The sequence below is a fragment of the Alexandromys fortis genome, unplaced genomic scaffold (assembly GCF_014885135.2).
Source record: "Alexandromys fortis isolate MF-2015 unplaced genomic scaffold, M_Fortis_MF-2015_v1.1 scaffold_75, whole genome shotgun sequence".
Taxonomy (NCBI): Eukaryota; Metazoa; Chordata; class Mammalia; order Rodentia; family Cricetidae; genus Alexandromys; species Alexandromys fortis.
Genome location: NW_026067956.1, coordinates 3,192,228 through 3,333,941, shown reverse-complemented (window position 1 = coordinate 3,333,941; position 141,714 = coordinate 3,192,228). Strand labels below are relative to the sequence as shown.

At 48.1% G+C, this 141,714-nt stretch overlaps 4 protein-coding genes and 1 long non-coding RNA gene across 13 annotated transcripts in view; 2 read left to right on the top strand and 3 right to left on the bottom strand.

The window, feature by feature from the left end:
- The window catches only part of Ctsb (cathepsin B), a 21,981-nt gene extending 5,494 nt beyond the window's left edge, over window positions 1-16,487 (top strand). Inside the window, exons 1-10 of one of the 3 annotated variants that reach the window (XM_050152107.1) lie at window positions 2,328-2,350; window positions 6,235-6,384; window positions 6,852-6,937; window positions 8,298-8,412; window positions 9,293-9,411; window positions 11,729-11,814; window positions 12,074-12,220; window positions 12,645-12,761; window positions 14,974-15,102; window positions 15,545-16,487. In XM_050152107.1, coding sequence (XP_050008064.1) covers window positions 6,259-6,384; window positions 6,852-6,937; window positions 8,298-8,412; window positions 9,293-9,411; window positions 11,729-11,814; window positions 12,074-12,220; window positions 12,645-12,761; window positions 14,974-15,102; window positions 15,545-15,642 — 1,023 coding nt within the window. In that variant the 5' untranslated portion in view covers window positions 2,328-2,350; window positions 6,235-6,258 and the 3' untranslated portion in view covers window positions 15,643-16,487. Of the gene's footprint in view, window positions 1-2,327; window positions 2,351-6,234; window positions 6,385-6,851; window positions 6,938-8,297; window positions 8,413-9,292; window positions 9,412-11,728; window positions 11,815-12,073; window positions 12,221-12,644; window positions 12,762-14,973; window positions 15,103-15,544 lie in introns of those variants that run through there. The other 2 variants (XM_050152106.1, XM_050152108.1) reach the window with 2 other exon arrangements.
- Window positions 16,225-46,140, bottom strand: Fdft1 (farnesyl-diphosphate farnesyltransferase 1). The gene is made up of 8 exons (XM_050152105.1): window positions 45,967-46,140; window positions 36,881-36,978; window positions 35,609-35,792; window positions 31,860-31,988; window positions 30,411-30,602; window positions 25,629-25,805; window positions 24,285-24,437; window positions 16,225-20,862 (listed from the first exon to the last, which is right to left on the bottom strand). The coding sequence occupies exons 1-8, from the start codon at window positions 46,063-46,065 to the stop codon at window positions 20,641-20,643; spliced, it is 1,254 nt and encodes a 417-aa protein (XP_050008062.1). The 5' UTR covers window positions 46,066-46,140; the 3' UTR covers window positions 16,225-20,640.
- A 3,667-nt stretch (window positions 46,141-49,807) lies between these two features.
- Window positions 49,808-62,965, bottom strand: Neil2 (nei like DNA glycosylase 2). 2 transcript variants are annotated; one of them, XM_050152368.1, is made up of 5 exons: window positions 61,446-62,965; window positions 59,188-59,327; window positions 55,804-56,147; window positions 52,976-53,172; window positions 49,808-50,805 (listed from the first exon to the last, which is right to left on the bottom strand). In XM_050152368.1, the coding sequence occupies exons 2-5, from the start codon at window positions 59,323-59,325 to the stop codon at window positions 50,510-50,512; spliced, it is 975 nt and encodes a 324-aa protein (XP_050008325.1). In that variant the 5' UTR covers window positions 59,326-59,327; window positions 61,446-62,965; the 3' UTR covers window positions 49,808-50,509. The 2 variants fall into 2 exon arrangements, with proteins under 2 accessions (XP_050008325.1, XP_050008326.1); XM_050152369.1 differs by lacking the exon at window positions 61,446-62,965 and adding an exon at window positions 60,279-60,523.
- Window positions 62,966-66,713: 3,748 nt separating this feature from the next.
- On the bottom strand, window positions 66,714-136,177 carry Gata4 (GATA binding protein 4). Of its 6 annotated transcripts, XM_050152128.1 has the most exons (8): window positions 110,453-110,768; window positions 110,008-110,141; window positions 105,618-106,712; window positions 72,781-72,950; window positions 71,828-71,953; window positions 71,312-71,399; window positions 69,328-69,482; window positions 66,714-68,366 (listed from the first exon to the last, which is right to left on the bottom strand). In XM_050152128.1, exons 3-8 carry the CDS (start codon window positions 106,228-106,230, stop codon window positions 68,184-68,186), a joined length of 1,335 nt encoding a protein of 444 aa, XP_050008085.1. In that variant the 5' UTR covers window positions 106,231-106,712; window positions 110,008-110,141; window positions 110,453-110,768; the 3' UTR covers window positions 66,714-68,183. The 6 variants fall into 6 exon arrangements, with proteins under 6 accessions (XP_050008085.1, XP_050008084.1, XP_050008083.1 ...); XM_050152127.1 differs by lacking the exons at window positions 110,008-110,141; window positions 110,453-110,768 and adding an exon at window positions 135,950-136,177; XM_050152126.1 differs by lacking the exon at window positions 110,008-110,141.
- LOC126507584 (uncharacterized) lies at window positions 112,299-115,524 on the top strand. Its single transcript, XR_007593589.1, has 2 exons — window positions 112,299-113,413; window positions 113,737-115,524. It is a non-coding gene; the product is annotated as an uncharacterized lncRNA (long non-coding RNA).
- Window positions 136,178-141,714: the final 5,537 nt, after the last annotated feature.

The following is a 141,714-nucleotide window of genomic DNA, read 5'->3' as shown; positions in this document are numbered from 1 at the left end:
GAGATCAAGAGAACATGATTCTCATTTATATCTCAAGATCTTTAAAAAGCCTTGTACTGTGTATGTTTTAGGCGCAGACTTGGGGAATACACTACCCCATGCACCTGGGGAGCGTTTCCGCAGGTCTTGAACAGAGCTGGAGAGCAAAAGCTTCTGGGAATGTTTACTCTCCAGTCAAACTGTCATATTTTCTACCAGCAATGAAATGTTTTTCCTCCCAGAGCCTGTCCTAGTCAGGGTTGCTATTGCCGTGATGAGACACCGTGACCAAAAGCAAGCTGGGGAGGAAAGAGTTTGCTGGACTTCCACTTCCACATCATAGTCTCCATTAAAGGAGATCAGGACAGGAACTCAGACAGAAGCTGATGCAGAGGCCATGGAGGAGAGCTGCTTACTGGCTTGCTCCTCGTGGCTTGCTCAGCCTGCTTTCTCCTAGAACCTAGGACTACCAGCCTATATAGGTACCCTATAGGTCTGCCCACAGTCTGATCTTATTATGGGGGCATATTCTCAATTGAACTGGTAAGCGTTCTGCCTCTGAATTAGGTCGGTAGCGTCCCCTTCCAGATGTGCCTTGGGTAGAAGGTTGCTGTGCTGTGGATAGCCCCAGGCTGGTTTTTGTTCTCAAGGGTCAGCCATGAATCAATCACACTTCCCTACTAGGAGCAAAGATGTGAAATCTGCAAGTCCACATCGAGGCTGTGATTCAGACTTCTCAAAAGGGGGAGTCTCTGGCCTCCTTCAGGTCTGCCCTGCACACCTTTGAGATTAGGATGTCGGCTTCGACTGTACCTGTCCCAGCATGGGGAGTGACTGAGCAAACCAGTCAAAAGGAAACAGAAGCTTGCATGTTCTTGTTCTGTGGGTGGACTGAAGTGGTCAAAACTTGAGGAGCAGGTGCCCAAGCTGAGACAAGTTTGCTTTTATGGAAGAGAAACTCGTAAAATGCAGTGTTGAGGTCCCAGCAGGTCTCCCCATCCAGTTTTCCCACCTTCCTAGCGTGGAGCCCCTCTGCACATGTGTGACGGATGGTCGCAGTGTGTGGCTATTGGCGAAGGAAGACATTTCTTGCTTCTGGTCGTTTAGAGCTGGCGTGGAGAGGTCAGCCTGTACCACTGTCGGGGAGAGCAGAAGATCCCGTGCCAGGACACGGCAGGTGGCCTGTGGGTCTTTGAGACCTACATATTCTGTCTCCTTATAGCCTTTAGAACGTGATGTAGACTCTAGTCTGCCTGAGACTCTGTGCCTATCAAAGAAAGCTTTCTTTGTCACGCTTGTGCCCCCTCCCCCCAGTTTTTAGGGTACCATTACATGATGCATCCTTCACCATGACATCCGTTTCTCTGTGGATGTTTATTCCTTATTTATTTATTTATTTATTTATTTATTTATTTATTTATTTATAAGTCCCAGGGGCTTTATTTGTCTGAGCAAGGGCATTCAGCTAGTTTGGGAAATGGTTTTGCTGTTGATGGCATCACCAGTTCCCCGGCCGTTCTGTGCACGTGACAGTGTTGTGTAGACAGCAATAATAGGACATTGAGACATCGATTGCTGTATGATTTAGAAAGGAAAGAAGGTGGAACTCAGGAGCAGCTGACCTGAGCTAGAAATAAATTCTGCCCATAACTGCCCTCCATCTGTACACCTAGAAGAGGAGTCTGGTTAAGCAGTAAATGTACTTGTCTGTTCCAACCCCTTTCTTTTGTGAAATAAAGACTTTCTGTTAACTAAAAAAAAAAAAAAAAATCACAGAATTGGGAAATAAAGGGAAGTGCTTGTTAAAGTAGGGGAAGTGAAAACCAGGGGCTATTTCAGGCAAAGACACGGAACCCGTGACAGGTTTACAGACAACTTAGCTTATCATTGTCGCTACTGGCTGTGTCGCCGAAGTTCCTATCCTCTGTGTGTGATGTCTAGGAAGACTGGCATTCTTGGGGAATCAGTGCACTAGATGGGAACAAAAGGCTTCATATACTTCAGGCGACAGTCTTGGGACCCTTGGTGTGGAACTCCTTTTGACAAGGCTTGTGGGTTTTCCTAAGGATGGAAGCTTGTTTTAAATCGGACTCCTGCCAAGTGGAGGAGTGGGTTTGGAACAAACTGGAATCAGCCAGCACAAGCTGGAAGGGAGAGTTGTGGGGAGAGGGTGGGGCATGTGCACTGATGCAGGGTCTCCCTCCCCTCCTCTGCTCCTCATGGAAACGTGGTGCTTATTCCCCACCTTGGAGGTGTAGAATCTGAGCCTCAGTGAAAGGCAGCGTTCACGGGTGACAGCGGCAGAACCAAGATCTAGACCCTGGTGTCCCGTCTCCAGCAGAACCTGGACTCCTCAGTAGCTGGAGGCCAAGTAAGGAGCGGAGAATCTTGGTTTGGGAGGTGAAGTCTTTTTCCTGGGGTTCATTCTGGTGTGAGTTGGTCTGGACATTGAGTGGGGACAGCTGAGTCACTGAAGCCCCAGTACGTAGGTTTGCAGTCAGGCAGAGCCCTTGACGGTAGAGAAAATAAAGTCCAGTAGCCAGAGGTGGGCTGCAGAACCAATGGAAAATGAGTTTCCAGAAAGTGTCCTGGGAACCCTTGGGGGCATGAGAGTGCCTGCCACCACAGAAACCAAAGACATCTTTTGTAACATTCAGGTTACCATGGAAATGCGCCTCTCTACTCGGCTTATATTTAACAGCTCAACAGATGCCACGTCCCCAGAGGGTATCTTGGGACACTGTGACACTCACACACAGTATAGTGAGAACCCATGGGTGTCAGTTCAACAAAGGGGAGCTTAACATACTTACCAGCTCCTTCGTTAGTCCAGACTCCCACCCTAGGGAGTGGGTACGCCAGTGTTTCTGTATCAGGCCTCCCGTCGTGAAAGAAAAGTTCAGATGCTGGGCTTTGGAGATGACTTAGCTGGGAAAGGGTTTGCACAAGGGTCTGAGTTTGATTCCCCAGGAGTGAGTAATGCCCCCAACCCGTGTGAACACCAGGAAGGCAGAAATCAGCTCACTGGGCAGCCAGCCCCACTTCTTTGGTAAGGTCCAGGTATTGAGAGACCCTGTTTGGAAATAAGCTGGGTGGCCCCTGAGCAACAACACCGTGGTTGTCCTGGTCTCCAGAGACATGCACATATGTTAGACTTGCATACACTTGAACATGCATGCACACAGAAACACAAAAAGAGTAAGATGCCAAGTACAAGTCAGAGGGTGGTTTGGAGGTCATGTGATGGCTGACACACGGCCATGTGAGACAGGCTTCCCATGAGTCACTGGAGGTGGGGGCAGTAAGTGTTGGGTAAGTTGTACATATATACGTGTGGTAATCCATTTCTCACTATTATAGGGATACTCAGAGCTGGGCATGTAAAGAAAGGGGGGTTATTAGAGATCACTTTCTGGGGGTGGGGCTGAAAGTTCAAGCTCACAGGTTTGGCATCTGTCCAGGGCCCCTTACTTTGGAGCACACCATAGTGCCAGTGCCATGGCAGGAATGCCTGTGTCAGGGAGCCCCTACATAGCTAGAAGGGAAAACAGAAATGAGGTGGGGGCTCACACCAAGACCTCCCACCAAGCCCGACCTTTTGAGCCCACCTGCTTTAACTGAGAACCAAGTGCTATGCGCACTAACTTTCGCACTCGTGCGTCATAGCCGTTCAAGACGGAAAAGGAGCCCTCGGTGCAGCCACTGCCTGTGTGTGCTTTCCTTAGGACAACACTATGTCTCTGCCCCTGACCTGCTCACTAGCAGACACGGCCCCTGTGTCCCCCAGTCATCTGCTGCTTCTTTCTCACCTAACTGTGGCGCTGGGGTGGTTTTACTTCATTTCTGCAGTGTGGTTTCCCTTAGCTAGTTCATTCTGGGTGGCTGTTTGAACCATTTTTAGCTGCTTGCAGTGATTTCCCAGTTACTATGCCATTGGACTTTTGTCTCACGGGCTTGTGTTCAAGTGTTCGGTGCTTGTGTCGGTGTGTTTTGGGGTCACTGTGTAGCAGGTAAATGTCTAATGTCCATATGCAGACATCATGTGTACATGTGTATAGGTTCCAGGTGACGGGTCTAGGTTGGCTTCTCTTTTGCTCTCCCCCAGGAGAAGAAGCAACCTGCTTTGGCCTCTGAGACTGACAGCTTCTCGATTTTACCTATGCCTCCCTGAGACTGAACACATTCATATCTGCCTTGGCCATTTGCACTTTTTCTGTGCTTGCTACATCCATTTTCCTATCCCGTGTTTCTGACGTGAGAGTGTGTGGTGCTGCGGTTAGAATCCGGAGTCTTGTCTACGCTAAGCCCATGTTCTGCTCGGCTACATTTCAGCTCCAAGTCCTCTGACGTTCAAGTCTTGTTTTATGGAGGACCCAAAGCCTTTAATGGGAGCACTGCTTTTCCCATATATCTTGGTTGCTGTTTTTATTATGAAGACTTGTTGATTTGTTGTGCGTGTGCACATGGGGGTCAGAGGACAGCTTGCAAGAGTCAGATCTCTTCTTCATCAAGCAGGAAATTAAACTCAAGTCCCTGAGCTTGGCTGCAAGTCCCTTTACCTGCAGAGCCATCCCACCAGCATAAGACTTTTAATTTTAATGTGCCGCCTAACAGGTTTTGTTTTATGCTAGTTTTAGGTTTTCCAGGGAGTTAGTTTTGTTTGGGCTTTTTGCTTGTTTTGTTTTCTGTATCTTAGTGTAGCCCAGGCTAGCCTTGAACCCTTGCTCCTCCTGTCTCAGCCTCCAGAGCCCTATGGTTACAAGCATGCCTCACAAACCTGCTCAGGCTTACATGTTTTGGTGTCGCCAGGTGTGCATAGTTGGCCCTCCTTGTTTTCCCGGGATGGGCAGCCAGCTGTGCAAGCACATCTGCAGGAGTGTGTTGTCACTTCCTCTTTCCCTGGCCCACACACGCTTTTTCCCCATACCCAAGATGAGTTTTGAGTAATTTGACTTTTTTTTTTTTTAATGGAACTTTTCTGAGCTAGTATCACCAGGCATTTTATAATATATCATGATGTCTAGAAGGCCTTCATGGGATCTTTTTCAGAATAGTCTTTCTGTCCATACACATTGTTCTTATGGCTGAGTTGTTGCTCAACACCTCCCCCCCCCAGACTTACCATCATTGTAACACATTGAGGATCCAACTCTGTTGCTTGAACTTAAATGAGAGTTTTTAGTTTTCCTTCAGTATGCTTTTATGCCTATGATCCAGCACTCAGAAAGCAGAGGCAGGCCAACCTGGGCTAAGTGAGATCCTGTCTTAACTTCCCACTGCACCAAAAGTTCTCTAAGTGTGTAAGTCTGTGTTCCAGTGTCCTTACAACACGTGACCCTGATGTAGCGCACTTGCTTCTGTGAATCCTACAGTCGAGATAGGGTCCCAGCCCCACCCACACCTACTGTTGCTCCCTCTAGGCCCAGCCCTAGCTGTCAATACCCAGGAAAGACCTGGCCTTTAAAAGCTACTTGCTCAAGAGGGTGACTCATGGTTTGAGCAGGAAATGGCTGGTCTCCTGACTCTGAAACCAGTTCACAAGGTCCAGAGGCCAAGGTATTGATGTAATAAGTTTTCCTTCTCAGGAGCTGGAAGCAAAGCCCTTGGTTGACAGGAAAAACCAGAGGGGCTCCTGAGAGCCTGGTGCCCCTGGCATATTCAGTATGGTTCCATAGTTCTCAGCAACGAACACCAGTCCGGCTTCTGTTGGCTTGAAATATGCCAGGAGTGGAGCTTGCAGAACTGGGGAGATGACTCAGGCCTGAAGTAGAAGAGAGAACTGGTTCCCAGAACCTCGTGTCCTTAGGCCTGCACATGGTCACACATACATGCAGCAAAACCATTTCGAATGTTTTTAAGTGAGGCTGTGAACACGACTCCTCTTAGTTTTCTCACCCATTGGCTCCCCTTAGGACACACCCACACAGACTGACTGGTTTTTGTTTGTTTTGAGGCAGGTTGTAGCTACATGGCCCAGGCTGAAGTCCCACACCCCTGACTTCCTTAGTGCAGGGTTTACATCACATCCAGCTTCAGGATAGCTGCCCTTCTAGAGCACTGAAAGAATCTCTTAAGCTTAGTTGTTGATCAGGTGCAGACAGTTTTAAAATAGCCAGGAGGGGACATGCATACTGCCATGTGTTGTGTTGCAGGATCCCATCAAACCAGGCTTCGTATTGGGGCCATAAAGGCATCCAGGAGGCCTGAGCAGTGTCCTTGTATAGAAATTGTTTTGATGCTATGTCTTTTTTTTAGGTGGGTGCAGATCCGGCTTCCAGAATGTGGTGGTCCCTGATCTCTCTCTCTTGCCTGCTGGCACTGGCGAGTGCCAACGACAGTCCTTCCTTCCACCCACTGTCGGATGACCTGATTAACTATATCAACAAACGAAATACGACATGGCAGGTGGGCAGTGTTGCCATTTCCCGTCTGTTTCTGTGGGTCCCTGCTTTGAGTCACCTTGTGCACATTGCCTCTGAGGTGACTAACTGGCCGTAGGACAGTATTTTCTGGAAGTTGAAGCTTCCTCTGAGCTCCATGTTGTGTGCATGGGAGTACGCACATGTGTGAACACTTGTACATGGGGGTATGTGGAGGGATAGTGAGCTCCCAAATCAGGTTGACCCTAGGAAAACTCCCCTGGAAGGTGAGGCGGTTCCTTGGTGGGACTTCATGCCGTCACTTCCTCCAGTCTGGGCAGGTTCTCCTGGTAACAAACTACAGCAGAATAGAGAAGACACGGCGGTCTGAGAGCAGTGTTGACCCTGAATCGCTCTGCCTGTTCCCGTAGCTCCCAGAATTGGGCAAGACCCTTGACCTACCATCCCGGGAAATCCCCCATGGGTGACTGTCCTGGTGTGACTCTCTTTCAGGCTGGAAGAAACTTCTACAATGTTGACATAAGCTACCTGAAGAAGCTGTGTGGTACCATCCTGGGTGGACCCAAGCTACCTGAAAGGTGAGTGCCCCCCCCCCCAGAGTAGACACTGCCCCTGCATATTGGCTTGGGAGCAGTAGTACTAGTGTTAGGGTGTAGGCAGAGGTAGAGAAAGCCCTCTCTGGATTCCCTAGGTGTGCTCTTCTGGGCTGCAGAGACTGCCTCAAAATCTGGATTTACTACCTTGTGGGCATACTCATGTAGAATTCTTAGCAAGGATTAGGATGTCTGTCAAGGATGAGGTAATCAAGTGTTGGTACATGACAGTGATGATGTTATCTAACTCAGGTCAGGCTGTAGGCAAGGCACAGCTTAATATTTTAAAATTCCACATTAGGTGGGAAGAGATTAGAAGCATTTAGAATCAGGGCAATATTTGTACAGGATCACAGGCCCATACTGCAGGACTTTGCTTGGCTCTCTCTTCTGATTACAGCCAAACAGCTACACTGTCCCCTGAGGGGTCTTGCTATGGCCTTGAACTCATGATCTTCCTGCCAGACATTGCCCCTCTACATCCAGCCCCAACCTCAGTCCTGGGCATCAAATTGAGGACTTACACATGCATGACTTGACAGGCGGTCAGCTGTTGAGCTGCATCTGCAGACGTAGTGAGAGAATTGGAATGGTTTCTGTAGACAGCTGTACCATCTAGGGTAGGCACATAACACCCTCGTGCATTGCTAAATGCCTGCTCAAGGAAAATAAAATGAATCCCAGGGCTGGAGAGATGGCTCAATGCTTAAGAATACTTGTTGCTCTTGCAGAGGACTTGGGTTCAGTTCCTAGCACCTATATGGTGGCTCAGACACATCTGTAGCTGCAGTTATAGGGGATCTGGTATCTTTTGACACACGAAGTGCACAGACATCCATGCAGGCAAACCACTCGTACACTAAATAAATAAATCTAAAAGAAAAGACTAAGGCACAGGTGAACCTGCACCCCCTCCACTACACCAGCTTTAATAAACCTGAAGGATTAGTGTTGCTGAAGTGGTTTGAATGAGGCATGATGGGGTATGCTTGTAACTCCAATATTCACTAAGGAGTTCAGGCTAGCCTGGGCTACATAGTCAGACCCTGTCTGAGAGAGGGGGGGGGAGGGAGGGAGGGAGGGAGGGAGGGAGGGAGGGAGGGAGAGCAAGCAATCTATATCCCACAGGTAGAATGTTTGAAAAACACCCATTAAATAAGCATAGGAGAGGGTGTGTACACATTGTGGAGTCTGGCTAGACAGCATAAAGTGGCAAAGCGCACCTGCCTGTGTCTCACCACCTCTCTAGGATGGACAGTCCATCCAGGGACAGCCGCTCTTTACCTGTCCTCTCAGGGATAGGGGAGCAAACTGTGCTTTGTAACAGAGTCCTTCTTTGCCCCAGAGTTGGGTTCGCTGAGGACATGGATCTACCTGAAAACTTCGATGCACGGGAACAGTGGCCCAACTGCCCAACTATCAAACAGATTAGAGACCAGGGCTCCTGCGGCTCTTGCTGGGTAAGACCCTGCTGGTGGGGCCGGCTTCCTGAAGTCTGGTTGGGATGTGATGGGGTATCTAGGGAGGTACCAGATGGGACGAGCCATATTGGAGTCAGTTTCTTTCCGTCGCTACGGTTTCTGATCCTTGTGGTTGGGAATTGCTGCAGGGATGAAGTGGATGATGGACATACAGTGAGTGGGGTCCTGAGATCGAGGTCCAGGAACAGGCTGTGGAGCCGTGTTCCTCAGTAAACACATCTGCTCTGATGCAATACAGACAGCTTCATGGGTGTTCCGTCTGTGAGCTAGTCTGTGGTTTTTGAACTGTGGCAAAATATGAATGACAGAAAATGCAACCCTCTTAACTAAGTATATAGTCCAGTGGCATTAAATATGCTCCCAGGGTTGGGTGGCCATCTCAGCTGCCCATCCACACGGTCTTTTCATCTGCCCCAAATGGACCACTTTGGTCCTGCTGACTCCCTGTCGCCCTCCTGTGTCTATGGGGGCTTCCATCTGCTCTCTGTTGGAATCTGCTCCTTGTGAGTCAAGTCCTCAGCTAGGCTTGGATTGGTCTCTTTAATGCTAAGTGTGAACCTCACCTGACGTTGAAAGGGTCTCACCATTCAGAAGGCTCCATATACTTCAGGCGACAATCTTGGGACCCTCAGTGTGGAGTTCCTGTTGACCAGGCTTATGGGTGGATGTTCCTGAGGGTGCAGGCTTGTTTTAATTCAGACTCCTGCCAAGTGGAAGCTGAGAGTAGGTTTGGAACAAACTGGAATCAGCCAGCACAAGCTGGAAGGGAGAGTTAGGGGAGAAGGTAGAGCATGTCCAGGACTCTCCTTGCTTTAGTTAAGATGGGCTCCTCACCAGGTGGGACTTCCTATTCCTACAGGCATTCGGGGCAGTGGAAGCCATGTCTGACCGAATCTGCATCCACACCAATGGCCATGTCAATGTGGAGGTGTCTGCTCAGGACCTGCTCACCTGCTGTGGTTTCCAGTGTGGGGACGGGTAATTATTGGGCACCTCTTCCTGGAGACCCTTAGCCCCTTCCTCCTTTGTACTGAGTAACTCAGGGCTCCCTGGGGGAGGGGAAAGCTGTTTTCGAGGCAGGGACAGAGGGAGACATGGGAGTCTGCAGGCAGACTTGTTAACAGCTGCTGTTGTTGAGCTTCTCGGGACATAGAGTCCTGGCAGAATATGATCTCCAAAGGTTTTGCTTACTTTCTGTTCCCTGTCTGGCTCTTGTCCCACTTGTCCCCCATCACTTCCCTTACCCCCCAACTCAGAGAAGTATACCAGTCTACTCTATAAGGATGACAGATCCCAGCTGGGGGAGTAGGCTCGCACTAAACTCAGTCTGTAACCCAAGCGCTCACCAGGGTCCCCTGGCCCTTAGCCTGTAGCAGTGGTGCAGGTTAGACATTCCTGAAAGTTCCAAAAGGAATGTGTGTGGGCAGCAGCAAGGTAGTCCCACCTCTCCCCAGACAGAGCCCCGTTCTTCCATATTCTGCCTAGTGCATTGGAGCTGCAAAGGACACCAGACCTCATTTTGCAAATGGTCCAGCTGCCCCTGCCCCACCCCAAGTAGACGTCTTAAACCAGGGACGTAATCCTGTATCTGCCTGCGGCCTGTTTCCATCTCAGCTGAAAATATGTTCATTGTGGCCATAATTCCTTTTTTTTTTTTTTTTTTTTTTTTTTTTTTTTTTTTTTTCTTTTCGAGACAGGGTTTCTCTGTGGCTTTGGAGCCTGTCCTGGAACTAGCTCTTGTAGACCAGGCTGGTCTCAAACTCACAGAGATCCGCCTGCCTCTGCCTCCCGAGTGCTGGGATTAAAGGTGTGTGCCACCACCGCCTGGCGGCCATAACTCTTTAGAGCTTTAGAGTCCAACGGGTGGCAGTAAAGCCAACATGAATCCCTGTTTCTTCATGATGTAAGGCATAGGAGAGTCATTCTTACCATAGATCTTAGCAACCTCAGTTTATGATGTACTTTTTCTTACTAAGTGCAGAACTTGTGCCTTTTCACATGAGGAAGGCATTTCTTCTTCCGTTTGGTATGCCTGAGCTGCCAGTATCGCCGCTCTTAGAATTGACCGTCAAGGATTACTTAAAGCCACACCACAGCCTCACAGCTGTTGTTGGCTTTTTACTCGTCACTCTTTGGGGGCCACCACCTAGCTCCCAAATAAATATATGGAGACTTATTCTTATTTCCGGATGCCTGGCCTTAGCTTGGCTTGTTTCTAGTCAGCTTTGCTAACTTAAATTATCCCATTTACCTTTTGCCTCTAGGCATTTACCTTTTTCTATCCTAATTCATTCTTTCCTTCTTACTCCGTAGCTGGCTGTGTTGATGGGTGGCTGGCCCCTGGCATCCTCTTCTTCTCCTTTTCTCGCTCCTCCTAATAATTTTCTCTGCCTGGCAGCCCCACCTATCATTTCTCTCCTGCCTAGCTGTTGAAGGTTCAGCTCTTTGTTAGACCAGTCAGGTATTTTAGACAAAGTAACAAAGCTTTCCAGCGTTAAACAAATGTAACAAAAGAATGCAACACATCTTTGAATCATCAAATATTCCACGCATAAATGAATGCAATATATCTTTAACTAATATTCCACAACACACAGCTGTGGATTTGATAACCATATAATTGCTTTTAGTTGACTAGAGATAATAGCTTATACAGCATGGATACTCCGGACAAGGATGATTGATGCTCTATGCTGAATGGACCAGGGAGTGTGAGATTTTATCATGCTACTCAGAACAGTGTGCAAGTTAAAATTGAGAAATTAATTCTGGAATTTTCCACTTAATATGTTTGGACCTTAGTTGAAGGTATAACTAAAACCTCAGAAATCAAACTATCCAGATGTAGTGGTACATGCCTTTAGTTTCAGCACTTGGGAGTCAGTGCCAGGATAGCCAGGACTTCATAGAGAGACCCTGTCTCAGAGAGAGAGAGAGAGAGAGAGAGAGAGAGAGAGACATTAAACTACAGATAAGGGAGGGGACTGCTGTGCTCAGGGACTTATAACATCTTGTGCAGTTTTGAGAACCACTGTTCCAGAAAAGGGAGCTTTGAAGGTCAGTTTGATATAGACATGGAAAAAAGGGAGTCCTTGTGTCCTGAGGGTCCTTGTGGACAGAAATGGAGCTGAATCGAGTCCCTGGTGGAAGGACAGTGGCGAGAGAATGACTCGGGATACCAGGCTGTGAGAGGAGTCTTGTGAGGACCGTGTATTCCCAGGGACGACCTTGATATTTGCCGTGATGTGTGGGAAAAGCTGGAATTAGCTCAACGTTGATAGATGCTCTTTTCCAGCTGTAATGGTGGCTATCCCTCTGGAGCATGGAACTTCTGGACCAAAAAAGGCCTGGTTTCTGGTGGACTCTACAATTCCCATGTAGGTGAGTATGTGCCTACAACCCCTGTCTCTCAGGTGGGTTTCATGGGCAGGTGTTGGTGGCTTCCTTTTCTGTTGTAAAGGGAGGGTCAGCGGTAGAGGGGCCAGCTGATTGATAATTAGCCAGACCACCTTCAGTACAGGAGCAGCCCCTATGGGAAGTAGACGTGGTCTGGCTGCATCCCAGCTCTACCTGGCCTGGGGAAGGAAGCTTTGCATTGTGGGTTGCAGGCTGATGTCATCTTGTCCCCTCCATCTCTCAGGCTGCTTACCATATACCATACCTCCCTGTGAGCACCATGTCAATGGCTCCCGGCCCCAGTGCACTGGAGAAGGAGGAGACACTCCCAAGTGTACCAAGAGCTGTGAGGCTGGCTATTCCCCATCCTACAAAGAAGATAAGCACTACGGTAAGCCAGAGCCTTCTGAGGGGGGAGGAGGCCAATGCTATTGAGTGTTAAGAATCCAGCACCAGGGGTGGAGGGGGTGTGGGCTTTTAATCCCAGCACTTGGGAGACAGGCAGGCAGATATCTGAGTCCATGGCCAGCCTGGTCTACAGAAAGAGAGTTCCAGGACAACAGGGCTACACAGAGAAAGAGCAGCAGGAAGAAGGGAAGTCGAGTAATTCACACCTGGCTCCCGGGCAGAGCTGCACACTCCACACTCTGGTCCATACTCTGCCCTGCCTCAGCCCACTTGAGCTCTAGGGGACTAGGCAGACCATTGTTTCGCAAAGGTTAGAACCTGGTTTTAAACCGTAGGGTCTTCTTGGCCTCTTCTGGAGGGCTAGAGAGGTTGGAGGCACCTTCTCACTTGCTTTGTTCCTTCTGCAGGGTACTCTTCCTACAGCGTGTCTAACAGTGAGAAGGAGATCATGGCGGAAATCTACAAAAATGGCCCAGTGGAGGGTGCCTTCACTGTGTATTCAGACTTCTTGACTTACAAATCAGGTATCTATTGATTTCAGGGTCCACTTGAGCCAGCAGGTCTCACTGGGAGGTAGGCAGAGGCTTTGGGAGAGCAGAGCCCTGGGACTCAACCACCCTCCCCACTCTTCCGGGCAGATAGATAGTCAGCTGATGGTGCCCGTCTGATGACGGTCACGGCTTCCCACTGCTGTGCTCACTGACTCCCTCTGAGCGTAGTCTCCACAGGGCCTTTCCATCCCTGCAACCCAGCTCAGCCCCCTGCTCTGCGGATGATTGTTCTGCCATAGCAGCCATAGCAGCCATAGCAGCCACTCCTGTCCTGTGTCTCATCCACATTTGACATTGTCATTCTTTATCTTTGCAAAGGCCTAGGTCACCTCAGCCTTCCATGTAGCGGGGATCACAAATGTGACTTGTGATTAGCCACTCATAGCGTCTGTATAGTCAGGGTCGTCTAGAGCAGTGGTTCTCAACCTGTGGGTTGTGATCCCTTTGGGTCAGTTTGTTAGCACCGCACTACGCTCTAACCAACTGAGCTAACTGGCCAACTCCTTTGAGTCAGTTTGTAACAGTGAAAATACATCCTGCTTATCAGATTCTTACATTATGATTCGTAACAGTAGCAAAATTACAGTTTATAAGTAGAAACAAAAATAATTGTATGGTTGGAGGGTCACCACAACACAAGGAATTGTATTAAAGGGCCGCAACATTGGGAAGGTTGAGAACACTGCTCCAGAGGAACAGAACTTACAGAATGAATGGATCTATCATCTATCTATCTATCTATCTATCTATCTATCTATCTATCTATCTATCTACCTACCTACCTACCTACCTATCTTTCTCTGTCTGTCTGTCTGTCTGTCTGTCTATCTAATCTATCTATCTATCTATCTATCTATCTATCTATCTATCTATCTATCTATCATCTCTCTCTCTCCCTCCCCCCCCTCCATCTAGCTATCTAAAGGGGATTTATTAGAATGACTTACAGGCTGTGGTCCAGATAGTCCAACAATGGCTGTCTATAAATGGAAGGTCTAAGAATCCATTAGTTGTTCAGTCCACGAGGCTGGATGTCTAAGCTGGTCTTAAGTATACACCGGAATCCCAAAGAAGTCTAATACATGAAGGAATGGACTTGCTAGTGAGAACAAGCAGGCAGAAAGAGAGAGAGAGCTTCCTTCTTCCATGTCCTTCCTATAGGCTGCCAGTAGATCAGACCCAGATTAAAGGTAGATCTTTATTTTAAAGCCAACCAAGTGATATTTTTGTAGGATCCCATTTTAATATTAATTTGCATACTTAAGTGTGTTGGGCTTCCCAAAATATTTCTACAGTGCCGGTCATGGTGGATATAATTCCAGCACTCAAAAGGCAGAGGCAGGCAGACCGCTGAGTTTGAGATTAGCTTGGTCCACACAGTGAGTTTCAAGTCAGCTAAGCTATTTAATAAGACCCTTTCTCAAAATACACACACACACTTAGTCAGGTATACTGGCAGCCATGTGTAATCCCAGCATTCAGGAAGCAGAGGCAGGATTATGAGTTTGAGACCAACTTGGGCCTCTTAGACCCTTTCTCAAACACACACACACACACACACACACACACACACACACACACACCCCTTCTATACATATATACATATATACACATACATATGTTTATACATATGTTTATACTATGGATACCCTTGTCATAGTCACTGTTCCGCTGCTGTGAAGAGACACTCCTTTGCTTACTCACTGTTCTATTGCTATGACGAGACACCATGGCCAAGGCAACTCTTATGAAAGAAAGCATCTAATGGGGGCTGGATTACAGCTTTAGAGGCTAGTCCATTATCATCATGGCAGGGAGCATGTTGGCACACATGCTGGAACTGTGAGAGCTGCATCTTAGTCCACAGGCAGACGGGGTGGGAGGAGAGTATGGGGCAGGATAGAGACAACTAGGCCTGACTTTTGAAACCTCAACACCCACCCCCACTGACACACAAGACCACAACCACATCCCTTATCCTTCTGATTCTTTCAGATAGTGCCATCCCCTGGGATTCCATGGCCTTGCTCATCCTGGGCCCTTCTCCAGTCTTCTAGAGATTTCTGTGTAGGGGAGTGATTGGTTCCTGTCAGCCTGTTGCTTCTGACTGGGTAGCCAGTTGTCTCTGGGGACTCCAGGCAGGCAGTAGCCTGCGTGTAGTCAGGATTGCCTTTTTCTTCCTTAGGAGTATACAAACATGTGGCCGGTGACGTGTTGGGCGGTCACGCCATCCGCATCTTGGGCTGGGGAGTAGAGAATGGAGTCCCCTACTGGCTGGTAGCCAACTCTTGGAACGTTGACTGGGGTGATAATGGTGAGTAGCAGTCCTCTTGCTCAGACTACATAATGAGCCATGAGCCCCTTTGCTCCATTGCCTGAGGTGTGGCCCTGACTGCCTAAGTGTGTAGATACTTTGGACCATTCTGAGCCCCAGCTCCTCATGGTTCTGTATACAGGTTCCATTGCTCAGGCAGCGTGTGGAGGGAACCAAGGGATGTCTCTTAGATGATGCTGGGGTCCGCGTGACTCACCCCTAGGTCTGGATGAATCTGAGTATACCAACAGGTGTCAAGACCCAAGGCTGCTGGACATGGTGGCCGCAACCCTGCACTCCTGTAGCTGAAACACTAAGGATGCTGAGGCTGAAGGGTGGAGTTTGTGACCAGCTTGGGTTACAGAGTGGGACACCATCTAAAAGCAAGGGTTAGACCAAACCCAGAGCATACTTTGAAAGCACTTTTTTTCCCCCTCCCCAGGCCTCTTTAAAATCTTCAGAGGAGAAGACCACTGTGGAATTGAATCAGAAATTGTGGCTGGGATCCCTCGCACTGACCAGTACTGGGGAAGATTCTAATGTGCTGTGACCCGGTTGGCCAGTCCTTAGGGAATTTCCCCTAAATTTAGCTGCCCAGGCTGGGAGTGAGGCAGATAGGACAGTCTTTGATTCGTTGAATTCACCTACGATTCACGAAGCTTCCATCGAGGCTTGAGCAACTGGTCCAGAGCGACCTGCCATCAGAGCTGTCCTCTTCATTCTGTCCTTAGCTGGCTCCCTCCCAGCCTGTTCCACGGCAGTGACACAGCCTGCATCCTAGCCTCCCCCTAGACCAGTGCTGTTTGTAGTGCCTGCTGCTGTGGCTCTGCCTGCCACCCCTGCCACCCCCACCCCAGTTCCCCAGTTTCTCTAGAGCAGGATAGGCTTTGGTTGCAAGTTTTCCAAAAAAATGGAACACCAACTTCATGATGAGGACAAATGCCACCTGTCAGCTGCACCTTGAAGCCCGTCACTTCCTTAGTCGGTGGCAAGCATTGATGTTGCCCGGTGCAGTTCTCTGGAGAAAGCTACCTTTTCCTGGGACACCGTGTCCATCGCCACATTGGTGATGTGGCGAGCCCTCCCTGGTCTTGTCCTCAGCCAATGCTTTTTCAATAGGAGTTTTTATTTTTTTTGTGCACCTCAACTGAGTATGTGAAACAAACAGGTCTAATTAGTTGAAGAGCTGTACTAGTTCTACAGATTCTCTCCTAATTGTATGGCTTAAAACAAGTGGTCCTGGTTTGCCGGGTGACCTACTGACCTCAGACACACCACAGTGACGCTGGTCTGGCAAGAACCCTCTTTTATGTTGTAGAGTCGCCACTTCACCCTGTCAGTTTAACAAGTTTATTGACTGTGCCAATAAACCAGTTCTCCCTCTGCCTGACGTCTGCTTCGTGGCCTCCTGGGCCGCGTTTTCAAGCTATTTGTACCTCTCTCCTTAGTTTCCTATCACCCTCCGAAACCCTTCTCTAAGCCATCCCCAGGGCTGCGCTCAGCCTTGGAGTCTTCCTGCTCGGAGACAGGCGAGCTGCACATTGACTACGCCCGGCATGCTGTGTATATTTCACGTGAGAGCGGACTGTTACCTTCCTAGAGGGCCCCATCTCCTTGGGGTGGAGCCAAAGCTTGTGCACCATGTTTTAAGTTTTCTTGGTCACTGAATTACATGGCTGGTCAAGGAATTCATTTATAAAATCATAGTTTAGTTCAGAGAGAACAGGAGGCTTCCCCCTAATCAGCATTCACTTTATTATCCTGACCTGTTACTTTCCTGCTAAGTGGGAGGGGCTGGTTCTTTCTAGAAGCTGAGGAAGTTTGTCTTCCCCTAAGTTAGGGATCAGAACTATATTGAGGTCTTAAAGCCTGCTGAGTGCTGGAGACGTGAGTCAGAGGTTAACCTGGCTTGGATGCTGGGGCTTCAGTACTGCAAGACAGTTCTTGTCCCTAACCTGCATCAACTAGTTCCTCCTCCGTTGCCTGTCTTAGCTCATCACATGCCCTCCTGCAATTCCATTCCTACCCTAGAGCCTGTGGAGACGGGCCAAGAGAAGCAGCCCAGGAGAGAAACCTGCCTTGTACACTTGGGGACGGCTCTGGATGGCTTCCATAAACAGATTACCTGTGGGTTGTCGCCTGTGCCCAAGTCAATAGCAATGTTCCTTGGGTAAAAAATGACAAATGGGCACTCAGGAAGCAGAGGAAGAGAATCTCTGGGAGTTTGAGGCCTACCTGGGCTGGTCTACAATGAGACCCTGTTTCAAAAAAGTAGATAGAAGAGCATTTCCTTTTCAGCCTGCCCACAGGGCCTTTGATGGTTCAGATTTTACACATCCTTCCCTTTCTACATGTTAAACTGGCGCACTGTGCTGTAAGAGTGCTGGTGTTGCATGTGATCCTCAAACTGAGCCAGGGTCAGTTAGTGCCAGGCCTTCAAGTAGTCATTTGCTGCCTGACTAGGTCATTCTCAGGTACATTAACTTTTGGGCAGTGGTCTTCAAACAGGTCCTATGACCGAAAGCATTCATGCCTCCCAGGAATTCATCAGGCACCATGCTAGACTTACTTGGTCAGAAGTCTGGTTCCAGAGCAATCACGTACACACTGAACCTTAGTGAAAGTTACAGAGATCCTGAAAAATGACGCAGCGGGGGAAACCTCCAAGGGGCTGCTCCAGGTATGATTTGCAGATAATCAGAGGCTCCAGAAAGGTAGACCAGGCCCTTCCAGTGGCCATAATGGCTGGACACAGGTGGGCTTCTGAGGAAGACAGCACACTCCAATGTTTACGGAATCAAGTGGCTACACTGGAAATGCTATAAATTCCATTGAGTCTGAAGCAGACTGGGGCTGTCTCATTGGTAGAAAGAGGGCTTCTCCAACATATGTTCCAAGCAAGACCCTTGGTTCAGTGCCTAGCAACAAAATAACAAATGGGGGGGGGGGGGTAAGGTAGGTGTGTCAGATGTAAACTATTATATGTTTCAGATAAATGGCTTTATAGAAATGTTCCATGCTAAATTAATCTAGATATAAACAAAACTATTTGGAATTCAAGGGGAGCGTGGCATCCTGTGCTTTATTGCCATGGGAAAAGTATTTGGGTTTTGTTAGAGATGGGGTCTTATGTAGCTGACCTCCACAACTGAGAATGACCTTGAACTCCCGATCCTTCTGCCTCTGCCTCCCAGGTACTGGGATTATTGTAAGAAAGGACGAGCTTTTCTGTTTGTGTTTCTTTTGAAGAGAAGTTAAAGAATCATGTAATGCATTACTTTGACTAGTTTCAACAGGGTGATGCTGGTCCGAGGTTGAACCGCAAACAACCAATTAAATGAAGTCTCTATGCCCCGTGGTACCCCAGTCACAGTAAGGAAATCTGTTTGCATAAAATGCTGCATGAACCGCCATGCTGGCTGAGGTACCTCAGTGGTGAAGTCTGCGTACCCAGTAGGCTGAACAGGGGTGCAGAGTGTGCTATACATACATGGGGTCCCCCAAAAGATCAAATGCTGGAAGCTTGGTCCACAGCATGGCAGTGAGACGGCTGAGGCACAGTGCAAGGTTTTGGAGGTACTGTCCTCAAAGGGGGTCAACGCTTGTCTTCCAGAGTTAGTTCTGAGACCAAGAATGGGATGGCTCATTTCTGGAACCCTTGCATTCAGAAAGCTGAGGCAGGGGATCATCATTAAGCTCAAGGATACAGAGATTTCCAGGCCAACCTGAGCTAGTTTAAGACTGTCAACATGCCTGGGCTTTGACTGTCTCTTGCTTCCTGTGCCCTCTCCTGCATGTCTTCCACCAATGTGGTGTTATTACCCATAAGGCCCTCCAGAGACTAAAGATGGGGCCACCTCATCTTGGATCTTCATCCTCCTAGGCTATAAAGGAAATAAACCTCTTTCCTTGGAAAAGCAGCTAGTCTCAGGTGTTGTGTTATAATGGGAAACAAGCCAGCATGTTGCCTAGATTCTCTCTGCTGTCATGCCTGTATCGCTGGCTTCAGATACACAGGTAGCCAGGGGCCATCATGACAATGGAGCAGACCAGGTTAGAATTCAAAACAAAACTACCTTATATAGGAGAACTGATCTTCATGTCTGCCGTCCTTTATCTTGAATTTCAGTATAAAAACATGGGAGGGGAAACTGAAACAAAGGTCTTCAGAGGCTGGTAGGGCAGATGCCAGTGGCAGGCTGGAGCAGCAAGGTGATCTACTGCTCCTCCACAAGTAACACCAGGTAGCCATCAAGCCCTCTGTTGCGGCGACAGATGACGGGGGCCTTAAAATCACTATCATCTGTCTGGTCTTCCAGGTAACCTGCATTTTACAAACTCAGTCATTACAAGGGGTTTTTAATTTGTTACTTTGTGGTGCTGGGGATCAAATGTAGGGCCTTGTGGTAGTTTGAATGTAATTGGCCCCTTAACCCCAAAGGGAGTGGCACTATTAGGAGTGGCCTTGCTGGAGGAAGTGTGTCATTGTGGGGGCAGGCTTTAAGGTTTCATATGCTCAGGATACCGCTCAATGGGTCAACTTCCTGTTGCCTTCTGATCAAGATGTAGCCAGTACGATGTCTACCTCCATGCTGCCATGCTCCTCACTATGATAATGAACTGAATCCCTGAACTATAAACTGCCACCTCAAATGCTTTCTAAGAGTTGCTGTGGTCATGGTCTTTCTTCATAGCAACAGAAGCCCTAACTAAAACAAGCCTTGTGTATATTAGGCAACTATTATACAATAGTCATATTCCAAGTTATATTCCAGCCCTGACATGCTATTATAAAAATCTCAAGATCAGGGGCTGGAGAGATGGCTCAGAGGTTAAGAGCATTGCCCGCTCTTCCAAAGGTTCTGAGTTCAATTCCCAGCAACCACATGGTGGCTCACAACCATCTGTAATGAGGGCTGGTGCCCTCTTCTGGCCTGCAGGCATACACACAGACAGAATATTGTATATATAATAAATAAATAAATATTAAAAAAAAAATCTCAAGATCAAAAGCTTTTACTGGAGGCCACGCTCTGACAAGCGACCAATGGCACTGATGGACGCTTAAGAGCCCTTTGAGTGAGAAAGAGACACCTGCACTCTTGGGAAGCTTGGCAGCCTCACCTAGAACGATGATGAGTAACGCCTTTCACTGTCAAGCTGGTGAGAAAAACAGGAACAAGACGGAAGGAAAAGTCACTTCATTTTCTATTGTGATAGGTATTCAAAGGCTGTCTCAAATTAAATAAATTCAATTATTACTCTAGCCAGGTTCACTAGGGTCTTGTGACCATCACGTGTGGCCACCCCATCTAAAGTGCAGCAGTGAGCATGCTGCCAATGGCTACAAGAGGCAGACCACAACCCAACAAGCACCAGGCTGCTGGGGGCAGGCGTCCTTTCCTCCGCAGTTTCTAAAGGTCCCACACATAGTTCTCCGAGGGATTAAAGTAGGGAAAGCGAAAGGGAAGTCAAAATCCACCAGGAGGAAGGTTAAACCATTTCATGTGAACTTCGGCTTCCAGCCAAATAAAAATATCAGTGTTCTCCTGTCTGCATATAGTCTTCTGTGACCTGGGACAGGGTGCTCAGGTACTGCCAGCTCAGGGCAGCCAAGAGCATGACAAACGACAGGTAAATGGGGGAGTAGTGGCTTCGGGAGATGAGCTGACAGTTGGGAAGGCTCTGTGTCCTGATGGTGGAGATGACCTGCTTGGTTTTGCTGGAAGATGGGTCTGAGTTGGGGATCCGGTGATAAATCTGTTAAGGAAAGAAGAACGAGTAGAGTACTTAGCACTGTCGAGTACGCCACTTATATCTTCCACGGTTTGGTCACCAAGAAGAAAACTCAAGTTCTGAAAGCAAGAGTGACTTGCTACTCAGAAAGCTGAATTAGCTCCTAGGCACGTCCTGCTGACGAGGATGCACAGTGCAGCACATATCCCACCAGGGAGCCACTGAGTACCTGGAGAGCTGCCACCGCACACTACTTTAGATCCCGGTACCTCATGGGGGCAGGCACGGAGCAGGTGCTCGGTGCATGTTGGCATGATGCAGTTAGGCTGACCAAAGGCATGTGCTGGATGGGGAAGACTGCAATAGCGGGAACAGCAGAGGGCACTGTGCAGTCCTGCCAAGACCTCCTCAGCGCTGCTCCTTACAGGAACCTCCCCCACCTCTGCAGAGTCCCACTCTCCTTCTACATCCATGCCAACACACTGCCTGAGCCATGCCCTTAGTGACTCACATCTGAGTCCCAAATCCACTCGCCTGTTCACATGGTCAACAGAGATGGACAACCTGTTCTCAGGAACCCCTGTGCCCTCCCCATTACCTGCAGACTATCTGAGTTCCTTACTGTGAACATGAGGTGCCTTGGGCCATACCCTCTCCAAATGCACAGGCCACTGGGTACCTCTCTTCATACTTCTCTCTCCCACTACACCTTCCACACTGCATGCCTATATGCCTTCACCAGTCTCCTGCCTACCCCTCAAATCTCCAATAAATCAAACTGACAGGTTACTGGCAGGAAGTGATGACAACCTGAGCCAGAACTGGAGCATGAGTGGAGAGGATAGAGCAAGCATTTTACAGACTTTTAGCCAAGCCCATGGTGTACCTACAGTTTATCATTTAAGCACTCAAGAGGATGGTGAGTTGAGCACAGCCTGAGCTATACAGTGAGATCATTTAAAAATAAATAGGACCCAGGGCTGGAGAGATGGCTCAGAAGAGATGTGTTCACATCATCCATATGGAAGCTCACAGTCATCTGAAACTCTAGTTCCAGAGTTCCTGGTAATGCAGGACTTCATTCTACAGAAGCCAGATCACATGAAGGGTGAATGCAGGTTGTAGTGTTTTGTATTGACACCGCATTGGTAGACATGTCTGTATACCATGTCTGTGCAGTGCCCATGGAGACCAGAAGAGGGTGGTGGATCTCTGGCCACGCAAGGGCTCTAGGATGTTCCAGGGATTCCATGATTAAGGCAATGTCATTAACAACTAGAGTTCATGCCCAAGGCTGTAGCTGGGTAACAGCCATGAAACATCTACATGAGAGGAAAAGAAATGAAATCAAGAGAGAATGCAAAGCAACCCAACATCTAAAGACTACGCAGAAGAGGCAGAAAGGTGGGAGCAGGAAGAGGAGAGGATAAGCAGGAGACAAGCGTCACTGCAGACAGGAAAGCAGCGAAGGTCTCCAAGGAGGAGGAGTCCCTGCGTCAGATGACCTGGGGGGGGGGTGATTTAAAACAAACTGGTTTGGGGGTTTAATCATCAAATGCCATCACATTTCTTCCTCTTCTGGCTTATACACACCCAAGTGGTAATCTGTACAGTTAAGAAGGCCCAAGAGCCTGGCAAAGCCCAGTCACAAGGAGGCACAGGAACATGAAAACAATGGCCCTTGCCAAGGCTTTCAGTTGGCAGAGCAGAGGATGGACGTTTCCAGGTATTTGCCCACATATTACTTCTATCCCAAAATAGCAGAAAGACTTCCCTGGCTGTCAGGTTCACAGGCTGCTCTGAGCTAGGCTTCTCCAGCTACTGCGGAGCCATCTGCCCACCTCTCAGGAGGACACAGGCCTTCACTGCATCTCTCTGTAGGCATTAGTGGCCTCTGGGAAGCCTTTCCCTGCTATATTCTCCGTACAACTGAGGAGACAGACTTCACAAGGGATACATCCGCCTTTCCTGCAACAGCAGAAGTGATCCATGAGGAGGAACAGGATCAGCTCCAGGTGGCATCTAGACACCAGCAGGTGAGCCTACCTGGAGACCTCATAGAAGTCTTAACTCATTGTGAGACAGCCTCTGTAGCACAGGCTGGCCTCAAACCTTCTGTGCTGGTGAGGATGACCCTGAACTCCTGATCCTCCTGCCTCCACCTCCCCAGTATCGGGATTTCAGCCATGTTCCACCATGGCTGGTTTATATGATGGGGGCTGGGGATCAAACCCAGGACTTTGTGCATGGTAGGCGAACACCACCTGCTGAGTTATACTTCCAGGCTGCAAGCCTTCATTATAAAAACAACACTGAGAAGTCTTCCATAAGGCTGACATTGAACTCAGATTTTATTGCCTGAACTTTGTAATTCCATTTTTCTGCATCAAATATTAATATATCCTTTACTCTGAATTTTGCTGCGGCAACTTAAAGAAAACTAGAAACGCTGGGTCAGAGGTCGGCATGCGTTCTCTTTAAGGACCCAAAGCTATTTTTAGCTCTCTGGCCTCCTCTGTTGTAACTACTCAACTCTGCCCTGAAGTTGCACAAGCAGTCAGACAAGGAGGGGACACAGTGGCTGGGTTACAGCAGTGGCATTCACAAAAGCCACATGCCACCTTTGGCCTCAGACTCAACCCCCCAGCAGTACCTCATTCTAGCAGTCAAGAAGCACACAAATAAAAAATGAACTTTAGTGCCCATGAAGGTTTTCAAAAATTAGTGATCAGTAAATTAGGTAATCCCCAAATCATGCCTGTAGTCCCAGCGCTTGGGGAGCCAAAGATGGAGGATTCCAGTGAATTCAAGACCAGCCTAAGCAGACACCTGTTATGCATGCTCACCCAGCAGGGGGAGGTGTGCTTGGCTTTATAAGGTGGTTTTGGCATTTGAAATGAGAGTTGCAGAAACAAACAGACCAGGACTTAAGAACTGACTGCAACTGAACAGCCGTACATTGTCTATGTTCCCTCCTGGAGTTTTCAACTGAGGTCTGTGATATGCTAGAACACACACACTGAGTGTCAGGACACGAGATTCATTCAGCCATGCTTTAGCTTCCAGAGCCTCCACTTCATTTCCTTCACCCATCAAAGAAGCTAGGTCTCTAACATCATCTCTTTAGGAGACGTGATTCTTCCTGGGGGCTCTGTCTATGGCCTTGCTTCTTTTATGTCACCATGAGTCCTACAACAGGGCTCTCTCTGTGTGTATTTTCTTCTTCTTTTTTTACTGAGCTCTACATTTTTCTCTGTTCCCCTCCCTGCCTCCCCCTTCCCTTCAGTGTATGTATTTTCTAATAAGAGATACCAATCACTCTCTTTAGGCTATAACACTAAGTAGTGAGGACTAACTACTATCCAAACGTGGTCTGGTTAAACAGTGACATGACTTCATGCATAAAAACAGCTACAAATTACCCAGGATATTAACCGAAAACCCACCTCTTCTATATACTGTTGTATGATAGCTTTGACGGCTGGCATGTTGGTAGCATCCATCATAAGGGTAACTGCTTGCCCCTTCCGAATCTTCACTACCCCTTTGAAAACCTGCTGATTGTTGTAACAGGCAGCCAGTGTAGCGATGGCCATTACCTAAGGTAACAGGAGGAATCTCAGTTCATGAAGATGTAACACGCAGCGCTGCACGCACTCCTGAGAGCCAAGTCCTTTTGTGGAATACCAAGTGTAATTAAAGAGCCAATGTGTACCAGCCAAGCAGTACCACCCGGGATAGGCCAGTCAGGGTCTACCTTTCCATCTCCACTCCTTTCTCAACAACAGGGCTAAATTATTCTGCCATTTAGTAAAAAAAAATTCCAATTTATTTACAAACACAAGTAAATCCAACTTTTCCACATGAAAGTGGTAGGTTATTATAACAGAAATATATTTCAAAATAGTATCTAGGAAACATTTTCTAGTTTATCCTATTATGAACATATTCATTACACATTAAAAATTGTGTGAGATGAAAACAAGGGAAGGGGTACCTGTGCTTAAAACTGAATGATTATTACCCGGATGGAAACCTCAGCTAGGTATCCAGGTTTAGCTGAGCACCACTCAGGGCTGTCAGTACAACTAAAACCAAGCTTCTGAGGGAGGTAGTTACAGAAGTAACTCGTAAAGGAAATTAGTAAGTGTGAGAATATAGAGGCAGGGCTAGAGAGATGGCTCAGCAGTTAAAAGCACTAGGTGCTCTTCCAGGCCCCGGGTTCAATTCCCAGCACCCACATGGCATCTCACAACTGTCTGTAACTGCAGGGGATCTGGCACCTTCACACATACATATGTGCAAGCAAAACATCAACACATTTAATTTAAAGCAAGGCTAGGTCTACATTACTATCGAGTACAGAAAAGGATAAAAATCTTTAGGTATTTAGTGAAGAAGTTATTATATTTATTCATTTCATGTATATTTGCAATGTGAGATGCCTAGTGCAGAAGCCATGACCTACCAAGATGCCTCATGGTACCAGCCTTATTGGTTTTAACCAGCATGCTGGTGGCCATCTAGGCTGAGGCCACACTTTATTAGCATAATGATCTAGCTAGTTTAGAATGGATAATGGGAAAAGGGTAAATCCAGAAGGAAGGTTCTGGAGAAAAAAAAAAGTTGATTTTGCTCCTGAAAGTAATACAAGGACCATGCTGTAGCTCACTAGCTATTTCTGAGCAAAGGAAAACACACCAGAGCCACTTTCCTAATAAACCATGGCCCTGAACACGGCAGAGCGAGGCAGAAACTGTTCCACCCAGCCCAAGCACGACATTCCATACCTGTGGAATAGCACAGAAGTTAAACACACTTTGGTTCCGGAGCCTTGACAGGTAGGTGATGACGTCGGGGATATGGTGCAGGGTGTTGGTTATGAGTTCATTTAAGCACTGCACGGCCACATCTATGTTTTCTGGCTTAGCAAAGTCTCCCAGCTTCTTAACGTATCTGCCCCACACCTAGCAGCCAAGAAAGTACAGAACCAGTCAAGAGGTGCACAGGTGGAAAACTTACATGTATTATACGGTTTCTTCGGGGGTTGGAGGGGCTCAGTGTAGACCATGTAGCATGCGATGAGTGGGGCCTGGGTTCCACGCTCAGCACCATATGACAGCTGTGCTACTTACAGTGACATCACTTCACTGCTCACCAAGATCCATCTATCTTAGGCTTCAGGGAACAGCCACTTATGGCAACTAGTCAGGTCCAATGACAAGAGGCAGAGTGGCATATGGGAAGGTGCCCTTGTAAATAATTAATGTAGCATGCACCAACCAATGTCATAATGGCCTCAGCCTACAGAGGCTTCCTGCTAGCCGGAAGGATGTGAGTCCATTGCTGAACACCCCCAGTGCACACAAATCAACTCCATCATCACAAGCAAACTGTTCAAACCCCAAGACGGCCAATTCTGCTAAGAATGTTGTCGAGCCAGAACGTGGAGGGAAGTAGGCAGGTGTGCATCACAGTGCCACTGCCTCCCAGACTGTAGTAACTTGAACTTAGAGTAGTACTCTCTGACCCCTCACTTCCAAAGTGTGAGTTTAGTGGTTTTATTTTTTTGTTATCGTTTCTTTGGAAGCACAATCTCAGTAAGTAACCTCAAAATCCCTTTCTCTAGTCCCCAATCTCTGGAATGCCAAGATGTTAAGTTTGTAGTTACCCTACCTGGCCTAGTTTCAAGAATTTTTTAAATTTAAAATCACTAAGCATGACTATTAAAAATCTCACTCTACACTCACACATAAAATATAAGTATTATATATAATATATGTAATATATGTGTCTATGTGTGTATATGCCACATGTGTGTAGGTCCTAGGAACCAGACTCAGGTCCTGTGAGAGAGCAGCAGGTACTCCTAACTGTTGAGCCTCTGCTTCAGCGCCATCTTAACATGCACCCACATCTACCTAGACAGAAGGTACTAGGTTGTTTTGCAGAACCTGGGGGTGGGGGAAACTTGCAGTATAAATGCATGTATCCACCTGCTTCAACAATTATAGACACATAACAAACCTGTTCAATCTACACCCTACTCATAGATTATTTTAAAGTAGGGCTGGATTTATTTTTTTATCCATACAGTCTGATTTCCAAACGGAAGTTGAACTTAGGGCCTCATGCTGTGGGATAATGCTCTTGTACACTGTAAAGATTTGTCACTCATATTAGTTTAATAAAACACTGATAGGCTAGTAGCCAGGCAGAAAGTATAAGAGGGGTGACCAGACTAGAATAATTCTGGGAAGAGCAATGGCAGTCACAGTCACCAGCCAGATACAGAGGAAGATGAGAATGCCTTACTGAGAAAAGGTACCAAGCCACATGGGTAAGCATAGACAAGAATTATGGGTTAATTTAAGTTATAAGAGCTAGTTAATAATAAGCCTGAACTAATAGGCCAGTTTATAATTAAATAAGCCTCTGTGTTTTTCTTTGGAACTGATGAGCTGCAGTACCAGGCAGGACAAAAACTTCCGTCTATAGCCTCATGCATGAAGGCAAGTGTTCTACCACTGCGCTACATTCCCTGCCTGGACCCTTTCTTGTATAAATGAAGTATCAGGTCACATCTAAACACAAACGATTAATACTTAATATAAAAGTCTTCCAATTTACCTTCCCCCTCACACAATTTGCTCAAATCTAACCAGGCTCCACATCCAGTACATGCTGGCTATCACTGAGGAGGTCTCCCTAGCCATTGATTTGAAGAAAAGAGTGTGGCGTGTCCTGGAAGATACCCTGACTTTTCTTTTTCTCTGCCCAATCTCATAGTGTTTACTCATCCTGCTTTTCTTGTAAATGATGGGTCTGGCAAAAATACTCCACTGGTGATCTGTGTCATCTGCCTTTGTCTTTTGTTGTGCTTCCTGAGAAAACCATAGTTCGTATGGACTTCTGGAAACCCTGTTGTTGGAGACACCATCAGATCCAACAGGTTGAGGAGCTCAGGCTTCTAAGTATGCTCCCAGCTCCAATGTCTACTCCAAGAAGCAAGCTGGCACCTGTTCAGTGCTCATCATAAAGGATGCAGACGACAGGTGAAAGATGCAGAATGAGCTGTGGGAGAAGGGTGCAGAGCCTCCCTGCCCTCTCTCGTGTGCCACCCTTCAGACACTTCTACTTAGTCAGCTATGAAGGCTGAATCCCTGGCCTTTCGGGGTTTTGACAGAGGCTTCAACATAAAGACGGTATAATCAAAGGCCAGTGGAAGTCAATGCTATCTCTACTCAGACTGTAAGGAGCCCACAGCCACCAGACACCTGTTTGCAAAACACCCCTGGGCATCAGAAGATCTCAGCCTTGGCACTAGGAGGTTGAGGCAGGATGAGCATGAAGTTTAGATCAGCCTGGGTGACATGGCGAGCCCTTGCTCAAAAAAGATGTAACATAAAAGATCCCAGGGGTTTTAGGAGGTCCGTGCCTGAAAACTAGCACGAAGTGCATATTCTTATTCTAAGTCAAAGATGAGATCAATGGCAGGAGCACAGGCAACTAGCAATTTTATGATACCAGGTTTATGTAAGAATTTCAGGGGTTTTTATTTGTTTTGTAGTGCTAGGTATCAAACCAGCTTTCCATGTACCAGACAAGCACTCCACCTCTGATATAGCCCCAGTCCTTTGCCCAATTTCAGTATTTGAAACCAATTCATTTTTTGAGTGTTTACTCAGGCTAGCCGCGAATTCAAAATTTTCTAGCCTCAACCTTGAGGGGGGTTTGGGATCACAAGAAGGTTCACCATACCCAGTTCTGCTACTAAAATGATTTCACAATGGGATTACTTCTTTCCTTCCTTTTCTTATCCCCCCTCCACACCCCGCCACACACAGTTGGTGCCAGGGGTCAAAAACAACAGCCTCACACCTGTGTGAGAGCACTGGATCACTGAGCTATTCCCCAGCCCCCCACCATGGGTACCGGAAACACTGCAGGAACCCCGCCATTTAAACAGTAGCAGATGTCCTACACTGGGGGCTCTCACTGGGCCATGACCTAGAGATGACTCCACAGTAGTGTGGCTCTTCTTCTCCTTCCTCTGCTGTGAGCAGGTGCATTGAGAACTTTCACCTTTACTGTCAACAGCCTCACCAGCAGCACAGAGCCCTATGGTCTCACCTAATGAAAAACGGCTGTTTGAGCTGACTAACGCTGGCTAACTGTGAACTGAATGTCTGTCTCATTTATATACAACTCTTTTTTTTTATTTTATTTATTATGTATACAATATTGTCTGTGTATATGCCTGCAGGCCAGAAGAGGGCGCCAGACCTCTTTACAGATGGCTGTGAGCCACCATGTGGTTGCTGGGAATTGAACTCAGGACCTTTGGAAGAGCAGGCAATGCTCTTAACCTCTGAGCCATCTCTCCAGCCCCAACTCTTTTTTTTTTTTTTAATTAATTTAAAAAAAAATTTTTCAAGACAGGACTTTTCTGTGTAGCTTTGGCTGTCCTGAATTTACTCTGCAGACCAGGATGGCCTTGAACTTAAGAGATCCACCTGCTTCCCAAGTGCCCGAATTAAAGGATGTCTCTTCTACTTACTCTGCAGACTGTGTAGGCTGAGGAAATGTGCTCATGATTCATGCTGTGTCTGGGAGACTGTGAGCCAGCACAGCCAGACTCCTCTTCCTGGGTGGCCATGGATGCCTGGGCATCATCAGACAAGGCCATTACCACTCTCCACCACGGAGGCATCACCAAAGCAGAGAGCCAGGCAGAAGCCTTTCTCACATCTGTCTCCCCAGACACCCGGAAGTGTAAACACCCTATGTACTCATTTTTTTGGAAGATGGCTGTCTCTTTGTTGTAATCTTAGCACTTTCAAGGCTGGGCTGAAAAATCCTGAGTTCAAAGCTAGCCTGAGCAAATACTTAAACTTTAAAATTTGAGATTTTTAACAAAACAGTTCCTTTTATATTAAATATGAATTTTACATCTGTTTTATGCATTGCAAATGCATTTTCCTCACTTTGTGACTTTTACCTTTATCCTTTTACCTTTTTATCTTTATTCCAAAAGCACTTGGCTTTAGGTGAACACATGAAAATCCAGACGGCATCTCAATAGTCACTCAGTTTTCAAGCTTCTGTTCAGTGTTGGTAGTTAATTAAATCAGGTCTTGTACTTTCTTCTACCCACATCCTTGTACATCCTTAGCACGCACGATGTCATGAGCCACATGTGCGGCACCTTCGCCCCTCACTGTCAGAGACTGCCCTGATCCAGTCCGTCCCCCTGTGCTGGCACTCCTAATGAAGGTCTGCAGTCAGAGGACTCGGGCTGTGGCTACAGGAATACATTCAGGGAAAAGCCCCAGCTCTCAGAGCTTAAGTTGGTTTGCCTGGAATTTATCTGTGCCTTGGAGGAAGTCTGCCCAGCCGTGCAGAGCCTGAATCCCAGACACAGCGGGTCTAGCCAAGGCAAATGACTAATGCATCTGTACCTTCTGGTGGTGTCTAGGGTACTTTGATTTAGTCACTTGCGACCACTGGGTTAAATTACTCATTTTTCAGAGTCTAAAATTGTTTTCCCCCAAGTACCCCATGTCAGTTACCTCTCGAGGCCAAAACTCTCTTCCTTCTTGTTGGTCTTCCAGGTAATCACGAATGATATTTGTTTTCTGCAGGAACAGACCCATTGAGTTGGCACATTCTGTGTCTTCACCAACTAAGGGGTCTTCAAACTCTGAGGCCGAGAACAGACGAGAAAGGCCAATTCCTACCAGCCCAGCAACGTAGTGACAATACTGCAAAAGATTATTGTGTAAAGTGTTTTAATAATGACATAGGAAAGTCTTGCCAGGCATCTTAGCTACAAAATAGGGAGGCTAGAGCAGAATGTCTGAGCTGTCCTTCTGATTAAAACACAAGCACATGAAAAGAATACAATCAAAATGTAACTACATCATGTTCCTGACACCAAGTGAGCACTCTGCAAGCATTCAATCCACGACCATCCACAAGACCTCAATGAGCATGTCAGTCTATTTTGTGATCTGAACCCAAGCTCTGCAGGAAATAGAAATCACATAAACTCTTTAGGTATTTGAGAGGTCAACAAATAAGTGAGCAGGCCACACACACTGTCAAGTCTCCCTTTGTCCAGATGAGCAATCATCGTAGCCTACAACTCCTAGCCTGACCTGTACTCCACACTACTGGTGAGGAGGAAGCTCTGGCCAGACAAGCTATTACTGTGTCTGCTTCATCCCCACTCTCCTGACTCTCCTCAGAAGATGCACCATGCCCACAGGGATAGCCCAGCTCTCCACTCGTCAGCAGTTGCTATGGATTCAGTTTCTCTAAAAGCACAAGCTGGGAAGTCTCCTGAGCAACGGTGCTGAGGTGGAGATGCCTTGTGGGAGATGGAGGCCATGAAAGCTCCAGCCTAAGTGGATTAGTGCAAGTTACAAATGAGCTTCAGGCCGGGGCTCCCATCTCTTGCTCTCGTGCGCTCTCCATCACTCTGGACACGTTACAGTGAGAACCACAAGAAGGTCCTCTCTAGATATGGCTTAACTCCACAGACATTTAAGAAGGAATGAAAAACTTGGAGACCCCTAATTATTCTTTATCACTGAACTTCTCTAAAAGTAGAAAGAGAAATATTTTGCCCATCTGATGACTCACACACTAACGCGTGCACACACACAGCATTCTGTAACAGAAAAGAAAATACCAGTAACAACAAGCATTGTTCTTAAAATCTGAAAAGCACCATCACTTCTGTAATACAGGAAATGATTTGGCCATGTACCTGATATTTCACTGCAGCTCAGGATACTCTTACAACTCACTTTGGCAGTAGTGAGCCCTCTAGGGCACGGACTACCACTGACAACGTTAAGCTAGGTGGGTGTAAGGACACAGTCAATTTCAACAGACGTTGGTTAAACCAGAAAATCCAGATCTGGAGGCTATGCTGTCCTTGCTCTGAGTTTCACCACGGTGACTGCTGGCTGTCTAACTTAGCAGATGTAGATCCGGTTCACAGAGACACTGACCTTGTCCCAGTCCTGTTTGGAGGTCACATGCTTGTCTACAAATTCTGCCATCCCACATCCCATTTTTTGGCAGATGTCAGCAATCACTGTTTGGTATTTCTCCGCCAAATTTCTAAACTCCAGGGAGATCTGAAATGAAGAGCAAACAAAACAAAACACAAGATGACACATTTCATGGTACAAGCAGAAGTGCACAGCCCCGCAGAGCTCACAGGCCAGATCAGACAAGCCACTTCCCTTCATCAGTCAGGGTCCCCAAGTACTTCCTTCTTGAAGCTAGTGTCCTTAAGTCAAGCAAATGAAAATAAAAATTCCAGTAAAACAAGGAATTATGTCTTCCTGGAACCCGGAGGGAAGATCTGTATTCTTCAGGCTCTGCTACTTAACACAAGCCCTTGGGGGACCAAGCCACAACCACGGCACACTCCCAGGTCCTTATAACACTTGCTGCACTTGCTGGCCATTCCAAGGACATGAAGGCACATTATGGTGATAAGTCTCCTGAGACAATAAAGGCCAAATCCCAAACAGGGCAAGAGGCTCAAGGCACTTTCATTAACTTTCAAAGGCAAACTCTTCCCCTTGGACAGATTATGATTAAAATACTGCCTGATTTGTTGTTCTAAGCCCCCCACCCTCCTTCTGAGGCAGGTTCTTATTATGATATTCAGAACTGATTTAAACTCCTGGTCCTCCTACCTTCGCTTCTCTGCACTCACTGATGTGTGCTGACGTATCTGGATGTTTTAACCTCTTCTTGTCCTTTGAGCTTTTTTGTTGTTTTTCAGACAAGTTTACATAAATCCTGGCCTCAAACTCCCTATCTAGCTGAGGCTAGCCTTGAGCTCCAAATCCCTCCTGCCTCCACTGCCGCACCTCACCCAGCTATAAAAAGGCAAAAAAGATGCACAGATCAGCACCATGTTGCTGGGGCCAGGCACCCTGGGTTCCAACCCTGATTCCCCGTTTAGGCAAGGGACTTGAATTTCTCTGCACCTCAGCTCCCTCGTATGCAAAAATGTAGAAAGTACAGACACACTGCAGATGGTGTAAGTAAAAGCCAGGGATGGGAGGACATTACAAAGGCTGCGGCAAACCCAATCGCACGCTTTAGGTCATAGCACTGGGAAGACAGAGGCAGGCGGATCTCTCTGAGTCTTAGGTCAGCCTGGTCTACAGAGTGAATTCCAGGACAGCCAGAGCACCACAGAGAAACCTGGTCTCGAAAAAAAACAAAACCAAAAAACCCTCAAGGCTGAAGCAGACAAACACAAGACAGCATGCTCACACACTGTGCCTCCAGGAAAGAGAGTCCACTTGGCTTATTTGCAGAACAAGAGCGTGTGAGGTCCACACATCATATGTGGCAAAACCATTTAAATTTACAAATGGAACTAATAAACTGCCCTTGAAAGTACATTCTATCTACCTGGCCTTGATAAGCATACTTGTTGCACTTGGGAGGCAGAGGCAGGAGGATCTCTGTGAGTTTAAGGCCAAAACCTGATCTACAAGAGCTAGTTCCAGGACAGGCTCCAAAGCTGCAGAGAAACCCTGTCTTCACCTCTATCAGGATATAAATGGCTAACAATAACAAGTGGCTTCTTTTCTGGCCTATATTTTAGCTCCCTTTTTCTCTAGCTGGGACAGTTCGCTGTTTCCTAACCTCCTTGTGCAAACAGGAAAAGATCAATTTACTGCTCACCTTTGAAGCCCTCCAAAGCCAAACATTCTCTTCCATTGGACTGCCACATGCATCAAGGAAGACACTGGGCTTTACCAACATACTTGACAAAGATCTGAAAATTACCTATCTCCCCCAAATTACTTTAACATTCTCACAGTTTTATATTCTTTCTGTTGGGCAGATGAGGCTAACTTAACTGTTTTGGTTCCTTGAGACATGATTTTTCTGTGTAACAGCCCTAGCTGTCCTGGAACTCACTCTGTAGACCAGGATGGCTTTGAACTCACAGAGATCCACCTACCTCTGTCTCTGAGTACTAGGATTAAAGGGCTGAGCCACCACTGCATGGAGGTTACCTTAAACTTTTATGATCCATGTAAGAAAATTATCCCACAACCAGAAAGTATTTAATGGTTGTAATGTCCCTGTATGAAAAGTAGTTTGGGCCAGATGTGATAGCACACACCTAAAATCCCAGCACCTGGGAAACAGAGGCAGGTAGAGCTCTGTGAGTTCCAAATCATCCAGCTCCAGGCCAGCCAAGGAAACATACTGAAATCCTGCTTCAAAAACAAAGCAAAATGGATTTTTGGAGGCAAGTCTGGTATTCCTTAGGAGGTTGGGGTAGGAAGGTTAGCTTAAAACACAAAGTGGGTTCATGGTCAGCCTTTGAGAAAAAGGCAGGCTGAGGATACAGAACAGTAATAATAAATAAGAGTACTTAGAGACCATAGGGCCCTGGGTTCCATATCTAGTACTGAAGAGAAAAGCAAAATCCATGTCTGTTTCTAAAAAGACACACCAGGGGGCTCACAGCATGTCATCGACACTGGCAGGGCTCAGAATGAGCTCAGCGCTGAGTTTCAGAGGAAACATGCATGGACCATCAGGTACCTCGAAGACACCAATGCACCAGTTTCTTCCCTAGCTCAGAGCTCTAACAGATCAGGCATTTCTCCAGTCTTTCTTGGAGTCATAACACAGTACACTAGATTTTGGGCTTTGGCCCTGAAAACATGATCTCAGCAAGTGGAAACAGCCCTTGCCCAAAAGGAGTCTTTCTCAAACCTGGGTGGACTCCCCCTCCGTTCACCTGACTCCCTCCCACTCAGATGTACAGACTAGATAGATTCCTTCATTGTAAACGGCAGATGAGGACTGTTCTCTGTTCTCCAAAACTCTAGCAACTATGCAGTAAACAGATGCCCTCTTTAGGGTATCAGGGACCACTGACTTGGCTAACCATGCAAATTCTAGAAAAGGACGAAGTGAGGTCCATGTACAAGAGGTTTCGAGTGCCTAAAGCTTGGGGCTTTAACTATAACCCACCTCAAGAGCTAATACCTACACAACACTTAGTATGCACCAGGCACTGACCTAAGAACTTTGTACCTAAGAAACACCCAACTTCTGCAGCTCCACCCATGTAGATTGGGATACTGAGTCACAGCTCAGGGGAAGTGCCAAGGATTTCACCTGGCTGCTATAGCAGCCCACACCCTGCCCACAGATGTGACCCATGCTGAACAGCAATCCCAGCCAGCCAGCCTCCCTGAAGGCTACACTACAGTCAATAGGTCCGAGAGAGCCAGTCTGGACATTCACTTAAAATTTTTTTGGGGGGGGAGGGTATCTTTTAGAAGCCTGAACTGTGTGACGGTACAGAAGTCTTTCTGTATGAACAGACCGGGACATCTTAACAACGCCCTGTAGAAAGAGAATTAACAACACTAGAATCTTTTTTTTTTTTTTTTTTTTTTTTTTTTTTTAGTTTTTCAAGACAGGGTTTCTCTGTAGCTTTGGAGCCTGTCCTGGCACTAGCTCTTGTAGACCTAGAATCAGGGAGCTGTTATCGTCTCTACACACAGACAGAAACCGATGTAGGGAGGGGTCTCTACCTCATTACCAATTAGTAAGCTGGGATCTTAAGCAGAGACATCTGGTGCTGGACTCAGCTGCCAGAGTTCTCGGCCATCACGTCTCCGGCTGCCCTCAGCCCCGGGGCTGAGTGACAACAGCACTGCCAATTAGCAACATATGTACCCAGAAGAGAGTCCACTACCGTGGGGAAGTCCTCCAGCACTTGGCGGTCCTTCTCCTTGCTCTCCATGAAGCGCCACTCTGGTTCATAGAGGAAAGTGTGAAAGTTGCGCAGCATCGGGATCTTCTTCTCCACACTGATGGTCATGTCATCTTCCACCGTGTCCAGAGCGCGGAGAACCAGATAAAACACACACACTGCGTGGCTGTGAAAAAGGGAAGGCTATTAACAGGGCAAGGAGCATGCGTTTATTTATTCATTTCGTGTATGGATTGATGTGTGTGTGTGTGTGTGTTGGAGCATGAATGTACCCCAGCACATGTGCAAGGTCAGAGGACAACTTCTGGGAATCAGTCCTCCCTTTGTCCCACGTGGGTTCTGGGGACCCAACTCAAGTTGTCGGAGTTGGCAGCAGTGCCCTACCTGCTAAACTATTTCATTAGTCTCTTTTTGAAAATATTTATTTTTAAGTCACATTTAAAGCAGAATAGTGCTTCATGCCTGTAATCTTAGCTTTGGGAGGTTGAGGCAGAAGGATCTGGAGTTCAGGACAACTTGGGCTACAGAGTGAGACCCTCCTTCAATAACAGTCATTTAAACTGTGCCGGGCCATTTTCTAAGTGGTCTTCCCAGTAACTCTACAGAGCTAAGAAGTGATGTTACAGACTATCAATCTTGTATTTGTTACCCTGTCTTAATGGGAGTGATAAACTCTCTAGTTTTGTAAAAAGTGATAACCTAAGCAGGTGGGTGCCATACCATAACTCCTAGAATGCTTTACAATTAACCAATGCATGTCAGGGACCAACAGTTTAGACCCATGTTCAGAGGGAACTAGGATTTTGCAGGCGCAAAACTTTTCAGCATGAATGCTGTCGTGGTAACCACTGCAAACTTGTGTGCAATGTGAACATTATGAAGACTCAGTTATGCTTAAAATGTAAGGTGACAAACGAGCTAAGAAAAAACACCAGGCCTGTTCACTGACAGGTGCGGGTGCCAGGCCTAAAAGAAGGTAATAAACATGGCTGCCCCACCCCCTTCTCTGAAAGGACTGGCCTGAGGGCAGACATTGGTAGATAGCCAGGTGTCTAGAAGGGCATTTGCAAGTAAACACATGGGCGCAGTGTGTGTGTGTGGAGGGGGAGGGTTAGTCCTGCCTAAGCCACAACAAGGAGCCCATATTCTTTTCTTTTAAGGAGCTCATAATTCTAAGCGGTGAGCCAACGTGGCTGCAGTGACTCAAAGTCCCCTGGAAAAGCGGTCCTCCCGGAGTTAGGGCTCTCCACTAACCGCATTTCCCCATCCAGCGCCTGGATAACAGCGGCGAAGCTGCGACTGGTCTGATTCAGATACTTGTAGCACGTCTTCAAGCTGCTGCTGAGCGAGTCCTGTGGGCAGAGAAGACATACCGCAGTGGCAGACGTGGAGCAGGAGTGGGGCTGGGGCAGGCAGCTGGCAGTTGGGCTCCGAGCCCAGGACCAATCCTTGCAAGGCCAGGCGGTGGGGGGCCAGGAGCAGCACCGTGGGGGAGAGCCAGGAGTCCTGGGCGCAGCAACCGGGCTGAGCACCAAAGTGCGCTTGACCAAGGCCATGGCCTTGGTGCTGCCAGCGGCTGCCATGGGGAGTGCAGCGTGGAGCCCTTCCTCCATAGGCGCCCACCTCAGGGCGGAGATCGGACAGGGCTAGCACTGGCCAGAGCAGAGGGAGCAAGCCTCACTCACCGACACGTGCAGGTCCGGACCACGCCCCTTGTCGCTTCTGGCCACGCCCCCACCAGCACGAACCCCTTGCCCACCCTTCTGCTGCGCTTTCTCCAGCCACCGCAAATGGTCTGAGTGAGGGGGACACGGACTGGCGCAGCTCGGAAAGGCTGGCTCTCTCTCCCTGTGTTTTTCCAAAACAAAACTATTTATGCAGGCTCCTCTGAATCCTTTGTCAACTAGGCTGGCCTTTGGTAAACTGAAGTGCTCTGTGTTTGTGGTCAGTCTTACTACGGAGCTCTGGCTGGCTCGGAAATCGGAATGTAGACCAACCAGGGTGGCCTCGGACTTGATCGTGTACCCTCTTCTACCTCTACCTCCCCCGAGTGGAGTGCTGAGATTAGCGTATGGACCACCACACCCAACAACGGGTCTGTCTTTGCACTCCCAATTTTAGTTGAAATTGTCCAACCTAAACACATGACCACACTGTCTCATCTAAACAATAACCCCTTACCCTCTCAATTTTCCCTTAATAATTGGGACAGAGTCCATTTCTACTCTGAGGCTTCTTTACGCCCACTGCGATTATTTTCTTCTGAAGAGAATCTGGCTTCAACAACTGCTGCACTGCGTGGCTGACCCAGCCCTGCTTAAGACCGCCAGAAACCTTCAAATCACTGCTCTTAGCAGCGGTATCAGGGATGTGCAGTGAGCTGGTCTTCGCGTGGGAAACAAGGAAGGGCTAAATACACTTTGCAAGGAACTGGAGGTTTGGATGGCGTCTTAGTACAAATGCCAAACCAAACCTGCGGTTTTGTGCTGTGTGTGTTTTATATGAACGTTTTATGAGCAAGAAAACTGAGCCGAAGGTATAGCATTTCCACGTGCCCCTTGCACACAATCTCTCCCCTCATTCCAGGAAACGGGAAACACAATTATCGACTGGGGGAGTCGCTTTTGAGATACGGCATATCTACTAGTAGGCAATCCACAGTTGCAGTGGAATGGCAGGGAACCTTGGACCCTGGTGGGTCCTGTGAGCTATGTCCTTTTTTATTTGTATTTCCTACACTTCCTAATATGAATACACATCATTTTGTCCAAAGAGTAAGGCTTTCTTTAAAAAAAAAAAAGATATATAATCCTAAGTTTCATTTTGCTGTCATTTTCAGTAAGATATACTAGTTAAAACCAATATTTACTGATCAGCATATTTAAGTAAAATTCACAATCAAGCACATGAAAACAACCCACAGTGTTCCAGTGAATAAAGCAATACATTCATGGAGGATTTTAAAATACACTCTTTCAGAAGGTAGAAAGGTAAGGGTTCACAAGAAAAAACTGAGTAACTTCTCTTTTGGGATACCATGTTACTCTTGTAGCCCAGGCAGGCATGGAATTCATGGCAATCCCCCTGCCTCAATCTCTTCACTGCTCAAATCACAGCTGTGATCTACACCCAGGGTGAGCAACTCTGACAGCTCTCTGACTCATGCCCCATGAGTATCATCTACAGTGACAATGGTCTAGGGACTGTTCTCACAGGGAAGCAATAAATGCTGGGGACAGTGGCACTGCCTTTGGAGGGAGAGCAGTCTTTTTTTTTTTTTTTTTTTTTTTTTTTTTTTTTTTTTTTTTTTTTTTTTTTTTTTTTTTTTTTTTTTGATTTTCAAGACAGGGTTTCTCCGTAGCTTTTGGTTCCTGTCCTGGAACTAGCTCTTCTAGACCAGGCTGGCCTCGAACTCAGAGATCCTGCCTCCGCCTCCCGAGTGCTGGGATTAAAGGCCGCGCGCCACCACCGGCTGGAGAGCAGTCTTAGGGAGCGGTCCCCACCCCATCATCCCGAGGAGACACAGGACTCACTTCCTCTGTGCCCTCCACATCACTTGTTTCTGGTTGCAGCATGTCACCCTGAAGAACAGCCCCCAAAACGACTAAGAATAATCCTACCAAGAACTACACTGCTCTCTGAATGTTGGCAAGATTTCATATGTGAACTTCCTGTATGTATGTTACAGCTACTGTCCTTAGGGGTCGCCCACGTTTTTCACTGATGCTTGAGGCTAAGAACATACCCAGAACTCTCCAATGCAGGGAAGACAGGACTCAAGGGCATTTAGGACAAGGGTACGGATGGCTACAGAGGGCTGAACTCCCAAGACTCAGGCTCCAGCTGACAGCTACCAGCACCACTCCTACTTGCCCCTCTGCCATAGCCCCCACTTTTGTCTTTTTCAGGCGGGGTTCTCTGTGTAGTCCTGACTGTCCTTGAACTCAGATCCACCTGCCTCTGCCTCCCAAGTGCTAGGATTAAAGGAGTGCGCCACCACTGCCTGGCTGTCTTCTCTAATTTTTAATAAGACAGGTTTGCTTAGGACAAGAAAATCTAAATCTTAAAAACCCATGAACCTCAGAACTGGATTTAACAGCAAGATTAACAATTGCCACTTATTAGGCACCCACTGCATGTCAAACACAACACAAACATTACCCTGAACCCCTCCTAAATGTTCAAGGAAGGTGTAACAGGCTACAATCCATGCCACACAGGTAGCAGAGGTCATACTTTTTAGTGTTTTGGACAACAAACCATAATATGGTCAATAATGTTGAGTCTTAAGAAAAAACCTTTCAGTTACCCAGGTATGGTGAGCACAGCTGTGACTTATTACGTGGGAGGCTGAGGTGAAGGATGAAGAAGAAGGGCTATACCCCAAGACCTCTTGGCATAAGAAAATAACAAAAAAAGAAACAGAACCCCTTTCATTCCCAGCCTGGAACAAGCAGGCTGTTGCTAAGGTACTGTACCTCAGTGCACTGCTATCTTACTGATGATAAAGAAACATGGAGATTAAGTTACTAACGAGAACATGAATGTCTAAATAGTAAAAGTTACGCTTGACAGAAGTCAAATCTCCTTAGAAAAGGTTGGCTTCTTCTATTTTGTGGCCTCTGAGTAATGTCACAAAACTTGCACATGGGGGAATGCATTTAGATGTGCTGATACGCACAGTTAATGACAAATTATTTGAACTTGATTTTTTTTTTTTAGGGTACTGTGTCAGTGTGTAGCCCTGACTGCCCATTCAAAGATTAAAAGCACGCACCACTATGCCTGGCCTGAATCACATTTGTTCTTTGTTACAGAAATAATCAGTCCTCAATATTGTTCAAGGTACATTTCCCTCAGTGTTTTCTTATTGTTGTTACTTAAGAAAGAAATGCTAAATGAAGAGAAATTTGGTTTCCTGTTTGTTTCCCCTAGTTAAAGGTATATTCAACTATTGCTATTTATTTATTTATTTATTTATTGGCCCGAGCTATTACCATGGCATTTAGGGTGGTCTGAAACTTCTGGGCTCACGTGAGCCTCTTGCCTCCACTTTCAGAAGAGCACGCACCACAGCATGAGCCTCAGTGGTAGCACCTGGTTAGCATGCACGAGGTCTTGGGGTCAACTTGGAGGGGGGGGGGGGGGGGGGGGGTGTCTCACAGCGGCTTACTAAGAGCTCAGTAAACACACTGGCCATCAAAACCCTCCAGGAAAAAGGGACAGCCCGAACCAAGTCTCACTCTCCGCCCCTTGCCATGGCCACCCAGTCTCCAAGAGTCTCATTTTATAAAGGAAGAGAAAAACAGTCCCCTGCCGTAGATCACAACCCTAAGATCTGCCATCCCTTGACCTCGCCACTCTGACCTCCTCCAACTATGCTTTTGGTAATTAGTTCTGCCTGAAACTCTGGGGACTTGTCTTACCTCTATCACCCAATAGGACCTGTTTGACAAAAGCCAGGTCTTTGTAGAGTGTGTGTTTTTTTGTTTTTAATTTAATTACACAGACCAGTTCTCAGAAAGAAGCAGAGGTGCTGTGCGGCCAGGCCTGGCTGGCCCTCCCCGAGGCACACTTACAGGCCTGTGAGGGAAAACTGCATCTGGAATCTACACCTGTAATCTGCAAAGTGGCAGCAACAACAGGACGTGTCCCTTTCAGATTACTAAGAGTGACGAAGTGCACTAAACTGTTAACATGACTCTTCTCATCACGAAGGAGTCTTTCTTTCCTCCCTCGCTCCTGGCTCCCCAGGTGACATTTGGGTCCAAGTGCACAGTAACAGATGTGACACATGCAGAATTCTGAAGTGTGTGTATTGGGGTCTGCTCCCTTCCAGTGTTCATGGAGTCCCATGAGATGTGTGTCTCCCCTAAACTGGCTGTAACCTGTTAACCACCCTTTCATCCAGCCACAAGCTTGCCTGTCAGCTGAGCATGCCATGGAGAAATGGACCCAGCTGTCCCAGACAACTGGGAACTAAGTAGCAGTTGTTACTTTAAACCATCACGTTTGATTCCCTAAACTTAGGACAAACACACGCACAGCATGATTTGACATCGCCTCCTCTTACTAGTTCCCTGGCATCAGGAAGCAGCACACGTTTCCCCAACCCCAGCCCTAAGGTTTGGGATGATTTGTCCTCAGTAAACGCTAAATGAGAAGCTGGTAAGATGCCTCAGAGGATTAGGATGCTTGCTGAACAGGACTGGTGACCTGAGTTCAACTCCTGCTACCCGTGTAAAGGCAGAGAGTGGCGAGAATAAACGCCACAAAGTTGTCCCATGGCTGCCACATGTGTGCAGTGGCGTATGTGTACGAGTAAACACACACACGGAAATGCGGTCTTAAAAAATCTAATTTAGGGGCTGGAGAGATGGCTCAGTGGTGAAGAGCACGTCCTGCTCGTCCAAAGAACCTGGGTTCAGTTCCCAGCACCCACAGGGCGGCTTGAAACTACCTGTAACTCTAGTTACACATTTACACAGACACACATACAGGCCAAACCCCAGTGTACACTAAATCTTAGAAAAAGATTAAAAATTAATTTAAAAAATCTAAGTAATATACTTAGATAATAGATAGCTATAAGACAACATCATCTGCCCTGGGACTCACAAACTAACCCTAGGGTGGCCTAGAACACACAGAAATCTCCTGCCTCTGTCTCCCAAGCACTGGGATTAAAAGCATGTGCCACCATGCCCATCAAAAAAAAAAAGAGAGAGAAAAGAAAAACATTATTACTATTTGTTCATTTATTTTTGTGGAGGATACTGAAAGCCACAGCGCTTATGTGGAGATAAGAGAACAACTTGTATTGGGAGAGAGCGCTCTGGAGGGGTTGGAGAGACGACTCAGTGGTTAAGAGCAAGAACTGCTCTTGCAGAGGACTGGAGTTCAGTTCCCAGAACTGATATGAGACAGCTCACAACCACCCCTAACTCTAGCTCCAGGGCAGGATCTGATGCCCTCTGCTGACTTCAGAGGTACTGTACTCACCTCCACAAACCCACATAGACACTGACACACACACACACACAATTACAACATTAACTAAATCTTTTTTAAAAGAGTAAACAATCTCTACTCAGACTGAGTCAAAACCCAGCTTCCACTCCATAACTACAGGACCTTAGATAACTTACTAACTTCCCTGAGTCCCTTCTAGAAAACACAAAACCAGTAGATCCTCAAAGGGTGACAGACGGGAGGTTATGTAAAAGTGTTTGGCACAGACCAAGAGCTAATAAACATTAGCTAACTGTCATGGCACTAACTGAAAGGTACACACTTCTGTTTCAAAAGCCTTTCAGCAAGGTGCAACGTTGGAGAGAAAGCCCCAGGCAGGTGTCCTTACAGATCTGGGATGTCCACAGCGCTAAGCCTGAGGAGATTGCCTGAAAAAGCAGGTGGACACTGGCAAGGGGCAAACAGGTCAAGGTATGGCGCAGAAGAGCCTTGTCTCCAAGTACTGGCCACTGCATGCCAGCAACAAGTGTGTTTGGCTCTGAGCTAGATCTGGACAGTTGGCTGCTTTGGTTGTTAATGAATACTTAATCGCTTAGTAAAGATATATGAGGAGAACAAAATTAAGTGTGACCAAAAGAATATATACTTAACCTCAGGCACAGTGGTTTGTTATAGTACTTTTGGTATTTTCCTTCATGAAATATCTTGTAATGAAAATGCATTTTTAATTGTGCCTGGAAGCTCACACCTGCAATCCCAGCACTCAGGAGGTTCAGAGTTCAAAGCCAGCCTGAGCTTACCCTGTCTCAAAAAATAAAACGCCCAGTGCGTTATAGGTTCTGAAGTAGCCAAATGAGAACTGCCCAATTACCACATAACCATGAAAACTGAACTTTAAAGGAAAAGGAGGAGCAGGGACATGGCCCGGAAAGTGTCATACTACAAATAACTAAAGGACACAGCTTTGTGGCAATAATACTTTCTTGGTCTGTTGTTCGAAACAAGGTCTCAGTAAGTGTTCACAACTAGCCTCGGAACTCAGTCTGTAGAGCAGCCTGACCATAAACTCCTAGAAATCCACCTTCATCTCCTTCTCTTATGGTAGGCTTCAAAGGCGTGTGTGCCGCCACGCCCAGCTGTGAATCTGTATTCTTAAGAGAATATGAGAGTTTTAATACCTCAGAGTCTGTATTCCAAAACTGGCTCTAAAAGCAGCAAAACAAAGGGTTGAAGTTGAGTCCAAGAGTTTCTAAAACCTGAAATTCCCAGAAGGAGGGAAGGCAGTGAACACGCCTCCCTGGTGGGGAAACTACCATCACCAGTGCCGCCAGGGGACCTGAACTGTAAGCTTAGGCTCCCCATCCCTTCAAGAAGCTGACAAACAGAGGCGGCTTCCCCCTCTAAGAGCTCAAATGAGCAACAACATCCAGCCTGGAAGCATTGGGATTTCTGAAGATTTGTAAACGTGCAATGCGAATATGTAATCTTGGTACAATGCCCACGTCCAAACAGGCAATCCTTTCACGCTTCACCTGGGCCTCTCACGCACACAGCTGACAGGTAACTTTTTACAACAATCTAAGGTATCTGCACTTAAGATGATTTGTCGCCTGCATGTGTGAAGTCAGGTGTGGCAGCGCGTACTGATGGTATCACATCAGTGCTCAGAGAACTCTTCCTAATACTGAGCCAAATGAATATTGGCTCACAAAAGCCACAGAGCATTTGAAAGCTCTTACTTCCTTTCAGTAACCCTGAAAAGATTAAACTCACATCCTAACAAGAACTGATTTTCCCCGTCCTGTCAATTTCCCTATGACCCTCACTATCCGGCCACACTCGGGAAAGGGCACCAGGTTTAAAAGTCTAGAAGCTTCTCCAAGGCAGCTTTGTTCCCTACTTCTTCTTCACACATGTTGACAAGCTACATTATAGAAAGCCATAAAGACACACTTATGAAGAAAATAACCCTATTTTCTAGTATCTTAAAATCCAGAATTGTCAGGTGTGGGGTGGTGGTGCACCTTTAATTCCAGCACTCAGGAGGCAGAGACGAGCATGACCAGAGACAAGTGGATCTCAAAAGTAAGCTCTGAGGCAGCCAGGGCCGCACAGTGAGACCCTGTAGAACCAAACAGAGACTTTTAAATCAGAACAAGCCTGCGACAGAGAATCTTACACCTGGAAGTCAGCCTGGGAGCTGACTACCAGACTATGGGGTCTCTGAAGTTGAATAGTACTAGAGAAAGCAGGTAAGCGAACCTCACAGGTCACAACGCCTTCCTCAGATTTCTGCAAAACATTCTGGAGACACTTTAGAAGGGTCCTGAGGAGATGGAATCAGCAGCGGCTGGAGAAGGCAGTAAACTGGCCTCCCCAGAGAAAGTGAACTACCTGTCGCTGGAGCGGTCACAAGACCAAGTGACTTGCATTATAAAGCAGAGATTCTTTGCTTTTGGTCATTCTTCCTTAAGAGCCTGACAACTGTGCACCCTTCTCCCCCGATAGGTACTCTTTGCATTTCTTTCTTTGGGGGTCCTATCTGTCGATGCTATATGGCCATCCGTGGCTTACCCAAAACAGCACCTATCTACCACAGTGTAGGTGTCCCGTAAACAGGCATCATCGGAAGGGCAGAGAGGCACCTGACAGAGCTAATGAGGATTCCGCATTATGAAAAAAAATTAAAGTGATTCAATGAAGAATCTCTTTAAATAAAATACAGTGTGATGTTTCCAGCGGATGGGAAAAATTTAAGGCTTCTGATGTAAACCATTAATTCAACTGCATGTGCATTCATGCAACCATTACATACTCTTATTACAAGAGTGACCATCACCACAAACGCACACATGTAACGAAGGGTACAGTGCGATGAAATACAAACAAAAACCAAGCTCTGGCCTTCCAGCAGCCAACAGCTAGTGATAACTTGGAGATTATGTACACAAGAAAACAGGAAGCACCCGGGAAGGAAATAGGGGCTTGCAGGAAGGTGAGGGAGCGTATGAGGGAGGTGATGTATCTGAAAACTGGAAGGAGTGGTGGGTGTGGAGTTAAATTTTCTCAAGTCTGTTCTCTCTAATCTCAATCTTGGAGCGCAGCCGTTGGAGTAAAAATAAACCCTCAAGTTTAGGGGGGAAAAAAGTGCGCAGGAAAAGTAATGGCTTGAACAACCAGAAACCTTTAAAAACAGGTAGGGGGTAGGGCGGGACCTGTCAAGAGGATGATAGGGTCCAGCTGGGGTGTGGGACCCGGGCCAGGAAACCCCCCTTCCAAAGAGACCGGAGCGCTCGTGGCCGTTCTCCGTTATCTCCGGTGCGTGCAGCGGCCACAGACCCGCGTGGGTACAAGGATGCTCGGCCTACCTGGTCCATCTTTGGTATGAACTTCCGCTGGCCTCCCATGCGGAATCGTAGCAGGTTGTAAAACTCCTCCGGGTGGCCGAGACACTTCACGAACTCCATCCTTGGCGCCTGCCGAACGCGAGGCTCACCTGTCTGGATCTCCGTCTCCCACTGGCGTCTAGATACTCGGAATCGGCCAGGGCTAGGAGGCGGGGCCAGCGGCCGGACGCCCCGCCCACCTCCCGCCCTCCTCAACCGGCCCCGCCGCTCGCGCCGCCAGCCCGGGGCGAGCGCAGTGGACTGACGGGCGTTGATTGGTCAGAGCCTCTCGCACCAGTAAGACGCTGGCCAATAGGAGGCCAGAGGTGCCTGGCGCGATGACCACACCCTAGAATCTGATTGGAGGGCTAGAAAGAGGCCAGCGAACGCGATTGGTTCCCAGAAGAGGGTCTTTGTTTGCGAGCTGCGTGTCGGAGGTGGGCGGCGAGCTCCGCGCGTGGGTAGTCGTTCGGGAGTGCGGAGACCCACGTGTTCTCAGGTGCCGGGAAGAGAGGTTCGCTTGCTCCAGCGCGCCTCCTCCCCTAGTTAGCTTTTACCTCTTAAGACGCCTAAGGGAAGGGCTAGCAAAGCGGCGTCAGACTGGGAGAGCAGGGACTGGAAATATGATTTGCGGCTTGTGATCACGGTAACTCGGGCTCTACACTGTGTCCTAAGGAATATAGGTTTCCAAGAGAAAGTAGGTTTCGTGATTTAAAAGAAAACAGGGTAAACAGAGTCTTGCTTTCCTCTGAGGAGAGTTTCCTGTGGCTTTCCTGAGCCCCATGAAGCTTCAAGTGGGACAGCCTACAGTTTCTCAGACGTCCCCATCCCTCATCTGTGAGACACCACGCATATGATTCTTGGATCGTATTTTCAACGCTACTAAAACAAAGAGAACTGGGCTCTTGATGGACATACCTCTCATGTTCTGGTTAATAAACCAGGATTTATGCGGTGCCTGCAAAATCTGCACAAGATTGGGCCCCATCTGGCGTGGGAGGGGCAGCCAACCACCCCTCTAGTTAAGGGTTGCAAGGGTCAGGGAAGGGCTCCCTCCCTAGGTGGTTAATGGTTACTAGTGGAATAACTTTTAAAGTTATTAACCTAAATGACACACGAGTTTTATGATGAACTCTTCACACAATGTATTTTGATCATATTCCCCTTTAACCCTCATACAACTCCCACACTTGTCAATCCTTTTATTCTCTCTTTTTTATGATATATTATTTGTATCAGTGTTTTGCCTGCATGTATATTTTGTGTGAGGGTGTTAGACCCTGGAGTTACAGACAGTTGTGAGCTGTCATGTGGATGCTGGTATTTGAACCTGGGTCCTCTGGAAGATCAGTGAGTACTCCCAACCTTTGAGCCATCTCCCCAGCCCCCCTCTTATTCTTTCAAATAGACCCATTTATACTTACATCTTTTTATTATATGTTGATGTGTGGCATCATACACATTCTCAGATATGGAGGTCTTTCTTCCTCCATATGAGTCCTGGGAATAGAATTCAGGTCAGTAGGTCTGGTGGTGCCTTTGTGTGACCTAATGAGGGGCAGATTTTCTTTAGTGGTATGACCACTAGAAAGTCACCCATGCTTCTGTTAGTATCCCTAAATAAACCTATTGAGTGATCAAGAAGAAAAATGACAATTTCAACGAGGAAGATCATGGGAGAGGACAAGAGAAAATGGTATGGGGGGAATATGATCAAAATACTTTATATACATGTATTAAAATGTCATGATGAAGCCCATTATTATGTATGGTGAACATGTTAATAAAAAACACTCTAAAGTATGTACCTATTTGGTTCTGAATGCTCATGTCCCTCCAAAACTCCCATGCTGAAGCCTTAGTCTAAAAGGGGGAACCTTTAGAGATGGAAGTTTGGGAGGAATAGTATAGAAGCAAGGTCATACAGTAGATTTTAAGATGATTCCCATGGTATTGGTGTCTTTTCTGCAAGGAAAAAAATATCAGAAGAGCCCTCCCCCAACACATAGTGAGGTCAGTGTTCTAGAACGTGCCATCTGTAAACCAGAAGAGCGAATCTCATCAGATAACTGAATCTGCCTTGATCTTAAGACTTTCGTCTTGTAGATTCATGAGAGGTGAGAAATTACCCACTCAGTCTTTGATTTTATTTTTTAAATTTCCATTTAAAACATCAGTTTATTAGAAACAGCTGGGAAGTCAGTTAGACTTGGCCCTACACTTCAGGTCATCCAAGAATTAGAAGAGCCCTTGATAACACTTAGGAGCTTACCTGCCTGTGGCCTTACTGTTCTAGGGGGCAGCCTCACAGGCGCCCACATCCAGCAGCAATCAGAGGATGTAGTGGGGCCACACCCACAGCTTGCCACCCTACTGTGGCACTCTCCCAGTGGACCCTAAGTCCCCTGGGAGGCCACTGTTGATAATGACAACCAAGCCCCGCAGAGAGTACCCATCCCTGAGGAGGGGGAGGATGTCAAAGGCATGCTTGATATGCACACAGTCGTGAATGTGTACATTGCTGGGCTATGATGAGATGCTCCACAGGAAGGTGTGGGATGAGCTTTGCAGAAGCTCTTGGTGGCACAACACCAGGCATCCTGCACCAGTTCCTGCCGGGTTTCTTTGCTGGGGTGCAATCCTGAAGGTTCCTGTCACTGATCTGCACATGGTCAGTGTTCCACGTCCCCCAAAGCCTGATGTCAGAGGCCTCTGTTACCACCCTTGTGACTGTCTCCTACTCAGTCATCCTGGGGACACAGCTAGGACATCTCTGGCACAGATGGCAGAGCTGGTATTTTGCTAAGGTGTGTGACAGTGGCTTTGGATCTTGTTTATCGTTTGTTCTCTCTCTGAGGCAGAGTCTCTGCAAAACCAGGTTGGCCTACACACTGGATGCTACTGCCTCAGCCTCCTGAGTAGCTGGGATTAAAGCACCACCTCAGCTTAACTGTGTGGTCTTAAGTTCCATCACCTCCCCAGACTTTGTTGACTCACCCATAAAGTAAGGGCAGTAAAGAGTAAGTGCTCAGGACTGAGGAAATGGCTCACTGATCAAGAGTACACACTGTTCTAGAGAACCCAAGTTTAGTTCCCAGCACCCACTCAGGTGACTCATAACTCCCGTAGCTCTAGCTTCAGGGAATCTTACCTCCTCAGGTACCTGCAATATTGTGCAGATAACCCCACACAAGACACGCATTAAACATAAAATCTTGAAAAATAGAAAATAAAGCATTTTTAAATGACGAACCATCCATCTCCATGGCTCATCCTGAAGGATCTGAACAAGGCCTAAGTGGCGGGTGCCTGGCGTGGGTAAGCATACAGGGTGTGCTGGGCACTGGAGATGCAGCTTCATGACTAGGAGCACTCGTTCTTCCAGAGGACTCAAGTACGATTCCCAGCACCAACACAGAGCAGGTCACAGCTGCCTGCAAATCCAGCTCCAGGAGATTCCAACACTGCCTTCTGGCTTCCCAGGACACTGCATTCATGTCCACATACTACACACACACACACACACACACACACACACACACGCACACACACACCCTCCAGAGGTCAACAGAAGCCAAGGTCCATCTAGTTCTCCATAGCAAAGGGCAGATATGAAATTCCCTCCCCTCCTACTCTTAAGGGGATTCATCAAGCCAACCCTGCATGCCTGGGCCGCCCCCTTCACGAAGGGTGAGAACTGGACATAGCTCAGTGGTACAGCCATAGCTTGACACAAGTGAAGCCCCAGGTTTCATCTCAGCACCACAAAACAAAGAAAAACAAAACCAACAACAAAAACCATTTCTGCCTAATGAAGACAACATAGAAAACATCACACCGTTTTATTTTCAATTGCTACCCCAGTTCCACGAATTTGCTGCTAACAACCTGATGGATTGTTTCTCTATACCCCTGGGCACCTGAATTGTCACAAATGCCCATCTTAAACCAGTGGCTTTTCTCACAGTCCCTGGGCACACCTCCCTATCCACCCTGGGTCTCCAGTCACTGGGAAGGCACCAGGCAGGCTGACCAGCAGTACCTGCCCGCAGCTGTGCCCTCATCCCTGACCCATCCAGGAGAAAGAAAGAAAATGGAGGGACTCAAAATCAACCAGTTCCTAAAGCACAACGTAACATTAGCAAGGCGGCCTGGGAGCATAGCATCCCCTAGCAGTCCCCACCAGTGCCCCCCCACCCCCAGCTGTTCCCAGTCCCCAGCTGTTCCCCAGTCATTCTTTTTCAGATCACTGCTGCTCCAGGCATTTTCCCAACCCTCTGTCAGGATTTTGACAGCATGGTGGGATTATATAGAATTAACCAGAAAAGGAAAGCATCTATCCCCCCTGAAAGTTGTGGCTGATGCATAATCCAATGAGATGAGCATCAACGATACTGACCCTCCAGACCCCATCCCCAGCCTGTCACACGAGTCCTGCCTACACCTCTCAGGACACATGGTTTCTAGATCTTCAAGGCTACAAGTTCCATGAAGATGGCCAAGTGTTTTATGACAACAGCAGATTCTACGGCTCCTCAGATGGCAGCCGGGGCTGGCACTGAGGGCACCACCAGGTAAGCCTCTGGAGTCTACCAGGGGGCCCAAAGCTCTCCTTCATAACCTGGTGACCAGAAGGACACTGCTCCTTCTTGTAGATCTGTGTGTGCTGTTCCTTGCCTTGGAGTTTGTCCCGCAGCCAATCTGAACTGAACTCCACCACATGATTCACGAGGGCCTCTAGAGAGGAAGAACTCAGGAGCGAACCGAGAGAGAGAGGATGGATCCCTGCTCTGAACAAGGCTTCGTTCTTTATAATGTTCCCTGGAAACAAAGAGAGACATGGGGTTAGGAAACACTCTTGTCTACAGAACCTCAAACTCATTATGGAGCCTAGGCTAAACTCCTGATCCCCCTGCTGCCTCCATCTTCCGAGTGTTGAGTTAAAGATGCGTGCTACCACACTAGCTAGCAAACTAAGTTACAACGACGAGTGGAGACCAGCTTGCTGGCCACCGAGCAATGACCTTGCTAAGGAGAGGAGAGTGAGCCCGATGACACAAGGTGGCAACGGATGAAACAGTTGTGGTTCCTCCCCACTCCCCCAAGAGTTTCACAATTGCACTTCTAGTTACAGGTTCTCTGGGAACTTGAGTGGCCGGCTCCCTGGACTCAGCTCAGCGCTGCCTCTCACCAGATAGGTGCCCTTTGCTTTAATTTCCTCATCTCGATAAAAGAGAAAGCTAACAAGCGATTATCTCACGGAGTAGCATGAGGCCAGGGCCGTGTGCCTGGGTCGCTGGAGTCACATGAGTCGCACTGGCTGTCACCAGTATCGTTGTGCAGTCAGCTCTCCGTATACCCCCGAAAGCTGCTTCTAGAAGCCTCGTTGCTCCTCTGGCATAGAAACTGGTTCTCCCATGAAAGCACAAGGCTTTCCCACCTTCCCATAGTGAGCCGCACCCATGGCAGGCAAAGTCACACTTTGTAAAAGGGCACAGTCCTGCTAACAGCAACTGCTGGAGCGGCCAGCTGTGCAGCACTTACTGCTTGCTCTCCTGAGAGCAGTAAGAAGGCCGCCCTCCCTGGACCTAAGCACAGCACACTCCTTGTCTCGACTGGAAATGCTCAGTTTCACCACTCAGTTCTCCAAAGCAGAGACCTGCTTTTTTCTCGTGCCTTGTAAGAGCTGGGAGCTGACCTGATGTTTGCCTCTGGTTTGAGAGCAGGAAGCTCCATCACCCAAGATGTGTAGGAACACACCTTCCTTTCTTCTGATGGCCTTAAGGACAACCATTCACAGCATGTCATGACCCTGAATCTTCTATATGCTCCGGAGGTCACCAGGCTTTAGAGGAAGCCAGGTATAAGACATTATCACTGTGTTAGGTGATACTAATACGCCATCAGGAGGCTCACAACTGACAGTCCTGTCATGTCAGAACACAGTTCAAGAACAGAGTCATGTGAGGAGAATTCTGAGTACTGTGAGAAAACTCAACACACACACACACACACACACACACACACACAAAATACAAGAGTCTTGTGGCCTCAGTTTCTTCAAAACGGAGTTCTTGGAATGTGTGTTCATGCGCCCCTCAGGTACAGGGGATAGAAGTGTGTTTACTTCATTGTTCATTACAATTGCTATTATGATTCGTTCAGGCCTCTGTATAAAACCATGTTTTTACGCCCTATGGCTCGTCCTCATGATTGTATACAACTTGAACTCATGAGAACGTCACTTGGGTGACCCCTCTTAGCCCTCAGAGTCAAGCTGTCTGATGCTCTGAATAAATTTGGCTATTGCATGAAACTTCAGTCTGTCTCATTCACCGGCTCCATTTACCCAGGTCCCTCCCACTGCCTCTAGAGCAGTAAACACTATCATGTGGGTGCTGGGCTGTGGCAAAGATGAGCAGCCAGTGGTTGTGTCCCACCCAGTTCCTGGCCGCCTGGCTAATCCCCGAAATAATTACATGGAAACTGTATTCATTTAAACACTGCCTGGCCCATTATTTCTAGCCTCTTATTGGCTAACTCTCACATCTTGATTAACCCATTTCCATTAAATCTGTGTAGTACCACGGAAGCTGTGGCTTACCGGGAAAGATCCTAACCTACGTCCATCTCCATCTCGGGCCGGAGATTCATGGCATCTGCCTGACTCTGCTTTCTTCCTCCCAGAATTGTGTTCTGTCTACTCCACCCACCTAAGGGCTGGCCTATCAAAAGGCCAAGGCAGTTTCTTTATTAACCAATGGAAGTAACACATAGACAGATGACCCTCCTACACCACTGGGCCAGACAGAGAAGTGAGGGCCACCTAATCCCACCTCTGAGTCTAAAATCTAGGGATGATGAGCCAACCTCAAAACCAGGAGTGTCGGCACAACTGGGATAGGAGTCCTCAAGTCTTGACTACCCTACACATGCGTGACTTTCCCATTAATCAACTCTGTGGGGTTCTCTCCCATTGCACGAGTCATACCTAGTCCTGAAAAGTATCTCTGGTCCAATAGTGTATAGCATACAGGCTGAGCCTGGCTCAGAGCTTCCAAGGCTTGTCCTCGATGGAATTTATCAGACAAGATGTCGCAGGTGGGCTCAACCTCTGGGGGAGGACTCCACGACATCTGGCAACTATAAAATGCCAGGAAGCCACCACCATCAAAATGGAGCACCAGCCTGTGAAGACAGAAGGGATCGTACATACAGTGTTCTTATGTACAATGAGATCATCCATTAAAACCACCAATGTACAGTCAGTTCATGATATATAAACAGACCCCTATAGAGTCAGTTCACATGTATGTATAGTTATAATATAATCATCTCACACATACAGCAATCAATGTACATCATCATATAGTTACCCCATGTAATTATGTCACATGTACATACAATGACCACTATGTAGGTCACATTTACACACAGTTACCATGGGACAGATCACACATACACACAATTTCTACTCGACAGCAGTCAGGTAGACCGTACATTAAGTTTCTAGACTAGTCTGGATCAAACTGGGAAATTAAGGCTCCATGGTCAGAATCATAAACATCTCAGGGCCAAATGGAATGAAGTAAAACATGCATATATGTTGTTTTCTAATTACGTTATAGCAATACATGTTTGACAGACAGAAACATGAAAAGCTGTAAGTCTGAGTCCAGGTTAGTGGAAAACTAAGCAGAGGTGGGCAGGTGCATTAGGGAGCAGATGAAGAAATGGTGGCCAAGAGGGCACCACTCCCAGTTTCAGGCTGGATTAGCCTAGATATGTGTGTGTGTCTCCTACACACCCTGAGCCTTTTGGATGTAAGGACAGAAAAGACACCTCACACACTTTGGTAAGGAAATAATGGGATACTTTGTAGGGACAGCTAACCCAACAGATCTGTCTCCACAGCGGAAGTAGGAGAACCTGGGTCCACGTCTTCTTGGGAAGAGCAGAGGAAACTTCAAAAAGCTAGGAGGTGGGCACGGTGGTAATGCCTGTAATCCCAGCACTCAGAGAGGCTGAGACAGGAGGATTATGAATTCAAGGCTAGCCTAGGCAATATAGGAAGACCCTTGTTATAAATAACACAGCAATATTTCTTCCTTTCTTGTTTTCAATGGTCAGAGCCAACAAGTTGGCTCAGAGAGTAAAGGTGTTTGCCATCAGCCCTGATGACTTGAGCTTGATTTCCAGGACCACATGCTCCAGAACCCACCCACAGAATCAGCTGCTGCAAGTTGTTCTCTGATCTCAACACAATATGGCTTATGTATACACTCACTCACTCTCTCTCTCTCTCTCTCACACACACACACACAATGAATAAGTAATAAAAAAATACTCTTTCGGGGATTGGAGGTAAGGCTCGGAGAACTTGCTTAGCAACAATGCACAGTGTCACAAAACAACCCATCAAACATAAACTAGAGTACCTGTGTGACTCACTGGAAGTGGAATCTTTTGCTAAAAGGCAAAGTTACACATGACCATTGACCATAAAAACTTAAAAACCCTGAATACCAAAATGCTTTATAAACACACTCAAAGGATGCACACTGGCCTGGAAATAATCCTGACAACACAGGCTACTAGACTTAGTATCTCAGAGTTTAAAGAATTTCAGCAGGAGGATGCTGAGTTGACGTAGCAGGCTTGCTATGAAACCCTAACCTGAGTTTGATTTCCAGGACCCACAGTGAAAGGAGAGAATCAGCTCCCAGAAGCTGTCTTCTGACCTTCACACTGGGGTGTACACGCATACTCATGCAATAATAATGAAATAGATACTTTTTATTGCTAGCATGTATACAAATAGCCCAATGCCAGTAAGGATTGAGCAAATCCAGCCATGAGAATGTTCATTCCCTTCTGGAAGCAACTGGGAACTGACTCTAAGGAAATAATCCTATACATAAGCTTTATACACAAACACAGTTCTCAGTGTTCACAAACCAAGTAAGAGTCTAGACACACTTTTCTTCTGAGTCAGTTCATCCTCAAGTCTCATGCTGACTGGAAACCCACTCTATTCTTTCAGTGACCCAGGTAGTTAGAATCTTTTGGAGGGGGGCTGGAGAGATGGCTCAGTGGTTAAGAGCATTGCCTGCTCTTCCAAAGGTCCTGAGTTCAATTCCCAGAAACCACATGGTGGCTCACAACCATCTGTAAAGAGGTCTGGCGCCCTCTTCTGGCCTTCAGGCATACAGACAGAATATTGTATACATAATAAATAAATAAATAATAAATAAATATTAAAAAAAAAAGAATCTTTTGGAGGGCAGACCACAGTCCAATTCTTAAGGGTGAATATACACCTCTTTCTTGCTATGGAATAATCCTTTCTCATATACTGTAAAAAAAATTGTCACTTGAATGGGTTCAGTAAAAAGTTGACTGGCCGTAGCCAGTCAGGAAGCATAGGCAGGACAACCAAACTAAGGATGTTGGGATGAAGAAAGGCAGAGGCAGAGGAATCGCCAGTCAGACAGAGAGTAAGCAGGACATGCCAGAGAGGTAAATACCATGAGCCTTGGGGTAGCACAAAGATGAATAGAAATAGGTTAGTTTAAGTTGTAAGAGCTAGTTAGTAATGAGCCTGAGCTATTGGTCAAGTAATCATAATTAATAATAAGGCTGAAAGGTTATACGGGAGTGGGCGGGTGGGACAGAAAAACTCCACCTACAGACTCTGCTTCCTGGATAGCAAGGTCTGGCCATCACCAAGTGCGACTGTTCAGCCACTGCCTTGCCACAGAGGGGACCGTATGAACGCTGCAGACCCTATTAGGACCCCTGTCAATGTCACATCATTACCTGGGCACAGGGTCTCTCCAGTCACCTCTCTTGTTAGCTTTCTTTGCTCTGGAGAAGTCGTTCACCCAGATGCTGCCAAACAAACCAAATCTGACCTCCAGCCACCTCTGGGCAACTGCTAACAGGCTGTGCCCCCCAGGACCACAGGGGTCATCAGATCCACTAGGCACAGGCTCCCCAGATCCAGAGGGGCCTGCAGAAGTTTCCTGAGCATGGGGCCCCAGGGCCAGCTCCGGGTTCTGGGCCTCTTTCTGCCACACTCTTTGCACAGGCTGTGGGCTGCTGCCGAGTAGCTCCATCTCCTCCTCTGGATCAAACCGAAGGAATAATTGTTTTCCATGCACCTAGCAAAACAAAACGACGACAATAAAAAATGAACATGTACTGATCCTTAGAGCCCTACACAGGCGCCAAAGCTTCACAGATAGCTGCCAACAGTCTGGATCCTTCTCGCCCAAAGCTTGTCCTAGCACAGAGGATTTCTTTGTCCTTTGCTCTTCTGTAACAGTGGTGTCAAAAGAGGTGAATGGCTTTCCAAATGCCTGAAGGTAACTGGAGGAGCTGGATTAGTGATGGGATAGGTCAATGTCGGACAGCACAGTCACCCAGAACATCCAAGGACAGATGTTCCCAAAGACTTCAGGACCTCACTAGAGATTATCCAAGTGCTCATTCATTTAGCTGCTCCTGACTCCATGACACATTTTTCTAGGCTAGAGTGAACCGGCATGTACACACTCGGCTGGACCACAGCTAAAGAAACAATGTCATAAAACCCAGAAGGATTACCCTACCCAGCAAACTGGACCTGGAAAAAGTTACCAACCACAGGAGAACTCACAAACAAAACAAAACAAAACAAAACAAAACAAAGAACTATATAATCCGATGGGTGTGATGGCTCACGTCTGTAATCTCAACACTAAGGAGGCTGAGGCAGGGGGATTGAGAGCTCAAGATCTGGGCCACTGAGATGGCTCAGTGAGTAAACTCAAGTCAAGCAGGTGAGACAAGGCATCCCTCTGTGAAACGGGAAGCAGGTACAGGATGCTGACACATACGGTATAGCTGAGACGCAGGGACCTGCCCTGTTGAATCCCACCCACTCTGACCCTAGACAAGCCCGAGGATGGGAGGCCTCAAGAACTTGGCAGAGGGAGAAGAGCTTGAGGCTGGTGGCTAAGTACAGCCGGTTGAGCCTGTAACACCAGCACTGGGAGGTGGAGCCAGGAGAATCCCTGGCACTCACTGGTCAGTTAGTCTAGCCAAGTGGTGCGCGCCACACTCAGTGAGAGATACTGTTTAAGAAGATAACGTGAGAACTTCTGTGGGGAAACCCCAACAGCAACTGATACCCTCCACATGCACAAGTATACTCATGCATGCATCCTTGTACATGTTATATTCTACACACACACACGTGCATACACACACTCGCACAGTCTTCTCCCCTGAAGTATCTATATATCTATATTCTCTAATCTTCTAGGACCATCCCAAGTCCCGTCTCTTTCAGGACAGAAGGACCCTTTCATGTCAAGGCATTACTGGGCCTTAATTACAGCTATGATTCTCTCCATTTAGTATTGCTGGGCAGTTTTCTTATTAAAATACAGTCTACCTAAATCTATATCCCTTGGATGAAAAATCCCTAGGAGTACCATCAGGCAGTCCCAGGCTCAGGTCTCCCTAGGGTTTCTACAGCATGGATGTCTCCTCTGTTTCCTATAAAACAGGATCCACTCCATCACCAGATTCCCTACCATATATTTATCTGTTTCCAAATCTATTCAGTGATGAGTAAGTGCCAGCTCTCATTTTAAGTGCTGGGGGACCAAAGCCATGGGACCCAAACAGGGACAGTCTCTACAAAGAGCCTGAAGTCTGGAAGACCTGAACTCTTAAACTTGGACAATTCAGAGTTTCAGTTTCCAGTGATGAACTATATGGGAAGGGCTATGAGACATCTTCCACTTAAAAGATGATCCTGTAGCCTATGAGGAGCATGTGTACACATGTGCGTGCACATATATAAAATGGAAGAGAACTCACAGTCTAGCAGGGACTAGTATTTTGTGTGGGGTATAAAGTCTATTCTTACAAAGGTTTTAACAAACAAGTGTATCTTAGTCTGTGTTCTATTGCTGTGAAGAGACACACTGACCAAGGCAACTCTTATAAAAGAACACATTGAACTGGTAGCTTGCTTCAGTTTTAGAGGGTTAGCCCATAATCATCATGGCAGGGAGCAGACAGGCATGGTGCAGTATTGGGGAGCTTTACATCCTAATGCAGAGACAGGAGAGAGAGAGAGAGAGAGAGAGAGAGAGAGAGAGAGAGAGAGAGAGACAGACAGACACTGGGCCTCGCATGGGCTTTTGAAATCTCAAAGCCCACATCTCCAACAAGGCCTCAGGTCCTAATCTTTCCCAAGAGTTCTAGTCTCTGATGACCAAGTATTTACATATCTGAGCCTATAGGGACAATTCTCAATCAAACTACCACAAAGGGTTTTACGCCCCATATACAATTGAAGAAATGAGAACAAAGACAATGAGAACTTGCTTCTGATCACACAGCTAAGCAGGAGCAGCAGAGACCAATTGCTACTGTACAAAATTCACCCCACACCTCCTACGCGCAGATGCTCGTAGCTAAGCAAGAAGAATACAAGATTGACAAGAACACAGCCTTGCCCTGTTTCTGTCTCTGTACACACCACAAAGGACAGGCGTGGCAATAAGGATGCACCAGGAAGAAGTTGAGGCTATTGCAGAAGTACAGAGGGGGGGGGGGTCATCTCTCAGCTAACGCAAAGCAGACAGGATAGCGTGGTCAAGTGGAATCTGAAGAGAGGCTAACATTGCCATGGTAAACTGAAGAGGCAGGAGCGGAAACGGTTGAGGAAAAACAAGGAGGATGTGCCCAACCAGGGGGAAACATGTCTACACTGTGGGCAAGAACTAACCGAACTAGCACACGCAAAGAAAGACTTGGCTAGGTGAAAGGCAGGAGAGACAGGCAGGGAGGGGCCAGTGCACATGGAGTCCCTGAGGCCCCTGAAGGAACTCTGACTCCCATTCAGGATGAGAAAGTGTGAATCCCAAATCTTCAACAGTGCTCATTCCTTCCTTCACAGCTGGCCTGCAGGGGCCAGCAGAACCACACCAGAGACGTAGGTAAGAAAGAAGAGACGTTCTCCAGATTACGCATGCAACCTTCAGGCCCCTTTTTTGTATGTTCTTTACGGGCCCCAGTCCACAGTGACGGGAAACATCACACTGCAGGGACACATGCAGTCCTAGCACTGCTGAAAGAAAAGATGTCATAAAACATCTTGGCTAAATGCCTGCACACTCGAGATCTGGGGCAAGCAAAACTCACCCGGGCATCCTGGAGCCACAAAGACTGGAAGGAGGCAGGGTTCAGCTTCTTACTGCTCCCTCCTGTCTTGACCACCTTTTGGCCCACAAAAGGGGAGACAAGGCGGTGAAACTTCCTCACAGATGGCCCTTCCGGCATCTCTGCAAGTAGAAAGTGGCACACTGACTTAGCTCGGTCCTCTAGAGCATGTCTGATGGTATGGTACCCCAAGGTACCAGTTTGGGTCACCCACTTTAAGGATGTATGATGTATGTGCCAAAACTGGAGCCTGACTGAGGTAAGAGGGGTCAGATCTCAGAGACAACTGAGTTGGGGCAGGGTAAGGCCCCAGCTTCGGAGCTTTGGTTTCTCTTCCTGGTCCCTCATCCTTATCCATGCAGCAAATATAATCAACATCACATGCTTGACGTCATGTAGCAGGCACGGTCTGCTTCAAAGGCGCAGCCACCTCAGTGGTTGGCCACTCCTTATTCGTTTGGCTTCTTGAGACAGAGTCTCGCTATAGGTGAGCTGGCACTGTGTTGCTCTAGCTGTCCTCAAGACTGACAGCTTTCCTCCTGCCTCAAGCTCCCAAGTGCTGGGATTACAAGCTTGCAACACCTCCTTGTTACTTTTTGCCAGGTATATTAGACCTCGACGTCATCTCCGTGCTTTCTCTTTGTCTTTCCCAATCCCACCCCCAAAGCAATCATTCCAATCCTCTGCTTACTCGCCCATCCTTGGCTCTGGCTCTCTCAGGACCACCCCAGAGGAGGGAGAGATGCACTAGTTATGAGATCAATAACAGTGGCTCTCTCTATAGGACTACAGCGCTGGCAGAGCTCAGAACTGTGACAAGCAGACACCAGCCAGGCAAGGAGGCTACCAACCAGCTTGAGGCCTGATGTCTGATGTCTCTCTGATGGCTGAAAAGCTACAGTAAAGGCAAGGCAGGACAGCCTGTCACCCCTCGCCTCCCTGTTCTCAATCATTCAACGTCACTGAGAGCCACCAGGATAAGACCACCCAAGTGGTCTACATCCTGACTTTACTGAGTGGGAGCTGCCCTCCCCTCCCCCGCAAGGTTCCACCTAACCTTATCTGCCACTCACCGGCCCTGGGCCATAAACTATGGTGAAGATTATCAAAGGCACACAGCAGGCAGTTATTATTTCAGTGTTTCTAAAGGCAGGTTGGTTGTTGGCTTTCTGATGTTTTGTTTTGGTGGTGTTTTTAAGTATCACTCTGTAGCCAAGGCTGGTCTTGAACTCTGAACAATCCTCCTGTCTGAGTCTCCCCAATGTGAGCACTGGAATTACAAGTGTGAGCCACATACAACTCCCTTCCTCCCCTCTCCCCACTAAGACACTTTTTTAAAAAAAATATTTATTTATTATGTATACAATATTCTGTCTACATGTATGCCTGCAAGCCAGAAGAGGGCACTAGACCTCATTACAGATGGTTGTGAGCCACCATATGGTTGCTGGGAATTGAACTCAGGACCTTTGGAAGAGCAGGTAATGCTCTTAACCGCTGAGCCATCTCTCTAGCGACCCCCCCCCCCACTAAGACACTTAAAACAGATTTTAACCGGAAAATTGGGATACCCGAGACATCCCACAAATTCTCATAATTTATAAGCAACACATTCAATAATGCTATTTTTCTTTCCTGTCTTGAGACAGTTTTGCCTATATTCCAGATGCCAAGCTGGCCTACAGCCCTCTGTGTATGGATGGTCTCCACCCCATGGCACTGTGATTCCAGGACTGCTTGGCCACTCCTGGTTAATGTGCACACCCAGGGCATCTTGCAAGCTAAGCAACCCCTCTACCAACTGTGCTAAGTCTTAGGCTTCAGTGCAATATTTAAATTCATCCACACTTGGATTCCCACCCACACTCTTGGAAATGTGGTAAAAGTTCATCTACTCAGACCGTCAGGGGAAACTGCTGGGCTGGAAGGCGGCTTGCTAGACACTGGGATCCTAATTATCTCCCAGCTCAGAGTCCCAGGCCTCCTTCAGAGAAAGTTCTGGAAAAGTCCGCCTGTACAATGCACCGTAATCTTACATTTCTACCGCCTGCCGGATGTGGTAGTGCAAGCCTTTAATCCCAGCAGCCCCAGAGGCAGAGGCAGAAGGATCTCAAGAGAACTAAGGCCAGCCTGGTCTACTTAGCGAACCCAGGCTACTCAAAGATCTGGTCTCAAAACAAACAACAACCCCGCCCACAGGCGTGCTTTGGTGGTCAGGAAAGGGAAGAGAAAATGGGAACCTTGGGCTTCGTTTCTAGGGCGGTGGTCAGGCTGTGCAGGACGTAGTTCCAGCCTCCAGTCGCAGTCTTAGCTGGCTGCGTTTCTCAAATCTTCAGAACGTTTGAAGGGGGAGGGAACACGTGAAGTACAGGAGGGCCCGGGGAAGGCGGAAGGCAACGTGTTCAACAAAAACAAACGTGCCACCCAGCTGCGCGTGACCGGAAGAGACGCTGCTTAACTTTTCTGTAATTGCCCTTTTCACCAAAGGTTAAAAAAAAAAAAAGTGTTGACTACGTGCACGTGTGCGGCCCGGGGAGGGTGAGGAGGAGACCGGGTGCACCCAGACGGGTCCCGCAGAGCTAGCTGTACCCTACGAAACCGGGTCCCAGCGGCTGCAGCGGGAGCGCAATCCGCTCGCGCTTCCCAGTTCCAGACCGGAGACGGTGGTGGGGAGGACACGGATGCGGGGGCGAGGGACGACAAGTTCAGCCTGCGGGAGGCGAGTTGGCCCCGGCGGCCCGGAGCCGAATAACTCTTCCGGGGGGATAGGCGGGAAGCCGCTTCCGGGACTCCAGGGTCCCTGCTCGTCCTGGGTGGGGAGCTGCGGGCTTCTCTCCTGGGAACTCTGGAGATGGGGACCCTCCGAGATGGAGGAGCTGCAAGCTCTTCCCCTGGGGGTGCTGGAGGTGGGGTGCGCCCCGGAACGGAGACCTGCGATCTCTCCTGGAGGAGCTGGAGACAGGGTTCCTCTACTCAGGCTCCTCCCACCGGTAGGAAGGATGCAGCGGTTTTCTTCCAGTGGTAACCACTGGAGACGCAGCTCTCTCCCTGGGCGGCTTCCGCTCTGTTGAGGCAGGCTGGAAGCTTATTCGCCTGCTCCCCAGCACCCACACCCCTCTGTTCCTCCTTCCCCCACGACTCCCCGCGGGCTTGCCAACTCCCAGAGTCTGGGAGAGAGTGGACTGGTACCAAGAAAAGGCAAGCGCTCAGATGCTAATGGTCTTGACATGGTTTAGGCCAAGACAGACGTTTCCGGTCCTCCACACTCTTCTGCGAGGTTTTGGTTTTGTGAGAAAAAGCCTCACAGTATAATGCAGGCTGGTTTGGAACTCACTGTGGCACCCTGGTTACCCTTGAACTCCTGGGTGACCCTCCGGTCTTAGACTTTAAAGTGCTGGGATTTTAAACACAGCACGACTGGCCTGAAAAGCTTTTAAAGAGTGAAGTTAGTTTTTAACTTTATATTATTTTAATAGTGTTTGAATTTTTACTATGTGCTTTAAAAAACTTTTTTCTATTGTGTATTGAAATTTTTATTTGGAAGAATAAAGATGGTAGCGGGTTGTTCAACGATATTTAGGATTTAAAGAAGGGTGGAGCCAGCACTTTCCAGGAAGTTAGCGGACCTTTGGCGAACTCCGAGCAGGCCTACAGGAGGTGGCTAGGGTGTCAGTCCCTGGACCTTGCAACTGAGGGCCCCAGGAGGACCTGGCCAGCACAGGGAAGACAGCTCCTGCTGCAGGTCAGAGAGCAGAAGTAAGGAGAGGAGGCCTCTGACATCCGGAGGGCAAAGGTCCCTTAGGGGCAGAAGGTGAGCTTGAGGGTGCAGCATTTTAAAGAGGGGGGGTCCCTATTGCATACTGGAGTACGCTTTCCCACTTTCTGCAGCTGGCCTCTTCGGAGAATCACATCTGCTACAGCATTCAGTGCACTCCGGTGGCAACTTCCAGAGGGCGACATGCACGCGTGCGGGACACACACACACACACACACACACACACACACACACACCACATTTTGTAGACGGACTGTGTTGGATAGAAGCCATAGCCCAAATCCCGCCTTATCTGGTGGAATCAGAGCTGTGCACCTAAGAGGTCTCTTCTGAGACCGAGGGACGCTACAGCTGAGAAAGTGAACCGTTCACAATTTGCTGCTGTCACTTAAAATCGCCATTTTAGTTTACCGAGCACACGCTGTGTGTGTAAGACACCTTGAAAAATCTTTACGTAGACTGCCTTGTTGTTAGCTGTGGGAAAACAAGCCAGCCACAATACCTAAATCTAGTGTTTAAATGGGACATCTATGCCACAGCGTTACAGACATAAAGCTGTATTTCGCACTCTAATGTGTGTATGAGTCACTTGGAAACGTTTAAGTGTTGATTAATCTTTGTTGTAAAACATGATTGCAAATATGTAAAAATGTTTTGATAAAGTTGTCGATGTCTAGCCTTTAGTGGTGCTCAATAAGCGGTAATGTTTTTGAGTAGAAAAGTTGGGTTGGGGTTGACCTCGAATTTAACAGCTGGAAAACCAGCAATAACGGATGTGGAAAGTGAGACGAGAATGCCTGCGCCCCCCATGTGGTGAATGTGTGAACTGCAATCGCAGTGCTTCCTTGTTCTCCAGGCCTCGCGAGGGGAGGAATTGAGTAAATGCGGTCTTTCTCCCACCAACTGTGGCCATAAGGAAGTTCTCTGGATGGCAACATTAAAGCATTTGGACCATCAGATGGTCCCTGAGACCCCTATAATCTAAATTTCCTTTTTCATAGCTAGATAGTCTTCAACTCTCCCAGGCTAGCTGTTGGACACTCATTCTTAGCAACTGAACCCCTGTAACCCCACTGAACTCTCATAGGCTTGTACCTCCAGAAAGGGATGCAGGGATTGGCAGAAATTATCCAACCTCCATTAAGATAACGCTCCATTTGTCCCACCAAGTGTTAGGGCACCCTAGACACACTTGAAATGGTAAATCTGACAGACAGCCTTCCAACCCCAGACTTTACCAGAGACAAAGAACTCAGGCTGGTCTTGAACGTGTGAGCCTCCTGCCTCCACCTTGTGAGTGCTGGGGTATCAGGTTTATCTCACACCTGGTTTATGCAGTGCTGAGGGTCGAACCCAGGACTTCACGCATGCGAGGTAAGCACTTTACTAATGAAGGTAAAGCCCCCGTCTAAACCTTTCTCCTTTATGTCTGTTGTCTCAAGGTTAATTATGGCGAGGGAAAGATGACAAACACACTCAGTACGCCAAGCATTGTGTACAGGGGTTCCTCTTAATAATTCTCTGGCCCCATTTGGTGCATATTCAGTGATGAGAAACTTGTGGCCATTGTCATCAACCCAACCACACCCGGTCACAGCTAAGCTGCCTCAGAAGCTGGGGCCAATGTATATCCTATGGACTTAACCTGGCTCCCAGAAGGCTTTATCAGTCAGAAGTGTGACCATAAAGTCATGTGATTTGTTAGTAGACTTGCCCTTTGAGAAAGTGACTTATCCTAATGACATCATTTTGTACCCTCTCTCTCGCTTCTTCGTCCTCCCTAACATGTACTAACAATTTGGACATGCATCTTTGTTGTTGATGATGACTGAGATAATGTTCACCACCAGGCCCGTCTGCATCTTTTATAGTCTCTTGGATACAGCAACTCAGGCTTCCTTAAGGATTGCAACAAGTCTGGTGATCAAAGAGGCCAAGTTACCGTAACTAGAGAGAGGTCCAGTCATGACTGTATGCAGAAAGAGGTGTCTACTGAGACAATATACAATTTTGTTCTGAAATACATTTCTAAAGAGACGTGATGTATGCAGGGTAGTGGTGGCACACTCCTTTAATCCCCGTACTTGGGAGGCAGAGACAAGCAGGTCTTGAGTTCAAGGCCAGCCTGGTCTACAAAGCAAGTTCCAGGATAGGCTCCAAAGCTACAGAGAAACCCTGTCTCAAACAAACAAACAAACAAACAAACAAACCAAACCAAGCGATGTGAATCTTTTAAAGAAAAATGCCCTAACAAGACCCATGGACCTCTTTGGCCGACAATTTGGAACCTCTCTTCTTACTAGGACTCATCTTACCTGATTGACAGAAACTCTCAGTTTAATGGGTTTGGCTATTCTTTTAAGAGTTGGTGGGCTGGAGAGATGGCTCAAAGGTTAAGAGCACTGGCTGTTCTTCCAGAGTTCCTGAGTTCAATTCCCAGAAACCACATGGTGGCTCACAACCATCTATGAGATCTGGTGCCCTCTTCTGGTGGGCAGGTATACATGCAGACAGAATATTGTATACATAATAAATAAATAAATTTAAAAAAATCACCAAAAAAAATTTATTAAAAAAAAAGAGTAAGTTTTTCTTGGGCCAGTAGGATTTGCTCACTTGAGCCAGGCTGTGGTGGTACACACCTTTCGTCCCAGCACTTGGAGGTAGAGGCAGGTGGATCTCTGTGAGTTCGAGGTCAGCCTGGTCTAGTGAGTTCCAGGACAGCCAGAGCAACACAGAGAAACCTTGTCTTGTCTTGGAAAAAAAAAAAAACCAGGGCAGGGAACTCTGACTGCTCTTTGGACTGGAAAGGGAGGGGGAGAGGAGTGGGGGGAGGGGGAGGGAAATGGGAGGCTGGGAGGAGGCAAAAAAAATTTAAAAAAAATAAAATATAGAAAAAAAAACAGTTCATGAGCACAGCACTTGCCACACAAGCCTGACGACCTGAGTTTGAACCCTGGACCATGTAGAGGTGAAAAAGAGAGAAGTAACTCCCAAACGATCTTGTGACCTCCACTGGTGTGCTGAGGCATGTGTGCCCCTCTGCCTGCCCCTTCATACAATCAACTAGATAATTTTGAAAATGCTTTAAAATATTTTCTGGTTTTACATAGAATAGTGTGTGTGTGTGTGTGTGTGTGTGTGTGTGTTATTACTACTAGAAAATAACCGGAATGCCATGAGATCTGAGGCCCTAGATGCCTGGCAGATGTGGCATAAGCAGGTCCTGAAGGTGGGTGATATGTAAGCCCAGCCATGCCGCAGGGATCAAATGACACACGATTGCTCGACACATGGTCTTAGGATCAATGATTGCTCCGCGCTCCTTGTGTTTCTGAGGTGAAGCAGATCGGCAGGTGTGACCTGAGGATAAGCAGACAACCGTCTTTGTCTCACTGGGGTATTTGTCCCTTGGGGGCCACTCAGGATGTGTCCTGCATCGGGAGACAGGAGAGACCGAGGACCATTCAGTTAAAGGAAGCACAGGCACTAAGGCAAATGCTCTAAAATGTCCCCACTCACAGGGGATAGCTATGTGAGAAGGTGAGGACAGGAACTTCCGCTCCAGCTGCTCCCGCCCTCTCCAGGAAGCTGAACCTGTCCTGAGATCTTCCAACTCCAAGGTGCCAAGTGCCAAAGCCGCAAAGGGGGAACTGGATAGAGACAGTCCCTGTCCTTTGGTCTACTAAAAAGGGCGTGAGCCTCAGGACATCTAGAAAAGAATTCCAAGGGCAAGAGGAATACAGATAAATTTATTAGTTAAATACTGATTTTACAGCCATTTCACCTTAAGACAGTGTTAACAGGTTGTGGAGGGGGAGGCACGAGAGGGCAGCCTTCGGGGAGCAAACGGTGTAAAGGAGGATTACAACAATCTTGGTTCAAAGCTATTCTCTGCTACGGCCAGTAACGTTTCGGGGTGGGGGCTGGGAGTTTGGGGTACAATGGATCATGCCATAGTTGGCTACAGCTCTGTGGGTGATGAGGACGAGGAAGGATCTTTGGGGGCCCCAGGAATGGGGGAGGGGAAGAAGGCCAATTCTAGGAGAGCTACAAGCATGGCAATCCCATCAGGCTTCCATCCATCTTCCATCAGTCACCTTTGTCCTTCTGCAAATCTCCTTCGGTTGTTCCTGCTTTGAATTTGTCTTGCAAACGCTCTGGGTTTCCTAGACAAAGGACCCGGGCTGGAGAAAGGCCCAGATCCAGGTGACTATTTGACTTGAGAAAGGCCATGGCCTGGCAGGCTCAGAGCAAGCTCAGAGCAAGCAAGCTGAAGCCCTGGGAACAGGGTTGTGCTGTAGACACAACCTCCAGAGGGATCCAAGGGGCAGATGAGTGTAGTCACCAAGCTGCTTCCATAGCAGGTTTTGTTCCTCTGTGGAACCCCTGTGTGTGAAGGGGTTAAAAAAGGATGCTAGGCGCAGCACCCCATGGCCCTAGCCTGCTACACAACTGAGCTCTAGTTCTGCAGAGGATAGGAGATGTTCAGGCTGGAGAGCAAGGGTTTAATGCCGGAGTTCCTGGGAGAGGGGGAAGGGAAGGCTCGACAGCTGGACTGGGATCTGACGCATACCCTGTGTGATGGGTGATGTGCCTTCGCCACCACCGTCTCCCCAGGGAACATTCAGTAACATCTGCACTGCACCCGCGCTTCTGGAGTCAGATCTGGTATGGGGCATGCAGGGATATGCCATGCCTCAAGGGGAGTGTTGGACAAGGGCAGGGCTGCCACGTCCAGTCCACATCAAGTAGACACCCTGCACAGGCTGGAGACAGTGTCTTGAAGCCTGGGACCCTACAGCCACCTGAGGAGCACAAAGAAAAAAAGAACCCACTACCTAGAACCACTGGGGTGGAGAGTTAGGGTGAAGGAGATTAGGTCTCTGTCCTGGACAAGCAGGTGGAGACTACGAGAAAGAGTTCTCCTGCTCCAGGGAAGAGCCTCATTGGGCCACACTCGCGCGAAGATGGGTGTGTCTCTAAGGTCGCAGGCTCTTCCCAGGGCTCCACCTGAAAAAAGGTGTTTGAAGAAACCCAGCACCCACATCCCTAAGCGATTGTCAACAACTTCAAGTTCTACCCAGTTGTTCTTCGGGAGTTGTTCCCAGACGAAGGGGCTGGCCAGGATGCCCCAGCCTCAGACTTTGCTGGCCCCCAGGTCCCAAGTCCGAGCAGGAATTTGAAGAGGGAGAGGGGATGATTACGCGGTAATTATGTCCCCGTGACTGTCAGCCAGGACCAGGCTGTTCCAAGAGTCCTGCTTGGAGCTGGCCTGTGATGTCTGAGTGACCGGAGATGCATAGCCTTGTGGGGAGAGCTTCAGAGCCGACAACACTGGATGGATGGAGGGCCCATGGCCGGACACAGTACTGACAGAGAACGCCTGGAAGGCAGAAAGCAAAGTGAGCCAGTAGGAGGCTCCTGGGGGCCCAAGGACCAGATCTGGGGAAAGGGTGAGGGTGTAAGCACTCAGCTGCTTCTCTAGAGCCTAGGGCCAGGGCCCAGCTGCAGGGGTCTGTGTGCTTCCCCAGGGCTCCTGAGAACAGTATAATTAGGGCCATAACCCAGGAGTTTTGTGCAGCTGTGCTTTCTCAGAAGGCTCTGACAGCCACAGGAGACACTCTTATCACCACTTCCGGGTCAGATAGAGGTCTTTCCTGGTCAGATTGAGGTCATCCTCTCCATCCTGAAGGGGTCCTAGCACTTTTGTTTCTGTGGAACCAGGTTCTCTCTGGTTCACTCTGAGGGTAGAATGCTCAGACAGCCGCACACACTTAGAGGTAGTGGGGCTGGAAAAGGGAAACTGTGACTTCCTCATCCCCAAAGAGGCAGAGGAACTGGGCGCCATCATACCTTCAAGAGGGCATGGTCCCCTGCTGAGCCATTGTGGGGGCTCTCAGGAAGCTGGGGCTTATGAAGATGGTTTTCTGCCCACCTCTCACTCACCCAAGCCTGAACCGTGCTAACAGGGTCCTCCTGCCTTCCCTGAAAAGCCTTCAAGGCCAAGGTCAAAGCACTTCCAACTCTAGAGTCCAAGTTTGCTTCCAACCACAACACCCAAGTCTGATTCAGGGGGTAGTTGGTGCTTTCTGTTACATGCACCCTGGGTGCAGTCCCTGCGTCCTTCTCCTTATTCCCACAGGTCACAGCACAGGGAAGCTGCTAAACATGTGGCATTCTTTGTGTCCGAATCACCGTAGCTGGACAAGAAGTACCAAGGACTCAGAGGCTGGGCTATTTGGAGCTGGGCGGCTCAGGGACAGCCTACAGCTCACCTCCCAGGGCTGGGCAGGCCACCAGGGATCCGGAATCTACTTTCTTATTAGCCTCATCACCACACCCACCTGGGATATGGAGGTGCTGTGCCCATAGTGAGAGGACAGCCCAGGCTCTGTCTTGATGGGGCGCATCTCCTCACTGCTGCTGCTGCTGCTGCTGGTGGCGTTGCTGGAGTTGCTGGAGGCGCTGCTGGTGGGCGGGAGGCTCTCACCAGATGGACCTGCAAGGAGGCAGAGTCAGGAAACTCAGTCCAGCTGCAGGGACGGAGGCCCTAGTTACATTGGCTGGGAAGAAAAGTAGGTGTCCTTATAGTGAGGAACAGCGGTTCTCTGATGGACCAACCGCAGCATCAAAACTCCAAGGAGACTATTTCACGTTCTTAAAACAGTGTCTGCTGTAGTCCAGGCTAGTCTCAAACTCACTATGTAGTTGAACTGGTATTCCCGCCTCCACCTCCTGAGTGCTGGGATTACAGGCCACCACACCCAGTGTATGGAATGCTGGAGGTTGAAGCCAGGGCTTCCTGCCTGCTCAATACTCACTGAGCTACACCCCAAGCCCTAAGGGAACTTTTGCAAAAGGCTCAGTGATTCCCTCCTGACCCTAGATCCATAAGCCCAGGAGACCACATTCTGTTTTGGGGATTCCATGCTCTCAGCGTAGTTTTTCAACATAATTACTATGTATTTCAGGAGACTGCCAGAGGGTTCTGGGACAGCAACCTCTAATTAACTATATTAATTTCTCTGTAGCAAAATGTGAACACTGCTGGGGGGGAGTGGTGGTGACAAATGGTCTGTGCCGCTCCAAAACAGGTCCTGCTACAGAATTTATGGTCCTGAATTCTGACTTAGAGTTGAGGACTCTACACCTGAGCCCAGAGGCTCTGCTGCGCTCCTAGTCCAGGAGGCGGAGAGAGGCAGATAGGACCCTTGAGGAGTGGCAGAGGGTTCAGGTGGAGATACTTCTTCCCCAAGTCCCTGTTTAATGTAGGAACCTAGAATGCCGGCCATGGCTTTTTGTGAGTCTGCCTGCCTGGGGTGAGAAGGTGAGCTGTCCACTACATCAGCCAATCCATTCCCTCTGCTGAAGCCAATCAAATCCTAATTTGGCAGCAGGGAGCACAGAAGGTTCTGGGTAGGAGACATTAGTGACACTCCTCTCTCTCCCTCTCCCCGCTCCCCCCCTCTTGTGTGCGATTTATTTTATTTTATGTGCATTGGTGTTTTGCCTGCATGTCTGTCTGTGTGAGAGCATCAGAAGCCATGGAACTGGAGTTAGACAGGTGTGAGCCCTCACGTGGATGCCAGGAATTAAACCTGGGTCCTCTGGAAGAGTAGCCAGTGCTCTTAATGGCTAAGCCATCTCCCCAGCCCTGTAACCCTCTTCTTAACTAGAAATAAAGAAGGCATTGCCATTAAGTGGGCCGCTCATGCCTATATAAGCCTACAGTTTAGGAGGCTGAAGAGGAGGGTCATGAGGTCAAGGTTACTCTGAGCCACGTAGAAACTCTGAAGACAGAGCAACATATTGAACAGACTGTTGATCCCAGAGTGAACATTCTAAATCCCAGCCAATACCAATGTGATTTTTAAGCCATTATCCTCAAGAGCCCCAGTTTGCTTATTAGGAAGACAGGCTAACAGTCTGCTTCTGTCAGGTCTTGAGGGGATCCCTGCAGGAATTTGTGCAGGTTCAGAGCTCTACGTGACATTAATGTACCTCCAATTACAGACCAATCTGTCAGGAACATGCCTAACGAGAACTTGTCTGCTTTAATTGCAGCATCAAAGACGGGGCCAATGAACATCACTCTCTCAGGCCGCACACTGGTCCAGCCAGTTTATTGCAAGGAGTCTATTGCAAGGGCAATCATCCTACAGCTTCATGGGCCTGGCTTCTTTGCTGGGTTCTTTTCTGTCCTGAGGGAAGAGGATGGAGGAGGTGGTTACCACCATCCTCTGGCAGCCTACCAAGGCAGATATGGTTCTCGCATATTCTGGGAACTCCTGACTTGTTCACATGGCTGCACACGGATCTATTCCTCACCTGCTGTTGTCTTAGATTTATTCAGGTTCTTGGGTTTTCGTTTTCTGGTTTGAATCCCCTCCTTCCGCATTGCAAGAGGCCTGGGTACCTGAAGGGTTGGAAGTTAATATGTTTAATATATCAATTTCCCTTTGTAGATGTCTGCTTTGGTCTTGAACCCCCCCCCCCTCTCTCTCTCTCACACACACACACACACAATTAAATGAAGATTTGTACTATGGTATTGAAACTCTTTCTCTTACACACACATACACACACATTAAATGAAGGTTTGTGCTGTGGTATTGAATCTCTCTCTCTCTCTCTCTCTCTCTCTCTCACACACACACACACACACACACACACACATTAAGTGAAGGTTTGTAAAAGAAGAAGCATGTGGATTCTATTCTTGAGGAAAGACAAGTGAGACCTGTAGAACAGAAATGGAGGAGGCTCCTGTCAGGCAGAGCTGAGGGCATGAGGGGGCGTAGGTAGGGCATAGGCCTGGCAGGGCAGGACAGGGCATTGACTCACCCCATGGAGCTTCATGTAGAGGCCACAGGCATTGCACACAGGCTCTCCCTCGGCATTGCGGCGCCACAGCGTGGTGGTGGTGGTCTGGCAGTTGGCACAGGAGAGGCCTACCCGGCGGGAAGCAGACTACAACATAGATCAGGGTATGGTATGAATGACCTGTCAACAGAGCATGTCTTCCCCAGCGTGGAGCTCATGGATGCCAGGGTCTGATTGTGCTTGGGGCGAGGAACTTGATGGGTCTCAAAGAGGAAGCTTCAGGGTCTCTCTCTCTCTCTCTCTCTAGTCCCCTTTCCTGGATACACCAGAGTGGGTTGGTATTGATCAGAGTCAAGTGGGAAAAAGAAGAAGAGGAGGAGGGGGGAAGGAGGAGGAGGAGAAGGAGGGGGAGGAGGAGGAGAAGAAGAGGAGGGGGAAGAGAAGGACAAAAGAGGAGGAGGAGGAGGAGAAGGGGAAGAAGAAAAAGAAGAGGAGGAGAAGGAGGAGACACAGGCAGCAAACACCTGCTCCCATTCCAGGCCTCCCTAGCCAGGATCCACACCCACTGCTTTGCCTTCTTGGAATCCTGGTCTTTCTTGGGGATCCACTGAAAATAAGACGACTTCTGGTTTATGTTGGCCTTCGGGACAAAGGGACTGATCTGGCTGGATCTGGCCTGGATCTGGCTCCCTGTGGCTGGTGCTGCGCACCTCTCCGAGCTCAGTTTTCTACTATTGCATGATAGGGGTGATGAGGGTGGACTAGCTGGGCCAGCATCTTTGAAGCAAGCCCAAGCTCACTCTAAAGGTGTGAGAAGCTCCCTCCTTCCTCCCACCTACCTAACCCCTCAGCTCATATCCTCCAATTCCAAAATGTAAAGCTGGGCAAGAGTCTCAAAGTCTGGTGCAGGGAAGACGGGCGAAGCTGGCTGCTCTCCAGGCAACTGTCCCTAAGCCAGAGGGGTGCTTGCTTACCAGCCGGCGCTGAGGCTTAATGAGGGGTCGGTTGATGCCGTTCATCTTGTGGTAGAGGCCACAGGCATTGCACAGGTAGTGTCCTGTCCCGTCTCTCCTCCAGAGCGGGGTGGACATGGCCCCACAGTTGACACACTCTCTGCCTTCCGAGAAGTCATCAAACATATCTACTGGGGGAGGACACAGGAGAAAGGGAACACAAATGATGACTTTTGTTTTGCTCGGAGACCTTTCACCTGGAACGCAGGGCTCGAGGTCTCCCCAGAAGGTTCCTTCTTCCCCGGTCAGGACTGCAAGGCAAGTGGGTGCCCCTGTGTGCCGCCCAGATGCAGCAGAGCTGCCTGAGGAAGTCATCAGATCCCTAGGCGATAGGGGACACTTCGGAGTCCGGATCTTGCCACTATAGCCGGGTACCACCTAACCTGCTCAGACCTTTCTCTTCGTTTTCCTTCCCAAAACTATGACCAGGTGACGGTTTGAACACGAAATGTCCCCACAGGCTTATGTTTTGCACACGTTCCCAGCACGTGGCACTATTTGGGGGGGGGGGCTGTGGAACCCAGTTAGGAGGTGGGGCCTGCCTGGCAGAAGCCAATCGCTCAAGGTTATAATTCCAGGCCCCTTGTTCTACTCCTGTTCTCACTGCCTTCTGGTCTCCTGCACTCCGAGAAACCGCCACTGTATTCTGCCATCCCATCCATTCTGACACGCCCCCCTCACCACGGTAGACCAAATCCCTATGGAACCATGAGCTAGAATCAATCTGTCTCTGTTAAACAATTTCTCTGGGTATTACAGTCATAATAATTGCAAAAGTTAAGTCATACAGATTCTTTTCCCCTTTGGATCAATATATTTACATTGTGGGAGAATTAGTATTGAAACATGTAAGGAAAGCACAGGTCAGTATTTTGTGAGCTTGCTATGTTATTCCATCATTTGTAAGACTTTCTATGTTGACACATACTTTTGCTTAGTTGAGGTCAAGAGATACGGCCTAGCCTATCTTGCTTTGCTCTGTTTGCTTAATGCCCTAATGTGTTACCACATTAGAAATGTATTATAAACTCATTTCAGCACGGTGTAATATTAGCCCGTCACTGAAATGTGCCCCCCCCCCCCGACGTCTGCTCTTCAGTAACTGCTTAATCTCTATCTAGTTTCTGATATTTGTTCTGTAAACACGGGTCTCTTTGTACGTACGTCTCTGATGGGTTCTAGTTCCGACTCCGACTCCTATCCTAGAAGGAGAGTTTCGAGGTCACTGAGACTAGGGTTCTATTTATACTCTTAACTTTATCGTTCACTTAGTTTTCCTCCTGTGCCGGTTAGCTGGAATTGCCCACTGGACACCTCACAGCTATTATCAACGAGAATTACCTCAGAAAAGAGTCTCTACAAGGAACGGCCTCCATGGGACTGGCTGTGAGCATGTGTGTTGTCTGAACTAAGTTCACTGATATGGAAAGACCCTGCCTAGCGTAGGCAGCACTATTCCCTAGGCAAGGATTCCCAAACTGTTCAAGAGTAGAGAAAAGGAGCATAAGAAAGCAAGCAAGCATGCATGCAAGTATGCATGCACCTTCTCTCTGCTCTTGACTGTGAACGTGGCGTGGACAGTGGTCTCAGGCTCCTGCTGCTGTGACTTCCTACAGTGATGGACCTGGACTTGTCACCTAAAATAACCCCTTCTCTCTTCTCTCTCTCTCTCTCTTTCTTTCTTTTGGCCAGAGGATTTTATCAGTAACTGAAATGAAACTAGGACAGTACTTTTAACGTATATGCGTGATCTTGTTTTTGTTCTTTTTCCTTGTATGTGGCACACACACTAAAGACATCTAATAGTGTCCATCAAATGTGTCATTCCTCCACAAGAAGGCTGCCTTCATCTGTCACCCTTTCATTGGTGAAACCCTCGTGTCCCTTCTCATTGCCCGAGTGAGAGAGGTAGGGTTGGCTTTCGCACTCCCTTTGACCTATATAAACCCTGCTTAGAAACTTCCAGAAGTCCCTCTGACTCATGCCATCTAAGTTTTCTGTCTCTAGGCATAGCCACCTTGGTCTCCTGATTGCCCTTGTCCTGATACCAAAGGCAATGCTGAGCTCTTCTCTGGGGAAGCCATCTGCACCCCTTCGAGGACGGGATTAAAGGTCGGTCGGCCCCTCCTTCAGGCCCCAGCCCTGGGGTTTAAGGCTGTACATTTTGCCAGCTTCACTGTTCAGTAATCAGCTCTAAGGGAATGTTGGCTGGAAGAGAGTAGGGTGCCCTCCCCATAACTCTGGGCACGCAAACAGTCATTTACACCTGCAAAAGGTGGCGGCGTGTCCACCCAAGCAAACAATGTTACAGGTGTGAGGGGCTGTTTGCTTAGGCCAGGAGCTTAAGTAAAGCCAGCCCGGAAAGGCTGTTTTTACACCTGTGTCACACTGAAGGCCCTTCATCAAGGTCACCTGCCTCCAGAGGTGACTCTTGTCCGTGGCTTACTCTCTGCTGGGCCACCACCATCGGCACCAGCACCAGCACCTTGTCGGTGGCCTGCCAGTCTTGCTCTTGCCTTTCCAGCCCTCTGAAAGCAGTAGAAAGACCAGGAATTCCCAGAGCCAACATCCAGCAGGGTTGAGAACGAGCGGTGGCAGCTCTTTGTTTGCCATGGACACTAGAGGGCGCTACAGCCTCAAAACTGAACCAAGACCACAGACTCTAGATTAAATCGCACCTAGGGAGAAAGGATTTTTTTTTTTTTCCTCATTGTTTTAGCCCAGACCTATTGCAGTCCTTTGATTCTGTTTTACCTTGAAATGAGTTATAGTCCAAGGATGGCAGAGTATAAAATATGCTCCTATCTAACCATCAAGTGGCTTCCCGTGATCTGTCACCTCACCTGGACCTTTATCCATTTTAACCACCCTGTACTACAGAAGAAAACCAGAGATCCTTCCATGTCAGCTCAAAGTCTCAGTCTGTTTCTCCCACAGGTAAAGATGCTCACAAAGGTTTCTCTCTCTGGTTCATTTAAGCTCTCTGGTAAAATCCCTTTGTGATTTGTTGCTGTTTTTGAGAGGGGAGGCCCCACTTTTCCTTCACACTGAGTACATTCCACGTGTGCATACACCATCGAGGGAATCAGTAGCGCCCGTGGGTACATCCTCTCTGTCCCTCAGTCACCCCTCCCCGCTCTGAGGACTCAGCACAAAGGCTGACCTGGGAAACTCATGCAAGGACACCTCAGGTTATGCCTTCTAGCAACTGTTTTCCTACCCAGATAAAGTCACCAGGCATTGGCAAATATGGATTTGACACCCACAAATATTTACCAAACACCTGTGATGGGAGCAGGACAACAGATGCCGCAGGAGCGAAGAGGGCGCCTTGCTCTCGGGCACTAATGAATGATCTAGTTTAACAGACCGGACCTGGGAATCGATAGTGGGCGATAAGATGAAGCAGTCCGTTTTCAAAACGCCCAACTGAGTGCGGGATTTATGGCAGATACCATTGGTCTCGGACAGGAAATGTGCAAGTCCAGCCCAGATAGACCAGTCAGTGTAGCTCGGGAGCCGGAGGAGGGAGGGAACGGGGCAGGAAGCAAAGACCATGTTTCCTCCAGACGCCTAGCCAGGCACACCTGTGTACATAGTCCACCACGAAATCTTACTACCTGACCAGTTTGATGAAATGTTATGTGGAATTTTTATTTTTGAAAAAAAAAAAGAGATTTACTTGATGCATATGAACATTTTGCCAACATGCATGCAGCTATGTATGTATATATGTGTACCGTGTATGTGTGCTTGATACCTGCAAAGGGGAGAGGGCATTAGACCCCGCCCCCCGCCCCCCCCCCCTCGGGACTAGAGGTACTGGTGATTGTGAGCCACCATGTGGGTTCTGGGAACTGGACCCCAGTCCTCTGCAAGAGCAGCAAGTGCTTTTAGCCCCCGAGCCGTCTCTCCAGCCCCTACATGGAAACTGTAAGTGACCAGTACGGAGGACCTAGGGCGGAAGAGCACAGGGCTGACTCTGGCGTGCAGACTGACAGAGGTGTCCTGGACAGTGAGGGCGGCAAAGCCTAAAAGACAGGAGCTTCGACTGGACGGACTCTAGTGGGGACTTCTGTTTTCATGAAAGCACCGGTCTAGAAAATCATAGCTACTTATTTTTTTAAATTCTGATTCAGAAAACAGAGAAATCTGATCCCCAAACAGAGAGGAGCATTTTATGTCTGTCTAACTTCCCTTGCTCTCCGTCCTCACCCCCCCCCGTCCCCCCCACCACCCCCGCCCCCGTGCAGGGCCAGGGAGTGAAAAGAATGCATCCCATCTCAGCAGCTTAGTGCTTACTCCTGGGAAGAAGGGGTGCAGGACTGCCCAGTCCCCAGTCAGCACCTCTTACTCTTCCTCAGGAAAAGCACAGGGTGTAACTTTCCAGAGGGCAAGTTGAGGGCCCAGCCTGTCCCCCAATCCCACCCCTGTCCAGTACAGGTGCTGGTCCACCCATTGGGGCGCAGTGGGAATCCAACCCCGGAGAGTGGGTCAGCAACTCTCCACTCTAAGAGGACAATCTTGTAATAATAGCTGTAAAGTACTTTGCAAATGAGAGGAAAAACTCACAACAATAGCCGTGGAGTGCTCTGCAAACACCCAGGGAGATAAGGATGACCAAGACGGATTATTGTTCTGAGGCTGGAGAAGAGGGGCAGAGGGAGGGAGAAGGACCAGGGACAGGGGAGAAACTCGGGAGAGAAGACTTGGAATCTAATGCCTTCTGGCATGGATGAGGCCTGACTCAGATCCATGGTGTTCCCAACTCAAGTTTGAGGCTGCAAGCTACAAACACCGGAAGTGAAAGTTCACACTCTGCCTAGGAGTTGTCAGGAGCTGCTCAGGGGAAATGGAATATTTTCCTAATCCCAAAGACAGGCACCAAACTCCCCACTACCATCCCATTTCCGACTTTAAACAACTCTCTTTTAAACAGGAATACATTGCTGTAGGACGGACAGTCCTGGAAATCATGGCACACCACACCTGTCCAAGTGCCTGGAAGGGAAAGGGGGCCCTGATTTCCCCCAAGGCTGATGCAATCAAAGGTAGGGACTACCTCTGACCTGCTCCATTCCTCCTGTAGAGCACACCCACCTGGCTCTGCAAATGGGGGCTGGGAGAAGGACAGAAGGAGTCGAAAAGGAGAGAGAAAGGGAACAGCTGGATCATGGCTAGCAGCACCCCCCTGGCCACTGTGGAGAGCAGTCTGTCCCTTGACCTTTGGGAAGCAATCCCAGGTAGCTGATGCTGCCTTGAGTTTGCACTTTGAGTGTCACCAGGCCCTAATCTGCCCTGGGTGTGTCCTTCAGTCTTTTATCTTGAGTCTTGAGTCAGAGCCCATGCTGGAAGAACCCTTGCTCTATGTTTGGGGAGCAACTTGATGCAGTGTCTCCTTTTACCCTGTGTCTATTATCTACTGACCCCTTGACAAGTGCTGGACACATGGGCATGGCAGAAAAATTGGAGCAAAATCTCTGTCCCAAGGTGTATGCATTGGCCTAGCTGAGAAGACACAGCCCAAAACAAATAATTCTATTAAGTGTGGCACACTGCAGTGAATCTGGCCTTCGGTACCCCCTCTCCACTTCCACTGTCCTAGATCACTGAGTCTTCTATTCAGAGAATGGTGGTACATCACCATGCAGTGATGATGCCCATTCTCAGAGCAGCTAGCTATCAGGGCTAGGAAAGGAGCCAGAAGGAGAAGAGAATTCAAAATGGAGAATCTTTGGGGTAAAACAAGGCACACTCTAGGCGGGGTGCAAAGGGACCTTTCCCGAGGACCAAGGGACTTCAGGAGAGAAGCCTGCAGCCCCACCCCAAATGTCCCATGTTGAACCCCAACCTCACACAGATCCAAGGTTCAGCAGATTGAGCCTGGGTTTCCCGACAGGCCTCAGTTCATCCGCCGCCGGGGCTGGCGCCTGGGTCTGGGGCACAAGAAACAAACAAACCCCGGGGTTTTTCTGGCAGCCACTGAGTTTCGTTTCTCTGGGCTTCATCAGGATGCAGCAGAAGCCCATGACAGGAAGCTGGCTGGCCACAAGGGCTACAGCTCCTCGGATCGGATTGAAGTGCCTATTTTAGAAACCCTGGGACCGTGGAAGAGAAGTGGCTACACAGCCAGGCCTTGGGGGCGAAGCCCGCCCTAGCCTCTGCTTCTGGTGCAGAGAAACATAATGCCAATGTATGTCTATGTGGGGACTCTAAAATGTGACTCGGGTCCTGACACATCATATACAGGCAAGGACATTCTGGGAGGGAGGGAGGGAGGGAGGGAGGGAGGGAGGGAGGGAGGGAGGGAGGGAGGGAGGGAGGGAAATGCATCAAAGTGAAGAGGAAGGAAAGAAGAGGGGAGGGAAAGTTAGGCAGGAGAGGAAAACTGAATAACGAATTACTGAAGAGAACATCTTCAGCTATTTCTAAGAGCTAACACTCGCACACTGCAGGCCGGCAGCAGGCAATCCTGTCACTCAGCCATGAAGGCAGGAGTAAGCAACCATTCTTCTTCCCTCAGAAAACCTGACAATCCCAGCTACCCTGCTCCTACCTGGCCTGCCACTGCTGGGTTGGGGTTAGAGGTCAGGACAGGGAGCACTTGAAGAATGGTCTATAGATGTGGCTTAGAAACCAGAGGCGTCATCTGCTACCTCCTGATCTTGTGGCTTTGCTGCCTGTCCCAACCCTCTCTGCACAGGGCCTAGAGAGGACTGTTGTCCAAAAACTCAGTCTCAACAGAATGTGTTAGCAGGAGAGCCTAGAGAAATCCAGGACCCAAGCATACTGTCGTCCCAGCTTGCCAGCGGATCTTCAGGAATATGGTAAGAAAAGGCTTCCCTGGAGTGGAGCGCAGGATCCACCACGAAGCTCCAGGAGACCCGAGAGGGCCATGCCCTTGTGCTTCAGCAAGGACTCTGTCCTGGACCCCTGTGCTCTGCAGAGCTGGGCCCAGGCAGGACAAAGGAAATACTATGATATCAAAAGAGTATAACGTCCAGACCCTCCCAGATAGAGTGCTCAGAGGATGCCAAACACATGGCTCCAAAATCCTGCCATTCCTGTTTCTCTGAGGGGTGCTAACATCCCAGAGGCCTCTAGGCGTCATGGTTATCAACGTCAGTTCAACTACACCCACAGCGTCCTGATGAACGAACAAGTAAAAGACTTCCTGGACTCCGCCCAAGGTGTCCTCTCTTCCCTGGCCTTGGCCCTCTGACCACTGTGCAGCTCCCCACACCTTCCTCCATGTAGGCTGGCGGCAGAGCGCAAGGCTCCTGGAGGATGCTATGGGGAAGGTGGTCCGAAAACCAGAGAGTGGGGCACAAGCGTTTTCATGACTCTTCAGAGGAAACCAAGGTCCAGAGAAGACAGGTGACCTGAGAGCGAGTACCACTCCCAGAAAGGTGAGTGACCTGAACTTGTCCTCACCCACACCACACTGCTGTCCTCTGGGTCACTCCACCTGCCGTGCTCTGCACACAACAGGAGCTCAGTGTACACTGACCCGTGGGACTCGACAAAGATCTGAACCTCCAGGTGTCTCATGGAGCAGGAGATCCCCAGGAGAGCGAGGCTGATTTGAGTGAGCCTCTGTCCCTGGCCATACTCACACCTGTCTAGGAGAGCTACCTAGGTATCAGAGGGTCGCAAGAGCCCAGCTGCATGCCCATGTATAAGTAATGTGTGTGCACGTGTAACGGTGTGTAACAGATGTGTGTCTATGAAAAAGGACACCACATCGCGCTGACCACCACCCCAACAATTCACTAGAATATTCTCCACAGAGGGAGATTTTTATTTTAGATATTTTCATGGCAAAACATGGAAATGACCCACGTGCTCAATGATCGGGAGCAAGAAATAAAAACAAGTTTCAGTCAAGACATAAAAATTTGGAGTTAAAAAATGTATATATATATTTAATATTGTATTAAAATATTGAGATTTCCTTCCTCAAACATGACTTAAAGTAATTAAGTAGGCAAGCAATTAGACAGGTCAGTCTTCTTAGCATGTGAAGGATGGGAGATGTCTACTCCCCCTGCTCCCCACACACACCCCGCCTTTAACTCTTTGGATATTCACATCTCAAAATAGACGGAAAGAGCCAGCTGTGGTGGTGCACATCTGTAATCCCAGCACTTGGGAGGTGGAGGCAAGGCTACCCAAAGCCATATCTCAACTGTACAGTTGTATCATCCTGTGAGATACATGAGACTATCTCAGAAGACAAGTAAACAGGGGGGCGGTGAGAGCGCGCAGCTGCTGAAATCACTTGCTGACAAGTCTGGTGACCCGAGTTTGATCCCGGGAACCCACATGGCAGGAGAAAACCAACTCCTGAGAGCTGTCCTCCGACTTCCACAGGAGTGCCATGGCATGCCCATGAGTGGACAGAGAATAAATAAACAAAGGGGTAATAAATGCCTCCCACAACGGACCTTCTCCCCAGGCCCAGGATTCGCCTGTCCAGAGCAGTAAACTCACCAAGCTCAAGCATCCACCAGGGCATTGTGTTTTCTGCAGAGGAAAGGGAAAGCTCTGCCTACAGGGGGCAGTTCCAGCAAGGGTGAGAATAGAATACAGTTTATCAAAGGATGCTGCCAACCACACTGCGGACAAAGTCCAGCACTGGTCCCGTCTCCGCCAGTCACTGGGTTTGTGCCAATGGCCCTTCCCTGCCTACCTCCATCTTTTCATGGTGCCCTGGGGAGGGGGTGAGCAACAAGCCTCCCCGACATATGAGGAGCGTGGCAGGAGGCATGACCCAGCCCAGGTGGGTGTCGACTTGACAATATCATATCACAAGTATAAACGTTGCGTGTGTGCAATTTGATCCAACTATCCCACTTCTCGGCTTGTTTGCTGTGAGTTCTTCTAAGGAGGAGATTTATTTTCTGCACTAGCAGAAGATGGGGAAGCCAGCCCAAATATCCTTCCCTATGGAATGGCCGCTTCAGCGAGCACACATACCACCGCCAGGAAGCCTGAAGAACTCCGCACTGATTTGAAAGCCTTACCAGTTTATGTTGTTAAGGACAGGGCAACACATACAATGCCTCTCACCAAAGGGAGATATAACCTAGGGATGGGTCTGTGTTCACAGTGCAGACTGTGGAAGGATGGAGCAGGTACGGTAAAAAGTCACTTCCAGAGAGTCGTCTTGGTGGCTCAGGCAGACGTCTCGTTCAGTGCACCACCCTTTTGTACTGTGCATTTATTCCCAAAGAGCAGTAAGTATTCTGCATGGTCAGGAATGTGACTAACTATGCCCCGGACTGGTAACACCCCTGCTCCGTGTAGCAGTAGCATTTTGAAGTCAGGCAGGCTTCATGTTCTGATTTTTCCATAAAAGCATCCTATTTCACAAGTGAGAAAAGGGAATCCCTTCTCTAAGTGCTTACTTAGAGAAGCACTCAGCGGTCCTTTCTCTGTTCCTTCATTCCGTACCAGAGCCCCATATAACGACACAGGCAGACACAGGCCCCAATTCTAATAGCCTCCGTCGCCTGTGCAAGGCACAGTTATGCAAGTGCACATGGCCCCCAGTGCCAGTGGCTCTGCCTGATGTCTCCAGCTCAGTTACACACATACACATACATGACCCTAGCTCCTTTACTAGAAAGCCTGAGACGGGACTTTCCTAGGCGAGGCTTCAGCCAGGCCACCACGACCATTTGCCTCCACAACCGTGTAAGGAGCACTGCAGGCTGGCAGCCTAGACGGAAACACTGAACAAATTGCCAGGGCCGCTCCCCTGGGGATGAGACAATGGGTCTTCGGAGAAAGCCTTTTCCTTCCAGGCTTGCAGCCACTGTCAGAAAGAAAACAACTTCCTCTCTGGGACAGAATGGCAGCAGCCAGCCAGCCAGAGGGGAGATTTATGGAGATATAATGTGACCTCTTTATTGCCCTGGACACTTGGGAGGTGTTTCAGGGGAGATTTACGCCTTTTCGAAGGGGAGGGAGGGGAGCCAGGGTGCTGAAAATCATCCACCAAGTCTGTCTTCCCTGTTGGGGTTTCTCGGGGATTACTTAATCAAACCAAGGTTAAGCCCAATCGCCTGCACTTAACATCTTCTCCTGCTAATGTACCCAGTTACCCTGAAACGCTGCAAACTTTCTGAATGAAATATGGAGTCTGATGTGAGTCGGCAAGGTTCTGTTCAGTTCTGAGTACGGTGAACAGAAAGCAAAACCAAAAATAAAGACAGATCAACTGCATCCTCCTATAGGCTCAGGAGACTGTCACACGCGCCGTGATCCAGTCTCTCCCCCTTCCTCCCTCCCGCCCCCCCAAAAAAGAGGGTGTTGTATAGAGGACTAAGTTTGGGGCTGGGAAGATAGCACTGCTGTTAAGAACACTAGTTTGATTCCCAGCACCACAGGGAGCTGGTGTCTGTAACTGAAATTCCAGGGAATCCATCAGTCTCTTCTTCTGTGGCCTCCAAGGGCACCAGGCAGACAGATGGTACACAGACATACACGCCAGCCAAACAGTCCATACACATGAAATAAATAGACAATCTATGACTCAAGCGCTCCCTCCCTAAATGACAATTATTCAAATTAATACATCAAATGCTGTCTGCACATTGCTCTTTCTGCAATGAGAGGTTTTTCGTTTGCTTGTTTTGTTGTGGTGGTGGGTGGTTGTTGTTTGTCCTTTGTTTATAAGCTGTAGAAAGCTTTCTTTAAAGAAAATCAAAATTAAAATAACTTCAAAAGACAGAGCCACAGCTGGTTAGCAAAAGGGCTCCCAGTCTCTTTCCATCCACATAACATGGTCCTGAGGAAGGTCCTCCAACCCCTAGAGGGCACTGTGGGCAGCACAGAGCCATGGAAACTGATTGCAGAAGCAACCAGAAGTGGGAATGTTTACCATAGTTGGTTCAACTGGTTTCCACTTGAAAATGAAGTCTGTAGGAAAGATGGTTTCTGACTTCCTGCTTGCGGAGTCACCTGACTTGACACTCCATTACAATGCTCCAGATTAATATATTTTTAGGTTTTCTTCTCCTGATTTATACCTAAAATTTTATATTTAAGCTATATAAATTAAAATTGCTATAAAACTCCAACTATGCTTTAAAAGAGAGTGTCTCATTTTTTAAGTCTCTCCTGTCACCAGCATCCATCCCTAGTAATGGTGGCTGACAAATTTATACTTTTCAATATGTCTATTTTCTTAATTATAATTATTATTTTTAGGAAACTTTTAAATTATAGAAAACTACAAAAAAATTACTTGTATTCTTCTTCCACCATCTCTGAGCCAATCTTTTGAACTTAACACATAAATTTTCCGGCTTACTTTTATACTTTTGCACACATATATCTCTGTACAATGTAATATAATCTTGTACTTTTTAAAATTTTTTACAGGAGTGCTTCATGCTCTACAGTGAATTTATACTTACTTAAAAAAAATAAACCATATCAATCACTGAATAAACGAGAGCACAGCAAACGATGGCACCCACCACCTGGCGCTGTCAAATCCTCAGTATGTTGTCATATTGGTGTTTGCTTCCTATTCCTTTCCCCAGCCCTGGGGATTGAACTCGGGCCTCCTGCATGCTAAGCACATGCCTGCTGCTCCGCTACCGCAGGTCCTGCTTCGGATAGTTTTACACAAACAGAGCATTGCAGATGTAGCCCCTTCCCTTTAGGCGCTGTAATTCTGTCTCAGGTCCACTCCACAGTGTGGACCCGTTGTCTGTGTTTTCATTATCTCAATCCGTCACGTTCCCTTAGCCGCCGGCTCACTGAGACAGTTTGTGTCCCTCCAGCCAGCAATTTGTATAAGATCCTAAACCCAGCATGATGACGTGGGCCTCTCAAGAGGTGATTGTGTCATGAGATTGAAGCACTCACGGATGGAATGAATGCCCTTATAAGAGAAAAATGAACGGACATCTATCTCACCTCATTTGAGGGTACATCATAATCCACAAGCCACAAAGAGTTCCCTCACTAAATATACCAGCACTTTGATCTCGGACATCCCTGGTTCCACGCTAAATATATACACTTTAGCTACCCAGTCTCAGGTATTCTATAGCAGCCGGACTGAGGTGGATTAGCTGGTTTTTGGTTGTCTCCAAGTTTTGTTTTAGTAGCAATGCCTCAAGCAAGCATCCTTGTACATATCTCTTTATAGGAGAAAAAGGGTTTTGTTATGTTTTATCGTATAATGGACTTGTTACAGCCATGCCAAGAAGTATTTGCATAAGTGACTTCTGCTTAGTTGTCGGGGGTTGGGGTGGTTTAGAAATGTACCAGTCAGCCATTGTTAGCTTATGTGGTAATAAACGTCTTCCAAATCTCAATAGAACCTATAATTAGCTTATAATAACACTAAGGACCTTTCTCTGTAATTTGCAGTACATGTCAGCTGCAAATTAGTCATAGTTCTGGCATGTACCTGTGCTCCATTCTGGGGTTTTAATTTTTAAAATTATGTTTTTGTTTATTGGGAGGTAGGCATGTGCCGTGGAGTGTGTAGGAAAGTCAGGGAACAGTTTTCAGGACTTGGTTGGACTTGGCAGCAAGTGCCTTTACCTGCTGAGCTGGCTGTCTTGCTGGCCCTCCAGCTGGCATTCAGACTGAAGGTGACTCATTCCTTCCATGGGGCAGAGCAACACAAAAGCCCTCTGCTAGTTGGCTGCAAGGTGACTTCAAGGTAAGTCCCATTCGCAAGCTCACCTCTTCAGGATGACAGAAGAGATAAATGCGTACTTATCTTAGGGGGCAGCCTACAATACCCATTCCTCTACAGCTCAGTTACTCCCTGAAAGCATGTGTCCTGGGCATTTTCTGCATCGGCACAGATCAGGTTCACTCCTTTAAGCGTATTTCTTAGATTTATTTTATGTGCGTGACTGTTTTGCCTGCATGTGTGTGTGTCTATGCACCTTGTGCATACCATGCCTGTAGCGAGCAGTCTGAAGAGGGCATCAGATCCCCTGGGACTGGACTTAGCTGGTTTGTGAGCCACCCTGTGGGCGCTGGGAACAGAAGAGCAAGCAGTCAGGGCTCCTCGCTGCTGAGCCATCTCTCCAGCTCCCTTAACGTCACTCTTTTGAGAGAGCTTCTTAGTTTTTACACGGTAACAGGACATAACATTTACATTCTGTCTTCCAGTCCCCACAGCTGTTCAGCTGGTCCTGATGCTGGAAAGGAAGCCGTGCTAATGCCAGTCTTTCTGTGCTTGCCTCCCGGGACCTAACGCCTTGGCTGGCTTCCAATAAGTAATTTTTCACTTCTACTCGCAACAGGGCTGTAATGAACAGTGAGCGCAGCGTGCGTTTCTGTGCCAGGACCTCGTTGGTTTGTTTTGATTTCTGATAAGGAAAGTTCCCTTTTCTTAAAAGTCTTTGTTTTTAAAAAGTTATCTTGGCTATTCTCATACAATAACTCTTCCACAGAAATTCTATAATCAACTTGACAAGTTGCATTTAAGAAATCCTATTGGGCTGTTTCCTGAGACAGCAATAAATGTATAGACTTGTTGGGGGGGGGGTTGAAATAGAAAATATTTCCGTGCTCCCTACTCCAAGATTTCGGTGTCTTCCCCACTCTCGGGGCTTCTTTTATGGGTACACCCCAGGCACTACTCATTTGTTTACTGAGTTGACAATCTTTCAACTAAGAAACCAAAGCATCCACATTTCATTTCCAAACACATTTGCTTCGTCAACAAGGAGACTAGACCAGGCGGAGGTGGGGGAGATGGCTCTCAGCCTTGCCCCCTCGGTGCCTCCTGCATTTCTATTACATTTGGCAGAAAATCCCAGCACGCTAAATTGGCTGATGATGAAACTTTTTCCTTATTTGTTTTAACTGATGGAGTGGCCTTGAGGAAGGAAGCAGAGAAGGCAAACCCTTGTTCTGTCACCTCCCAGCGAGACTCACTCCAGTTCTGTCACCTGCTGTCCCTCTGCAGTCCGCTCCAGTGTCCTCCATGGGTGCAAATGGCAGTTGGTCACTTTTGTCTCGAATCGCCTATTTTGTCCTTGATAAATATGATTCTATCATAAATATACTTGATAGAATAGCATTGAGCTGTCTTGGCTGTGTGTTACTTCCCCCATGTTTGGGAGAAAACATCTGACATAAACAACATAAGGAGGGACCGTGCTCTTTGAATTACTCTTCGAGAGGATATTGTCCATCGTGGGGCAAGGCCTGGAGGCTGGGGTTCCACCTACGGTGGCAGGAGTTTGTGGCAGTTGTTTCTTAGATACGGTAGGCAGAGATGGGTGCTGACATCCATCTTTCCTTGCCTTTGCCTGTTTTCCTTTTAATTTGATCCCAGACTCCAGCTCATGGGATAGCGCCACCCAGCACTACCCACACTTTTCTTCCTAAATCAAATTTTTGTGACACATTCACAGGCATACTCAGAGGTGTGTCTCCAGTGATTTTTCTACAATGATGTTACTTTTTTAAAAAACTGTTTAATTCTTTACCCCTGCCCTTCTCTCTGTGTGTGGCTATGAGTGTGTGAGCGCAGGTGCACTTGGAATTCAGGAGCATTGAACCCCCTGGAACTGGAGCTGGAGTGACAGGTGCTTGTGAGCCTCCTAGCATGGGTGATGGGAATGAAGCATGGGTTCTTTGGAAAAGCAGGTCACACTCTGAGCCGTCTCCAGCCTCCCCTAGGCATAGCTTAACCCAATCAAACTGTCAATCAAAATTAACAGTCACTCTTTTCTCCCAAACCAGATTTTGGTGCAAAACTAAATCATAAGTATGTAGATATTGAATATACTTCATACTTTGATTAGATTTGTTTTCTTTCTCCTTTATTTGTCTTTAGCCTCAGAATTCTTCAGCCCAGAAAACATCTACAAGTCAAATACAAAGCAGATGGAGGGAGGCCTCTGCACCATGCTGTAGGAGGGAGGCCCGTCCACCACACCACGCTGTGGGAGGGCACACACAGACATCATCCAGCTCAGCCCTCTGCACTCTCTGAGGTTAGGCACCTGGGCTGTCCTACCGGGACAGCTTGAAGAGAAAAGGGCTCGGAGCTCAATCCATCCCTTTATATCCCAGGGAAAGTGTGGAGCAGTTACTTCAGTAGCTACTGAAGGCGCTGGCGCTGGGACTGTGTCTAGGCTGGCAGAGGGCTTGCCTGGTTCATTAGGTTCAATCTCCAGCACCACATTTGAGGGCATGGTTTCTTATTCCTATAACCAGCACTTGAAAAGCTGTCAGGAGGATCAGAAGTTCAAGGTCATCCCTGACTACTTAGCAAGTTCCAGGCCAGTCTGGGATACATAAGACCCTGCCTCCAAAAAGACAAAGTAACCATGTAGACTAATTCAAATCTGGAGTAGAGTTCTACCCGCTTCTCACTGCCACCTTTGCGGAAGGAAAGAATTGTTGTTGGGGAGAGAAGTCATTGCTCCCCACAAATGACACTTTCCCCATTCTCCACCTTTCTGTATTTTTAATTATGGTTAAAAAATACATAAACTTTATCATGTCAGGCATTCTGAAAGGCATAGTTCAATAGAATTTAACATATTTACACCATTGTGCAAACAATCTCCAGAGATTTTAAAAACATTTTTTTCAGAGCCACAACTCTGTACCTACCAGCACTTAACTCCCCCTTCCCCCAGGAATCCCCAGTCTCTGCTTCTGGGACTTCTCCATGTCTCATACAAAGGAAATTTTACAACATTTGGTTCTTTTGTGATTGGCTTATTTCACTTAACACGGTGTCCTTGGGATTTATCCCTGGTGTGGCCTATTCCAGAATGTTCTTCCTTTCTAAGGCTGGATGTGTTCAATATGCGTCTGTTACCCACCCACTCTGTCCCCTTCGTAGACACTAGGTCACTGCCACCTTTGGGCAGTTATGTTTCTTTCCCCCTAGTACTGTGTTTATAAGTCAGCCAAATCTGCTGACACAGGCAATGGGAAGTTAGGCTGCTCAATCCTGGCAGATATTCTTGTGTTAGCGGGGGTCCTATAACTGTCATTTCTTTATCTATCCTTGGACATGGCAGCTCCTGCCCACAAGAGTCACTGAAAAAAAGATGCCATGTGGAAGTAAGGAACAGTGAGTGCTGGGGTCTAATGTCTCCACATGTCACGGCGTCCCCAAGGCATTAGACCAGTCCTGGGGACACGGTCAGTATCCATCTCTGTTGCTTCTGCCTACCTGCAATCGTCAACCCTTGAAGACAGTCAGACAAAAATCCTGCTCCTGAGATCAAGCACCCACACAAGTGTCATTCACTTTTCTCATTATCTAGTTGAAGGTGACCTTGAATTTCTGATCCTCTTGCCTCCATACCCCAAGCAGGATTACAGGTGTGTGCCCCCATGCACAGTTTATGTAGTGATAGGCTTTATATATGCTAAGTAAGCACACTACCAACTGAGCTAGGACCCAGGCTCTATTCCTCCTCCCCAGCCCATAATCATTATTACATCCCAAGACTACACTCCATCCTTAGCTTTACGATTCCAGACCCAGAAAGGCCCACATACCTAGGAGGCACCGTCAGGTCATTTTCACCAAGAACCAGAAGCCTAGGCTGGCCTGCCTACTTCCTTCAAGACAGGCAGCAAGCCCTGCTCTGTTTCTCTGATTGGGATGGAGTCCAGGGCCTCATGCACGCTAGGCAAGAGCTTTTCAACTGAGCCACACCTCTAGTTATAGATGTGAAAACCGGAGGGAGGACCTTGCAAAGAATGAAGGCAGGATTTCAAATCAGGTGTCGTTCTCCAGACTGGCTTCCTACTCGCAAGACCCTGGCTCTCATTTTTCACCTGCCAAGTCACAGAAAGCTGCAAGTCCCAGTAAGGAGCATAAGCAAAAGTTCTGAAAATGAGAACAGAAAGTTTGACAACAAGGACTCCCCCCTTCATGCGCACAGCTGGTTACACTGTCCATGTGGCCAGCTCTCCCCTTCTTCCTCTCCTCACCGCCATCCCTCTGTTCTGTCCGGGGAACAGGTCTCCATTATTAATGCCATTTCTGGAGGCGTGTTTACACAGGGCAGGAAACTTAATATCAACATTCCCCGAAGGAAAGTGTCCTGTCACTTCTGTGAAGCACTTGCAGGCGGGCAGAGCTCGCCTCCAAAGTCAACAGGCACTTACAGGCTTTAAACAGAGTCTGACTGGGAATTTGGGTCTACAGAGGATCTCGGAGCTCCTCAGCCCTTTGTTATGAAGAGGCTGAGAGACAGGCCCTGGTACACGCGACTCCCTCCCCTCCCCTCTCCAAGGAGGAACCCGGATTCCACTCAGCAGAGGAAGTTGGGAAAGAATAGACTCAGCCCCCAGCAATGTGAAATGACAAACTGCAGGCCCAAACCCCAGGTCTTGATACAGGTGGCACCCTGTGAAACCTAAAAGGGCACCGCTGCCCTCCTCGCCCCACCCCAGAACACTATGGGACCAAGGTATGAGCCCAGGTATGGTTTTCAAGGCATAATTTGGAGAGGGCACTTGAGTTTACTAAGATTTTAGACACAAAAATGAAGTGTGAATTCTTGCTCTACAGATAACCTTCAGTCCAGTGAAAACCAGAAAAACTACAGCATCAGCAAGGAGATGTGGCTTAGCTGTGGGATTGTTTGTCTAGGATGCATGAAACCCCAGCACAGCGATAACTGGGCATGGTACACACTCACAACCCCAGGAGGAGACAGGGGGATCAGAGGCTCAAGGCCATCCTCTATTACATAGCTTGTTTATTCAAGGGCTACATAAAACCCTGTCTCAAAAACAAGAAAAAACAAGCAAACAAGCCAACCCCAGTAAGTAGCATGAGGTATAGAGAGACAGAGCACGGGCCATGTACTTGAGAACTCTACCTGGATACATCACACACACACACACACACACACACACACACACACACACACAGTCCTGTGTACATTTTCTAGTTTACTGCCTCACCCGCCCTGCATTCATAAAGCCTGAGTTTCCTCTGTCTGATTTTTAAGGTCCTCTTTTATCTAGTGCCACCATGGCTACCTTGCTACCCCGATCGGGGAGCGTGAGAACATGTGTGATGAGAACCACAATGCCCAGGTAGGGTTGCCCATTGAGGGAGAGAGGCGGGTGCGGCTACATATGAGCGGCTCATATGGTTACAAAGGACCCCAAAGCCAAAAACTAGGAAAACTTGAGGCAAATGAGGGATGCAGCTCAGATTGTGCTTGCCTGCTACACACAAGGCGCTGGGTCCTGTCTCCAGCGCTGTAAAGGAAAACTAACTAAATGAAAGTGAGGGAAAGAAGGAACTGAACCAGGCAGATGTGGATGGGGAGCTTTCCCAGTGGGAATGTTAGTAACATTGTCTTGAGAGTGTTTGGGTGCTAATGAACCCTTAGGCTGTAGTTCTCAACAGTGGGATTCTGGAGCCCCTAAGATGGCTCATCAAATAAAAGGCACTTCCGCCAGGCCCGATGACCCGAGTTCAATTTCCAGAACCCACATGGTAGAAAGAAAGAACCGACTGCAACAAGTTGTCCTGACTTCTACACTCACTGTGGCACACACACACACACACACACACACACACACACACACACACACAGTACTTAAAGACTTTTAAATGAGATTTTTCATATGAATATAAGAATTTTAGGTGTTAACACCCATGAAAGATGTAACACGGTGCAGATGCTGTGGGAAACAGGTTGTTCCTCAGAACCACATGGAACTGCCACGTGCTATTAAACAGAAGCGAGGGCTCGAACAGACTACATACTCCTATAGAAGTAGGAGCATTGTTTACAATATCCAGAAGGCAGAAGCAGTTCAAGAGCCCACCCAGGGATGGCTGGATACACAAAAGGTGACCTGTACACACATGGGCATAGTATGCAGCCTTGAAAAAGGAGAAAATGCAGACTCATGCTGCAAATCAAGGGCTTATTGAGAGCACTGTGCTGGTGAAACAAGCCTGCCGCAAACGTGTAGATGCGGTACGAATCTACTTTCATGCGATACCAGGAGCAGTTCTTACAGACAGGAAGTAGACTGGGGTCTGAGATAGGAAAAATTTGCCACTGAACTAGGAATTCCCTTGGAGAAGATAAAAACTTAAAATGGATGCGAGTGGTAAATGTCCATGCGTTTGGGAGACATTCACTTATTTATTTTATTTATTATGACCTTAAACTTCTGATCCCCCTGCCTCTACCTCCAGAGTACTAAGGGTGCTTGCATCACCATGCCTGGGTTACACAGTGATGGGGATTAAACCCAGAACTTCGCAGGTAAACACTCTACCAATTGATCCATACCCTTAGCCCTGAACTTTGAGTTATGCATACTTTACCACAATCTTTAAGAAAGAAAGAAAGAAAGAAAGAAAGAAAGAAAGAAAGAAAGAAAGAGAAAAAGACCCACGAAATGCAGCAGACAGCCAGGTGTGGTGGTGTGCACCTTTAATCCCAGCACTAGGGAAACAAAGATTCTCTCTGAGTTCAAGGCCAGAGTGAGCTTCAGGATAGTCAGGGCTACATAGGGGAACCCTGTCTCGAAAAACAATAAGAATGACAGCAAAGAAATGTAACAAACATTCTTCACTGAACTTCTCAACCTGAACTCAAAACACTGGTGTGAAGGTATAAACGCACAGGCTGTTTCATCTCTCTTCTGAGAGGAACGGGTTGTTTCTTTGCCTGTTAGATGACCAACCCAATCCTAACAAGCAAGGCCAGCTGAACTGGCTCCAACTGGTCCCCAGCGCTGTCTCAGAGGAGAAAACCTCAGTTGTCTGGGAGGAAGACACGTGTCAGTGAAGTTTGGAACTTTCTGTAGCACAATGCAAAAAATTATTAACGTGAAAGTTCATCAAAAGACTCAGGAGCCAATCTGAACCAGTTCTGACTGGCAAAGGGGGCACAAGCTGAGCAACAATGAGGACAGGTGACCAAAACACACCCAAGACACGTAAATGCTGGGAGATTAAAAACTCTAGTTTTTTTAAAATTTAATAATCTCTGAAGAGTGCTAGGGGGAGTTTATTACATTGGACATGGAAAAGTAAAGTAGAAATTGACTATTCTACTTCTCCCTGCCAAACTCCACTCCAGGCAGCCATTTTCTTTGTCATGAAGAATTTCAGGTAACAAATGAGGAGGGAAAGACAGCATTAAAAGAATACCATTTGCAGCAGGGACTGATAAGCCTGCAATCCCAGCTACTTAGGAGGCTGGGACAGAAGGATCCAAGTTCTAGACCGGCCAGGATAGCCTAGTGAGAATTGAGATCAAAATTATAGTGATGTATTAAAGAGAGTTTCAGAATCATACAGGAAGGCAGCTAACCAGGGCCCTTCAGCTTCACCCTTAAGCCTTCTAGTGTGCAGGGACTTTGGTAAATGCACCCCACAAGATGCATTGATACTTGCATAAATACAGGCCAAGGTTATCAGTATAGACCTGTCACATCCCAGCTACTGGGGAAGCTGAGGCAGGAAGACTGCAACTCCCTGGCTTGTCTAGGCTACCAAATAACTTGAAGGGCAGCCTGGACAATTTGTTGGGACTCTGCATCAAAATTAAAAAGAATTAAGATGGAGATGTTGGAGGTGTGACCAAGTAGTTGAGTTCTTTCTTAGCGTGCGCAAGTCCTGGACTCTATCTTTGCATCACAAAGCAAACCAGTATTTCTCCCAGGAAACTGCTCCTATTGCTATTTAAAGCTACTCCCACCTGCTACCCCATTACAGAAAACACAGGTGGGTGGAGCCAGGACAAGGGCAAGGAGGTGGGTGCTTCACAGACAGTCTCTGAAGCACCCTCTCTTGCATCTCAGTGTTGGGTGGAGGATTAGGGGCTGAAACTCATTGACTTGCGACTTGGTTCCCTTTTGTGATTCTTTAACCTTAACAACAGGCCACTGTGTGCTGCCCCAGTGTTGAACCCACGTGGTCGCCTTTGCCCTTCAGCTTCAGCTTTAGAATAGTAGCTTCCGAGAATGCCGGAGCAGAAGGCTCCATTGATGCTGAGGCTTCACTGATGCCTACCTCAGTGGGTTGCGGGTGCAGAATGCAGAGAGGTGGCTCCCACTCTGCAGAGCGGAGGTATAAAAGAAGGCAGGAGTCACAATTCTAATCCTTTCATCATCAAAACCAAAATGCTCAGTCTCAATGGTCCCTCAAGCGCTGCTCGGCTGCCAGGTCCATCGACTCCCCCAGACCATCCGCGTCTCCACTTGTACAATGCCTCTGTTTGTGCTCCAACCTTTACCAGAGACTGCCTGACACCAACCAGCCTTAGCCAGTACCGACCTTCTCTGCCCAACACCGATCTGGCCTGTAGGACTCCACAAGCCTTCTCTGGCAAGTCTGGCCGCTACTAGTGTACCACGATAGGTGGCGGTATCACCTGGGCTCCTGCAGCATGGAAATTTCGCTCTGACAGCTCTTGCATTGCACCCTCGCCTATTAGCTCCCTTCCACACTCTGGGCTGCTGTCATTTAGAGGTCTTCTTGCTCATGTTTTTTTTTTTTTTTTTATCTCCAAAGCCCAGCTGTGAGGCTCACTGAGAGTGTGCAGAGATAATTCTCGGCCTGGTGGCCGAGGAAGAAAGGATGTCTACCTTCTATGAATCTCTGGAGCTTTCTAGAACCTCTCACAGTGGATGGGTTCATTACTAAAGCAAAGCAACAACACATTGACACCGAGGTCACCACCCATAGCTTCCCCAAGTTCATTTTACATTTCAGTGGCTTGTGCTGCCCTGTTACGCGTAAGAAAAAAAAAACTGAATTGTGGCATCTAACGCGTGATTTCAAATACACTGTTGTTCAGTGAGCAAGGCAGTCATGGAAGCTTTGACTCTCTGGTAGAATGCTCATTTGCGGTTGTGGAGGTCAGTGGTACGGGACCTGTGGTCTGCACAGACATGGCCTCAGTTATTCATATGAGGCGTGTTGAACTTTCAAAGTCTCCCTTGGAGCTGGAGAGATAGCTCAGTGGTTAAGAGCACACACTGCTTTTGCAAAGGACCCTTATCAATAGGCTCACAACTCCTGTAACTCCACTGCCAGGGGATCTACACTCTCTCCTGGATGCTACAGGCACTCACACTGACATGCACATCTACATGTACAATTAAAAATTGAATTAAATATTAAAATGTCTTCTACGGGCTCTAAGACAGCTCCTCGTACCATTTCTTTGCCTGAATTCTGCAAGCAAAGAGAAGCTTCGTAAGGGGTCCAAAGTCACCCAGCAGGAAAACAAGTGGGGACCCACACACCGGCAGGGCAGATCCATAAATCTGGGTCACCAGTGCCATGAACCCATGAACTGTCACCTCCCTGTAACTGCTGGTCTCCTGGAGCCCTTTTTAGCTGCAAGCTGACAACTAGGGCTCACATTTCCCAGCCAGCAGAGCCTCATATATCAACACATCCTACAAGAAGGGACTTCATTTCGAAGGGTCCAATTAAGAACTTAAGTAAGCTGCAAGGATAGCTGGGTTAGGAGATGTGCTTAGCAGGCTCAAGTCCCTAGCACAAAAATAATTAACAAATACAGCAACTCTGCCTTAGCTTTACACTGGCCAGCCCTCGTCAACTTTAAGAGTGACATCTCTTTACGTAAACGTTCTTGCATTTGATGGCTCTTAGTGCCAGTTCTTGGAACCAACTCTCTAACTTTGCTTTATTGAGGGTCCATCCAGTCCTTGGGAGCCAGTCTGGTTCCCTAATCTTAAAGAAACTCTCCAGCGCAGAGTGACTTTAAACAGTAGCTTTTACGATGATTTAAAAATAGAAATAGCCATGTTTAGATCTATGTACAGCAACTAAAAAGCCGGGGATTGCCGCCTGACACTGGCTCGCTTGGTGTGGTAAGACTTCTGATGGCTTGAATGCTGAAAGTTTTTCATTTTGCCATATTCTCATACATTAAGCTTTATGGAAGAAAGATAATTGAAGTTTTCCCGAGACAGAAAAAAAATTATGTGTGTTTTTCTAAAGCCATCATCACCTGGAAAACGTCTCCCCCTCCCCCCACCCCACTCCCTTTTTTTTTTTTCCAGATCAGCAGAATTCTCCTGCTAACTGTGCAATCATGGGAACCACATTCTTCATGCAGGGTCAAGTTAAGTTCTTACGAGCTAGGGAAAGGTTGTATTTGTTGTTTGTCTTTCCGCCCACTCAATTTTGAGGGGCGACTTGTATTATTACCTCTCTTCGCCCAGCTTGATTTATGATCTTGGAAGTCAGGTCATTCTTTCCCAGGTCAAAGAAAGAAAGACGAGGGGGTGGTCTCCTGGAGCTAATACCCGATAAAAATATCTGAAAAGGTCCTGTAGACCTTGACAGAGACACACAGCTATTTCAGTCTAATCTTATAAAGCAATCAGAAAACTTTATCAGAGGAAAATGTAGCCTGCCAGGTCCCAGCTCAATGGATGAGCCTTTTTTATCTGAAATGACAGACTTCATGCGATAGGGAAAGCTGCAGATAAGAACCAAATTGAATTGTCCCAAATCAGATCCGATTGTCTGCTCGGTTTCAAACCGCCACACCTGCTCCCATGGGTCAATGAGCACCTCTTGGCATGGTCCCTGAGGGGTCTGAAAACATTGCAAAGTGGTGAACTTTGAGACTTCTGCGTTTATCCTGCGATTATAATTAACCTGCTCACCAGTTGCTATCGATCAGTTCAGAGTGGATTTCTGGAAGCAGAACTGGAAATTTAAGTGGGGAGGAAAAGGAAGCTAAGTTTATCCGCAGCTGGGAGACCCTGCAGGACACGGTGCATAACCTATAAAATTTCCCACCCATCCTGGACACGTGATTTCTTCATCTCTCATACAGAATAAAAATAAAAAATAAGGCACCTCTGTGGCTGTTCAACCTAGAGTAAAAGACAGTCACGAATACCGCTGGGAGAGGCATTTTTATAGCTGTGAACACAGACTGGCTTACCTACCTAGATTAGACTTGTGGCAAAGGATAGTTTAAACACAGTAAAGGCATGTATTGGGCGCCTGCAAAAATGCCAAAAGTCAGAAAACCAAATGCTCTTCAGTGAGATAAGAAGTTTGAATATCCTGGTCCAATTCTGATTAGAGAGTAGCAATAGATAAAACCGCAGGCCACCTGCCAGCCCCAAGAAAGCCTGCACTGGCAGCTGGGCTCCATGCAGAACAGCCTTTCCCAACTTCGTTCCCAGTCTGCATCCATGTCCCACATGGCCTTTATTAGAAACCAGACCCATTCAGCTTTCCCTCTCCTCCTCCGCCTACCACAGATACATCTGAGATGGCCAGTGCAGATGGGGAAGAGGCAACAGATCTCTCTAGAAAGTCCTTTCTGAGCGAGCCATAGGGGTTTGGATTTCCCTAAACAGGCCCTCTGAAGTTAGGAGAACATCTAGCTCTGAATTTGGGGACTGTCTTTCATGATCTGCAGACCAACTTCCGGAAGATGAGAAGGATATGCAAGCCTGGGGTTCCTATTGATGTGTCTACCCCTTGTCAGCTCTGTAGGTGGGAATAGGCAGGATGGAGACTTAGGAAGAGTCAGGCCCTGCAGAGACAATAGTCCCCTGGAAGTAAGGAGGCCTAACTGGGCAGCTACCCTGGAGAAGGGAACCCTTCAGCTGCCATGAATCTAGTAGTTTCCAGTGTGTGGGAAGAGGAAGTCTTCCTAGAGAGGTTTCTCTTTGCCCTAAGCTAGAGCTCCTGCTTGCTCCTGCAGTGGGGAGCACAAGACTTCCTGAGCATAACAAAGACCAGTATACCCACCCCAAGAGATACTTGACGACCCCAGGCTGCAGCAGCCTTCCAACTCCCTACTCACCGTGGGCTGTGTGGGCTGGTGTAGCGTAAGGCTACTATCTCTAAAAGGTTGCTAGCATATGCACGCCTGCAGACCAAGACTATAAATTTATTTTACATAGATTATAACAGACTGGAGGTTAATTCCTAGTATCCCTGGTTATATTATCTTTCTGTTTGCTTCAGAAGGTGACAACAGAGCAGCTGTCTAGATAGCCAATAAAATCTGAGTAATCTGTTCGGAGAATGCTCGATGAGGCCTCGTCCTGATCTACCAAAGGTCAACCAGGGCCCTGGAAGTTCTCATAGCAACAGGCCAGACCAAAAGAATCAAGCTTCTAGAAAGGCAAGGAAATCTCCACAGCCCTCCCTCCCTCCTTTCTTCCCCTTTCTCCCTGTCTATCTCTATCTATCTTCTATCTATCTATCTATCTATCTATCTATCTGTCTGTCTGTCTGTCTGTCTATCTATCCATCTATCTCTTTATCTATTTTTTTTCCTCAGTCAGCAGAAGCAACAACCTTTGCAGTGGCTTCTTTTCTAAATCTAGCACAGCTCCTTAAGTGTGAAGTGAGTGCACACGTGTGTGTGTGTGTGTGTGTGTGTGTGAGAGAGAGAGAGAGAGAGAGAGAGAGAGAGAGAGAGACAGACAGACAGACAGACAGACAGAGACAGAGAGATCAGAGGGCGACTTCTGGTGTCTGCCTCAGACACTCTTGACCTTATTTTTTTAATTACATTTCATTTACTTGGGGGAATGGGATGCACATGCCACGGTGTATATGTGCAAGTCGTAGGACAACATAGGGAAGCTGGTTCTCTCCTTCCACCATGTGGATTCTGGGGATTGGGCTCAGGATATCAGGCTTGGCAGGTAAGTGCCATCTTGCTGGCCCTCACTTTTGAGGGTCTGCTACTAAACCTGGAGCTCACTGATTTGACTAGACTGGCCAATGAATTACAGGGATCTACTTGTCCCGCCCCCCCCCATCTCCGCTGCCCCAGCACCAGAGTTATAGACTTGCAATACCATACTCCCCTTTATGTGGGTATTGGGGATTTGAATTTGTAGGGTTCACTTGCTTGCCCAGTAGACACCTTGCCATCTGAGTAGTCTCTCCAGCACCAACTCCAGCATTTTTAAAAGCTAGTTTATGTGACCAGTTTAAAAGGTTAGTGGTTTTCCAGCAGGTTCTGGTCCTAACATCACCTGAAGGAGGCTTGCCCACCAGAAGTGATCACTAACTGCCAGGTATAAGTGTTTGTGCCTCACTGCTGCTGACTTACCTCCTGCCACAGCATGAGATAGATCTGTCTTCAGTAAAGGACCAAAGTCAAAAGCCAGATTCAGGGTACAGGTTAAAGATATTGAAACAGGGCATGGGGAAATCCCAGGAGTTTGTAAAGAAACGTCAGACCAAAAAAAAAAAAAAATCGAATTCAACGTGCTTTTCCTATGTGTCTGCAAACACTCTTAAAATTTTTCCGTGAGTAATGTGTCTATTTGTAAAAGCTCAACTGGCATAATTTTTTCTTCATTACTATTGGGTGGTGTGCACATGCCACGGTGTGTGTGGAGGTCTAAGGACAACCTTGGAATCACTTCTCTGCTTCCATCTTTGCACATGTTCTGAGTATCAAACTCGGGTTGTCAGGACGACACTTTCCAATAGCAAAGACATTTATCCACGGAGCAATCTTGCCCATCCAGTTTAATAGCGTTTAAAAGTGGATCACATCATTCCGTTTTTCAGAATTCAAAAGGCTCCACTGCCATCCACAGCAACAGGGCACCCGGCAGCAGCTGGAGGCCAGTCAGGTGTGCAGCCACATGTGACTGGGTAAACAAAATGTGGTGACAAAGTAAAACCCTCCTCCGCTGAGAGAAGGCAACTGCCATGTGCTACGGGGCTTGGGCGACCCTCGAAGACGTGACGTTGAGCAAAATACACCATACACAAAAGACAGAAGTGCAATGTAATTTGCTCATAGGACGTAGGGAGAACAATCATATTCACAGCCATGTAAAGCGGAATGAAGGGCACTAGTGGCTAGGGGAATGAAGAATGAGGAACTGTTGCCATTCCGTAAGATGGAAAACATCCTCAAGATCCGTGGTACGGCAGTGCTGAGACCTAACACTGAACTGCGTATGAAAACTTGCTATGGTGATAAAGGAAAGCATAGCAGGGCCAGCGAGATGGCTCAGCGGGTAAAGGCACTCTCCTCCAAACCTTGACAGCCTAAGCTGAATCCCCAGAACTCCCACAGTGGAAGGAGAAGACAGATTCCATAACAAGTTGGTGTTTGACCTTCATATGGGCATACACACAGGCCCAGACACATAGACAGACAAGCAGACAGACAGACAGACAGACACACACACAGAGGGGAAGGGGGGGACAGACATATATATTATATGTGTGTATGAATAAATAAAATTTAAATGTTTAAAAAATGACATCAAACCTAAGTTCCCCAGAGTTTAAATGCATTTTCAAAGATTTTTAGTATATTTTATTTATTTACTGTATGTGTGTTTGTGCGTGTGCGTTCATGTATCACAGTGCATGTGTGGCAGTCAGAGAAGAACCTTCAGGGCTCGGTTCTCCCCTTTTAAGATGTGGATCCAGGAATCAAACTTAGGTTGTCAGGCTTGAAGGCAAGCAAGCTCTTTTATCCACTGGGCCACTTTGCTAGACATAAGAATGTTTTTATTATTTGGTAGAATTATGAATCGCAAAAACGACTACCAAAATGGCTAAGCTGATCGAAAGGGTGTTTTCAGTTCTACAACATCCATAACTGTTGCAAGCTCCTTCCCCAACTTCATCCTCTTCCTCCTACCCTTTGGACTCCCTATAGACAATCAATATTACAAATTCTTTACCTATGGCCCGAGGGGGGGCTCCCAGAGATAATTTGTGTATTCTCAAATGAATACAATGTATTTTCCCATTTTTTGACACCAAGAATATCAGTGCTGCACACACCTGCAGCACTTCCAAGTGGCTGGGAAGGGATCTTATGGGGTCCAATACCGACCGCCATCATCTTCTATGCACAGGTATGTGCGCATCATATGAAGACAATCCCCTGATGGTGCACATTTATGTTACTTCTGGATTTTGTTATTGTGGATACCAATGTAGCGAATATGCACCCCAGAGTTAAGTGTTTGAAGTCAAAAGTTCAGTGTCAAAGCTATCTACTCTGTAATTTGGTTTACCGAGGACTCTCTACAAAGGTTATACCAACGAACATTCCCACCCACAGGTATCAGAGTTCCTGTCCCCCATACCTCTCAGTGTGTTTGTTTTCTTGGTGCATTTAAAGAAGAAGAAGGGAGAAAAAAGAGCAGGGAGGGGAACAGAAGAAGGCGTTATCTGAAACTGTCTCCTGAACATCATTCCCCCAGCAAATGTGGCCTGACCTTTTCATGGGACACAATCCGACAAGCGACAAGTGTCACTGGAGGCAGAGACACACCCCAGGCTACTTTAACACACCTTCCTTATTTAATTGGTTCTCCACTTAGCAGCACAAACCAGCCCCCTCTCTGATTGACCCGCTCAGGGTGGTAACCGGAAAATTAAACAACTTTGATTTTCTTGAAGACTGACAAATTGTTCTCGAACTGAACAGGCTACTTCAGAGATCACAGCGTTCCCCGATTAAGCAAACCAGCTCAGAAAGCAACTGGCCTAATTGATAAAGCAATCCCCCAAAGACCTAGCAAACACTACGGCATATTCTGCTGACCTAACACCTTACGTGCCCCACCCGCGCAAGATGGAAGAACACTTTTCACTCGTCTCAAAAGCACTAGGCAAAACGCACATCTATTTCCTCCTGTTGGTCTCGCTGAACCCTCTAGCAACTCCATTGTTTTTAGATCCTTTAAGAATAGTAGGGTTGCTTATGTCTCTAAGACACACAAGAATTACTCTTCCTTAGAAAGTTCTATTTTTTAGATATCCCAGTAACGGCTACAAGCATAGCATGTCTTTCAAGGTCTATTTATGTCTAATTTCTCTTTCAATCTCTTTTTTTTTTTTTTTGGCTTTAAGTCTATACAAACCTTAACGGGCACAAAAATCTATTAGACTGTGATATGTTGTTCACACAATAAAAATCTTCTATTTTAAGAATCTATCCAGGCCGGGTGGTGGTGGCGCACGCCTTTAATCCCAGCACTCGGGAGGCAGAGGCAGGAGGATCTCTGTGAGTTCGAGACCAGCCTGGTCTACAAGAGCTAGTTCCAGGACAGGCTCCAAAATCACAGAGAAACCCTGTCTTGAAAAACCAAAAAAAAAAAAAAAAAAGAATCTATCCCAGGATGGAGAGAGATGGGTCAGCAGTTTGGAGTACTTGTTGCTCTTGCAGAGAACCTGGGTTTGAATCCAAGCACCCACATGGTGGCTCACAAGCACCCTTAACTCTAGTTCCAGGGCATCTGATACCCTCTTCTCGCCTCTACCCTTCTTCACTTCTGGCACCAGGCAGAGCCAGCATTCTCCAGTGGTCCCAGGTTTTCAGAGTGCTCCTCCATCCTGCTCTCTTCTTGTATGAGACTCTCCACTTCTAATTTTTTCTTTTTCTTTCTTTCTTTCTTTTTTTTTTTTTCAAGCAGGGAGTTGCTATGTAGCCAAGACTAGCTTGAGTGCTCATTTCTCCTGCCTCAGCCTTCTGAGTTCTGGGGCCACAGGTGTGTGCCACCACACCCAGCTCTAGTCTGCCTCTTAAGGACACCGGTAGCCATTCTGTGTGGTTTGACCAGGGCAGGGCAGAGTCCTGGGGCAATTACCTCCCAGATCTTTACTCAAATATTTGCTACTAGTCCAGCATGTGCCAGGCACCTAGCTATGAGTAAGACTCTGTACCTGCCTCCGGAAGGCCACAGAATTCCATTATTGTGTCTAACTAATGCTTCCAACAAATTACTTTAGGGTCCTGGGTCTGTTGAACTTGGAATGAACTAAAGTTCACATATGTTACAGTGAGGGTGGTAATAATCTCTTTCTTGCCAAGGTCGTCTTTTCACACGCCCCTGTTGGTGTTTATCCTTTCGACTTCTGCCTTCTTCTAAGAGCCAACCCAAGAACTTGCTAGATGTTAAATGTTAATAGCAAAACAGTCCAATGTCACAGAAAAGAATAGTGGTATTTGCTTATTTCTCCTCCACACAAATTAAAACCATTTCAGACTTAGGAAGTAGTCTCTGAGATTTACCTGTGGAGATGAATCTATTATTGAAGCAAAGGGCAAGCTGTACTGTGTTGTTCCACGGTTCTACGTATGTGTCACGTTAGTGAGTGGACGGCTCTCTCTCCTTTCCTTTTTTTAAACTGCAGGTTCAGGCTCCTTTCCTGGCAATCGCCTGTTGAAGCGACAAGACCCAGGGCAGATGGTGCCACCTAGGCGAAGACTTCTAGGCTTTCAGGGAGAAGTTCCTTCCCCACTTTCTCAGCTTTGCTCGCAGCTCATCTCCCCCTTACCTTACCACATGGAGAGTCATTTCTACATTCTCACGTCTACTTAGGGGAGCCAACCATCCCTGCTCAGCAGGGACTTTCACGGGCTTAATACTAAAATTCTCAAGTCCTAGGAAGCCCTTCAGTCCTAGAAAAAGTAATAAAAAGCAACCATCATTTGTAAAAGATCAGTTACTAGACATCACACAGACCACCTAAGTCAGGACAACTCTGAAACCAGTTGCGCTGAACTGAAGTCACGCCACAGAGCATGAGATGCGATGGACAGAGGTAGGCAGCTTGCCCAAAGCCACGCGTGATACTGAGGTTGGGGGCTCTACCTGAGCTTGGTGGTCATGACATCCATCCAAAGAGGACATCAGAGAATCTGTTCTTTTCACTCTTCCATCACTTGGTACCATCAGCTAGTCGGATGGTTGAGTCTCACTAAGGCTACCAAGCATTTATTAATGTCCATGCACAGGCAAGGCATGTATATAAGTATATATAAGGCATGTATATAAGTACATAAGGCATGTGGAGGGACAGCGGCTGGGACTGTCTCTCAGTGGTAGAGCCCTTGTCAGGGACTCTGTTTGATCCTCTGTCTTGGGGTGGGGCTAAAGAAGAAAACCTCTTCACAGAGAGCACTTTTAACTGAAGTAACGCCATCAGATCGCCAGATTCTCTGGGGTCTGTGTGATAAAAAATGAGTGTATCCCCCAAATACATCCAAGGAAGACAAGGGGTTCTCAAACTGCCTGTGCCCCCCATTGGCATGGCAATCCCAGAGCACCTCTTTAAACACTTTACTGAAAGCAGTGGCTCCGTGGACTGCCTGGTACCACAGAGATGAGAGTCCAACACAAGCTCTCAGGGGAGAGGTGTCCCCTGTTGTTTTGTTGGCTGTGTGTGGACCCTGGAATTTGAAAAACCTTCAGCCCCAGGCTCACATGTACAGTCACACAATCTTACTTTGTTTTGGTTTTAAAAACTGAACACCAGAATGTATTCTTCATCTTTAGATGGGAATTTCACTCTTTGACGTATCCAAACACCAAATTCTAACTCCAAGATTTTTTTTTTAATTAGACTGGGTCTGCTGTGTAGCCCAGGCTATCCTCCTGGTTCTGGAATTACAGTCATGCGTCATTACACTCAGTTCATCGCTTCTTATTTTAAGCTAGGGGTTGGGTTGAGGGGAACTTGGCCTCTCTAGGAATGCGGGCCAAAGCCCCTGCAGGCCGGCTTCCAGCCTCCACCACGTAGAAGTAACCACCCTGCTCTGTCTCAAAGGTCTGAGCCCATACCCGCGCTCTTATCCCCCTCCTTAGCCTGCCATCTGCTTGGCTCTGCCTGCTGGGGGAGGAGGAGGGGATAGGACAGGACACTGGCAGCTACAAATCCAGCCCTGGCGCCACCTCCACCAGTTAATCAGTTTACCTGGGATGTATATTTGGCTAGACCCCCTCCCGGGGACCTACCATGGCCACCCAGGGTCAGAGAATAACTTTAAATCTCTTCAAAGCCAGTCCCTCTACTCCGGAGACAACCTAGCACCGGGAGGGGCAGGGGATAGACTTTACTCTTCAAAGTGACAGCAAACGCAAAAGGCTTTAGCACTTAGTAGGTAGTCAATAAATGTTAACTTTGTTTCTCAAGTCTGCGCTTCCTCCCTTCCCCAACAGCCAGTTTCCTCCAAAGGCCGCCTCCAACCCTTTCTGGAAATTCTACACGAATTTGGGTAGTTTGCACTAGTGAATGGCCAGCCACTTTTCCTCCCCCCCCCCCGCCCCAGCTCAAGAGCCCAGAGCTCTTCTGAGTGTGTTGATTGGATAAGAGGAACAAGTTAGCAGTCCCTTCGGGTCTGACACTGAACGGGAGTAATACTAGCCTCCGTTCATGTTAACCAAGTCCTCCTAAGAAGAGTCGGCTCTAGGCGCTGCAGCCCTACAAAGTCTCCATTTAACTCAGCCGTTCTAAAGAAGCTCCTCTGCACTAAGGTCTGAGCAGGGGAGTGGCTCCGTGAGACCCCGCGCTGCGCGCGAGGAAACTTGGAGGTTTAAACCCACCTCTGGCGGCGGCCTCCTTTACTGATCTCGTCATTATTTCCGGGTGTGAAAACCCCCCACCGGAAAGTCATCTGCCACCCTGAGGGATCCTCCAACCTGGCTGCCAAATGGCGCAGGTCTCAGGTTTGCTGAGGGCTCAGAATGGATGGAGGAAGTGGGGGGCTGAATCCCAGGGATCAGACCGAGAGACTGATCCAGCTAACCCTACAGAGCCCGACACCTCTCACTGTAGCTCGTAGGCTATACAGACCAGTTTACCCAGTTACGAAAGAACTTTGCTGGACTCTAGTGCCTAGGCCACTAGGTCACCACGATGGCCCACTACCACCACCACAGGCCTCCCACTTCTAGGCTGCCTTCCTAGAAGGCTCATCGCATCAAGGATGCTCCCCAACCCTAACAGAGTTGGGAAAGCTGGATGCCCCAGACAGGACTCAAGTCCCTTCAGTACTCACCGAGATTGGGGTGTCGGGCAGGGTTGGCCCGTCCGGGCAGGCTGTGCAGGACTGGGCTGTCGAAGGGGCCTGCGGAGGCGGCGGCGGCTGCTGCCCAGGATGCACCCACGTCGGCCATATAAGTCGGATAGGGGCTAGAGTAGGAGCCGGCGAAGCCTGGACGCCCATACTGCTCTCGGCCAGCCAGGCCCGCGCCCGCCGCTCCGCCGCCACTGCTGTAGGCTGCGGCTTCTCGAGCCGCGGCGGCAGCGGCTGCAGCCGCCAGGGACCCAGTGGTCCCCGGGAAGGAGAAGCGCGGGGACACGGGTGGCGGGGTGTAGGCGGCTCCGTCGGCTCCAGCCTGGCTCCAGCCTGGGCTGCCCTGCTGGGTCCCTGGCCCCGCACCCGACGGGGCGGCCCCGGAGCTGCCACCTGAGGCGGCTCCGGACGCGGCGCCCCCTCCTCCTCCCTGCAGGTACGACAGGCCTAGCACAGAGGAGGGCACCCGCGGAGTGGGTACGTAGACCGGCGAAGACGCCGCACCCGCGCTGTGCATGAAGGCGCCGGGGCCACCCGCCTCGTAGGCGCCGGGCGGGGGGCCGTGGTTGGCGGCCATAGCCAGGCTTTGGTACATCGCCCCAAGCTCTGCGCGTCGATGTCCTCTCTTCACTTGCGGGTCAAGGAGCCACGCGGGCGCAGCAGACCAAAGCGACAACAATTAGAATGTAGGTGTGCGGAACTGTCACGAAAACGGAGATCAAAAATCAATTGGGAGAGGCCCAACTCGCTCAAACTATATACGATTTAAATCCAGCATGAGAGGAGCAACCTCTAGGCTCTGGTTTGCTCAGAAAAAAAAAAATCCCAAATTGGATTTGTGGTTGTTCCAGAAGGTAGTGCAGAAGGGCTGACTCTCCTCCCGGGCCCGGAGGCTGGAGGTGCCCCAGGACGTAGCCGAGGCTGGGCTCGAACTCCCTGAGCAGACCTTCTGATCACCCACCGGTTGGACGTGCCTAGTCGCTGCACTCCGCCTGTTGCAAGCCCAGGCTATACCGCTAGTTCCAGCAGGGCTCCAGCGGAGAGGGCCGAGAAGGTCTCTTCACTGCTGTGGCAGTCCTGAAAGAGGAAATAAACCACAGGTGAGTTCAGCCCAGGACTTTCAGAGCCTCGGTCAGCTTTCCCGCTCTTCTCCAACACAGTGAACGAAACCGCCCTTCTAGAGCCCGGGCTCCAGTGGTCTCGCGGCACAGCCCCGGCCTTTGTTTGATCCGGATCAGGCCGCCGGTGGCAAGTATCTTGGAGGACGGCCTAAGAAACACGGGGTCCCCGGCGTGCAGTTCTCGGTTGCGATTAGGGCCAATTATTTTTATATTGTTTATCAGGAAGGACTTTAATTTTACCTTATTCTCCAAACACTCTTTCTTTCTTTCTTTCTTTCTTTCTTTCTTTCTTTCTTTCTTTCTTTCTTTCTTTCTTTCTTTCTTTCTTTCTTTCTTTCTTTCTTTCTTTCTTTCTTTCTTTCTTTCTTTCTTTCTTTCTTTCTTTCTTTCTTTCCAGAGTATTCTGTAAGTACCAGGTTTGGAGTTCCGGAGAACGCTAGTGACTCAAAAGATCTCCATCGTTTTGTATTTTTCAATTGTTTCCTCACCATTCCTCAAACATTTCCTTGATCAAACAAGAAAGAACTGTAGATTGGGGCAGGGCTGGCGTGGGGGGCGGGGGTGACAAACTTTATAAAAACCAGCAACCTACGAAAGTTTTGTTTGCAATCTTAAAAAAAAAGAGCACCTAGAGGTAGAATCTAAATGTTTATACATGAGCAAGTGTCGGCGAACCCATAAAAAGGATTGTGAAACTCCTTAATCGTACCCTGCACCATGTGGGTGTCAAATCAGACAGGCCACACGTTTCTGCAAATAGTTACATTTTAAACACTTTGCAGACTGTATACGGGGACCAGAAAAGCAGGAGGGTTGAACAAGGTCACTACAGAACTCAAGGAAGCACTCAAGCTGGCTCTTTCCAGTGAGATTGAAAAATCTATCAAAAGCAGAATTGATTCTTGATACTTGATCGCATCCTTCCAGGCATCCCGTGTTGGGCATTACCAGAGATTATGGTGTGTGTGTGTGGGGGGGGGACACCTCCATTAAGTAAAGGTGTCTGAATTTCGTTGTTTTTACTTAAGAGGGAACTGAAATATAGGTAAGTTTGAAACTTGCTGCAGCTCCAAAAAATACATAGCTGGGGTGCTGGAGGGCCTTGAGTATTTGAAATCCACAATACACATTCATTTTCCTTTAAGAGGAGGTCTCTTTTGGTTGATTTCTTTCTTTTCTTTTTAACTTCCTTTTCTGTCTTCCTTTGCTTGTTTGTTTCTTTCTTTTTAGTGCAACAATGCATTCACTAGAATATTAAATGAACTAGATACAAGCCCAGGTCTGCCACTCCCTGAATAAATAATTTTATACATCCCAATCCCTCATATGTAAAGTGCAAATATAAAGGTACCTGTGTCTCATATAGTCATTGGAGGATTATGGGTGGCAACTATAATTTAATACACACAGAACATTCATAACCAGACTTTAGAAACCTGTTACAACAGGCACCCAGAAGATTCTGTATAACAGCTATTATTGCCGATCTCTAATACATAGCAAAAGAGTGCCTGGGATGTAGCTCATATTTAACACTAAACCATCATCTTAATTATTATAAAAGTTCTGGAATGGGGCATTTAATATACATATTAATTTTTTCATTATCTTTGCATCATCTCTAGCAAAAATGGAATCATGACAAAGTACACTGTCACACAGTGACTGATAAATTGTTTAGGATTTACTTTTTCAAAATATACAATAAATTATTGGCTTGACAGTTGGAGAGTTCCTTCTAGTAAGTTTGACTGGAGGATGGATACATGAAATTTGACCTGAGGTCGTCAACTCTTCCTTTAAAAGGAAAGACAAAAAGCTTAAAACTTCCTAGAAATCTCAGGGTTTCGATTTACAAATACATAGATTTACATTGATAAAAATATTCATTATTCAATTTTTTTGCTTACTTTTTTTGTTTTTTGTTTTGTTTTGATTTTTCCCGAGAAAGGGTTTTTCTGTAGCTTTGGAGTCTGTCCTGGAACTAGCTCTTGTAGCCAGGCTGGCCTCGATTTCACAGAGATCCGCCTGCTTCTGCCACACGAGTGCTGGGATTAAAGGTGTGCACCCTCACCGCCAGCCCGGTCACATACAATTTTTTATATCAAGTAGTTGGCCTAATTAATTGTAATTTCTGTAATTTCAACTCAGGAAGTTGTAAAAAAATGGTTTGTAAATTTTCTTTTCTCGACTAAGAAAGGAAGAGATTTAGTTCTGTAATCTAATTTGCAGGCTTGAAAAAAATGCAAGCGCTAAATCAGTTTGGGATCTCAGTTTTGTGCTCTGCAGTTTCAAATGGCTGATACTTTAACCTGAAGCTGGGTAACTAGAACAATAGAAGGTGGAGAAAATTCTTGTTCTCTTTTTGGAAAGGCCAGACAGTTCCCTTAAGTGGATTCCCGCCTGCGAGTGGGCCCAGCGACCTCCACATTCTCACAGTAGTCCAGCCCGGCCCAGAGTTTTCTCAGCCTTTCGAATCACTCCACGAACTTCACCCCAAGTTCCCAAACAGAAAACAAATATCTTCTCTTTTCATAATTTAGCCTTTTTTTTTTTGAAAGTTGGAAAATGCAACACGCCATAAAGGGTCCCTTTACAGATTTTTTTCGTGCGGCTTGCGTTTTTTGCGGTTCGCGCTCATGCGGTCGCTTTAGCACCGCCACACTGAGAATTGTCACCAACCAACTAATATACTGGCTTCAGAAACGAAGCTCGGCCGGCCTCACCATGCAGCTTTTCTTTCTTTGGACGCACGAAGCGTCATTCCTGCCTGCCTTCCTTTTCCAAAGGTACAGGAAATAAACTCCCAGGTGCTTCCCAGCAGCGCGGCCTTGTTGCCCTAGCTCTGCCAACGGCTCAGGTCCCTCGCTACCTTCTTCCTTAGAACCGAAAAGCCCCTCTTCCTTCCACCTGGTGAAACTTGGCCACCTAGACATTTCTCTCCCAAGTGGTAACAACTGCTCGCTCACTCTTAGGCCACATCCAAGCGATATAATAAATGGATGAGGGAGGTAGAGGTGGCTAGCCAAGAACATCCTTGCTGTCCGCCGCCGTGGGGGTTTCGGCCCTGGGCTGCTTTCTCTCTGAAGCTGTGAGGGTGGGCGCTAGTCAGCAGTGTGCAGCACACACAAACCATGGGCCCTAGTCTAGAGTTTGCGGAGGTTAACTAGAAAGCAAGAGAAATCAGAAAAGGTCGGGAGGCCACTGAGCCTACCTCCGAGTGCCTCTAGCCCTGCCCCCCCAGGACCTACTGTCGCCTGCCACAGCCGCTCCGCATTCCCCGCGTCGCAGGTTGGAGATATTCCTTCGACTGCGCCCCTAAAAGTGTGGGGGCTATGCGGCCTGTCTCAGGTCGGTCGGTCAGAGGGATTACACGGGCCCTGGCCTGTGGGGTGCAAAACAGAACTGGAGAATCTGCACACAGGACCGATTAAAAGGGATCATGTTTCTCCCAAACAATCCAAACGCACGCTCGCGAGCACCCATAAGTTTTTTGCTCTCACTCGATTTAAATAAAGTCCTTGCTAGGCCAAAGTCAAAAGTGGAGCCGGCTTTAGCCAATCTGGGGGCATTGCAGGGACCGGCGGCTGATTTCCCACTTACTAGCTACTTCCCTCCCTGTTCCAGACAAACCAGGGCAGGAGACTGGTGAGTTTCGCCTGCCCCGGAAAAGAGCAGGGGGTGGGGGAGCCCTACCTGGCCCGCTCGAGCCTCTCGGAGAGCCCGCACGACCTCCGAGCACCCGCGGAGTAGCAGCGGCGGCGGAGCCTCAGGCGGCCACTGTGCCGGCCTCCGGCTCGTCCCTAGCTCCCGGCTCGGCGCCCCGGGCCCCCGCACTGGGCTCGTAGGCGCTGACTGGCCTGGAGGAGTCACGTGCAAGGGCGGGGGGCGGGGGTGCGCGGCAGTGGCTGCACCTCTGCCGGGCGTCCGCCAACCCGGCTTTCCCAAAGCTCTCCCAGCAGGCAAAGTCCACGCGCGCGGACCTCGGAGAACCAAAAGCGCTCAGTACCGGTGCCGACACCGGCCCACGGTCCTGTCCGACAACCTGGCGGTGCGCTGCTCCGCCAAGGATTGTTTTAGTCACTAGTTCCTCCTCTTTCCTCTCACCTTCAGTGCTCCACTTTCTGGGGGCAAGGGGCGGGGCTGGTAGATGGGAAGGTGACCCCGAGCGCTGGGCTCTTTCCTGGTTGCCCGTGGGGCCACTGGGTCACCCGGGGTGCCTGGCTGGCCTCAGATCTACCGTGCCCCTGAAATGCGTTCGAGAGAGCGTCAGGAGGTACTAAAACCCGAACTGTACCTTAAGGTCTGTGCCTAGAGACCCAAGAGTCCTTTTCACCTTCCCACCAGCCGGTGGAGACTGCAAGGCGCCGAGAACCCGCCACCAGCGCAGGAGTTTATGTATTTATACAAAACGCGTACCATACTGCTTCCAACTCCTTAGGCCTCCTGTCCCTTCTCATCTGTCCCTGTGCTCTCTTAGGCCCACCGCGACTGGGATCCAATCAAAAGAACGAGGAGGGGGTTGAGGAGCCTGTCTCCAAAGTTAAAACTCATCTAGGGGGCTATAGCTCCCCCCACCCCAGAGTGGGGGCAGGGAGGGTGTCAGACCAGAGTTTGGAGTCGGCGTCAGGGCCTGCAGGCCCTGGCGCAGCGGGGCGGTGAGGGGAGAGTCCCTCAGACAGGTCTAAAGGTTAATAGAGCAATCACAGGGCCCTATTACCGCGTAAAAATAACCCCATCGATTACCACAGCCTTCAGCCGCAGATAACAACTCGCTGGTGGCTCTCACGCTTTGGGTTAAACTAACTTTTTTTTAAGGCCGCATTTCTCTCCCCAGCACTGGTTTCTCATACAAGACTAGAGGAGCTAGAAGGGGGCTGGAATATACCACCCGTTAAGAAACCTGTTGCAGCCAGAGAGCTCCGGATGGCATCCGCTCCCGTCGTTGGAGATCAACAGCAGATTGCCAACGCGCCGGCCGGTGCACAGGCACCGCAGGAGTTAGGGACAGGTTGGGACGCTGAGCGGATTGAAAGGAAAAACCCGTGGGACCTTGGCCAACCCGTGGGGATCTCAGGAAAATCCCAGAGGAAGGACTGAGCGCGGCTGCGCTGGGGGAATTCTTTTCCAAACTCAAGGGGCCGAGGTCCACAGCGGCCATAGGGGAGGAGAGAAAACTGATGCTGTCAGGGTTCCTGAACTGCTGAAGTCCTGTTCTCTCTGGTCTGACTCACCGACATCGCCTGGGGTGCAGCCAGTTTGAGCCCTTTGACGCCCCGGAATCGGGGGTCCCATGACTAGGGTCTAGCGCCCCACCTCCCACCCCATTTTAAACAGTGTTTAGACAGAATCAGGCGCCACGGGTTCAAGGTCTGGTAGTTTTAGGGACGGTCTTCTGGGGGGATCTCAGAGGCCTTCGCTGGGCATCAGAGACCTCCCGGAGCAAACTCGGATTTGGGCTTCTCAGATGCGCGAAGAGAATGTTATGGCCCTTGCTTTATTTACAAGGAATCCTCCGTCACCCGGTGAGCAGGAGAGACGCGAAGCCAAAGGCCCACGGCCCACGGAAGAAAAGTCTCTCGTTCCTTCCCCCTCCGTCCCTCTTTCTCTCCCCCCTCCCCGTCTCCCACCTGTGTGCCATAGGTCTCAGATCTGCCTTTCTGTAGCAACCCTCATAGATCAAAATGTACTAAGATTGGGGACTAGGGCCAGCATTTCTGATTTTGTTTGTCACCACGAAGCCTGAGGTTTGAGGTTTAGTGTCTGAGGGAGCAACCAAGTGTCACTCCTCCGGGTCCCCAAGGTCTCTGGCCGCTGCCAGGGACATTCTCCCTGGTGTGTGGGATGGGCCTTAGCGAGGTGGTGTCCTAGCATTTTCATCACCCATAAACTAAGCTCCTAACGGTTTAGAAGGAGTGTGGCCGCGCTGGCGACGTAGCTCAGCTGGTAGACTGCTCAACCTAGCAGGCAGGAAGCCCTGTTTTTGCCTGGGGACAGTGGTGGCCCAAACCTTTAATCCCCCCCCCCCCCGTAACTCGGGAGGCAGAGGCAGGCGGATCTTTGAGTTTGAGGCTAGCCTGGTCTACAGAGCGAGCTCTAAGACTGCCAGGGCTACACAAAGAAACCCCGTCTTGAAAAACAAAATAAAATAAAAGGAGAATGCCCTCGAGTTAAGCTGGGGATATTGCTCCGTGTGATTGTTGAGAAACTCGAGTGGAGTCTCTAAGAGAGTCGCGTGATTCTCAGCTTTTGTTTGCTGCCAACTACAACCCGGGCTCTCCTAGGCCAATTTCCCTCCCAGGCCTCCAGCAGGCCCTCTCCTGCTGGGCTAAGAGCTGTGACAATTCTCCCAAAGCCTCAGACAATTCTCTGACTCTGCCAGGCGCCTGGGACGGAGACATTTGTTCCAGCTTCCTGTGACTTAACCCCCACACTTTGGGTCCCACACACCAAATCTCTCCCGGTGTGTGGGCTGAGTCTCAAACCAGACGTGTTTCTTGGGTGCTTTTGGTTTTGCTCCCGTTCCCTCCCTCCCTCTCTTTCCCTCCGACCCTTCAGTTGCTCCCTTCCTTTGCTGGAACCAGAGGAACCAAGGCGACCTCTATGCGTTGCCAGGAGCGGGGAGCATTTCAAGGCCTTGCTGGCTGGAGCTGGAAGGTGGTTATCGGCTGCCTCTAGAGGTTCCCAGGCTCCTCTCAGGCTAAGGAAGGCCGCTGGGAGGAGGGGGGCTGGGCACTCTAGGGTTCAGACTTGGCTATTTTTAAGGAAGACGTCCCTGGGATGGACAGGGGAAAGTGGCCCAACCTCTCTCCTGTCTCCTTTCCGCTTTCCTTTCTCAAGATTTCTGCCCTTTGGGCAGAAACGTTCCGGCTCACCTGCCACCTTTTAAATCTTTTTTGCTCATGGGGGAGGTGGAGTGTCTGAAGTTTTCCATAATAAGACGGGCTTAAGTGAGCTGTACTTTTCAATAATCCTTGCAGCACCAAAGAATGAATTTATTTCTTGCTCCTTGGAGGATCCTGAGACTGAAGCCCATCTGTGAACTAGCAGAAATGAAACTGTAGTCTGAGTTCGACCGTACGGAGGAATTGGGACTCGAATTCCCTCGAAGAAAACAAAAGAAACAGCAGATGTTGGACTTCACACAGAGACCAAGGGAGGTTTCCTTCCCAGAGCCCGGTACCAACGCGTGCCCCCTGAAAACCGTGTAGTTTGTTTTAAACCGTGGGCAACGTCGAACCGAGCGCCACAGTGCCAGCGTTTCTGGAGGCGGATGACTATTCGGCAGGAATCGACTCACGAGCCACGCAGTGAGCAAAAAACGAGTTCTGGAAAGAATCTGAAGCTTGGACAGTTTCCAGTGTCCTGTAATCGGAAACAGGAGCCAGAGGGAAGACTACAGAAGTCCACGTTGGCCCCATAGAACGCGCATCCCTGATGCAGATGTGCCCCTGAGTCAAAAGGCATTGGGTTCGTCCTGCAAAGAGACCCGCGCCAAACGAAAGCGGTGTGCTGCCTGACAGTGTCCTGGAATTCCCCAATTCCCCAGGGGGAGCCAGAGGCCACAGACACCATCTCCCATCCCTCTGTGACTGATGGCCCACAGCGCGAGATCCCCTGAACAAGCAGAAAAAGTGAGCAGCTGGGCGCACCCCATCCTGTTCAAGAAAGAATGAAGAACCAATTAACTATAAAGGCCGCGCCGGTGTAGCCCCCCCCTCCCACGCACGCACTCTTCCCCCAACCCTGGGCCTTCTACACATTCATACAAACCCCAGAACTAGCCCCACACCAAGGGTGGAATCTTGCCACCGGTCCACCCCAGGAAGAAATAACTCTTTAAGAACAGTCTCGCTTTTAAAGAATTGTTCAGTGTTGCAAGCCAAAGCCGCGCCTTTCTCACAGACCTCGGGAAATATTTCAGGTCTGGAGACCAGTCCGTGGCTCATTTTACAGTCACTTCGAAATTACAGATCACTCTCCTGTTTCATTTTTCTTTGGGAAAACAACACCGCCGAGCAAGGATGAGGAAGACGAAGTTACCCTCGTCATCTTTAAACCGGCCCAGAAAGATCGGGACTCAAATTCTAGGTGACTGAGTGTGTGTGAAGGCTGCAGGTCTCCAAACGAGAGTAACCGTCTTCCTTCTTAATATTTTCATAGCAGCCGTAAAATGCCCTCTATAACAGTCGTCTTACTTTTTTATTCTCTAAATTTCCGTTACTGCGCGTGTCTGATATTTAAAAATGCAAAATTTATTTAGAACGAAACCCGAAAAGTCTTGTGTAAATTTTTTTTTTGCTAAGTTTGTGAACGATGAATGAGGAGGACGCTCTTCAATTCGGAGTCCCAGTCTTGGCAAGGTCGCCAGCGGGTCTGGGAGCCTAGATCTGTCATCCCGAAATAGACTTGCTGATATCCCCCCCCTCCTTCCACAGACCCCCTTCTTCCGGCTTCCCTAAGGACTCCTTCACCCTTCCTTAGAGAAGGGTGGCCTTCGGGAAAGCGGAGGAGGAGCTGCAGACACCTGCTGGGTGCCCAGGAGTTCCCAGTAAGCACAGTCAGCTGAGACAACAGGCTCAGACTGCTGACTGTAAGGCCTGCCACCTCTTAGATACTTTTGGTGACCTGGTACCCCAATTCATTCACGCATGGTTATCTCCTTTCTTCCCATTTATATGGTTGAAGTCGCCCAGGGGTAGTATTATAACCAAAGACAGAACACCATTAATTCCGTATGGTGATATTAAATATATTTATTCAATTTATCCTTAGGTGTTTCTTTCCTGGGGTTAGAAATTCATTTGTCGGTATTTGTTGACAGACACCTTCACACCAGCACACCCTCCAGAAAGTAAGCTCCCTAAGGTGAAAACCAAGGCCAGTGCACAGTAGGTGTTCAATGAGTGTGGAATGGTTGAATTTGAAAACAAAAACAAAAACAGGGGAGAAGTTTGTTCATTTGTTTTGATTGAGGCAGAGTCCTGCTGTGTAGACCAGGCAGACCTTAAACTCAAAGAGCTGTCCCTCTCTGGCTTCGCTTTTTCTCCCTTAAAATTGTGTAGCCCAGGCAAGAGGGGCTGTTACTAGCATCTCTGGTGTTGCTGGGAGAACCCAAAGCTCTTTTTAAACGGGTTGGGTTTTGGGTGATGCACAGCCTTCTCACCCAGTCCCAGAAGAGGGACTCTGGGCCAAGGGGAGATCTGCAGAGTGGCTCATATCCCTAACTACAGATTGCCCACCAAAATCTAGGCTATTCCTCAGGAAACAAACAGTAGAAGCCCTGGGATGGATGTCTGGGTTAGACTGGATGCTGGAGTCAAGATTAACGGGAGAAGCTAGCTAGGCACCAAGGCAGCAGTGATAGACAGGGAGGTGGTAGCGATCCTAGAAAGGCAACCCGCCAAGGGAGCCTCTGTCATCTCAGAAGGCCCTCCATAAATTCTGGGGGAGCGGGGGACTGTCAGACACCAGGACAGGGGAAGAGACAGAAATGAAGCCGGCAGAGACAGGAATGGGGAAGGAAGGAAGACCTCAGGTGCAGTACCAAGGCTAGGAAAAGTCAAAAAGAGATAGGGTCCATTTCAGTCATTCGACCTGCATTTCTTGGGTACTGTTGTGTGGTACAGAACTTATAGGGGTGGAACTTGGTGCTGTCCTGGTCAGCTTCTTTCCGTAAAATAAAGACAAATGAAAAACACATCAATTAGGCAGAATGTCAAACGGCAGATACAGTGTGTGGGGGCTTAGGGTGGAAGCTTGGGACACACAACTAGGTGCTAAAGGAGCGGACCATCCCAGGACAAAACTCTACAGGACTGGTGAATCTTCAAACCCTACAGCTGTACACCAGCACTCCCCACCCAAGAACTCTAAACATAGGGGTAACCCTGGGAGTCCCCAAGGACCTGATGTTTGCAGCCCCAGCTTGGACCTGCTTCCGTATGGTAGCCTCCCCCTCACCCTAAGGTGGCCGGAAAGAACGCTGCCGACCCCAGCACCTTTCACCTCACCCTCGGAGCCAGAGGTGACTCCGAGCCAGAGAAGACGCCCAAGCAGGCGCCGCGTCGTGGCGGGCCTGGAGAGACAGGAAAGTGTCAAGGAAGCCCGAAGCCCAAGTGCAAAAACAGCCATCTGACTCAGGCCCAGTCCCAAGCTGGCTGGGGGCGGGGGTGAGCGAAAGAGGTTGTCGGTAAACGCCGTCCAGCCAGTGACCAACCATTCCCAGGCTGACCCTTTCTAGTCGAGGACCAGCAACAAAGCCACGTCCATCTACTTCCCACCACTGCGGCAGGTGCCCTCCGAGTGCCCGTTCCTTCCCCTCCCCGAGTCCAGTACCTCTCAGTTGGGAAACAGTCCGCACCTTTTTTCCACACAAAGAGGACACGGAGCCCGGAGTCTGGACGACTAGGGCAGTCACAACTCAGTAAGGCTAGTCTTACACCATGGGCCCTCACACAGCGCTCAGTGACTGGCTTCAACTTTTCCTTCCTTGGTTAAAGTCTGGGTTCTTCCCCAGAGATGCTAATGTATAACAAATTGCTAAGACACAAGGATTTGAAGGGAACCAAAAAGCAAAAAAAAAAAAAAAGAATTGATAGGTTTCTATGTGTGTGGGGGTGCTGACGGTGCCCCTAGAAAGGCGCCCAGCTCCAGGAAGCCACCTCTACTTTTCACTTCATTGAAAAGAGAGAAGGACCTTTCCTGGGGAGAGGGGCAGAATCCATATCTATCTCCCAGGAAGTATCCAGAGATACCCATTTCCTGATGCTACACTGCTTTCCAACCGGTGGGGCAGAGAAGTGCGGAACAGGTAAGGACTTTCTTAGGAGACCTTGAGGGCTCGACAAGGACAAGCAATAAGCACAGGACTAGTTTAATCCAAAATGGACTCCCCACCCTCCTCCACCGGCTACACTCTGTTAGGGACTAAGTCATACTGGTCCCTTCTTTTGCGGTTGTTTAGCAGCTCTACTGGCTGTCATTTACATTGGAGTAACAAGAGCTTTGTGAATAAACACATAATTTTTTTTTTCCTGTGTTGCCCCTGGCTGCTCTGAAACTTGTTCTGTAGACCAAGACAGCCTCAAACTCAGAGATCTGCCTGCCTCTGCCTCCCAAGTGCTGGGATTAAAGGCATGTGTCACCACTGCCTGGCAATTTTCTTTTTAATTTTAAAACAAAATCTTATGTGGTTCATGGAGGCCTCAAATTCGCTGTGTAGTTGAAGATAGAGGATGACCTTGAATTTTTGATCTTCCTGCCCTTACCTACAAGGTCCTAGAATTACAAGCATGAGCCACCACACCCAGTTTTATTCTGAGCTGGGTTTAAATCCAAAGTTTCACACATGCTAGGAAAACACTCCAATACTAGTTGAGCCACACGTCCAGCTTCTCAATGTTTTTTTTCACATACCAAAAACTATCCCTGATATCTTAAAAGCCTACAGGTTTGTTCATAATTCCTCCAAACTGAGACGCTCAGGTGAGAGATAAACTGTGTGCCCATCCGTGCAGCAGAGTAGAGTTCAGCCTCAAAAATGAATGAACTACTTCTACACCCAAGGACATGAAGAATCTAAAATGTGTTCAGTGCCATGGAAGAAGACTCAGTGGACTAAATGTTAAGAACCATGTATGTAGGGCATTCTGGAAAAGACAAAACCACAGCAGCTGAAGACAAATTAGAGGTAGCCAGGGCCACAGAATAAGAAAGAGTTATGTGAAGGGGTGAGGGCAGAGAATTAGGAGCAGGCTAGGACTGTCCTGATGTCTTGATTGTGCTGGTGTTTACAGGATTGCTGTGTTTGCCAACACACATAGAATGTATGATAAAAAGAAGTAGGTTTACAATATGGAGAGAACATGTCAATAAATCTGACAGTAAAGCTGGGTGGTGGTGGCGCACACCTTTAATCCCAGCACTTGGGAGGCAGAGGCAGGTGGATCTCTGTGAGTTCGAGACCAGCCTGGTCTACAGAGCTAGTTCTAAGACAGGCTCCAAAACCACAGAGAAACCAAAAAGAAAAAAGAAAAAAAACCTGACAGTAAAAAGCAGAAGAGAGAGAGAGAGAGAGAGAGAGAGAGAGAGAGAGAGAGAGAGAGAGTCTGTGTGTGTGTCTGTGTGTGTGTTGGGGAGGCAAGATAAAATTCTTCAGTCCCCTCTTCTCTGCCTGACTCTCTGTCTCCAGGGAGCTTCACACCCCTGGTACGCTTTTGACTCCCACTTCCAACTCTCCAGGAGAGTGATTTAGATACACAGAAGGCTCGGGACTTCTTTTTAAGGGATGCAGACTCATCCAGCCTTGGTCCTCACTCATTGCTCAGCCTGGATGCACAGAACTGACTCAAGGTTCCATCTTGGGTGTGCCACCCACATCCACCCCCCCCCCCGTCCTCCCTCTCTCTCTCTCTCTCTCTCTCTCTCTCTCTCTCTCTCTCTCACACACACACACACACACACACACACACACACACCACAGCCAGCTGTATAAAGGCAAATGCAGGAGCTAATGTGATCCTACCCTGACCTCCTGGACAGCAATTGCAGCCACACTCTGCCGTCCTCAGGCAGCAACCTCTGGGCTACATGGGAGGAAGAGTGGGGCTGGGAAGCCTAGGCAGTCAGCAAGACTGGTTTTGTACAGCCAAATTCTAAGTAAGCCAAGTTCAAAGCTTGAGGGAACCTGGCAGGCTTTCCTTCCACCTGCCAGCAGCAGCTGAATGGGGCAAGAAAAACCACTGGAAACTCAGCATTTCCAGGACAAGATAGCATCCTGCCCTCGCCTGTGCTCTCACGCCTTGTCACTGCCATCACACTCAGGTGAAGTGTAGGAGGAATCACACACAAAACAACCCAACCCCCCCTTAAAAAACATTGTGTTTCCTGTTAGACGTGAAGCAGTCTGGCCTAGTCTGTTTGTTGCCTGGGGTACCTGTCCAAGCCTCTGGAGGTTGCTAAGGAAGCAGTAGGAAAATAAAAAGGTGAGGTGGGAAAGCAAAAAGTGAGGGGGGGAAGTGGATGCTGGGGTTTGCAGCTGGAGCACTTTGGCCCAGCCACAGTTTGGGAAGGGAGAAAAGGAAGGGCTCCTTGGGGGGGGGGGCACACCAGCTTCTACCCACCCTAGGAAGGCCCTGAATAAATCAGGACTGTGTTGTGAGCCTCCTTGGGGTGGGGTGAGGCTCAGCACAAGGTCCCAAGTCCCTCTCTACCACAAAGCTGCATGGTAACAATTCCCTTACAAGATCTGCTTGCTATGTGCTAGGCAAACTCTGTAGGTGTGACTACAAACTCAAGTCTCTACCATCGACCTCTTCTTGTGAGTAAGGAACGGATAAATGAGGGGTTAGCATGTTCCCTTCTTGGGAGAAAAGGAGTGTGAAACTGGAAATAATAAATTCAAGGAGCTCCCTGTCCCGCTTGAGACTGAGCTTCAAGTAATCCAGGCTAGCTTAGAAGACCTGTGTAGCTGAAAATGGAGAATGACTAAAATTCGGATCCCCCTGCCTCCACTGCCCAAGACCATCGTGGCTAGTGTATGGGGCCCAGTAGATACAATCCAGTGCCTCAGGTTTGCTAAGCAAGGCTCTCTACCAACTAAGCTACACCTCGAGTTCCAGAAGTTTATTATTTTTAATGTGTAGGCGTTTTATTGACAGCTCCACTTAGCCTATTCCATTTGTCATACGATTGTACCAGCGTGGATGCTGCAGGATCTAGATGCCGAGGTGAAGTGCCACAGGCTCGACTCAGGTTTCCGGCACAGCATGGTTGTGAGGCCCAAGGTGTGCCAGCACCCAGTCTAGCCTCTGTTTCCCCCTCGCCTGAACAGTGCAGGGGGTCATGCTGATCAGTTCTAAGCAATCTGACGCTTCTTTAAGACCTGGGGAACCCAATGAGGTGTAAGTATTCTGCTGGACAGGAGAGTTCTGCCTGCCACCCGGTGGCGTGAGCACGGAGCAGCGAGCCTCGGGGAGGCCCGGGCTCCCGCCCCCTTGTACCCGCTGCCCGGGCTTGATGGATGGCCGCGGAGCCGGCGGCCTGTCAGGTCTTATTGATGAGGTGCGCGCTGACCGCCGCCGCCTAACCCGAGGCGGCGGGAGGCGAGCGCGGGCCGGTGGGAGGGCGCAGACTCGCCGGCGCTCGAGGTCAGCCCCCGGCCGCCGCCAGCGCCCCACTGGCGCGCCCCGGCCCGGCTCGAGGGCGCTGGAAGCCGAGCCTGGCGCCCCGCTCGCCGGCCGCGCTTCCTTCCCGGCCCAGTGCGCCCGGTCCTCGGCTCTTACCGCTCCGCAGCGCCGCTCACGGTCAAGGCGGACTCCGCGGCGTGGAGTGCCCAGTCCTCCGTTCGCAACTCAAAGGACTATAATATCCCGCTCATGCCTGTGACTACAGCGACAGATGACAGATAAGATGACCCGGTAACTAAAGCTAAGTCGTTTTGCAGGTGAAGACAGCAAGGTCCCTTCGGTACCCAGTTTGTTGTCTACCAATTGCCTCAGGCTGCGCCCTCCTCCATATTGGCTAGCCCAGGTTCTTTCCTCCCTTGGCCTTTGGATGAAGAAGGCTTTCTGACTGTTTACAATCTGAAGTACAACAGACTGGAGAGCCAGTCGCCCCAGCTCCTGCGGGCTTTACCTGTCCAGCGTTTTCTACGGAAAGCCTCCCACCCGCGCCCTGCGAGCACCTTCTCTGTGGGAACAGTGGAGCAAGAACATGTCTTGCCAAGCACTTTCAGTTGAGGCAAACTAATGCAGAAACAGCGCTGATCCCCCCCCCCCCCGCTCCCGCCAGCACCCACATCAAATTCCTGGACAGCTGTGAAAAAGGAAGTGCGACCCAAGAACTAGAAAACTTTTCTTTGGGACCGGAGAAAAGAAAAGGAGGGAAGACATCTTTCCCTAACTCCACTGCTGTGACCCCAGGCACTGGTAGAAATAGATGAGGGACAGCAGGGACGCAGCAACTGGTGGTCTGGGACTTCAGATTCCTGGGTGGCTTCTGGCATTGTTGCCAGGTGAGTGTGACGTCACAGAAAGTCATCTCCGTCACACACCACCATTCTGTGACTTTGAACTCCACAAAATGATTTCGCCAAGTTTTACTCTTCTGCCAACCAGTCAAGTGACTCTGTACCAGGGATACATTCCACCCTCCACCCTCCCCCGCGGTTTCTCTATGCAGACCCTGGAACTCAGATATCCATCTGCTTCTGACTCTCAGGATTAAAGACCACCACTGTCCATCTCCAGGAACACACTTAGTCCCACATAATGCATAGTGGGGGAACACTTAGCCATTAAGGTCCAACTCAGTCTTAACGGTAGATAATGTGTTCTATGATGAACCTGAAATGGGAGGCCTAGCCCAGAATAGGGGTGCATGCTTTTAATCCCAGGGCTCAGCAGGATGAGGCGGGCAGGCGTGTGTGTGTGTGTGTGTGTGTGTGTGTGTGTGTGTGAGCTACAGGACAGCCAGGGACACACAGAAAGTTCCTGTCTCAAAAAAATAAATAAATTAAAACAAAAAAGCAAAGGAACAAAAGCAAAAGGGAAGGGGACTGAACAGATGGCTCAGTGGTTAAGAGCACTGTCTACTCTTCCAGAGGACCTGGTCGATTCTCAGAAACTATTTGACAGGTCACAGCTGACTCACTCCTGTCCCAAGGGATCCAACACCCTCTTCTAGGACTCTGTAGACAATGCACATATATGGTGCACACATACACATGTAAGCAAAATACCCATATACATAAGACAAAAATAAAGGAAACTGCAAATGCGGGCCCCTTTGAATGTGTTTGGTAAAAGGCTTGAACTGCAGGTGAAACTTTTAACCGTTCCCTGGGTGAACATTCATTGAGTAATGGCTAACTCGGCTGTTACTCTATTCCCTGTATGTTGCCAAGTGTGTGTCTGAGCCACCTCACTCTACCCAGTCTGTTTTCCCAGTCTATCAGCAAAAGAGATGGACAGCCATAGCTACCCAGTACCTTGTCCAGTTTAGTATGAGCAAAACCAAGATTAAGATCAAAACTCGAGTGGGTTGATCCCAGTGCCCGGACACTGCTTTATGGAGCTGTGTATCAATACCGTGGGGGATACAGGAGGGAAGTGTATCACCTCTTTTTAAAATTGCCACCCCCATTCCGGAGTCAACCTCCTTCTGCCTGTGCTTCAACAACCTTTAAAGTATTATATTTCTTTACCTTCTCCACACCTAATTGTATGTGGACACCTCTCTCCTAAGTTTTAGTCTCCTTATGGGGAGGGGGAAGATTCTACCTATCTCCCCTAGCGTCTAACATGTAGTAGCGTTTGTTGTTGTTTTTATGTTAAATTAGGGGCTGGAGAGATGATTTAGTGGTTAAAAGCACGGGCTGCTTTTGCAGAAGACCCAGGTTCCATTGCCAGAACCTACATGGTGGTTCTCAGCAATGTCACTCAAAGTCTTCTTCTGACCTCCAAGGCCACTAGGCAAATACAAACTCTGTGTGTGTGTGTGTGTGTGTGTGTGTGTGTGTGTGTGGTGGGGGGAGGGGGTTTAGGCTCTGTGATCCCAGCATTTAAAAGGATCAGAAGTTCAAGATCATCCCCAGCTACATAATGAATTTGAAACCAGCCTTCCTTAGGTACATGCAACCTGGAATTAATTAATTCAGAAAATTGGAGGTTTCAACCTACCTCTATGCTGTGCAAATCTTCCTCACGGTCAAGGGTGTACCAGAAACAATTGCATAATGGTCTCTTTCATTGTGTGCTATCTCAGAGAGGCTCTTGTAGGGACACTGCCACATGATGCCTCATCAGCACCATAGCCAGAGTCCCCTGCTAGTGGTAACCATGGCACCGGGTACCTTTGGCCCACTTATCAGTTCTGAGCCAGCCTCTCCAGCCTTACTGTGGAGCTCTGTCCAATCCCAATGATGTAAATAGCACCCAGAGAGGACTGCAGACTTGTTGGGGCCCGTGTGGGCCTACAAGATTTTCCTTAGTCACTGACTTTTTTGGTACCATAGCTAGGACTGTTGCTGGCCAAAACTAGGGGTCTTGGAGTGGTCATCAACTTGCTTTTTCATTTCAGCATCCAAAGAGCAAATATTCTTTACTTTTATGTAACCTCTAGGGGAGGAGGGCAGCTCTGGCTTCTGGGGCATGGGCCTGAAGGCCAGGGAACCTAGTTTAGCTTTCATCCCTTTCAAAGAGCTGGCCCACTAATCTGGCCCAGTCAGTCATGGAGCTTCTGGGAAGGTTTTATAAAGATTCATGAGCATCCTATGCCCACCTTAGACTGAGTTCAAGCCATTCCAAAATCAGACCTGTATTATATTCCTAGATTAGCTTCCAATAGTCCTGTGGATTAATACATATTCCAATGCTCGTGATAAAGAAAATGGGTGCAGGGAAGTCATTAGCACCCAGGCATCTGGATCCGCCTTGTTCCCCTTCTCATTGTTGACCCACAGGTGACACAGTGTCCTGTGTGGCCTGAGACAGGCCCAAGGGATACTAGCACGCACTTGTATTTTCAGCCTCTGTGTAAGTTACTTGAATTTGCTGAGCCAAGTGAGTCTGGGGTTTTGAGCAAACATTTTCCCTGTTCTCTTTCCAGTAGAGTCAGTGGTCATGTGTCTGAACACATAGGCCAGACACTGGGCAAGCGAACAGAGTCACGTGGTGGTGTCTTGATGTGGGGTCTCATGGCTGCTGGGAGCTAAGTCACTTACTAGATGTGTGGCTGCTCTGCTATTGATGTTGAACTTTGGGCTTGAGGTCTACTATTGGTGAACTGGGACTGATAAAAAAATTAATAAATAAAAAGGCAAACCAGTTTTCTGAATAGCGCATGCGAATTCACCAGTGCTCCCCCACAACAAGTGTACTCGTTTTTCAACGCATGCCCCAAATGTGATAATAATGAGTGGACAGATTCCATCTGCTGTCTTCTAGGCTGTTGGTGTTTCATGGCCTTTGGGATTAGGTTCTTGGTTGAGGCTATCAATTCGTGGTTTCACTTCTAGCTCTGATGTCACCCAACCCCTTCATACTTCATTTTTTTGGGGACAGAAGACTTGTAACAAGGCTGTGTCTCCATTAGACTTGACAGACAGCCTTTTCTTTCTTTCTAGTCATTCCCAGGCACACCTTCCTCGGACTCCAGTTGACCCATTATACAAGCTGTTCATCCCAAAGGCTCATGAGAATGAGATTCTGGTGTGTGCATTTGTATACCTTCCATCCCATTGAATTTAAAAGGTAACAGAAATAGAAATAATTGGTAATTAATAATGTAATTCCCCACAGTGCTCTGCATGTAGTAGGTGCTCAATAGTACTTTGAAGAATGAGTTAGTGACTGAATTCATATGGAAACCAAATATTGAGCTTTATATAAGAATCACAAAACACATCTGGGCTGGCAAGATGGCTTAACCGGTAAAAAGACTCGCTGCCAAGTCCGAGGGTCTGAGCTCTGTATCCAGGACCCACGTAGTGAGAAGCAAGAACTGCCCCTTTGAAGGTGACCTCCAACCTCCACACGTACGACATGGCACGTGCTCCCCAAGAGATTAATTTTTACAGCCTGTTTGTGAAATGCATGTAAGTCCCCTGAATATTTTCCTTTTTCTTGCCCCACGTGACCCGGGGCCCAGACACCCTCTAAATGAGCAACTTTGTAGACCACGCAATTTTTAGCCGTTCTGTCCTCACCTGTGTGGGGTCTGAAACTGCTATTTGCTTCACTTTATAACTTGTACTTGTAGAGGCTGGATGATAAATGGGAGACGAATAATTCCTTATTGCTACTTATCTGCTCGATCTATAAACGAGTGTCAGCATTTGCTCAGTAGGGGTTAAAGCTGTGCCTGGTATATTCATTAACTTGCTTAAAATAAGCCATAAAAATGGGCTTGGTAGGCAGTTCTTTTAGCTAATTTTTTAAAATGACATTGGTCATTCTCCCCTTACACTTGGCTGACCTTTGACAGATCACTTTAACCCCTCTGGGCCACACCTGTGAAAAGGGTGGGTCGGGGAAGGGCTCTACCAGCCCTAGGAGCCTAGAACTGTGCTATTGCTATTCTTTAACTCCCTGATTTTGGGATAGGCAAAATAAGGGATCCTGATAACCCCTATTAGAGCAATTACAAAGCAGTTGATAAGGGCCATCTGATCTCAGGCATCATGGAGGGTGGGGAGGCCGTTTGGGGTAGTTAAAGCAAGCATTAGAGTTTAATTCTGTTACTTATTAGTGATGTGACCTTCGGCAGGACAACCCCGAGTCTCAGTTTCCTCAACCAGCACAGTAATACCCACACTGATTACTCCAGAGGGCTGCTGAGAGGGGCAAATATAATACATTCCTGAAAGCACTTGGATCCGCTAAAAACGTCAATACCATTCTCAATGCAGAGATGAGGGGGCTAGTACCGTGGGATTTAGCACTGGAAGCAGAGCAGGGGAAAGGGCTTTTTAGAAGTCCCCTGTTCTCCATGATTACAAATGAAAATGATTTTATTATCACGTAAAGATTGGGTGCCTAGGCAGTTTCCCTGAGGTCTGTGGTTGTTTAATAAGAAACCTGGGCTGGTACTGTAGTAGCAGTCAGGGTCCACACTGACTCACAGACTCGGCAACACCAGCTATAGGAATGAGGTGCTTAGTCTGTTTTCCAAGGGCCAGGGAGATAGAAGCCCTGCCAACCTAGCTCTTCTTGCTTCATGGTATCCCATGTTGCATTGCAGGGTCATACAAATGCTTCTTGCTATGGGTTTGGTTCTTTTTGTAAATATGGGATAGAATTGGCCACTTACAAATTTGGGACTGTCAGCAAAAGCTTCTGGATCTTGCCCCCTCCATGAGACTCCGGAAAGGGGACTCATGATGGCTATAGTCTGGCTGGGTCTTGCTTACCTTAGCAGAGATGGGGAAGGGTTAGAACAGAGATAGGGTCAAAACTACACCACAGAAACCTAAAATTCTGCGATTTGTAGGAACCATCTAGCCACTGGCTGATCCTGAAGTTACAAAAAAAAAAAAAAAAAAAAAAGTTGAAAACTTGGAGAAAGATGCTCCAAGTGTCATTCACAGCCCGTGCAAGTACATGGCACAGCCTAGTCACCACAATACTAGTTAAGGAGCCAGGGATAAGGGTAGTACCTGTGGCTTGTGTTTTCACCCACTATGCATGTTACTTTGACATAGCAAACAGCACGTGATCTTTTAAAGCTTTTTTAGTTTCGCAGGATCCACACTGCAATATTTTTTGGTGGGATTTCCTTTGCTCATTCTTTTTGTTACCTACCCCCCCCCCCTCACACACACACATTTTGCTTGCAGAGGGAGAGGACTGCTGGCCTCTGGAAATTGCTAAGAGATTTCAAAGTCAGAAAAGAAAGGCACCTGGTGGCACCTGGTGCTTAGTTACCCTGAAGCATTTTTGGTCTCTGAAGTTCTGGCTGTAATTCTCTGGTCTTCACCAAGGCCTTCCTTTCTGAACATCCCTGGCCTCTTGGCCCTGGCTCAAAGTTTAACCTCCCCTCAACCCCCAAAGCATCCTCCTCCTCTTCCCAGGCTGGGCTAATCAGCTTGACTTCCCAGCTGGCCCAGCACCTGGCTCGGCATCCCCAAATCTTCCTGCCAGCAAAGGGAGTATGAGTCCAAGGAAAAGTGACCAGAACAGAGGGATGTCGGTTTCAGAAACTCAAGGCTGTAGCAGAGATTCGCGACTGTCTAGAGGCCTGGGCCTCCCTAGAGGGGGAGGGAGGCCTCTGAAGCAATCATCCCTTCTGGCAGGAACCTCAGCAGGCAGGAAGTCTCTGGGACTATTTTATAATCTGACCACGTTGAGTTGGGGGCCCATATAGCCTTTGTCCTGAAAACAGCCCCAAGGATCTTTTTAAAATTATTCCCCCTAAGGTAGAGTTTCTCTGTGTAGCCTTGGCTCTCCAGGGACTTACTCTGTAGACCTGGCTGGCCTCGAACTCACAGAAATCCTCCTGCCTCTCTGCCTCTGGGATAAAGACATGCTCCACCACCACTTGGCTAAGTCATAAAGATCTAAGGAAGCCTGACCCATTTCTTCTAAAACAGTTTTTTTTTCTTTCAAATTTGAAATAAGCACAGGTCTATTATTCTCATTTGAAAATACAAAAAGCATAACAACAGAAAGCCCCACTTTTAACCCCTCCTGTAGAAAGAACCATTAAGAACATTCTAATTCATTCAGTCTTCTCAAGGGAGTTTTACATTCTAAAGAGTGGTTCCCAATCCATTTTAATTTAAAAGTAGGGCTCAGTGGTTAAGCACATAGTTGGCATGAAGGAGGCCCAGGGTTGGAATATCATGGCTAGCAAACAATCAGAAAAATATAAAAATAAGCTCCCATGAGACTTTGCTATGTAATGAAACATTTAAAAAAATATAGCGATAACCACATTATGGATTTAGTCACTTATGAAATAAATTCTGTTTACAGCGCAGGTTGCTATCAATTTTTGTTTTGCTAACTACACTTCTGAGGTGTGACTGCCAAGTCCTAAGATTTAGTTATTAATGCATTTTTCTCATAGGACTCTCAGCAGTCCTTAGGGTGCATGTCTTCTGGTGGAAAAACGTGAGGCACAGAATCACAGGGATTTGCTTGGAGACTGACCGGTAGCCTTCCAAAAGCCCACAGCCACAGTTGCCACAGCGCTTCCCATGGCACTCAGCTCCCGATAAGATAGCTAAAGATATAGTCGTTGATTTAGGAAAATGTCCACTTCTTATTAAGCATATTTGATATCTAAAGAGTTTGTAAGTCGTAAGTTTAGAGAAAAAAAGACAAAATAGAGAGAGAAAGAAAGACATGGAAGCTATTGATGTCCAGCTGACTGCTTTTACTGTATCGACTAGGGACCTGGAGGCTTGTCTGCAGGCTCCGGTTTGGGGAGGGACTTTAAAATACAGAGAACTGAAGCACAGACATTTTAGATAATTTGCCTAAGATTACCAGCCAGGAAAGTGATGGGAAAACTTCCAGAATTTTCCTTGTGTCCATGAATTGCTTTCTGTGACCTCAGACAACTTATGGAGATCAATTTTATCTTGGCAAAAGGTGGCAGGCTCAGCTACCGAGAGCATCCATGCAGTTTATTTCTAGGATATGCTACAGAAAGAACTTCTCGAAGGTCACTCAGCTTGTCACTCTGAGTTGTGTATTGGGTTTAGAATCCAGGTGCTGGACGTTGTTTGACCACTGCCCAGTGTTTTATCTAACCTGGCAGCATACATCTCCTGTGGGTACTGAAGAAAAGCAGCTTGGCCAAGGTCCATCACGTTTTCAAGTTTCAAGGGGGCAGTGCCAACATCCCAGGAATTTCCATTTCCAGAACAGAAGGAGAGCAATGGCGCTTGGGCAGGAGAATTAGTAACCTCTGGCTCTTGGAGTACAAGTTGCCAAGATGCAGAGTCACAGGAGCAGAAAGGGGTTGGCACTCTGAACTTAGGCAAGAACAAGCCTAGATCTTGCTGAGGACCTTGGACTGCTGTGATTCTTTCAAAGGGGACTCCCAGAAGGCGGCTCTTAGCTCCCTGCACTGGTGGAGGGCAGAGGCAGGGGTCTGATCAGCAGCGGTTTGGGGAGGGGATTCCTGCATTGAATGGAAGGCTGGACCAGATAACCTCTGGAACCTTCTCCACTCCCCACGTCTCTGATTTGTATGCCTTGGGGGAGAGGAACAGTCATGGGATTGCAATAGTTGATTTAGGGTCCCGCCCCAGTCGTCAGCATAACCCTCATCTTAGGCAAATAACTTAGCCTGTCAGTACAAGGCACAATGTCTGGCACGGGGTAAAGCTTCACAAATGTTTGCTGAATGAGTGAACGAGAGAATGGGTGGATGGACTTATGACTCTGCGGCCTCTCTCAAGGAACACTGCTGAAAAATGGAATTTTAAGGTGTCTTTCGGATGTTTAGTTAAGTAAGAATGTAAAAGCATACAGATCTCTTTAAAAGAAAAGCTGTCTCTCCAACTCAAAGAGGTATGACAACGGGCGGAAACGTCATTTATCCAGAATCAGGACACACCATCTCATTGGTGAGTTTTAGTTTCATTCATTTCCCCATCCCCAATGGCATGCAGTAGGACCCAGAAGCACAGTTTTCTCCATCCTCCCCCCACTCCGGATAAATGCTAAATACTGAGGGCTAATGGATTGTTCTTGCTGCTGACCAGATTAGATAGCAGCCCTTCCGTTATCACAGTTGAAGTAAACCCCAGCTGTGGTGGTGGTGGTGGTCGAAAGCTGGGGAACCAGGAAGGCACAAAAACCAGAGACTTTGCTAAGAAAGTGACGAACACCAAGGCCCTTTCACTTCCCCCAAATCTCAAGTCTTCCCCACTCCCTGAGTAGTTCCTGGTCAGGTGGGTCGCTGCTGTCAGTGAGGTTTCAGGAGGAAGATAGAAACTCTTAGATTCTAGATTCTGTTCTCAACATTAAGGGTCCAGAAATGCTTTGAGACGCCCCTCCCCCATAACCCTTTCTGTTTTTGTCCAAGCCGGGGTCTAAGACTGCCAGCATTGAGCCCAACTTTCTTCGTTTTTGCTGTTTCAAATCATGAGACAGGGCACAGTGTTCATACTCACACTTGGCTTTCCCCACCGCCCAAGTTTCCTATGTCAAATATCTCTCCGTTATTGATTTTTCCTTTCCTTTTTGGTTTTGGTGTTTTGGAGAAGGGATGGTCCTTAATCTGTAACCCAGGCTGGCCTCAAAACCATGGTGATGCTGCTGTTCCAGTCTCCCTGGTGCTGGGATTATGAGGAGAGGCACCACGTTTGGCTAATAATCTTGTTTTTTTAAAGTTTGTTATAGATTTGTTTTAAGAGTTAATGATTTTTTTTGTTTTCTTCTTAAGAGAAAAAAATTCCTTTTTTGGGCGGTGGTAGTGCACTCCTTTAATCCCAGCACTTGGGAGGCAGAGGCAGGAGGATTTCTGCAAGTTTGAGGCTAGCCTGGTCTATAGAGTGAGTTCCAGGACAGCCAAAGCTACATAGTGAGACCCTGTGTCAAAAACAAAAAAACAGACAGACAGATAGACAGACACACACACACACAGATTTCCTTTTTTTCGATTTAGAGGCTAATTTCTCTGCCTCGAGTCAGTTTCTGAGAGGACAATTCGTCTATTATCAAGACTCTTCTATAAAAAATGTTCCTCATGTATGTGTGGTCTAACAACAGATCCTACATAAAGCAAACAATAGGCACTCAAAAATCATTATTTATCTACAAAGAACTGCTAATTGTTCTATCATTATTCTGATAGAACCGCCGAGATTTAACAGAAAGCAAATATAATCTTAGCTGGTGACCAAGGAGTTACACTTGCAGCCTGTCCTTTTCCTGCTAAATCTCTGGAGCCATAATACATACTGTGACAGGATAGAGCGTCTGGCCTCGGTTTATATTACAGCCCACTTTGAAAAAAAACTTACTGTGGAGTCTTCGGAAAAACATTATTTTTTATAGCTATTTAGAGGTAGTGGCTTCAGAAATTCCTCAAGGGCAAACGAATTAGCTGCTATGGAGTTTGGTGTTCAAAAATTGAAAAAGAAATAACAATTCACCATTGGAAGACCTTTGATTCACCCAATGCAAGGGGAGTAACTCATGAAAATGAACAAGACAAATGTATTCTAAAGAGCAAGGATGGTGTCCCATTGGAAGTGGAAAGGCCCAGTAAGTCCCTGAGGGAAATTTAATGGCAGCCAGTGTGTTTGGAGGTAATTGGCAGGGAGTAAAAAGGAGCAAAATTAGAAAAAAGAGGGGCAAGTGAGGGAAGAGAATTTTCATTAATAAGAAACCGGAAAATTATAGAACAAAGTTAGAAGAGGAGAGTGAGAATTGGGGGTAGGGAAGAACGGGGTGGGGGAGAGGTAAGAAAGTAAGAGAGAGGGGGAGGGGGGGAAGGTAGGAATGGAAATGAGAAAACCAGGTCAAGCGATCAACAGCAGGAATAAAGACACCCCTAAGAATGACAATTGCGACGCGGAGCTAGAGGCACCTTTCCCGGTGCAATGAAACCACAGCGTCGGGTCAAGGGAGGAGTGCCAGCGCCCACCCAGCCCAAGTACAGCCTTGTGCGCGGTGGTGCAGCTAGCTGCTTAGGGGTTTCAGGGGTAGGGGGATTGCGCTACCACTCCAGCATTCAGCCTGGCTCTGCCAGGCATTTCTCTAAGGTGGAGTTTTTGTAAGATACGGGACGCGAGTGGAAGGAGGAGTGACTGGAGATGGTCCTTTTTTTCCTTGAGCTGGTGCTAGAGAGGGATGCGGCGGCTTTCCCAAATGGACCAGACTCCCCGAAGTTGAAGAAATTTACACTTTCAATGATTGCTCTGGATTTGTCAAAGCCAGGAACCAAGAACTGAGTTGAAGCCCACTTTCTCTGGCCACTCACCCACCACCCGCCTCGGACACTCCGAACCCTCGTATTAAGGTCTTAATTGTCACTTCCTCAATATTGCTCCACATTTGGCTGCGAAAAGACGGGAATGAAAATGCGCACAGCGTCTTGGAGCCAGGGGTGGCTAAGACCCTCCATTGTATGTTTTCCATAGGGGTACTGAGAATAGTCAAATTAGGCGCACATATAACTTTGAGGGGAGAGCTTGGCAATCGCTCTACCATTGACCTACATCAGCTCTAAATGTACAGTTCTCTCCTTTCCTTTCCGTGGGAGCAGGCTCCCACCGAGCCATTTTGAGTGGGTCCTCATGGAATGGGTCCTAGGCTTCCTAGGAGTTTCTCCATTTAGATGGCGATGGCTATGCCTGCAGGTGAGGTCTTAAATACCGCAAGCGACTCCGGAGAGGCACCGTAAGCAGCAGGCACACTGCCCGCTCTCCTTGTGGTCCCAAGTCATCTGGCCCTTTGGATTTGTTCCGCTAAGGAGTCTCAGGCGACGACGGCCCAGGCCTGTCACAAGAGTGACCTTGGTTGGAACCTATGGGTAGCTCGACCTCCCTAGCCCACCAACTCTGTACGTGAGGAAGCGGACCCGCTAGTATTCTCTAGCCTTGGCACATTCGAGTGCCACTTTCCCCACCCAAGTGACTTGGGCTGCCACGGGCCAGAAACGCAATCCAAGCATTCCGGCCTCGGATTTTACCACGGAGAGCTAAGTGGTGAGCCAGACGCGGGAACGTTAACCCGTTTGCGGGGATTCTCCAAACCTAGCGGAAGAGCCTGCTCTGAGCCACTTCGGGCCACCTGGCCACCTGGCCACCTGGCCACCTGGCTTGCCTTGACAGCTCAGGCCCACAGTGGGTAGGTCAAACGAACCCCAGGAGCCCGGGGGCAAGTAGAGCAATTTACAGGCTCCAGGGCCACGCTCCCTGCGGGCTTCCTGATCTCCTCGAGGGGAGACTTTCTCTGAAGTCCCTTAGTGACTAGACAAAGCCTCTCTTGAGGCTGACTTTGGGCATATCCTATCTTTCTCCTACTTCTACCGTGAGTGAAAAAAAAACAAAAAACAAAAAACAACGCAAACAAGGATACAAGAGGTGTTTGTAAGCCGCCTAGCGCCGCGTAACAAGGATAGATTTGACATTAATGATACTAACTTCTCTCACTTGGGGACATTTATGTGTGCTGAGCAATGAGGTCCCCTCACTTTGCACCCTTCCCTTTAAAAGGGTGTCACTTTCTGATCCTCTCGAAGCCTTACTGGTGGCGGGGTTTGCACAAGGGCTCCCTGTGACACAGCGGGACCCGCTTGTACACGCTGGGTGGTGCGGGCCTTTCCACCCGCAAACTGACACTCGACAAGGCCGCCTCTCCCAGCGGCGGCCCGTACTCCCTCTTCGGGTGCAACGGATCCGGAGCTTAACGCCCCCGGCTCTTTTTCTTTTAGCGGGCTGCCTGGATCTTGGTTCTTCCTGGCGTCCAACTCTGAGCTTTCCTACCCTCCGCCCAAGCCTGACGCCGCTGGGTTTGTTGACCTTAGATCTGCTCTGGGCCTTTATCACCGGGGATCCGGGCGTCATGCGGCGCCCCCGCCTACTACCCCCCCCCCATCTCCTTTCAAGCCTTTCTAGAAATCTCCCTCAGTTTCCTTCCCAGAACCTACAGAAAAGCTATCCAAATTTCCGAGACTGCTGAGAACCCTCCGGGCCTAAAGACATCACGGGTTTGCCCCCACAGCGCACTTTCGAGCCAGATAAAGCAGGTGAAAGTGCCCCCTCCCCCATTATTGGGATAATTGCCTCGAATCTCCACTTAGCGTTGTGTTTAGACAATTGGAGATTTATGGCTGTAGCCCCGAACCCCTTTCTCAGTGCAGTTCTCAGCTCCGAACCTCCCCAGACTTCACGGGTGCTAAACAGGACTTCCCTTCCGGTGCAAACCGAACTAGGCAGAAAGCCGTTGGAAATGGGTATTTATTTGATTGGCCCCGAGAGACACAACAGGGACCAAGAACAGCTCGTGAATAATTCTTCCGTGGCAATCACAGAAAGTCGTCTTTAAGATCCTCTTAAATTTGATCCAAAATAACAAAAATCATGTTCAGAACACGTCCCTAGAAGAACGAAACTGGTGACAATAAACCCGTAAAATACAGCTTATAAATGGGAACGTTCAGATACTGTTTACCCTATACTGATTTATTAAAATAAAGATAGCAGAAATGAACCACTGAAGACGTCTAAGCAGCAATACCAATAATGTGGACAACGAAGCCGAGTGACCAGAATTCATAGAATTTTTGAAGCCCTGTACAGTAACTTTTCCCTTGAGTCCATTATAGATACTATTTTTTAAAAAACAAAACAAAACAAAAACATTTCTCTAGCTAATCTGAGAATTTCCTTTAGTTTTGGAGAGTTTGTGGGGAATAAGAATAAGAGGAAATGAGGTGTTGGGGATGCAGGCTAGGAGAAGGTGTTAAGTTTCCAGGCAGCTTTTGAGTTTACTGCTGGCGTGGGCACTAGCTGCTGGGGAGGGGCTGGACTGACTGCCGAGGAATAAGATCCCACCCTCTGCTTTGCCCAGGCACTGCGTCTTGTAGCAGTGCAGGGGAACCTAGACACTTTCTACGAAATCCTACCCAACGTCAGAAGAACACCAAAGGCAGCAGTATCAAAAATGCGCAAATGTCTGTTGTCAACCTTTGAGCGAGGGGAGGAGGTCTGGAAGCCTTAAGTTGCCTGTCTGGGCTGTTTGCAGCTCTTCCAAGGCCCTCCGATTTCATTTTTCTAAGCCGGGTCCTGACAGTACTACCTCCTTTTCTTGACTCCTTTTCTTTTAAATTGAGCCCTCTCCTCAGCTTTTCTGCTACAAATAGCGCTCAAGACCCACCACCTCGGTCTTGAGAAGCAGGAGACGGAAGTTTTGCCTCAGCTGCAAAAGTACACACAGTCCAAGGCTCTCCCCCGCTCCGCGCAGAGTGAACAGGAAGAGAAAACATGCTTGCTTCCATACACCTGCAGGACCCACTTTTATCCCAATAAAGTCCGACCCCAGAATCAGTAAAATTCAAACCCACTCGGCGGTTGACTGACCCTTGGCTTACTTGAGCAAAGAAAAGGGGGTGCAAATCCAGAAAGACCCATTTGCCGACTAACCCAATACAATTAGTGCGGAACTCTGGCATGGTTGGGAAGGGCTTGCCTGAGTTCGCCACGGTGGGTCCTTAAGATGACGCGGGTAGCCATAGGGGGACCCCGGGAAAAGCAGTAAGATCTGGTACTGGAGGGAGCAAAGGCCCAGTGACACCTGCTTGGGTCAGCCTGCCTGCCTTCACTCTCTCCGTTTCTCCTAGGGGAGCCCACCATCATGTCAGTTTCTGGCAGTGAACCAGGAAAGAGAGAAGCTAAAATGCCAGCCAACAAAAAAAAAAAAAAACAGCGACAGAAAAGAGAGAGAGAGAGAGAGAGAGAGAGAGAGAGAGAGAGAGAGAGAGAGAGAGAGAGAGAGAGAGAAGCAGGAAGCTGCCTCAGCAGGTTGTCCTTGAAACAATTCTTTCGTTCCCCTCTAGGCGAAAGCTGAAGAACTCCCACCCCACCAAGCCTGGGTGGGTGCCCAGGACTGGAACGAAGCCTTTCCTTCCCTCCTTTTCTAGGTTCCTCTTCACCACGCACAGTCCTTCCATCCCTCAACTGCTCCTCCCGGCCTTCCCTGGCAGGAGGGCCAATCGGTGGTGACTCACCCAGGAGTAGAAAGCTCTTCCAGGCTTATTGGAGGCCAGTTTTCAGGGACAGATCAGCCTCGGGGGCCCAGAGATTCCAGCCTGTTTCAGCCGGGTGGGAGGGAGACGTTGTGAGCTACATCTCCCGGCTCCCTCTGCTCCCAGCTTTCCTCTCAGAATTAGATAACAGCAAAAATAGATAAGAGAAGTGATTCATTAATTCAGTGAGTCCCGTGGCTGGCTTTTTCTTGTTGGTACGTGTGGAAGTGGAAGGAAGCTTGGCGGGCATAGAGCTCTGACCGGACTTTTTTTTTTTTTTTTTTTTTTTTTTTTTTAATAACAAGTCTACATTCAAGAGGCTCTGCTCAGGCTGCCCAAGGTCACTCTGAAGGACTCTACACAGATGGAACACACCCCGGGTATCACCATGCACAGTGAGAATGCTCCTCCTTCAACCTGCTTTTGCACCCCAGGCTTGCCCTTAGAAAATGGTCCTTCTCCAAACACCTAGTATGGCAGTGAAAAGCAGTGGATGTTTTAGACACTGTTGGTTAGCACCAGGGCCAGTGGATCCTCTCGAGTGTAGCTTCTGATGCTGATTGAGGTAACCAGACTCAGAGAGCGGGCCACGTGACACAGCAAGGGAAGGATAGAACCCACATCAGATTCCCCATCAGTTGAGCCCCTAATCGGTGATAACTTGTGGATTCTCAGCATAGGAATAGCATCAGAATTGTTCCTTCCACATGCAGCAGGACTCTTCTGCCAGGTGACAGCTCCCCTCGAATACTCCTAGGCATGGGGTCCTCACTGGCCCCCAAATGACCCAGGAATGAGGGCTAGGCACCAAGAAAGGTTCACAGAGTCAGCCGTGGGAACCAGGCAAACAGATCTCTCTGGTTTTACTCAGGGTAGATGGCCCCTGTGGAGTTGGTGTCTCCCGGAGGAACGTATTAATAATAACAAGAAGAATAAACACAATGCCTGCATACTTTAATGCATTTCCCAGTTCTTAGCTTCCCGAGTTCCTTGAAACAGTTCCTGTACAGTGGCGAGAACCCAGACAAGTTATTACTGATCTGCAAAGAACCTGGAACAGAAGAGACCAGCCCGGGGTGGGGGGGGGGAGGGCGCTACCAGGAGAAAATAAAATATGAGCTGGAGAGAAAGGAGGGAAAGGGGAAGATGCGGAAGAACCAGGACTGCCTTTCCCTTCCAAGAAGTTTGTTATGAATATTTTCAGAGTGATGAATAAGGTGTCCACTATGGCCCTCTTTCTCTATGCTCTGCCCTCACCAGATGACTTGCAGAAACTATTCCGCAGGAAGATGATCATGTAAAACTCCCCGAAGCGTCAGGTCATTAAAATTCCTGAAGCGTGAGCTGAACATGACGAGGCACAGGCCTTCCCTGTCCAGTGGGCCAACTGTCACCAGCGGGGTGCTTTGGTAACATGGGTTCTAGTGTTGTCGTTGTAAAATAAACAAAACACAAAAGTTACTGCTTCAACCACTTCACACTGTAGGGTTCAGTGCCATTAAGGACGCTTATGTACAACAATATTCCTCGGCAGTCTCTCTCTCTCTCTCTCTCTCTCTCTCTCTCTCTCTCTCTCTCTCTCTCTCTCTCTCTGCCATTACTGGGGTTGAACACAAGCCCTGAATGTGCTAGCCAAGACTCTACCACTGAACTCCACCCCAGCCCCACTTTTACCATATATATATAATATATATTAATATTTAGTTATGTGTTCAGATGTGTATCTGTGTGTGAAGCTGGAGTTACAGGGAGTTGTGAACTGCTGATATGGGTGCTCTGGTCCCTTGGGAGAGCAGCAAAAGTTTTTCATCACGGAGCCATCTCTCCAACAGCCTAGTTTGGATTTGAGACAAGGTTTTACTGTGTATCTCAAGTTGGCCTTGGATGTCCAAGCCTCCTCCCTCACTCTTGCCTGAGTGCTAGAATTGCAGGCATGTGTCTTCCTGTCCCTGCTCCCTCCTTCCCCCCTTTCTCCTCTTCTTTCTGAGAACAGGTCTCTTGCAGCCCAGGCTGGCTTCAAACTTGCTAAGTAGCACTACCTGAAATTCCCGACCCTGCTACCACCTGTTGTTTTAGGCACGCATTACCATGTTTAGTTTACACAGTACTGGGGATCAAACAGCTTCATTCATGAAACCCGAAGCTCTTAATGGGTGGGGGGAGGTGGAATTGAAACCCCACCATTCTGTAGTCTAGCCTGTGTTTCTACAGTAAGCCCTTCTGCCTTCTACCTAAATGAATTTGATAACCACTGCCACCTATGACTGGTGTCCTGCATTTTCTGTCCTTTAGTCACTGGCTTGTCTCACTTAGCACGGTGTCCTCGTACTTCACCCATGTTGTAGCACACACTAGCATCTTCATTCTCTAAGGTAAAATGACACTGAACCGTGTGTACAGACCACATTTTATTCCTCCATCCATCTGTTGATGGGTATTGGGGCTGCTGCCAACTCAAAGAATGATTTCCTTTACTTTTTGAGATTATAATGTAATTACATCATTTTCTCCTTCCCCTTTGTCCCTCAAAATCCCCTCATATCCCCTCCTCCTGCTTTCTTTCAAATTCATGGCCTCTTTTTCATGAACTGTTGTTACATGCAAACGTGTGTATGTGTATGTGTGTGTGTCTATATCTGCCTATGTATATTCCTAATAATAAGTACAGCCTGCACAGTCTGTATAATGTTACTTACATGTGTGTTTTCAGAGCTTACCATCTGGTGTTGGATAATCAGTTGATGAGCTCTTTCTTGGAGAAGATGTTGCGACTTTTAACCATTGCGAGTAGCAGGGTTTAAACACTGCTTTCTGCTCCGCTTTCCCTTCTTTTGTGACTATCTCCAAAAGTGGAGTTGCTGAACCAGATGGTAATTTTGTGTCTCCTTTCCTGAGTAACTATTACAATACTTTCTGCGTTTTATGGCGTTTTGATTTAAAATTAGAGAGGGTCTCTCTTTTCCTCGTTGGGAGCGGCAATATATAGTCACTTCAGTTGGTGTCCCCCTGAGGGACAGACTGCAGACCTTCTGAGGAGTCCTCACTGAGGGACAGACTGCAGACCTCCTGAAGAGTCCTGTAGTCAAGGAGATGGTGTGATGTTCTTTGCAGAACCGCGCCAAAGCTGAGAGGACACCGACAGGAAACTTTGGGTGTTGTAGTGCACTACCAGCAAGAGACCCCAGGCTCAGATGCTAACCCCGCCACTCCATGTAACAACAAGAATCTGAGTTTTCTATAGCCCAGATTCAATATTCAGAAAAAAAACCCACATTTTCGGGGCTCCAAAAAAGATTTTTTTTTAAAAGGCAGCCATGAAGACTGGGTGTGTGGCTCAGTCTGTAATTCCTGCACTTGGGAGGTAGAGGCAGGAAGCTCAGGAGTTCAAGGTCATCCTCCGCAGCTTAGCCAGTCTGAGACCACCCTGAACTAAATGAGACTCAGTCAAAAGAAGGAGGGTTAGGCAAACCTGCGGTTGCTAATGACACATACCGTACTTTAATTTCCCTCTCTGTTGAGTTATTATGTTGTGAAGTGGAAGGAAGCCTGGCTTTGTTTTCTTGGCTTCTACCTTCTGAGCAGCTTCATATATTTTGGGAGGACCTGGTACTCCAACATTTTGGGGTCTAGCCTGTGGTTCTGTGACCACAGCTAGACCAACCTGGTTCTGATGACGAAGAGAAGTCATTGTTTAGAGAAGTTTAGATGAGGTTGTGATGGAACTCTTCTTGCCTGACCTCAGTGAAGATACCTTGAATTTGTACTTATACTCCTGGGTCAGCGGGACAAGGCAGGGATGAGGACCACGAGGGTGGCAGAGCTGTGGGCACGAACAACTCCAGCCAGAGCACAAGTCACGTGGACCCACATATGGTGGTGCTCTTGTGTAATCCCAGTACTTTGGAGGCAGTGGCAGGAGCATTGCTGTGGATTCAAGGCCAACCTGGTCTACATAGTGGATGCTAGGCGGCCAGACTACATAGTGATACCCTGTCTCAAAGACAACAATCCACAGGAGAGGTCAGAGGGACTTAGAGAGAAAGCCCCATCTGAAGCCTTTCTCCTTGTTCTTTTAACACACACACACACACACCTGCATATGCATACACACACACCTGCACACACATGCACACACACCTGCATATGCACACACATATAAAAACATATATATATATATTTTTTTTTGGACAGGGTTTCTCTATGTAACCCTGCTGTCCTGGAACTCATTCTCTAGACCAGGCTGGCCTTGAACTCAGAGATCCACCAGTCTCTGCCTCCTAAGTGCTGGGATTAAACATGTACACCATCACTCCCTGACATGAACACACACCTTTATTGGTTTCTCTTATCAAAATGTTAAGTGTTCATTGCTTTAAAAAGTAGTGTAGGCAGTAGAAACGAGACCGTCCCTTACCTTTTGGCCTTTCCCCCTTCCTCCCTCACCAGACAGTCTTAAGTTTTAGCTTCCCTAACAGGATTCTCCTTTTCCTAGAAGGCCTGACATTGATCCCAGACTTAAGAGAAAGCCTCTAGAAGTGACATTTCTTCCTCCATGGGAGCTCATTAGTAGATATTTTTTTGTTTTGCTTTTGCTTTTGCTTTTTGAGACAGGGCATCTCTACATAGCCCTAGCTATCCTGGAACTCATTGTTTCGACCAGGCTGGCCTCAAACTCACAATGATCTGCTTGCTTCTGCTTCCCAAGGGCTGGGACTAAAGGCATGTACCACCATGACTGATATTAGTGAATATCTTTAAGCCTCGATTTTCAAGTCTATAAAATAGGTACAGTAATATTTTTTATTGTTCAGGGCTCCTGTTAATATTCACAATCTATGATTCCTGACATCAAAAATTTGACAAAGAGCTATTATTTTTAATATTATGTGTGGGTAAGATGGGTTTTATAGTTTGAGTGTGACATGTTCTTATATGCTCAAGTGCTTGAATACGTGATCCTTAGCTTAGGGTGGAGAGGCTATAGAAGCATGGTGGCCCATCACACAGCAACCAGGAAACAGAGGGAGACAAGGGGTCAGGGTGAGCTAAGGCATGTTTTGTGAGGCCAATCACTTCTTACTGATTAGTTCTTAGTTCCTCCAGGTGGGAACCAATCTAAAACATGAGCTTTGAGAGACGTTTCATAACTGGATTAACTGACACCACCCCCCCCCGTGTGTGTGTCTGTGTGTGTGTGTGTGTGTGTGTGCACACGCACATGTGTGGTTTTGGGATTGGAACCCAGGGTCCTATGCACACCAGGAAACGGCTGTACCCATGACAAGCACTCGGCTCCATGTGTGTTCTCTGACCTTTATGTCTAATTTTACAGAAAGGCCTTGCATTCGGGTCTTCTGGCTCCCACTCTTGCTTCCTTGCTGTGCAAGGTCCATCCTGTTCTTCATTGGGTTTGGGTTCCTCTACTCACGCTTCCAGCTGAGTAGCGGGAGGAGCTATCTGTGCAGCGGCAGGCAGTTTACAAGTGCTCCCGTCTCTCACCTGGTGTGACCCTCCCCACAGCCCAAGCATTTGAGCGGCAGGTATTTTTCATATATTCCCGCCTTTGAATCTGCTCCTGGGAGTCTCCCCATATAGAACTGTTCACAGCAGTTGTGCAAAGGTTTTCTGAGAATGTGACTGCTTCCTTCTCAGTTCAAATAGCAAAAAGCAGAATCTCGTGGTCATGTGGTAAATGTGTGTGTAGTTCCTACCCCCATCCCTTTATGGGGGATTGAAGAGACAAATGA

What these genes read in the sequence shown, in the direction of transcription:
- Fdft1 (XM_050152105.1), bottom strand. Translation starts at nt 46,065, where the DNA reads ATGGAGTTCGTGAAGTGTCTCGGCCACCCGGAGGAGTTTTACAACCTG. An exon ending in TGCTGGAGGACTTCCCCACG is followed by an intron (nt 31,989 to 35,608) that starts GTAGTGGACTCT and finishes TCTTCATTTCAG; the next exon opens with ATCTCCCTGGAGTTTAGAAA. An exon ending in CCAAACAGGACTGGGACAAG is followed by an intron (nt 30,603 to 31,859) that starts GTCAGTGTCTCT and finishes AATCTTTTGCAG; the next exon opens with TATTGTCACTACGTTGCTGG.
- Neil2 (XM_050152368.1), bottom strand. Translation starts at nt 59,325, where the DNA reads ATGCCGGAAGGGCCATCTGTGAGGAAGTTTCACCGCCTTGTCTCCCCT. An exon ending in TGTGGCTCCAGGATGCCCGG is followed by an intron (nt 56,148 to 59,187) that starts GTGAGTTTTGCT and finishes TTGTTTTGCTAG; the next exon opens with GTGCATGGAAAACAATTATT. An exon ending in GAGATACTTTTCAGGACTAG is followed by an intron (nt 50,806 to 52,975) that starts GTATGACTCGTG and finishes CTTTGTTTCCAG; the next exon opens with GGAACATTATAAAGAACGAA.
- Gata4 (XM_050152127.1), bottom strand. Translation starts at nt 106,230, where the DNA reads ATGTACCAAAGCCTGGCTATGGCCGCCAACCACGGCCCCCCGCCCGGC. An exon ending in TTAAGCCTCAGCGCCGGCTG is followed by an intron (nt 71,954 to 72,780) that starts GTAAGCAAGCAC and finishes TCTATGTTGTAG; the next exon opens with TCTGCTTCCCGCCGGGTAGG. An exon ending in TAAATCTAAGACAACAGCAG is followed by an intron (nt 69,483 to 71,311) that starts GTGAGGAATAGA and finishes GCCTCCTTGCAG; the next exon opens with GTCCATCTGGTGAGAGCCTC.